At 42.9% G+C, this 144179-nt stretch overlaps 2 protein-coding genes across 9 annotated transcripts in view; one reads left to right on the top strand and one right to left on the bottom strand.

Moving 5' to 3' along the window:
• Positions 1-3887, top strand: part of SH2B3 (SH2B adaptor protein 3) — a 151444-nt gene extending 147557 nt beyond the window's left edge. Inside the window, exon 9 of the mRNA XM_083151417.1 lies at positions 1-3887. This exon is cut by the window's left edge and continues 2877 nt beyond it. The gene's annotated coding sequence lies outside the window, so the exon portion shown is untranslated.
• A 38584-nt stretch (positions 3888-42471) lies between these two features.
• On the bottom strand, positions 42472-121009 carry ATXN2 (ataxin 2). Of its 8 annotated transcripts, none has more exons than XM_083151409.1 (25): positions 120484-121007; positions 91959-91992; positions 90027-90086; positions 79580-79651; positions 76379-76529; positions 75227-75372; positions 71967-72058; positions 71048-71245; positions 67599-67783; positions 67035-67244; positions 63994-64173; positions 63665-63862; positions 60209-60313; positions 59709-59776; positions 59282-59595; positions 55691-55754; positions 54754-54906; positions 53559-53625; positions 52348-52532; positions 51424-51556; positions 48054-48107; positions 44807-44952; positions 43540-43764; positions 43235-43397; positions 42472-43126 (listed from the first exon to the last, which is right to left on the bottom strand). In XM_083151409.1, the coding sequence occupies exons 1-25, from the start codon at positions 120570-120572 to the stop codon at positions 43098-43100; spliced, it is 3321 nt and encodes a 1106-aa protein (XP_083007535.1). In that variant the 5' UTR covers positions 120573-121007; the 3' UTR covers positions 42472-43097. The 8 variants fall into 8 exon arrangements, with proteins under 8 accessions (XP_083007535.1, XP_083007534.1, XP_083007536.1 ...); XM_083151408.1 differs by having other exon boundaries at positions 59709-59779; positions 120484-121006; XM_083151410.1 differs by having other exon boundaries at positions 53565-53625; positions 59709-59779; positions 120484-121006.
• Positions 121010-144179: the final 23170 nt, after the last annotated feature.

The raw sequence follows: 144179 nt of genomic DNA, 5'->3' as shown, positions 1-144179 counted from the left end.
GGGTAAGGTCAGTAAAATAAGAATTCTTTATGGGATACTGTGAAGAAAGAACCACAAATTATGAATGCATAGTTGCAACATGGAAAAAATGTATACAGAAGTTATTACAACACTGCCTAAAATATTCAGACATGTCTAAAACACAATACATGAGGTTGATGGAAGTAAGTGCAATCTGTGGTCAACCAGGTCCATTCATAATAAAATAATTTAAAAAGGTTATAAAGCTAAGATGCTAATAAAGTCCAGACCAGATTTCCGCACGGATGTTTTTGTTGCCAGTCAGCTCTTCACAACCAGAGATATATACATTGTTCAAATTCCTGCTGAAAACCTGTGTTATGATAGTGAAACAATATTCCCTTCAACTATTTTCATTTTATACAAGTGTATTTTGTGTTTCTTTTTTATTTTACTGAATTCATCATCTACAGTACGTTGCAGCCATTTTGAAGATTTATGAGTAATCGAAGAATGAGGTGTTTGTTGATATCTTGCATTATAGCTCAGCACAACAAAATGGCTCTCTCCACTGTGGCTGTTGAAAAAATAATTTTAACATAGCAATCTCTATAGATAAATAGGAAGCATACTATGATTTGTCCAGAAACATGGAAGCTATTTGCTTAGTTTTCCGCGTACACTCGCCACACTATATAAAATCAACTCCATGCCGACATGGATAGTGGGGGGTATGAGCGTACTAACTATTGTGGGCGCCCAACTAACATATATAAGTACCCAAAGAAGAGGAATGTTTGTGTCCAGATCTAATTTCTGGCCAACCTGAAAAAACATTGACCCAATAATTGTGTTTGGTGCACCGGTGCCCATGCGGTTCACAATGTAGATTCAGCTGCCAATATAGGGGGTTATTCCGAATTCATTGCGAATTCCCAATCAAATCGATTATCAAATGCCTGCACATGATACTTGCCTACTCTGCCGGAAAGGCCGGATGGCTCCCGAAAACCTGCCGGCCCCCCTGAAAGGGTGGGCAAGCCCCTGGAGTCCCCCACTTTCCCTCCGCCTCCTCGTACCCTGCCTTTTAAATACCAACATTCGCGGGTGCATGTGGACGGGGCGGTGCTAAAATATGCAAATTGATGGCATTTTAGCCCGTCCCCCCCCCCCTGGGCCCGCAAATTGTGGCGGTTCTAGTGGTTGGGGGTGGGGCTTGATGATGATTTTGCCCCAGAAGCATACTGACAGTCTTCTCTCCTGTCCTCTCCCGGAGAGGAGGAAGCCCTTAAAGAACCCCTAGTGCCGGGGTGCATATTTCTTTTTTGCAGTCCTTTCCCCATAGAACATACAATTTTGCAGAAAGGGAGTGTTAAAGCTGTAGCAAAGCATACTGGGATGTGAGAGCCACAGGTTGACCAGGCCTGCCGTAAAGAATACTGGTGCCAGCTGACTTGCAGTCAGAAGGCTGTATGTGCAAACTAGTATAGGAGGCTTCCCAGTTGTATCTGCCCTCCTTTTACTGTTTTTTGCTTCTTTCTCTGTCTTTTAGCTACATTTCTTTATCCCAAAGCAAACCTATTTCTAATTTGAAGACCTGTGATATAACAAAAGCTGTTCTTTGGATGCAATATCTATTGAAGCAAACACAGCAAGGGCTATATTTATGAAGTGGTGGCTTTAAGGTGAAAATGTAAAGTGACAATAACATTTCATGAAACCACGCTGGGCTTTCCACTTGATGTTAGTGTCACTTTAAAATTTCACATCAATCCTATAGAGAAGTAGCGGTTTACAAAAGCCGCTGCTACGTGAATATAGTCCAAGATGTTTGTAATACCAGTAGTAGCACAAATGAACTCTACCTGATGACATGAATGAAAGTAATGCACACAAATACACCATCACATGGCAGAAATACATAAAACTCCTATTTCTTCCGTTGTTCTCACAACACACCATCTCTTCTTGTCTGTTGTCTTTTTTTTTTTTTTTATAACTCTTGTTGGTTTTGGCTGTAAAATGGCAATCGGAAGAGGAAGTAACCACACACATTTCTGAGAGATTTTCTTGGCAGGCCACAGTATAATATCCAGCTGTGCTAATGAAAATAGATCATTTCAAATACTAATAATCAGTCATCTCACATACATGTTCAAGCAACAGTCTGAGCAGCACGATGTACTCCAGGACTTTACCTCAATTTCATTTTGTTAACCCCTTCTGCTCTTCTGCTGTACAGCTCCAAACTTCTACAGTGTCTGTACACTAAGTTCTTTTTGCTTGGGAATCTCTGCAAGGCCTGTTTACAACTACTTTGAATTGATTTTTTTTTTTTATGCTTTCCATGTATAACATATTTCCTCTGAGCAGGAACTGTAGAATACAATAGACATAGGGGAGCATAATCCAAGCCCGTAGATCTGGGGTAGCCAACTCCAGTCATCGAGAGCTACCAACAGTTAATGTTTTCCAATTCTCCTCACAGAATCAAGTGAAGTAATTAGCTTCACCTGTGAATCTTTTAAAATGTGTCCATGAGTAATGCGTGCCCCTGTGCAGCAGCTAGGTTGTCTGTAAAATGGGAACTGTTGGTAGCTCTCAAGGACTGGAGTTGGCTACCCCTGTTGTAGAGAGAGAAAAATGAACCAATCAGCTCCTGTCATTTTTTTCAAACACGGGGGGCATTATGCAAGGAGAAGAGATAAAGTGAAAGGAGATAAAGCACCAGCCTGAACTGTGTTTGAAAATGACAGTTGGGAGTTGGGTTCGTTATCTCCTTTCTCTTTATATCCACTTTATTTCTTCTCCAGGCTTAATACATTTGCCCCATGGTGTGTAACATGCCAACTAGAAGCTGATTAGCTGGTACTTCATATGTCTCCACTTTATCTCCAAGCTTTGATAAATATCCCCAATAATTTTGCTGTGAAAAATGTTGGAAGCTGAACACTGCACTTGGAGTCTTCAATCATATAATAAGAGACAACCAATATACAAAATACAGTAGTTGCTGAATACTATGTAGGCAGACCCAGGATAGGACACCTCCATGCTGATAATGTAGTTTAAAGTTGTTTGCTTTTTCTAAATTATTTTATATTTGTCATATCTTCTCTGTCTCTGGGGAGCCTTCGGATTGTTTTCTATAAAAAAATCTGGCATGATCTCATTCTCAGTAGAGATAAGGGGGACTTATTTCCCCAGAAATGATCTCTTTAAGGAATTATTATGAAAATTCACAGTATGCACAAATGCATGACCATTCCAAGCAATTCATCCAACTACAAATATTCATTCAGTATTAACACATACAGGATACTGTATCCTTTTTACAAATCTAAAACTTACTTACATGCTTCATTGGCAATATAGCCATTTACTTGCTTAAAAAAAAAAATAAGACATAGGTGTTTGCATTCCATGATAAATATAAATGGAAGCTGTACACCATGCAGTCATGCCCTAACAACTTACAAATAACAGTTACTGAGAGATGGAGACAGAGTATATTTGTAGGCCCCATAGCAAAGCTTTGTAAGGGTCTCTTATACCACCTAATGGTGAAAAATGTATATAGCATATGTTACGTTGACAGGGAAGACGGGCCCCTCTTAGCCCTGGGCCCCATAGCAGTTGCACTCCTTGCACCTGTTGTAGTTATGCCCTTGGATGGAGATGTATTAAGGACCACTAAACCTAGAGTACAAGTTGACTATTGCCCTGAAATTATTAACATATGTAAACTTCTCAAATAGATTTGTGATCAGAAGAGGATCTGTTTCCCTTCATAAAAAATATGAAATAACATACAATTCTACATATATATGTGGCTAGTTGCACTTTTATATTAGGCAACCTATATTTTAAATGTATAAATTATTTATTAAAATGTGTAGTAAGTGAAAATAAAATACTAAAACGAAGTACTCATTAGACCATATGTGTATCCAGCAATGTTGTGCGCTGCGGGACCAAAAGTATCGGTATCAGTAAGTGCATATACACTTTCCGATGGCGGGAGTGGGGACCCTGTTGCATTCCTTAGCATGGCTCCAACTGGCAATTATCCTCGGTTATCCTCATGTACAGACAATGGAGGACATCGCTAATGACCTGTGGGAGGGCACATCAGTAACGATATAGTGCATACACACTAGACAACATGTGCAAAAATATTATCGTGCATATCGTTTAATTTATCATCTAGTGTGTATGTACTTTTAGATTTTGTAATATGTATAATACACATATTGAAGAATAATATATCAAGATATGTATATCGAGTTGCTTGGGTAAACAGGTGAAGTAGTCTTTATAGCAGCACACATGCTCCCAAACAGCAGTGCTGAAACATGGCACAAGATAAATACAGGTGCCACATGGCAGCACTGGTGCCAACCACTCCGAGTTTTTGGTGTGATCATTCAACCGCTGGAATCAAAGGGACAATCATATTAAATAGCAGATGTGTTTTCTATGTAATATTATTGCCTCTTTAAATCCAGCAGCCAAAAGATGTTGTGGCTTTGGAAAATGCCGCATAGTAAACCTACCTCTGTTTACATAAAGGATAGGAAAGAACTGAGCACATTGCAGTACAGTACATAGCAGAGGGCTAAGCAATGGTTTCTGGTTAATAGATATATACAAAGATAGACCGGCAATAGATTGACCCTAAATGGTAAACGGGAAAAGGTTGTGTTTATTGCTGGCAGGTTAAAAAGGTTGACGTAACAATGGTAAATACGCATGTGGTCGACACAAGGGGGGGTTTTTGCTTTATTTTTTAGAAAAAGTCAACTTTATTATTTACCCTTATTACCATGGACTCTGATTGATGTAGACTATGATTGGGAATATTAGCTTCTGCCGTGCGCAGTGGGAGCAGAGTGAGGCCCATTGCCCAAAGCAGGGTGTGTGAACCAAGCCCACGAGGGTACACCTTGCCACTAATTTGGCTTTAAGACATAATGACACAAAAAAATGTTGACCAATGTCATGTCGACATTTCACCATATCAACCTTTTGCTCCTGTTAACCATTTATACTACCTTTATCATGTCAACCTGTTGACCCATTGACTGTTTATCATTATCTAGTGATCCACACCCCTTTTATCCCCGCTAACGTGCCACACTGATATAGGGATAACAAAATGGAAGAAAAGAAGCAACATTTTCAGAAAGTAGCGATACACTATCAACGTCAAAGATCATAGAGCCGCATTTACCAACATTGCATTTTGGTGTAAAAAGTCAACAGTGTAGGTTTTATCAAATATATGTAAACCAAGGTTCAGGCTGCTGTCAAGGGTGATGATGAAAGTTAGGGGTAAATGTACTAAGATGGGCGTTCTGTTGAAGATGGGATGTTGCCCATAGCAACCAATTAAATTCTTATTTATTTTGCACCTTCTAAAAGATAATCTATATAATCTGATTGGTTGCTTTGGGCAACATCCTATCTAGGGATGCCAATCCCAGAGCATTTTTTAGATCCTGGAATTCGGGAATGTAATGATGAACTTTAATCCCCCCTCTCACCTCAAACCAGTTGCCTGCAGTGTACTTACAGGCAGGAGCTGGATGCTGTGATTGGCAGGAGGCTTTGCGGTGCAATGGAGAGGACCCGGGTGTGCGGCTGTCAGGAAAAAGGCAGGAGGAGGTGCACTGCAGAGGGGGACCCGGGTGTGCGGGTATTAGGAGCCGGGCCATGAGGTGCAGAGGAGAGGACCCTGGTGTGCGGCTATCGAGCCGGGCAGGAGGAGGTGTGCAGCTATCAGGAGCTGGGCCATGCGGCGCAGAGGAGAGGACCCGGGCATGCGGCTGGCAGGAGCTGAGCCATAAGTGGTGAGGTGTTAGGTAGAGGAACTGGATGGTACGGTGGAGGACAGGAGGCTGTGCAGTGATCGGCAGGCAGACTGTGCACCGCAGGGGTTAGAAGCCTCCTGGCATTAGATTTGCGCAGGCTAATCCCAGAATTGGAAAGTCCAATACCGGGATTAAAACCCGCCGATACAGATCCCGGGATTGGCCACCCTAATCCTATCTTCAATAGAAATACCATTTTAGTGTCTGGCTGTTATGGCAGAATGCACATTTAGCACATAAATGCAATCGTGTTTGAAAATACAGGAATGACCAAATTTATTAAGGTGAACATGAGGAGAAGATCTGTTTCTATAGAAATTTAAATATCCATACATTTGTTTTACAAATGTACCTAACCTGGAAGTCTGGATAATACATGTTGGAAGAGCTAGACCATATATGAAATGTACAAGAGAGGATGTATTCTCATAATGGCAAAAAAATATTGTTTTTTTTAATGCAGAGAATATGTGTACACATACCTGTAAAATGCTCTGGATATGATGAAATTCTGCCCCTTACTATATATTCCTAGCATCAAGCAGCTGTTTACTTGCTCAGATCTCTACCTGTATTTAGATACAGCACAGATGAGCAGGGATGGGGAGTGTATTGAGCCTGCAGCACATATGAGCAGGGATGGGGAGTGTATTGAGCCTGCAGCACAGATGACCAGGGATGGGGAGTTTATTGAGCATGCAGCACAGATGACCAGGGATGGGGAGTGTATTGAGCATGCAGCACAGATGTGCAGGGATGGGGAGTTTATTGAGCCTGCAGCAGGGATGGGGGGTGTATTGAGCCTGCAGCACAGATGACCAGGGATGGGGAGTGTATTGAGCCTGCAGCACAGATGACAAGGGATGGGGAGTTTATTGAGCCTGCAACACATATGAGCAGGGATGGGGAGTGTATTGAGCCTGCAGCACAGATGACCAGGGATGGGGAGTGTATTGAGCATGCAGCACAGATGTGCAGGGATGGGGAGTGTATTGAGCCTGCAGCACAGATGAGCAGGGATGGGGAGTGTATTGAGCCTGCAGCACAGATGACCAGGGATAGAGAGTGTATTGAGCCTGCAGCACAGATGACCAGGGATGGGGAGTGTATTGAGCATGCGGCACAGATGACCAGGGATGGGGAGTGTATTGAGCATGCGGCACAGATGACCAGGGATGGGGAGTGTATTGAGCCTGCAGCACAGATGAGCAGGGATGGGGAGTGTATTGAGCCTGCGGCACAGATGACCAGGGATGGGGAGTGTATTGAGCCTGCGGCACAGATGAGCAGGGATGGGGAGTGTATTGAGCATGCAGCACAGATGACCAGGGATGGGGAGTGTATTGAGCATGCAGCACAGATGACCAGGGATGGGGAGTGTATTGAGCATGCAGCACAGATGTGCAGGGATGGGGAGTGTATTGAGCCTGCAGCACAGATGAGCAGGGATGGGGAGTGTATTGAGCCTGCAGCACAGATGACCAGGGATGGGGAGTGTATTGAGCATGCAGCACAGATGAGCAGGGATGGGCACAGATGACCAGGGATGGGAAGTGTATTGTGCCTGCAGCACAGATGTGCAGGGATGGGGAGTGTATTAAGCCTGCAGCACAGATGACCAGGGATGGGGAGTGTATTGAGCATGCAGCACAGATGACCAGGGATGGGGAGTGTATTGAGCATGCAGCACAAATGTGCAGGGATGGGGAGTGTATTGAGCATGCAGCACAGATGACCAGGGATGGGGAGTGTATTGAGCATGCAGAACAGATGACCAGGGATGGGGAGTGTATTGAGCATGCAGCACAAATGTGCAGGGATGGGGAGTGTATTGAGCATGCAGAACAGATGACCAGGGATGGGGAGTGTATTGAGCATATTATTATTTTTTTATACTATATTGGTCAGAAGGGTCAAAATGAATGATATATTTTAAAAAAATCATCTAGTGTGTATGGAGCTTTATTCTACATACGAATGCCAAGTGGAGAAGTAGTTTGTATCTAAATCATCTGTAATAGGCCCAATGGCCCATACATCAGCAATTAATTGCTGCAATGTGTCAGTTTGGGGAATCGGGAATATTACACATTGTATTTAAATCCATATTCCTTGATCCTGATCATTTTTAGGGAAACAGGCATTGTTATCATTGTTAAATCCCCAGATTTACTGATGGATCATCGATCATCACTGGCCACTGATATAACATAAGTTTGATAAAATCTAATTGTTCTATGGCAAAAGTATTTTTTATACTTGTAAAGAGCGGTCACAGAAAAATACAGTAAAGTAAACCAATCTATGGTTTGTGCTGAACTATCTAGAAAAAGTTTTTGTATAGTCTTGAGCATTTTGCTAGATAGAGGTTCCAGCTTTTTGTCTGCAAAGCCCCATCCATGAGAACCAAACAAACAATACTTTATAGACAGTAATAACAGTGCCAGGCAGCAGGCTTGGACAGGCATAAGCATACGTTTTCTCTGTAACTCAGGGTTATCAGATCATACCTTTAATAAGCACACATATGAATTACGCAGGTCCCAGGTGTCAAAGGTTATACTGACTGTCATTATATCCGATGAGCAGTCAAGTTTATTTTAACACCGGTTCTGATGCCAAATTTGACTGCTCATCGGAAGTAATGACCGTTAATAAGATCTCTGCTACATGTGTAATTCATATGTGCGCTTATTATAGGGATGATCTGGCAAAACTGCTGTATGTAAAATATTATAATTAAATGACAAGATCTGAAATGTTTTGCATTTAGCATTGGTAACGGATACCATTAGCTCAGTTTTTGGGCATCATTTCCCTCTTATGTGCTAAAAAAATATAAGGGGGAAATGTATCAAACCATGGAGAGAGAGAAAGCACTATCCTATCAGCTCCTGCCATTTTGAAAACACAGCCTGTAATAAGAGTTAGCAGCTGATAGAAAAAGTGGAGATCAAACACTAACCAATCTTCATGCTTTGTATATCCTCTGAGTCTTAAATGAAGATGTGTTGATTACAATTGGAGTAGTAAAGTTATATTTATATATATAATATATATATAGAGAGAGAGAGACAGAGAGCTAAAATATATATGTATACACTATTGGAGAAATATAGGATTAAATGTAATATGTAGTATATATAGTTATTTTTAGCAGTATACTTATTACTTTAAATATAACAATACAAAAAATGTACCAATACACAGAGCTGGATCACATTTTAGGCCTGATTTATTCAAAGCTGTACGATGTTGCAGAGCTGCAGGGAAGCGGCGGTGCAGTACCGTACAGCTAATGCAGTAGGAGCATCTGGTATAAATAGTTGTCCCCTGACTGCTTCCGTGATCTGCTGTATCATCTCAAGATGGACCATTTGATCATTCTGGGTGACCATCAGTCATCTAAGTAACCTTTAGGTTCCCACATGATATCCGCAGCCAAGGTCAGTAAATGTTCATAGTCAGATGCAGACATGGACTATAGCACTCCGCAAGAAATGGACCTTGTCGCTGCTCCATTCCCGCTTCCAAACATCCTAAGCCTGACAATCAGGTTGGGACTTTGAGGGCACTGTGTCATAGGATCCGTTATGCACACAAGCAGAACAAGTCCTGCACATGCGCAGTATGCCCAACATTGGGACTTGTGCGATAACCATCGTATTTGTAAACAAGTCCGAATTAGGCCCTTTATCATCCAGAGTAGAAGGCATATATATATATATATATATATATATATATATATATATATATATATTAGTTATACTGTATGCATTTCAGTCACATGAACATTTCATCTCAGGCCAACATTATATCCCCTTGTCGTGCCTGGAATTTGGGTCCTCTGTCTGCAACCAATCCCCCACTAGTGTGTTGCAAACTCCACAGCCTTCGTTTTCAGTTGAGTACTGCTAATCGCTTCTCAGTTCAAACCACTAAAAGAGTAGTGATTCAATTGAATTAATATATGTAAAGTGATGTGCACATGATTGTATTCGAGACCAGCTAGTGCCAAAACCCTTCTTTTCACCAATGTGATCTTCTATAACATCGGCATGTTTACTAGCTATAATTTGTGTAACGAAACCTTTCTTTAAACCTGATTAGCTGACAGACTCATCCCAAATATACAGTATATGTTGCTGTTCATTGACCACATGATTATCTTAGACATTAATTACATTCGTAGTTTTTTTTTATGTAAAACCCCTTTTAACCCATTCTATTAGCATTAAGTAGATGTTCTTTAATCATGTTTGCTCCTAAGTAAGTAGCCAGTGACTGCGTAACTACAATAAAGTAATATTGGCTTGCTGTCAATACCAAGTAGGGATCAGAAGTTTCACATATATCTGTAGGGACTATTTCAGCAACAACTTGGGGTGCACTTTTTAGATATCCCAAATCTACCTGTAAATGAATCTCAGATTTTTTAGTGTATTTCTAGTGTAAAACATCTTTATAGACCACAACAGTGACAACCACTCTAGGTTACAAAAATAAATACCAAAGAGGTGGAACAATATAAATACATAAACTAAAATGTGGAACTTTATTTATACATTTTACACAGTATTCGCTAAACCTTTATTATATTACCTGTCTTCCTGGGAAACAGTTGTAACTTCGGTATGGACGCCTGTTTTTTGTTGTTGAGATTGGCTAAAAATTTTAAAGTTTGCCTGTTATCCACATACATTATGAGTCGGCCGTATTTGTTGGCTGAACCAACAATGCTCATGAGAATTAATTTGTACTGCCTACGAAACCGCTGAGTTTTCAATTTATAATTTGTTGTATTTTCTGAAACTATTTAACTAAAGCTGTGTTGTATTTAATAGGCAGAAATTTCCTTATTGAATGTGTTGCCTATTAAATCGAACACAGTTTCTCAAACTCCGTCCTCAGGACCCCACACAGTGCATGTTTTACAGGTCCCCTTACAAAATTCAGTGAAATAATTAGCTCCACCTGTGGATCTTTTAAAATGTGTCAATGAGTAATAAGTGCACCTGTCAGGTGACCTGAAAACGTGAACTGCGTGGGGTCCTGAGGACCGAGTTTGAGAACCACTGAAATAGAACATAGTATTTTAAAAGCATTTTCAGTGTTTTATTATTATTTTAAACTCTGTTCACAAACCATTGTCACCATTCTATGGACACATACCATAGAGTTAGGCCAAATTCACCATAATAGGTTATGTCAAACAGACCTCTGCTGTTGAACTTGGCAGCCCTACAATATGTTATTTCACTATGACATTAGTTCCACGCATACAACAATCGATCATAGATTTTATATACACAGTTTGCCCTAATATCTTATAGGAAGCAGGTCTGGAATGACTGTGCCTTATGTCATGTCAGAATCCTGACTGTCAGGAGCCCGACAAGGGGGTGAGTGCATTCATGCCCCTTGCAGCTTCGCTCACCACCTATTCTATTCTCCTTCTATGGGGTCGTGGACCCCAACGAGGGAAAATAGCCCGTGTAAGTCTGGATTCGATTGCAGGGCTCCTGGCAGTCGGGATTCCGATGTGGGAGTAACGAGTCATCCGGCACCCACGGCCTCTAACAGCATCGGTGCGATTGCACTGGGCAATGTAGCAATCATGGATTTATTTTTAAACAAAGTACAGAAATCTTGTTATTCATCTCCTTATATTAATGTGGAAATGCTTCTAATTCCATTCTACTTCATAGTGATAGATTTCTAAAGTAAGGTCTTTTGTCTGATAGGAATTACAACTGTGACCACAATAGGTTAAGTACACAGGTGACCTGCACCTTAATGTATATGTTAGTCACTGCATTACTTTTACTCATTTTCACACTCTGTGGAATAAGTAAATTATAAGGCATCCTGCAAATATTCCTTCCATATTGTCATGTACTGTACCAGTAACTTATTTTTCTAAGTGTCTTTTGTTAGAATGTACATATATGTTGTTAAAAGACTTAAATTGCTTTCTCTGAAAAGTATTTTGGCATCTGTATAGAAATTAAAATATTTGTTACATTTCTATGCAGTATTTTTTTCTACATCTACAATGTGTTTATGTACCAAGCTCTCTGGGTCTCCAATGGGTGTGATATAACTGATCAACAGTCATCAGGTCGACATAAGAATGCCAAAAGGGTTGAACTGTCAATGTGAAGCTTGTCTGCATGGTTAGCATGTTAAGTGACCATGTTGAAGTTCATGTCTACCTATATGATATGACATGCTCAAACAAATAATCCTTGGTGGCCTAGTGATGACTTAACTCCGCGTGGCGGCAGTGGTGGCTAAATGCATCTTCCATGTTATTCTGGGTGAGCGCTGCAGTCCAACAGTGTTCAGGTGAGTATATTTCCCTTATCTCTAATCCTCCTACTAACGCCTAACCTTAAGCCACCAGCAGCCTAACCCTAACCATTGGCATGCTAAAGTTATAGGGCCAGATTCTCTAAGCTTCAAAAGTGATAAAATGGAGAGTGATAAACAGCCAGCCAATCAGCTCCTGTCTGACATTTTTCAAACACAGTCTGTGACATGGCAGGTAGGAGCTGATTGGCTGGCTGTTTATCACTCTCCATTATATCACTTTTGAAGCTTAGAGAATCTAGCCCATAGACATTTCACATTACGACATTTCAGATATCAACATTATGAGAGGATGTCTCCGGGTGTTGATATGGTGGCTGTCCACAGTTTGAACCAAGTTGACGTTGATATTGTGGCATTAATACTATGAACATCAATATGGTCACTGTGGACCATGTAACCGGATACCTTCTCCAACACCAGGATATGAAGTCATTTTGAAGGACTTTAGTCCTTTTTATGTTCAATTCCATTGTAAAATAGTTCAACCTTTTTATGATGGCGGTTTAGTAATAACGTAACAAGACCTCTCACGTGTGTAATGTTCTCTTATTCATGCTAATTCTCATCATGCCAAAGCAGGTAAGCAACTGCTTCCCATCACAGCCATTGGTCTGCGCCTCATATCAGTCATACTGTCCTAACATCTGTTGTAAGATGGTGGGGCTGGTGGAAACATGATCAAACATTGAGGTGCGTAGTGTGATCAGATTTCTGTGTTCATTGGCAGCTTATTAAGGTGCAGGGTTAGAACGTCATGCAATGGCAATGTTTAGGTTTGGTGCGCTGTCTGTGGTGGACAAGCTTAGCAGGCTCATCTCCCAACTACAGCTGGACAGTCCTGCTAATTGTACAGGTTATTGTCTTCTAGGTCTACAGTGTCTAGGTCTACAATCAAAAGATTGATAACTAATGGTCAACAGTCAAAAAGTGATTACTGAATAGATGCCGTGTGCATACACACAACATCTATTTAGTGTGGGGAGGGGAGCTAAGTGGTCACTGAGCTAGACCACACACCCCTAAGCTCAGTCTCCTTTGACGTACCTGCGCCGTAGGGCCCGCTTCACCAGCCAGGAAAGTTGGGAGATACGCATCTGTTCTGCTGTTATCAAATATTCACTTGTGTGTACAGTATGTGTGCAAATGCAATAAGGAATATGTGGATCCTTGCACTAAACGTCCAGTTAGCATGGAGTTAATGTCGATCCTGAGTCACCTGCCATCCTGCAACAGGAAGCAGCTACTACAATAGCTGCTAAAAGTAGCCTCACTGGAAAGAGTAAACGAAAAGTCACCCCCATTGCCCCAGTGCTGACTGCACAAACCCTTTTTGTCTCTCATGGGACCTGTCTGTAGAGTGCAGTAGAGTTAGTTAGTTTAAAAAAAAATTAGTTTTTTTTCTTGATGCTTTCCAGATTACTTCCTTATGTAGAAAGTTCAAGCATCTAAATATTATTGGTCTTGGGCGTTGCTTTTCTGGATCTCCTTCTCTAGGTCTGCCTAGTCTATGAGCTCTTTCAATTACTAGGTCCGAGCAGCTTGATTGGATGTTTAACATCTCTGGAAGGGTGTTCCTTAGGAAGTGATGGAGTGAGGCTCCCTTCAAGGATTCTGGGAGGCCTATCAGTCGAAGATTATTTCTTCTAGATCTGTTCTCCGTCTCCTCTAATTTTAATGTTATCTGTTGATAGGCTTTCTGCATCTCAGCCATCTGCGATTTTAACACAGCAGTATCTTGGAATAGCTCTCCCAGCCTTTGTTCTGTTTCTTGCACCCTGTCCGCCACCTGTTTTATCTGGCCTTTTATTTCATCGACGGCCTGTTTCATTACTTCAGCCTGGGTCTGAAGCAAGGGTTCTAGTGTTTGCTTAATTGCTTGCACCATTGCTTGGTAATCTTCCCCATCTCTGTCTCGTGTTGGCGTTGTTGGGGAGCCCTCCTCCTGCATGCTGGTATTGCTCGGGACCCCAGATTTCCTTGCTGGTTTACCGGGGTTAGTGGTAACTGTAGCCGCACTTGCTGCTTGGCGAGATCTTTCTGCGCGGTCTTTTTGGGCTTTTGGCGGCATAGTTGGAGAGAGAAATTTCTCCATACGACACTCTCTAGATCTCTCAAAAATTGCTATGTTCCTTTTCTCTCCCTTTTTTCTCTCTTTCCCCTTTCTTTTTCTTTTTCTTTTTCTTTTTTTTTCCCCTTTTCCTTTTCTTTCTTTTAAAGATGGGCAGACTCGTGAATGAGTTCAATAGAGTGATATCTCAGGGAAGTTTGAAAAACAGTCCTGTTGTTTTGGTCTGGTATTAGTATATCTTAGTGTCCGTTGTGAATCTTTCTAAACAGGTTTATACCGCAGATATGCTGACTTTTGCCCCCAGATCTCCAAATTTAGGGGTATGTGCGGTCTTTGAGGCTTGCTGGTACTTTTGGTTGGAGTTAGCAGTATAAGATATTGATAGGTTATATTTAATTTTAGTCCTATCCTTCCAGATACTCGGATTCAACCACTACTTTTACCCAAAACTTTTTCTGGCTGCTTTAGCTAAGAGTCTTGAGTGGGCCTTTACTCTATACCCAAGGGTATTAGGCCGCTAGAGCCCTCCAGTATCCACATGAGGGGTCTCGATCAGAATAAGTTTGGCTTTACTCCCTCTATATTGGAGGGTGGGTTTTTATTGTTTCCTGCTAGACACTTTTCATTTAAGCAGAGAGTTTAAGGACCTTCGCAGCCAAACAGTGGCTTTTTCTCTCCTAGCCGCAGCTTCTCTCACCCCAGCATTGTAAGCAGACAAAAAAAGAAAAAAAAATCAAAAAAAGAAAAATGTCGTTTTCCTACCAGGAATCTGCAGATATGGGGCTTTATCAGCGGAGTTAACCCGGGGTGTAGTCAGGGTGTTTCTTCAGGCTGCGAGGTACTCAGCTGTGCGTGACCTCAGCCCCGGTCTCTAGACCCCAATGTTGCTGCTGCTGCGTCTCGCTCCTTTCCTCTGCCTGCCAGCCATTCCCCTCCGAGTATGCACTCGCGCTGTATACCGCTCCCCGGTCACTTGGAGCAGATTCTCCCTGTCTGTGTTGAGCGCCGGAGATGGCCGCGCTGTCTCACCGCCGCTTCTCCTTTGCCGTAGGCGTTAGGCACTTCCGGGGTATGCCGGGTCACTCCGTGCACTAGAATGGAGCTTCCCCGTCAACGGGTCTCCTGGCTTGGGTGCCGCGTCTGGATCTTACTGTGGCGGTGCCGGTTCACTCCGTGGTCACCGGTCGGCTCGCCGGAGGGGGGAGTCGGGGATTGAGTGGGATGTCTCAGCAGGTAAGATTCTGCATGGTTTTTTGGAGGGTAGGTAACGGAGCTCGCTCTCCCTGCAGCCTACTCCATGCTACAGGAACCGGAAGTCTCTAAAATGGGAAGAAAATCATATTCTTATATTCCAGGATTATTCAACCGAAGTCTCAAAGGCCAGAAGGGACTTCAGCCTGATCTGCACAGAACTGTTTAAAGCCGGGAAAAGATTCACTCTCATGTACCCAGCACGTCTGCGAATTTACGACGGAGAAACTTATAAAGACTTTGCTAAATCAACTGAAGCAAAGGCGTATTTAGACCTCATGGGGAGCCCCGAGTGAAATCCCAACCATTCCCCCCCCCCCCCTCCCACCCCTCCTTTTTTTTTTTTTTTTTTTTTCTCCTCTCCCCCTCTCCCTTTACTACTTACTGCAAAACCATCTGGATCTGAACAATGTGTTAACAGTCAGAATGTCTTAACTTCGATTGGCCTTTGTTGTGGATCAGTTAAAGGAAAGAATAGAAAGGGAGAGGAAGGCAAGGGGAGTGAGGAGGAGGGAGGGAGGAGGGGAGAGGGAGGGGAGGGAGCGAGAGGGGAGAGAAGGGAGGAGGAGTGGAGAAGAAAAGAGAAACATACGAGATATGGAGGGAGGAGGTTAGGAGCTTTAACTCCATAGGGCTCAAGAGGGGCAGCGGGGAATATAGTAAAATCATAATGCCGGAAAGGCACACCCCGTTTACCCCTCTTCAGCTCCAAGGAAGTCTACTTGGAAAATTGTAGGTAATGAGAGGGAAAACCTCTGGCCGGAGGTTCGGCTACAGGGGGAACCCCATCCTATTACGATATGAATGTAGTGAGTGTGACCCCATGTCTTGTGGTATCCCCCGTGTGTGTCCCCCCCCCCAGCTATATAGGAAATGTAAGAAACAAGGGTTACTATACGCCAACAAAACACTTCAGACATGTCGGGACTTAAATTTGCTACATGGAATGTAGGGGGAATAAATTCCCCAGAAAAAAGGAAAAAAGTCCTGACATATCTGAATAAGATGCATATAGAAATAGCTTGCTTGCAAGAAACTCATTTAACAGAAAAAGAAATTGAGAAGCTAAATATGATGAAGAGAAAGGTAGTGGCAGCCGCTCCTTTTAATTCTAAAGCAAGAGGAGTAGCAATTTTAATCGCATCACACTTACAGTATGAACTTAATTCTGTGATCATTGATAAAGAAGGTAGATACGTGGTGGTAGACATATGTATAGAAAAAATCAGATATGTACTGTGTTCCGTGTATGCGCCTAATTCTTATAGCAAGAGCTTCCTTCTGAAAGTGATAGCAATCTTACGTCCGTTTAGCACATGTAATCTGATGATTGGCGGAGATTTTAACCTGGTAGCATCAAATTACATGGACAGAAACCAGCAAAAAGTAAAAAGACCAGCCTTACCAAGGTATGGGATAAAATGGTTCTGTGAACAATTAAAGCTAGTGGACATATGGAGGGCTATACACCCGGTAGAAAAAGAATTTACATGCCACTCAAAGGTCCACGACTCCCTCTCAAGGATAGACTTTATATTGTGCTCAGAATCTATATTTCCAAAAATGCTAGCAACAGAAATTGAACCGATAGTAATATCGGACCATGCATTAGTATGGGCAAAAATAACCCCCACCCAAGATAAAGGCCCCTACAGACAATGGAGGTTTCCAACGCATCTAACTGGATCAGACAAATTTAGGGAAAAGTTAAAGACCTACTGGTTGGACTATAAAGAAAATAATAAGCAACAGGCTGAGGAAGACCCCCAAAACTTCTGGCAAGCAGCGAAAGCCGTACTAAGGGGAGCAATAATGTCATATGAGGCACAGGGGAAGAAAGCGTTTAAATCTACTTATACAAAAGTACAGCAGACCCTCACAGAATCTTTCCAAAAGTTCAAACTAAATCCAAATCTACAAACCAAATTAGATCTAGCAGTGGCAAAACAACAGTTCGAAAATAATTTGCAATTAATGGGAGATAGATACATCTTCCAAAGAGATCTCAGGTTCCATAAACTGGGAAATAGGGCGGGAAGAATTTTATCAAGCCTGCTAAGAAGTTCATACTCACCAAAGATAATAGCAGGATTGAAGGATCACGAGGGAATAAAAACAGAAAATAAACAGATAGTGGAAATATTCAGATCCTTTTATGAGGAAATATATACGGGAGTACCCCCAGATAATGTAGCTAAGAGCTCCTTTTGGAGCAAAGTAAGCCTACCTCAGATACCTCATGAACTCGCGGAAAAAATATGCTCCCCATTAACAAATATAGAAGTACAGACAGCAATAAAAGCACTTAAACCACATAAAGCCCCTGGTCCAGATGGGTTTGCGGGAGAATTTTATAGGACCTTAATAAATGAAATCTCAGAAGATCTTACGAAATTTTTCAACACAATAATAAATTTACATAAGGCCCCACAATACTTTAATGCGGCATTAATAAGGGTACTTCCAAAAAAAGACAAGGACCCAGTGCTACCTGGGTCATATCGTCCTATTTCACTTTTAAACGTAGATTATAAAATTTTTACAAAAATTCTCTTAGATAGAATAAAAATATACTTACCATCCATAATAAATAGGGACCAAACAGGGTTTATCTGGGGGAGACATTCTACTTGCAATATAAGAAAGGTCATGGCGGTGGCTCAGTGGCTGGAGCAGACACGGAACAATGAGTTAAACATACTAATGGCCATAGACGCAGAGAAAGCGTTTGATATGCTTTCATGGGACCACCTTATGGAAACCCTAAAAAGATTTGGATTCCCTGAGGTATTCCAAGAGGTCCTAAAAGCCATATACAGGCATTCACAATCTCAGATTCTAAGTGGTGGTTATCTATCAGATCCCATTGGAATATCAAAAGGGACAAGACAGGGGTGCCCATTGTCACCCCTGTTGTTTGCTATGGCTATTGAGCCGCTAGCCATTGCCTTGAGATCCAATAAGGATTTTCATGGAATTAAAATGAATAATCACGAAATTAAAACCTCATTGTTTGCCGATGACCTATTGCTCTTTATCTCAGACCCAGCTATCTCATTGCCAAATATATACAAGACGATAAAGCAGTTTGAAGCATTTGCAGGTTACAAAGTCAACCAAAACAAATCAGAAATAATAAGCCTGGGAGGGATAGCCATACCTATGGAACTCCAACAGATCCATCCACAATTTAAGCATGTGTCAAAAGCAATGAGATACCTGGGTGTGAAGATCACCCCAAAAATGGTAGATTTATATAAAAACAATTTCTCCCCTAAGATTAAACAAATAGTGAAACAATTGGAAGATTGGAACAAATTACCCCTATCTTTAATGGGGCGAGCCGCTGTAATAAAATCAGTGATTTTCCCTAAGCTGTCTTATCTGATCCAGATGATGCCTATGAGGATATCAAAAGGAGACATCCAAAGTTGTAATAGGGCTTTTTCAAAGTTTTTGTGGTCAGGAAAGAAAGCAAGAATAGCACTAAACAAATTACAACTAAAACGAGAGGAAGGAGGACTGGCTATACCAAATATAGAATTGTTCTCTTTGGCTGTCTCCTTCAGGTATATAGCAGATTGGATTTTACAAAAATCAATTTATACAAATATTGAACTGGAGGAAACTTTGGTAGCACCATATACATTAAACGCATTATTACATACTCCAAAGAATATTATACCGACTAATTTAAAATCCAATAGCATATTTATGTCGGCCTACCTAGCATGGATAAAGATACACAAACACCTACGAAGTTCATATATCAGATCCAAGTATATTTCAATAGGAGGAAATCCCCTCTTTCACCCAGCAATGGAGAACGTAATGTTCAAGGAATGGGCTAAAAAGGGCATAATGAAGATCAAAGATGTTTACGACCCAGGAGGGGTGGTTTATACCTACCAAGCATTGATAAAAAAATATAATTTGGGTAAAGAACAATTTTACATGTACCTGCAGTTAAGACACTACACACAGAGCATAATGAACCCACCCCCCACAATTGCACTAAATTGCCAAACTAATGAGTCGAAAAAAATAGAAGCACTGCTAAAAAGCACTCTCCCTTATAAAACGAAACTTTTATACTGGGACTTATTCCCCGATAACACTCAAAAAATATGGGCAACACTTTATAGTTCCTGGTATAGGGACTTCCAGGATAGCACTCAAATATTAAATATGTTCACACAGATAGGAAAGACACTAAAAAATCTACCCTCAGCAATGCTGCAAGAAGTTCACTTTCGCACGGCACACAGAGCATATATTACACAAGGTCAGCGTAAACACATGGTTATAGAAGAGAAAGGAGCTTGCCCAAAATGTAACACGGCTAATGCACTTTTTAAGCACAATTTTTGGGATTGTATAAAAATCAAGCGATTTTGGTATAAGGTAGTGAATTTTATTAATTATACATTTCAATTACATGTAAAAATAGATCACAAGGCATTGCTGTGGGCAGATTTCTCGGACTGGAATATAACCCAGGATAAGAGGAAATTGTCCCCAATATTGACAATAATAGTCACGGTAGCAAAGAAAACTATATTAAAAAACTGGACGATTAAAAACGCCCCCATGTTAGAGGCGGTAAGAAATACCTTAATAAAAACCTTACACTTAGAGAAATATAATGCACTAGCAGAAAGAGAAGCAGGAGGTAGGAGATTCTACAAGATTTGGGGGGTCTTTATTAAAACTCTAGATGCCCAAACACAGCACCAAATTCTACTTCCCTTTATGGAAACTCAATGGTATGGAAGATCATTTGAGAGGGAGAATCACTAAGAGAAAACAGAATAGATTAACAGAATAGAACAGTGTGCTTTTTCTTCATCTTGATCTTATCTTGCTATCCTTTACCCATTCTCTTTAATTATGTTGTCCCTCCTTATTGTAATATTCAGTTATCCATCTCATATGAATTTGAAAGGTCGATATAATTTAGATGACTGTCATTTTTATATTATCAGTCAACCTTATATAGAGATATCCAGGTCATAGGAATACTGACTTAACGACTATAGTGTGCTTTTTCTTCTTCTTGATCTTATCTTGCTATCCTTTACCCATTCTCTTTGATTATGTTGTCCCTCCTTAATGGTAGACTTAGTTACCCACCTTATATAATTTTGAGAGGTCGACGCAATCTAGCTGTCTCACATCTGTACGTTATCAGATAACCCAAAATAGAGACACCCAGGCTATGCCATGGGAGTACTGATCTAATGATCACAGTGTGCTTTTTCTTCTTCTTAATCTTATCTTTCTATCCTTTACCCATTCTCTTTGATTATGTTGTCCCTCCCTTTTTGACATATTTAGTTATCCACTTCATGTGAACCTGAGAGGCCGATGTAATCCAATTGACCCCTGATAGAGTAAGTTATGTGGGTTGGGAGACCACATTATTAAAGTACCTAAGGTTTGAGGAATGTGAATTGGGTAGGGCATATAAAAGAAGAACAACAGGGATAGAGGAAGGAGAAAGGAGGAAGGGGAGTAGTACAATGTATCCAAGAAGGGTGTAATAGGCAAAACATCGATTCGAGCTAAGGAGGCAGGAGGGAATTTGAGAGATAAAGAGACACAAAAGGCAACAAATGCAATATTAGAGAAAGGTATCTGTATTTGAGTGCAATGTAATGTAAGGGTTGATGTTATGTAATATTTCATTATGTATTATTGTAACAAAAAAAAAAAAAAAAAAAGGAAATTGAATAGAAGCAAGCAAAAACTGGCAAAATGTTGGCAAAATGACGGCAAAATGATATGGATCCCCCTTGTATTAGGAAGAATTGATAACAATCCTACCCTAGTTTTTTTTTTCCTTTTGTGTCTGTAAGGTGTGTTGGGATGTATGAATGAATGTTGATTTAAATGTTCGTGTAGCCGAGTTTAAAATGGTTATATTGAACATACCCAGAAGTAAACGGCTAAGTAAAGTAAGACATATATACCAGTAAAAAGTATATTTATATCAGCAAAAATCCTAAAATGTTGGATAATTGCAGAGAATATGTCTTTCTTTCTTTTTATATATCTATTCTGTATGTTGTCTATATTTTTTGAAATAAATAAAGTTTAAAAAAAAATAAAAAAAAAAATTAGGTAATATAAATAACTTAATTAAAAATGTACTAAAAAGTTGGATTATGCACTTGGGGCCTGGTTCTGAATCACATGCAAGTTGAAATGCAGCCATGTCTAGTGATGCTAGAAAACTGCAGGTGTTGCTAGCTGCATATGCAAATATGAGTATGCAGACCAGGGACTGCAAACCCCTTCTCTAGTGATAGCAAGGTCATGGGACACTTGGGCTGCACCGTAAGGGTTTTCAGGACTTGTCGCCCAGGCAGAGTAGCAACAAATCACTCCACTGTGGGAACATCAACAGAGTCTCTGGATCAGGCCCGAAGTCAGAGGCGATTAGTTCCCAGTGGGAAGCACCTTAACTGAAATAAAACCAATGAGTAAAAATGATGAGGTAAGCCCTTTACCAACCTGCACCCCATTTTTCCTATTTCCCTTTTCTATATGTTGTTTAAAAAGTAAATAATACAAATTATTAAGTAAAAGAGACTATATTTACATAATTGGCTAATATAGACTTCCAAGGAAAAATATATTTCAATGCCACTATCTCCAGGAATTAATGCCAGCACATGATTTGGGTGTAAGTTTACTCATAAGAAGAAATTCTTGGGTAACATAATAGCTAGGTGATGCTTCCATTATCCCAACTACGCCCAAACTGTAGAGCTGCATTTTTCAGCCACTGCAGTGGCACACTACTGTGCCGTGAGCTATTCTCAAGTGTGCCGAAAGAGATGTCCACACCAGTTTACAGCCAACCCCACCAGTTCAACAGTTATTCACCAGTCTTTTCATGTGAGTGCCAATATATTTTATTTGTGTTACTTGTGACCAGTGTGATTTTCTTTTTCATATTGGGGTGAATCAGTTTGTTTTTTCCTGTGGGGGCTCATAATGTGCCTTGGCAATAATAAAATTGTGTTTGGTGTACTGTGAGTTGAAAAACAGCAGTTGCTCAATAGCTCACCATATTGTTTAATAAGTATTTGAATATCACTTTTATGTGTGTGTATCTGACTACATAGCTGCTTTCCCAGTAAAGTAACAATGTTTAATGTTCCATGCCATGGGTGTAACTCAATGGATTTGCCTGCCTGCCTCCAAGCTCTGAAGAGGCACCTGCATGTTCAGCAGAACGGGTGGAGGGTGGTATACTCTGGTACTCTGACAGGGGGGCGAGCACATTGTAGCCCCCCTATGAGGTACACAGTGGGATCCAAATATCACTGCCACTCTTTCAATGAAGCTTTAAAGGCTGATTTTGCATGCTGCGCACCACTAAATCTTTTGTGTTTGACCCTGGCCCACTGGCTGTTGTCAACAGCTGGAGCCCTGTCAATTCCCTTCTCCCTCTAGTCCTGTCAGAAGGCGCTATTTAACTCTATCTAACTCTTTTCTAATGGGTGGGTATGGGTCATTATAAAGTATAAAGGTCAACAGGGCTTAGTTCGAAACATGAAATAGGTCGGAAGGTTGACACAAGCATAAGATCAACAAAGGGAAGGCCAACGGTTTTTTACATGTATATGTCAACCAAAGCACTGTTGACCTTATGTATGTCAACCTTCATACTGTTGATCTAGTGACTGTATTCCTGGGGTGGGGGGGCACCAACTCCAACTTGCCTCCAGGTGACTGGGAAAAACGTACATCCTGGTTCTATGCTCATATTTGGCAGTAGATACATATACAACAGGGATGGGAAAACTTGGCTCTCCAGCTGTTGTTGAACTACACATCCCAGCATGCTCTGTAAGTTTTAGCATGGCATATAGCAAAACTTTAGTAGGGCATGCTGGAATGTGTAGTTCAACAACAGCTGGACAGCCAAGGTTCCCCATCCCTGACATAGGAAATATATATTTTTGTTTTTTTTTGCACTATGTTCTTCCAAAAATATTATTTTTTAACAATTGCAGACACATTGGGTGAGATTTAATAGGATGAGATATTCAGAAAGTTAGAGATTTGGTAAGAAATCTCCAGTTTTTTTAAAGCGGCAATCTAAATCTAAACCAGTTTGATTTTGCAGTGTAAATGATTGCCGCTTTAAAAAAACTGGAGATTTCTCACCAAATCTCTCATTTTCTGAATCTCTCATCCCATTAAATCTCACCCATTGTCTTTAATCAACTTATGAGGTTAAATGTAAAAAGGTATGAAATTCTGAAAAAGTGTCAGTTTAGCACTAAACTCACATGTAGTAGGCTGTGAGACCATGAAAACTCTAATGTATCTCACATTTACACTACATGCTAAGGGCAAACTTGCATTCAGATATTTCCTCATTTAACATATATAACTCACACAATGTAATAGGGTGCGATTTGTAAACTCGCACATCTTCTGGCTTACAAGTTTTACAGATAAGTGAGATCCTTGCATGTTTCTGTGTGTAAAAGTTTAATTATATAGTTATTATTATTATTTTATTTATAAGGCGCCACAAGTGTTTCACTGTGCAGTGCAATTAACAGAGCAGGGAGACAAAACTTAACATTACAGTAGATAAATAACAAATATAGAGCGCCACAATTCAATACACATTACAGCTTAAATGTAAGTAGTGAGGACTCAAAGTACTACTAGAGACTGGTGGCCAAAGTTGGAGATGAGTATGTGGACTAAGATGGTCGCTGAGTGTTTGAGTATGGGAGAGCTGTGAGTGAAATGTGAAGAGAAGAGCGCTTTGACAACAGGTGGGAAGAGGGCCCTGATCTGAGGAGCTTACAATCTAGTACTGTCATGGACCCACCTGGTCGCCTCCTCAGATACGTTAATCTGAGCAGCTCCGGCAATAACTGGGGTTCACTTTGGACACATAAGTCCCCTCTTTGAGGTACGCCGCCACCAGCAGGCTTGATTTAGCGCTTTCAAATTGCGCAAGGGTGCCCTGCTGCCCCCTACCACACAATACAGTATAAAAACAAAGGTAACGCTGACCACTCTTCTTTGGCTTAAAAAGGTACTAAGAACAGAAAACCAGAACTGGGAATATGTATTATTTATTCCTAGAAATACTACAGAGCTTTAAGTGATAAAAATGGTTACAAGATATTACAATGATTTTAAAAGTACACACAAGAGAAGTACACCTCAAACAAAATAAAAAGGGAAAAATAACAGAACTGTATCTTACACCTAAGTACGAATCCTGTAGTGGGGGGGATTTCCAATTGAATCAAACAGGTCGCTTCCAGCCAGCTTGCTGTTTCCCCAAGAAGTAATAATGCCATTTTATAGGTCATTGGTACGGCCTCATCTGGAATACTATGTCCAGTTCTGGAGACCATACCTTCAGACAGATATAAATACATTAGAGACTGTAAAAAGAAGGGCAACTAAAATGGTGCATGGCCTACATCACAAAACTTACCTGGAAAGACTAAAAGATTTTAACATGTATAGTTTGGAGCAGAGAAGGGAAAGTGGGGGACATGATAGAAATCTTCAAATATATGAAGGGTTTTAACATAGTACAGGAGGGAATTTTTCTTCAAAGGAAAAGAAGTAGAACACGAGGACATGCACTGAAACTGGAGGGAGGTAGATTCAGAGGAAATGTTAGAAAAAATTACTTCTCAGAAAGGGTAGTGGATAAGTGGAATAGCCTCCCATCAGAGGTGGTAGAAGCTAAGACAGTAGACATATGAATATCCGGTACTTGTTTCCTAGCACGGTGCCCGTCGTAGGTGATCGTATACCTTAAGTTAAGGTAACTTAAGGTATGCGATGGATGCAACCGACGCGATATTTGGCTATTTTTAGCCTTTTTATGCCGGCAATGAGAAAATCGCGTTGATCGCGTCCATCGCATGCCATTATAATGTTAAATGGGCCAATGGCCCCGATTTTTGATTGTATAGGCACCCTAATGGGTAATGTGTATGTTAAATGCACCCCCATTGTTAACGGCAACCCACGATTAACACCAACCCGAAGCGTAGCGAGCCCGTGAGGGGCGGCGGTACGCGTCCTACGACCTTTTCATACCCCCACTATCCACGTCAGTGTGGAGTTGATTTTATATAGTGTGGCGAGCCCAAAGCGTGGCGATTGGACTCGTAATACCTGTGAAGTAATGCACGTGCGCTCGCCACGCTTCGGGCTCGGTATATAAAATCAACTCCACGCCGACGTGGATAGTGGGGGTATGAAAAGGTCGGAGGACACGTACCACTGCACTCGCCACGCTTCCGGTTCACGTTGATCGTGGGGTGGCGTTAACAATGGGGGGCATTTCACCCATGAGGGTGGGTATACAATGAAAATTGGGGTCTGGGGACCATTTTACATTGGGTCCCATGTAAAAAATCGCGTCGATAGCATCGCATGCGATTTGGTTGCATGCGATCAACGCAATTTTTTGGTGTTCCGATGGATGCAAATAAAATCGCTGGCGCCGTGCTAGGAAACAAGTACCAAATATCCTTACAAAGAAATAAGGATTAAAAAGGGTTGAGATTATGTGAAGGATAAAAAAGGGGCAAACTAGATGGGCCAAATGGTTCTTATCTGCCGTCAAATTCTATGTTTCTAGTAGTAGTTACAAATCTGCAAAAAAATAAATACAAATGGCGTGGAGTCCCATGCCAAAAGCATAAACAGCCCCAAGCTCTTTAAAATGGCCGTGATTAAAAAATACATGGAAAAAGAAGACATAGGGGTCCCAAGTATTTTTTTTTTATTTTTTTTTTACCAGGGACAGCTAAAAGAGCCCAGTGCTGGTTCATTAAGTACAGGGAAAACCTATGCATTTTTCCCCCCTATGTTTCTTGAAGTAGGACTGGCTCAAATAGACTGGGGCTGTAGTTCTAGCACCCGCCATCTTTGAAAACCCATGCAGTTCCTGTTTCCTGCCTGGGCTGTCACTAGGGTGGCCAATCCCGGGATAGGGATCGGCAGGATCCCGGGATTTGGCCCCTAAAACGCCGGGATTTCAATCCCGGGATTGGAGTTTTCAATCATGCACAGTCTAATGCATGGCAGTGTCTGAGCGTGTGCTCAGACGCTGCCTGGCTTCTCCCTTCCCCAGCAGTGTGGCTCTGCGCAGCGTGACATAGCCAGAGGTCTCACGCTGCGCAGGCCAAGCAGCTGCACAGACCCGTCCTGGGTGCTCACTATGACTTCATCGCCCAGAGTACGTGCTATATGTGACCCAATTACATAGTGAAGTGCTCGCATGGCAAGCAAAGCCATCCAAAAACGTATACTCATGGTGACCTTCTCCATCACAACAATGCACGTGCCCAAAAATCCAAGAAAGTGCTGGGGGTTTTTTGGGCTCATGACCATATGCAGGGGCTTGGTCATCCACCATACAGTCCAGACATGGCCCCCCTGCAACTTCTTTATGTTCAAGCAAAACACCTTTGGAAATTACCTTGAAAAATGTAATGTTCAAATGTTTTGCTAACAGAATACTTTTTTGTGCATATGAAAACTTATTGCACACCTATCATATAGAAGATCTACGGTGCAGTGATTAGGTTGACCCCATATGGTCGACAAGGTCAAAAGGGCAGAATTGAAAATACAGGCACAGATGGCAGGTACAAAATGGTCGACAAAAATAATGGCAGACAATTTTTTGTTCATTTCTATGTGTTGTTCTGTCTTTTAGTGATTAATTCCCTTTAATAGTTTAACATTAGACCACAGTATGTTGTAAAGGAAAAACAATAACACAAGTATAGTAACTATTCATGTTTAGAACTGGAACACATGAAACCAGACATTTCCATAAAAGGGAAAACATATTCACAATTATGAGCTTACACTGTAACAAACAAAAACAGATGCTTTAATTGTCCTAGGATTACTGAAGTTACAAAATAAACCTAATACCAAAAGTGTTCAGAAATGTGTCCAACCACATGTCATACTCACTCCTTTCTCATCGGTTTGATTTGATGACACGAGCACGGCAATGACAGAATAATAGAATTTCACAGCAGAACCGCTTGACCCACTTCTCATTGGTTTAATTTGATGACACAAGCACGACAATGACATAGAATATTAGCATTTCTCAGCAGAACCACTTGACCCAATTTCTCTGCACATTTTTTTTTATCCTTTATGTATAATCTCAACCCTTTTTGATCCACAGTACTTTGTAAGGATATTCATATTCTTATCTCCAGCATGTTTAAATTGCTTTACTATTTGAGGCTCTACCACCTCTAATGATAGGCTATTCCACTTGTCCACTACCCTTTCTGTGAAGTAATTTTCTTTAAAATTTCCCCTGAACATACCTTCCTCCAGTTTTAGTGTATATTCTAGAATTCTAATACTTCTCTTCTTTTGAAAAAAAATTCCCACCTGTACTTTGTTTAGACCCTTGGACGACACCATAGAAGCGGTCAAATATACCCTTTACCTTCTCTAAACTGTAAATAGATTTCGATCTTTTAGTCTTTTGTGGTAAGTTTTGTGATGTAGGCCATGTACCATTTTAGTTGTCCTTCTTTGCACACACTCAAATGTATTTATAACTTTCTGGAGATATGGCCTTCAAAATTGGTCACTGTATTCTAGAAAAGACCATATCAGTGACCTATACAGTGGCATTATTACTTATTTCCTAGCACGGCGCCTGCAAGGCATGCGATCAACCCGATGGACCCGATTTTATGTCAATCACCGGTGCATTTGCAGGTGAAAGACAAAATCACGTTGATCGGGTCCATCACGGGCCATTATAATGGGCCGCGACGCGACCGATGTGATCAACCCGATTTTCCCATAGAGAATAATGTCAAATTACTTTTTAAAGTTAAAATCGGGTTGATCAACACGATTTTACATAGGGAACAGTGGGAAATGGGCTAATATGGCCCATTTCTCATTGTATAGGGTTAGAAACTATGGTTAATGTCCCCCCATTGTTAACGCCACCCCACTATTGACGCCAACCCGAAGCGTGGCGAGCTGCAGCGGTACGCGTCCTCTGACCTTTTCATACCCCCACTATCCACGTCAACGTGGAGTTGATTTTATATAGTGTGGCGAGCGCAGCGAGCCCGAAGCGCGGCGAGCGCACGCGTATACCTGTGAAGTTATGCGCGTCCGCTCGCCACACTATATAAAATCAACTCTACGCCGACGTGGATAGTGGGGGTATGAAAAGGTCGGAGGACACGTACCGCCAACCCGAAGCGTGGCGAGCGGGTTGGCGGTACGTGGTGGTGGGGTTAACAATGGGGGCCATTTAAACCATCAGGGGGAGTTTGCTATTAAAATGGGGGGTTTTGGGGTTTTTACATTGAACTCAATGTAAAATCGGGTCTCAGGGACCATTTTACAATGATTCCAATGTAAAAATCGGGTCGATGCGATTTGGTTGGCATGCGATGCGATTTTTCCGACACGATCAATACAATCAAAATCGGTGGCGCCGTGCTAGGAAACAAGTACCCTTATTTCTGTGGCTGATTCCTCTCCCTATGCAATCAAGCATCTGAGTTGCCTTTCTGACCTTTTGTTGCATTGATTCTCTGCCTTTAAACAGTGATTCCTGAATCACTTTCCTCCTCAGGAGTGTGTATTATAGTACCCTTTATACCATGGGTCTTCAAACTGTGGCCCTCCAGATGTTGTGGAACTACATGTTCCAACATGCATTGCCACATTTTTTCCTATAAGAGCATGCCAAAACGGTCAGGGCATGCTGGGATATGTAGTTCCACAACATGTGGAGGGCCACAGTTTGAAGAACCATGCTTTATACTATATTAAGCCTTTGGGTTTTTGAGACTCAAGTGCATGATTTTGCATCTTTTAGCATAGTTTCCACATACTTGACCATTCCTCTAGTCTACCTAGATCCTCAATCATTTCCCATTCTGGGGTGTCTGCACTGTTGCATATTTTTAAGTAATCTGCAAAAAAAGGCATACTTTCCTTCAATATTATTTGTAATGTCACCAACAAAGATATAGAGCAGGGGTGGCCAACCGGTCAGAGGTAAAGAGCCGAAAAATATCGGTAGTCAAGCTAAAGAGCCGACATCATGCGCGCGCCGAAGGCGCATGCGCCAAAAAAAAGGGGCATAGTCTATTTTGACCCCTTGGGTGGGTGTGATACAAATATGCCTCCAATAGTGCAGTGCCATATATACATATGCCCCCCAATAGTGCCAGATGCACATATGCCCCCCACACGGTGCCAGGTATGCCCCTACGGTGCCAAAAAGCTGGTATGCCCCCAAAGTGCCACAAACTGCTATGCCCCAACAGTTAAAATTTCCCAGCAGCAGCACTCACCGTTGTTGCTGCTGCTGCCGGACGGGGAGAGGACAGTCTGGTGTCCCCCTGCAGTCCTGTGATGTCACCGAGGGGAGGAGAGCTCAGCACACCGCGCGTCTCCTTCCCCCTCACTTCCCTGTGACTGGGCCGTCCACCAATCAAAGCTCGCTGGCCGGCTCCTGATTGGCTGCTGGCCCGCGAGCTCTAATTGGCAGACGGCCCAGTCACAAGGATGCACAGTAAGGGGTAGGAGAGATGCGCGATGCACACTCTCCTCCCCTCAGAAGGAGAAGGGATACAGGGAACCGGCAGCAGGGGGGACTAGTACGGACGGTGGGCGGCGGGCAGCAGTGGGAGCAGGAGCCACACTTTACAAGGGGGAGAGCCGCATGAGGCTCAAGAGCCACGGGTTGGCCACCACTGATATAGAGCATTGGTCTAAGCCAGTGGTTCCCAAACTGTGTGCCGTGGCACCCAGGGGTGCCTCAGGTTAGTGGTCAGAATTTTTTTAAATGATTTATGGTCAATATAGTACAAAAAGTAAGAGCGGGTGGATGCCAGTTATAACATATGTGGACAAACAGAACTAAATCCTATCCCTCCCCACGTATTTCAACCCAAGTAGGACATTTAAACACAATTTGCTAAATTTAATATATTTTTTAGAAAGTTATTAATAAGAAACTTTTGGCTTAGGGGTGATGTGAAACGAGATTCTGATACTCTAGGGTGCCATGACTTAAAAAGTTTAGGAACCATTGGTCTAAGCAGCATTTCCCTTCATAAAATGTGCTACATTTACTAGAAGTGTCTGTTTCCTATTCTGGAACCAAGTTCTTATATACTTAACTGTTTTCTAATCCCACACTTTAGTAAACCATTTGACACAGTCACACAACACAAACTGCTAAATTCTTTCTAAAGTCTAGATATGGCCACTGGTCAATGCAACCATTGCGCATGAGAGATATGTTTATATGAGTAGGCAATCCAGTACTAAATTTTAGAAAATCTGTTTAAGATGGATGCAGTCTCGCTTTATACACGGGAGAGTGCTGATTAGGCCTGCGGAGTACCCGATATTGAGCAACCATTTACTTATGGGTCATAGCAGAGTTGGTTCAAGGGTTTGTGGCACAACAGCTATCTGCACATCCAGACATCCTGCTAGCGTTAGCATTATTATTTTGGGGGGTTTTGGTTGGGTGGGGGGTTTTGGTAATGTTTAGTAATGGGGAGGTGGGGTTAAATTGTGAAAAACTGTATGTATGCATGTGGACTGCTTACCCACTTACTGTTGAGCCACATTATTAATTTATTTATATTCCATGGTTGTATTATTGGTATATTAATGGCGTTGGAACCATGTCAGTTCCCAACATTTGTGACTGTATATTATACCTGTGATGTTTGAATGTAAGATGTGTTTAATATGCCAAATTATGATCATGCTGCATGCTTATTTTTCTTGTAAAAAAAAAAAATCAACTTTATTAAAAGAAAAGGTCTAGATATGGTGCATCGGGTATGGATTGTATGGTCGACCTAAAGATGGTAGGCAGCCATTAGGTCGACAGTTATTAGGTCTACATACTGCAATGTCGACAGGGGTCTAGGTCGACATGGCACAAGGTCAACAGGTCATTAGGTCAACATGGTCTAGGTCAACAGTCAAAAGATCGACATTGGGGGTTTTCACTGTGTTTTTTTTACCCGAATGTCGACATGGACACAGTTTTAAGTGCACAGCTTTGGTGTCACGTTAGTCTTCCAGGCTTCACCTGGTCACATCCCTGTTCAGGCCCTATTGGGGGGAAGGTGCTCTCACATAAGACATTGTTCTTCTAGGTTCTCATGATTTGGGAATTCGCTGCTAAATTGATCTGTTTTGGGGAGTTAGATCCAGATACTCCATTGTGGAAATTAAAATAGTTAAATTGTCATCCTTACAGGCTGATACTGTTTGGTGCTCTCTGGGTGTGGTTTCTATTGAGTTACAGTTATTTGTGTATTACCAGTTATTTATATAGTGCACACATATTCCGCAGCGCTTTACAGAGAATAGTTGAACATTCACATCAGTCCCTGCCCCAGTGGCTTACAATCTATATTCCCTACCACATGTGTGTGTGTGTGTGTGTGTGTGTGTGTGTACACACACACACACACACACACACACACACACACACACACACACACACACACACACACACACACACACACACACACACACACACACACACACACACACACACACACACACACACACACACACACACACAGTCATTCTAGGGTTAGTTTTATTGTTGAGAGTATCAGGGGAAAACGCAGGATTTAGGATGGGGGTTTCGGTGTGCACATGCTTGTGTTTATGTGATATGGTCAGGATGCCAGTGTTCAATATGCCAACACTGGCATCCAGACTACGAGCCTGTCTGTGAGTGGGGGAGTTTTCCCAAACCAGTTGTTTCAGTTTCTTGTAAATGCAGGGGGATGGACAGGTAGTCTTAGGACAAAGGACAGACAGTGTGAGCTGAGGATTGAGAATGGAAGACACAGGCTAGTGTCCGCTGATGAGAGCCAATGCTAAGGGCTCTGGAACACGCAAGGTGAAATTGTATTCCATGGCCCTCCGTCATTATGAAGCCGTATGTAAGTGCTGCCAGGAAGAGCAAGATATTCAATATTCACATTGTAGGGGCAGCAGTATGCAAGAGGGATCAGCAGAAGGAACAGGGTGGAGACCCACCTTCAGGTGTACCCTAGTAGCAGGATGAGGTGTGAGTCTCAGGATAGGACAATCTGGGTGAGTGGTTGGAAAAGAGTAGGGGGAGAATGCACCAAAAAGAATCCCAGTTTGCGGCTGCCTCACTACTGGTTCCCAGAATGCACTGGTATGTAATGTACGGCTGTCCTATCATTGTTCATTCTGCAAGTGAAAGTAAAGGTTTGTAGTATGCAGTAACCTATACAAATATTGTGCTGGAGAGAGAACAGCAAAGAATTAAATGTGATTGTCGTGATAAGCCTGCTTGAACTTTTAAATAAAATGTTTGCTTAGAATACCATTCTTACTTCACGGTCATACCCAGCACTGGCCGGGTATCCCACGTTATCATAAACAAATGTATTGTGATTCTTGCACTTTTTTTATCTTTATTTATGTACAGCTTCTTACATAGCGCAGAATATTCCGTTGCGCTTTACAAAGGAGACAGTGATACAACAAACAGGGTATTTACAAACAGTCAAAAGATAGGAGGGCCCTGCTTGCAAGCTTACAACCTATTTCATTGTTCATCTTTGTTTTGATGACTAAAAAGTCAATCAAAAAGACTAACAAGCTGGCTATGTTTGGCTTGCTAGAATATCCCATGATTTACACAGGTTCTGTGCTGGCAAATTCAAGCCTGCATTTTTCATGGAGCTGTTGCACACCTCAATAAAAACAGATCACTCAGATCACATGCAACTAGCAGAGTATTACTCTGTAGCAGCCAGCTCCCGTCACTAAGGAGTTGGCATTACAGACACTAGTCTTCAGGGGCATCTCCAGGGAGTCCGGACACAGCCCTGGAGTTAAGAAGTCATTGCACCAAACCTAAATAACCAGGGGAACTTTTCCAGGTGCGTCTGAAGGGGGTAATATTGGCCAAACAGGGTGTCACCAACCCCTATGCAGACACAGGTTTGTCATAATATACCTTTTAATCCAGAACTATGGCCCTTATTCTGATCGGTGCGGAAATTCCCGCATGCGGACGGGCCGCCGATGTTGATCGTCTGCGCATGTGCAGAGGTCACTCTGCGCATGTGCAGGCGATTTCGCCGCACGGATTCTTTATACGCCGCACAGGGGGCGTAGAGGGGCGTGAGGGGCTACTTAGCCTCATTACCCTATGCATACGCCCCGCGTTTCATGGGCGTTCCCATGCAAACGCGGGGCGTATGCATGGTAATGAGGCCGTGACGCGTGGGTACGGGGCGGGCATCTGACATCGCCGGATGTCAGCTGCCCGCCCCCATACATGATTTCACACGGACAAGTGTCCGTGTGGTCTTGTGTTGCGGGACCTGGTGGAGCGTGCGGCCCTGCATTCGATGTTCGGCGACCATCGAATGCAGGGGCTGCTCCCAAGACGGAGGAGGCGTATCCCCGTCCAATTTCATGCGGATCGCCACATATCCGCATACGGACGGCAGGTGGCGATCCGTATGGAAGGCGGGGATTCGCCTGCACGGTTGCGGCCGCATATTCTGATCGGGCCGCACCGATCAGAATAAGGGCCTATGTGATGTTACCGTTGCCACACAGATTGGTTATTTCCAGCAAGACTGAGGCCAGTTTGAGTAATGGAAAAATAACTGCACACACAAATGTGATAGTCAGTCAGGTCATTTATCTGATGTCAGCAGTGCTATTGTGTGGACGACAAAAAATAATCAAGCTCATAAACATAACATAGAGAAACAAAAGAAGTGCAAAACCAAACAGCAGAACCCTAAATAACAATGCTGGGAAACTAGCTCCAATTTACCTTAGCTGTGCATTCACATGGCTCAGCAAGGAGGGGGGAATAAACTGGCTGTACCAGTAATGTTGACAACTGTTCCTGTTTTACACAGGAAATATATCAGTCCCCCTTCCCCCACCACCACTCTAAGCTTTATTTATAAAGTGTGGAGTGCTGCAAGGTGCATTTGGAGTTCTACCTCCATAACCCCTGTCTAGCTTTCTAGGATGTGGGCCAGATTCCCAAAGTGTTTGGCATGGCTCTTATGCATGTGCATTTCAAATAGGGATGTGCACCTGACACTTTCTTGGGTTGTAGATTTTAGATCTCCACTCATGTTTTGTAGCTGGATTCAAGAGGGGTGAGAGGCAAATCTATTAAAAACTGCTAAAGTGACAGAATCTATTTTGTTTGTCCCAACAGTATTATTACCTCAATAACATTAATTTCCACTTATTTCAAGTATATTCTGGACACCCCACAATATTGCTTTTTAGTCCAAAGGGTGCACCGAGGTAGCAGGATGACTATGCTAAGCGACACAAGTGGGCTGCACAAACACGTGGCACTACAGTGGCATAAAGTATGGCCGTTTTAAAAACTGTGGCAATAAATAGAAGTGCAAGATGGAATTGTCTTTGGGCCCGCCCTCTCACCCTTATCTTGTATAAACAGGACATGCACACTTTACCACACCCATAATTTTAGCAAGAGGGTCTGCCACACGAATGTGGCTGAAATTATTGGTTTGTTTGGGCCCCCACAAAACAAGCTGCCAATACTCCAAAGAGCACATAATGCAAATAAAAGAGGTGCAAGTTGGAATTATCCTTCTGGAAAAAAAAGATGGTGGTGGTGGAGATTGCAGGTACTAGGCAGTATATAATACTATGTCTATGTAGGAGCTGGCAAATAAAAGGAGGAGGAACGGAGAGGGGGGGGGGGGGGGTGGATGCTCACTGCCTAGCTGACAAAGACATCCTGGAGAGATATGGTCAGGTGTTAGATAATGTCATTGTATCATAGACGAGGAGGAAGAAAAACGGATGCTCATGGTAGGCTGAGCTGATGAAGACATATTGCAGTATGATAAAGGCAAGAGTGAAATTAGGTTGTAGCATCGTTAGTTTGATTGGGCCCTCACAAAACAAGCTGGGCCCTCCCACCCACCCTTATGTTGTTTAATAAACCCATAATTTCATAACCTTGTGCATGTGGAGTTGTGAGCCTGACTACTTGTTCAGATGTAGCTGAAAAGCCCTGGTGTGGAAACAACCATATTGAATAGCCTTGAACACATTTTTGCCCAGAAGGTGTATGCAAAGGTGCACCAAAACCTTTTTTTCAGAGTCAAGACTGCCCTTGCCATGGACTGGATTGTCCTCAGGCAGGAATACCCACTGAACCACAGTGTCCAGTAACATCCCCAAGAACAGAAGCCGCTGCTTGAGTTCCAGCTGAGACTTTTGTATGTTGAGGATCCACCCGTGGTGAGTTCGGTTTGGAGGGAAGGATGATCTTTGTCTTCAACTCAGAGCCTTTATGAGGAGATTGTCCAAGTATGGCACAATATTGACCCCATGAGTACGGTGTAGAAACAGCATTTTTTTCCCCATTACTTTCGCAAACATCCTTGGTTTTGTCACAAGGCTGAAAGGCAGAGCCTGGAATTTGTCGTTTCTGACCTGTACCCTGAAACTCAGGTAGGCATGATGGTGTCTAAATTGGAATATGAAGGTATGCATCTCTGACATCCAGAGACGCTAGAAAAATCCCCTTCCTCGAGACTTGAAGTAACAGCCCAGAGTGATTCCCTCTACATCTACTCAAGTAGCAGTTTAAGGACTTAAAGTTTAAAATCGGCCACACAGCCATCTGGCTTGGGGCCCATGAAAAGGTTGGGAGTAATAACCTCTGTTCCATAGATAAGCTGGTATTATTAGCTGCATATCTTCTAGTTTTTAAATTGCTTTAGTAAGGTGTCCTTTCAAAGCTGGAAAGCCTGACTTAAAGAATCTGTGTGGAGGTGGTTTCTGATCCGCAGGATCCTTTAGATGGATAGCCCCAGGCACTGGGAGCACAATCTTTCACAACCGGAACACTGATGTGTCAACTGCCGGAGGGTCTACCAATCCCTGCTATCTTCCGAAGGGTAGGGGCAGGTAGACAGAACCTCTTTGGTAACTGTAATTTATATTCATGTTGAGCCCAAGCCTCCCTGAACATAGAACTTCGTTCCTTTGAGACTGGGAAGGTAGCACCAGGCTTAGGTGTCACACAGAAAAGGGTCTGCTCCACTTCTCCCACCTCCTTGTCAGGAAGATGCAACACATCCCTAATTGCAAAAATGAGATTCAACCCACTGGGACAGAAAAGCATCACCTTTTTCATCAGGTAATTCTACCTCACCTACAATTCCTCCTTTGAATCAGTTTGGAGGACAGCAGGCAGGGCCCGCTTTAGGGGACTCACTCTAGGGATCTGCGATTTGAAATCTGACTTAGGCCCTGCAAAAAGTCTGTTTCTGACTTGTTGACTACGGTCTCTCCTGCCTAGCCAATTACTTCTGTGTAAATGGAGGACATCATCCCTTTCATGGACTGAAACCCCTCAGGTTCCTGTATGCTGCTGCCCTGAGCGGAAAGATCACAGTGATCACACAGAAGTGACCCCTCAATAGAGGGAGAAAACTTTGTTTTACAGGATTGACGGTACTTGTGTTTTATCTGGGCGCCCAATTTTATGATTGCATGCCACTACTTAAGGCATGCGATGCGATTTTTCATTGTAAAGACCAGATTCTTAATTGTATAGTCACCCATGGGTGATTTAATACCCCCACTATCCAACTACGCATGGAGTTGATTTTATATAGTGTGGCGAGCGCAGCAAGCCACCGAGCCCAAAGCGTGGCGAGGGGACGCGGATTACTTTACATGTATTCTGCGTCCGCTCGCCACACTATATAAAATCAACTCCATGCGTAGTTTGATAGTGGGGGTATGAAATCACCCATGGGTGACTATACAATTAAAAATTGGGTCTTTACAATGAAAAATTGCATCGCTTGAATTGTATGCCACTATATTGCATACGATGCGATGAAAAAAATCGGGCGCCCAGATATTACACAAGTGCCGGATTGACAGACCACTTCTCCTGCCATGCTGCTTCAGAATAGTGCAAACAGATAGTAGAAATATAACAAATAACTACAGAATAGTTCTCCCAAACCCAGCAGAGAGGGAGAGGATAGAGAGGGGGAGAAAGTTCAGCACACCCCACCTCAGGTAAGTAAATACCCATTGGGCAAAATAATTATATACAAAAATATATAGATGTATATGAACGGAGTGAGACCCCAATAGAATCCCCAACTCAGTCTAACTCCCCTCTAACATCCCCTGTTCCAATCTCTGGTGTAGAAGAATCCCGGAGGAGCTGACCATGCTGCCAGACCGCGTGCTGCCGTACCAATGGCGCCCACCCCGCTCACAGGAAGCTCCGCCAAGCAATGGCGCAGAATCGTCCACTTCATCCACCAGCCAGTTAGTGGCTTAGTGAATGAAGACTCCCCGTGTATTCTCACCGCAATGTCCGACTTTGGCGCTGTGAAGGGGATTAAGCCGCTTGCTGGTCTCCTCCTACTGCAGAGCAACACCCTCAAGAAGGATCCATTAGCCCTCCAAGAGATTGGTACCATGCCCTCCCCTAATCCCACGGTGCAGACAGTCTGTCGCCAGTCAGACTGTCCAAAATAAAAAAGCTTCTGGAGCACCACAGAATGCAACTGGCCTTGTGGGCACATTTTTCTAAACTGGACTGTGGGAGGGTGCATATAGAGGGGAGGAGCCAGCACTCAAGGAACAAAAGCTTATGTGCAACCGGCTACTCTGGATCCCATCTACACTAATTGTACTAATTGTGTCCCAGTAAACCCTATGGATGTTCGAGAAATAGTCCCATGCGCCCCAGTACTTGTTCTGAGTGGTGCACAAAACCTGTGTTACTATCAAAATGGTGTAAGAAATGAATATATGAAATGAGATTTAGGGTGTTTTCAGTTACATGTGGTAAATGATCATGGGTAATTGAGTCACCAAAGACACAGCTTTCATTTTTTTTTTTCAGGTGACCTAAAAGTACTGCCCACCCCACAATATTGATAAAACATCAAGGAAAAAAATACCTGGTGATTTTTTTTTTGGCCTATAATTGGACACCCCAGAGTGTGTGTGTGTATAAAAAAAAAAAAAAAAAAAAAAAAAAAAAAAAAAGGAATAACTGATCCTAGACACCCTGGGATGTCCAGGCTTTTGTAGGGGGTGCCTCAGGTTAGTCGTCCAGGACAAAATCAAATTATTTATGGTCAAAATAACTTGCAGCTACTCACTGGTCATAAAACATGAACGATTACAAGATTTTTTACTCTAAAGACTCCAGTGTTATTTTTTCCCCAGAAGCTTTGAGAACTTCTCACCTAGCATTGTGAGGGAAAACTGAATCTGTAGTTCCCTTAATATTTGGTTCACGGATGGTTCTAAAATGCATTATTTTTATTTGTTTCAATATTACTTGCTGGATGTATTCCATTCCTATTTTCCCAGTCCTATTAAGTAATCCAGTTCATCACTTTTCTCAACTATTTATACAACCGTCTCACTGTATCCACATCTATTCATCTCTTAAATGAGCTTGTAGAGATCTTTATTTAGTAGTTTATAAACTGATTATGTTTGCAAATATTCGTCAAATCTTGTGTACCATGTGTTGTTAATATATGCACCTCAGAACCATCAATGGCAGACTTCAATAATGGAGCTCATTCAGCAGGGTCACTCCCTCATAGACCACACTATGGGCACACTAATTCATTACCTCAGAAGTTCAAAACATCTTCAGGACCACATTTTTTAGAACACAGATTTATAACATCGTGGGCATAACATCATCACCTCACTGGTAGTTATTTCAATTCAGGAAAAGCCAAAGACTTTGGGGATTTTATTGGTTCAAAATCCAGATGGATCAGTAATTCCATGTGAACCTAAATTGTGTATATACCCAACCTTTAATGGTCAGGCGCAAACTGAGTTTAAGGCAGGGGTGTCCAAACTTTTTGCGAAGAGGGCCAGATTTGGTAAAGTGTAAATATGTGGGGGCCAACCATTCAGCCTGATATTCTTTTAATCGCATCAGAATGGTCCCCCACTCTGCCCCCATTCACTGTATGTCCCCCAACCTGCCACCATTCACTGTATGCTCCCCAATCTGCACCCATTCACCGTCCCCCAGCCTGCCCCCCTTCTCTTAATGTCCATCAGTGCCTCCATTCATTGTATGTCCCCAAGCCTGACCCTCCTTCACTGTATGACTCCCATTCACTATGTACCCCACTCTGCCCCCTTTCACTGTATGCCCCCAGTCTGCCCCTGCTCCCCCTTCTCTGAATGGCCATCACTGCCTCCATTCACTGTATGTCCCCCAGCCTGACCCTCCTTCACTGTATGTCCCTCACTCTGTCCCCTCCCTTCTCTGTATGTTTCCCAGCCCCTTGTGTGAGCCAGAGGAAGGATAGGCAAAGCAGGCACTGCAAGGACAGGAGATGCTTGGGCTCCCACTGCTGCCCTCCTCTGCCCTGCATGTTACGGGAGCAAGCTTCCACCTTGCTGCCCCCCTCCCCAAACACTGCTGTCATTATGATTGTGGAGTAGGGTAATATACGATTGCAGCAGCAGGGGTAGGACACCAAACACATCTGACTGTGGCGGCCGGCACCTCTTCACTGCAGCAGACAGCAAGGTAAAAAGGCACGCTCGCCGGGGCCCTACCTTTAGAGTCTTGTGCTATGCTGTGCTTCCCACATCTGATGCTCTGCCCGCTTCCAGCTGGAGGCTGCTTGAAATTACAGCACGGGCCGCAATTGGCCCCCGGGCCTGACTTTGGACATGTCTGGTTTAAGGTATGCCTAAGGAGCAGAAGCAGTTCATGCTCTCCATGAAAATCAATGTATACTTGCAGGAGAACAGGGTCTTCATTATCTCAGGCCAGACTCCTCATTTGCAATATTGGGCTTTACCTTTTGGTCTAAAAATCACATTAACATTTTCATTCACAGTGGAGATGGCAGTTCTTATGTAGTCCATTTGAGCATACACAATTCAATACCCAGATCTTCAGTAAATCAATGCAGTTTCCTACTCCAATGTAAGTCAGTCTGGATGGAGGCTTATTGATTATCACTGGTTGTCTGTTGTATTTGTGTGCTATTAGTTCAATACATTTGCCTATAGAAGTTGTACTTGCCAGAAGCTGGTAAAATAAACTCAATATGGTCTTTCGGACATAGGTCTGTTCTATTTTTCATAAAGGTCTTTAGACAGATGTCCTTGGCTGTTGGGGCAGTGCTATTTGTAAGGTTCTTTTCAAAAGGGGTGTTATTGATAAAGACACTTGACTAACCAATTCATCAGACTAGTGACAGAGTTAAATCCAACAAGACGTCCAGTCCCAAAATAGTGATAAGTTTGATAACGGAGGCCAGCTTCAGGTTTGAAGGACTAGTGTTCATCCAGAATACCTTCTATTAAAACGCTCCCCATTATACTAGAACAGAGACATACGTTAAATGCCATGAAGGAGGAACCAAAACCCAACAGATAAATGCTACTACAGTGGTGTACATCAAAAATTGAGCAAGAACTCCCATGCAATAGGAAAGAAGCAGGATAAGGCACTAGGTGGAACAAAATATTACAGGAAACACGGCAGGCATACTCTATACAAATGCTTCTCTGAAGTGTGTTCTCTGGTATGTAGAGCAGGGGTATCCAGCCATTTTGTTCTGGGACCACGTCAAATAAAAAAATGTACAGGACCACAGCAAGTTACTGCAATTCACGTGTGGTCTGCTGACCATGTGTGTGGAAGAGGCACAAAACAGAATGGAGTCTGCCTTGACCACAAATGCAATCACTTAAACTCTTAAGGGCCCTTGTTGAGGGCTCTCACACTTGACCTGAATTGGGTCAAATCTCAATTTATCTGACAAAATCTGATGTGCCTGATGTGTAGGACACAATCTACAATCCTGTGCCATTGGGTATAACGAAGAGATTGAGCCTCCTTCACATAGGATAAATCTCGAGTCAATCAGGTCCAATTTGTTAAACAATAAGTTCAAATGCTGAGGTTACCTTTTTTCGGAGTCCCTGTCCTACATGTCCTAATATACCAGTGATTGCTAACCTTGACACTCCAGCTGTTGAACTACACATCCCAGCCTGCTTTGCTACAGTTTTGCTATTTGGCCATGCTAAAAATGATGTAGGGCATGCTGGGATGTGTAGTTCAACAACAGCTGGAGTGTCAAGGTTAGCCATCAATGCTATATCCTCATGCAAATGTTAAACCTTATACCAGCTGTGCAGGCCTTAGGGATGGCAGTAGATGGAGGTAGAGGATGGCAGAAAGCCTGTCTGAAGACTCCTCAGATCTCTTAGCCAGTGGTGTGAGGAGCCCGAAAAATCATTTGTCTATTGGGTCATCAGAATGTCAACCGAATGTTATTGATCTGTTAAAGGACAATGGATCAAAAAAGTGTTTTTGGTTATGTGGTTTCCACGGAATTGTCATCTAAGTTACTTGCTCCCTTGAGTATAGAAATAATTTAATTCGCTCTAGAAAGACATGGCACACTGACATGTTCAATTTGGCAACAGGCCCATTCTAGTGTTGTCTTCTAATATAGGAACAGACTAATGAGGCCAATATTCTTAAGGTAAATAAAGTCTCTTTTAGGGGGCCATGCTTAAGGCGGTTTTGGCAAAGAATTCTAGTGTGTGGGAGATTTTAAATGAATCTTACAGCTTTTCATAAACCTGGCATTGTCTTAAAGTCAATTAAAAACAATTTATTATGCATTGCTAAGAGGTGAAATCATAACCAACAAGCCACACTGAACAAGAGGGACAAAGACAGTAACTGGTAAATTATATTAAAAATACACACCTCTGCGGCATAACATGTGGACTTTCCATTAAAACACAAAACGTTCAGATAAAGAAAACGCCAAAAAAAGCATTTGTCCGTTTTTAAAACTTTTTTATTTTTTATTTTTTTTTTAGTTTTTATTTTATATTATCTACAAAGTAAAAGTTTTTCCTTAACTTAAAAGTTACACCGCTGTTGCAAGACAGCGGGCACATCAAACCTGATTCATAAATAATAAGTCACCAGTTTGATGAGAAGAATCCTTACTGAATCGGTTTCAAGTTTAGACATAAAAAGGGATTTTAGAGTCTTGATTTTTTTGTTGTTGTTGTAAGGTGAAGATAGCAGCAAGAATCACTCGTGTTATTTCCTTCGCTAGCTGATGAGTTCATAACTTAGAAGGGCCTTTAAAAATAAATAACTTCCAGTTACCAGCAAGCAAAGGTTGGGCTTGGAGGATTAATGCAGTGTACTCAAGAGCCTGCAATTTCCTACATGCCTCTACTCAGTCCGAATCTTTCCCACTGCAAGATGATCAGTTAGCATTCCTATTGAAGGTTAGCAGAAATCAAGATTTAAATTTTTTTTTTTTAAACAAAAAATGAGAAATTCTAGATGTCAGGACTTCCATTGTAGGGAAGCAGACGCAGGGATGATTTTTGGCCTACAAAAGGGTTCCAGCCTTTTCTCAGAAGCCCCAGATTCACAGCTGTTGTTGGTGATGTGCTTGCACTAGATGACAAAAAGACATGAACAATGTTTTAGTGAACAAAGACCAAATGTACTAAAATAAATGAACAAAACAAAAGTAAAGAATGTCTTCTATAGTTTAACAGTTACCTGGAGGATGCGTCATATAGGGAAAGTGTGCAGTTGTAGAGACCGGAATGGGCTGTAGAGCACTCTGTGCAAGTGCATTTTGAGGACCTCCTGGTGGCTGTGCAGTCATCAGCATCATGGGATGGGTTGGGTGAGAAGGAACCATCCCAGACTGTACATGAGCCTTATGAAAAAGTAAAGAAAATAGTGAGGCGAGTATCTTTCATAAGTGAGCATTAATAATACAAGGGATCACTGCATTGTTTTCAACAGAATCAGTACAACACAATTCACATATGGTAAAAACCACAAATATATTTAATTACCTGCTGCATATGAGCCATGTGAGGTTGGTTGGTGTAGGCAGGCTGGACATGCGATGGATGAATTGTGAATACAGCCTGCTGAGTAGGAAAGCTGTTCTGAGGGGACTGTGCATTTGAGCCAGGTGTCATGGAGGGAGGTGTAGGAGCCAGTCCAGTATGGTAAAGGGCAGACTGTTGCTGTTGGTTAGCCAGGTGCAAGGCTTGGGCTGCCTGGTGCTGATGGTGCTATGAAAATATAGTTAAGGAGATTAGATCATCCATCAACAGTCAGAAAATATAACTAAGCAATCTTAAACTTGAGGTGTGATATGACCTTGTTCTTAAAAAATGTCAAGACTTGTGTGCGGACTTTCTACTTGGGGGGAAAAAAAAAATCTGTAATGTGTACCCAGCTTTAAATATTTTAAACAATGTGTATATCGAGCAAATGCTGATGCCAGCTGATGACGTAAATAATGCTGTCCTCTGTACATGCATGTCTGAGATCATTGATGGGTCTGGTATGACTTCCTGACAACCGGGATCCAGACAGTCAGTATACAGACATTGAAATACAGACTGCACTCGCCACAGGTTCTATTCTCCTTCCATGTGGGTCGTGGACCCCCAGAAGGTAGAATAAGCCCCTATCAGGATCCCCCTGTCGGGAGCACCGGCAGTCTGGATTCCGATGTCGGGATCTTGCTTGTTGGGCAGTCATCTAGCACCCTCCTTAACGACACAGTAGAATTAGTCATTAACTATATAGTATGTACACAATCATATGCACAGTAACATTAATTATCGTGCATATCATAATGTCACATACACTCTACATATTGGCACTAAAGTTTTGCAATGTACTTTCAACTTTCTATAGTAATAAAGACTATTTAAACATTGAAAATATATATATTCCTTGTGGGCTGAGCACATGCAACACTTTCTATGATACAGTAGGGAGCATGAGGCTGACAAAAATCTCAAATGTATTTAAAAGGAAACATAGGTTATGAATAGAATGAATGTATGTTCAACTATTAGTAATAGGCTGCGTGTGCCATGCCCAAGTCTACTGATAGAAACCAGGGAATCTGATCCTAACGTAACCCAGCTCATCATAATGCCTGCAGCTCTAAAACAGTAAAGCGCAGAAAGGCGCGGTACTCCCAAAAGCACAGCTACATGTATTTGCAATGAGCAACCATGGTCAAACTAAGTCTGTAAAATAGATGGATGCCTCCTGGTACAGCCGCAAAATAGTTACAGAACACTGAATATTTCTCACCTGAACTGGGCTTGGTGCTGGATGATTACCTCCATGCTGAGACTGCTGTTGCCCAGTAGGTGTCGCTGAAGGCTGAGGATGAGGGGGGTGTTGATGTAGTGCAGCATTAGGGTGAGCATACTGCTGTGCTAGGGAGCTAGTGGAAACTAAAAAATTCAGAAGAAAAAAAAGTTATTGAAAAGAAAATTGCAAAAAATAAAAAAACACACACAAAGGTAAATCTGGAGGATTCATGAGATAATAATTAACTATAATTGGAACAAAGGGCATTTAAATATATGAAAGTCTAAACGGCAAACAAGCATTGCTGCATATTGGACATACAACTGATCAACGGAAATGTTATTAGCTATAAAGTATACTTCTTACAGTGAAGCTTTGAATGAAAGAAAACAAAAAACCCTGACCATTCCCGAAGGTTAGAACGTTCCAAGGCTTATGGATTGCCTGCTTGTGAACTTATAGCATGACACTACCTGCTGTGCAGATGGAGCTTCTGCATTCACCGAAGTGAATGCAACAAATGTTCCTTTAAACAATATTATTATACATAAATAAGCAGCAGGACTCCTGCACTCTTCAAGCTGCACAATATTAAGGAGACCGCTCACTTTATAGTTTAGTCACACTGTGTGTAGAGCAGCATGTCATTTTCATACTGCATCCAAATAAATGGTGCCAGTTACAACAAACGAATGAAGCAAACACCTTGCCCTACACCCATGGCCATACACTGCTGCTCAAATAGCGACAAACAGCTACTCTCTGCACCACTGAGAGACCGCCGCGCAGAGACTCTTTGCTTAAAATGTGTCTCCTATACCCACAAATACTACTACTGGAAGCAACAAACACTGCTTTTTGTATGCAGACCGCAGTAAGTGATTGCACACAGATGTACAATGTTGCATGTCTAAGGCTGTGCAGCAAGGGCTCTGATGCTAATAGCTGATGTTTCCTCAGGCTTACTTCCATTTTCCTAATCTGAAACTTTGTATGTGGGCAAATTCCTGTGAAGTTCAAGTCACATGCCCAGGAGACTAGTAAACGGTGTGAAAGTTTTCACCGACTTAAAAAGTATTATGCAATATGCTACAGCTAGGGCGCCTGAGACGTGCCAGGTGTTTCGCACCATATGGCATATAGGTGCATGAGAACCCTTCTGTTGTGCTCTTTGCATAAGGTTTTTAGTCTTTAGAAATAGAGCAAATTTTGCCAGAAAGTGGAAAGCTTAAAGTAATGTGTGGGACCTGAAGCTTCACAACATCTTGTATAGGCTTCAATAAGAGGCGAAGCAAAGCCCTTCAATGGATTAGACATACAGATGCAGACTTACACGGCATCCCCTTTTAGATTGTGCTTTTCAGATTTAAACATGCATTCAAGGTCAATAACACTGAAAGCGCTCGCTGCTGCTCTGATCAAAATCACTGAATCGGAATTAAACACAGAATTATTCTGTCAATTACGATGCCTTCTCTTTCTTACATCTAAAAAGGTTTCTCAGTTTAGAACATTAGGCCTACCAAACACTGTACTACTGTAGATCCCTGGTACCAAAGAACATCATATACCTATCAAACCAGTAAGGAAAGGCTGTAGGTTAAGATTTATCAGCTGGAGCAGCAAATGCAGAGGTTCATTTTAGAGTCTTTCAGCGGGCAAGTAATCCATGAGCGACCATATTGCCAGCGGCTGGAGTATGCAGTGGCGATAAATCGCTGAGTGCGCGCTCCCGTTTTCAGCCCCCTAATGGTCACTGATCAGAGGAGCATGCTCCTCTGACCAGCGACTTCCCCTGCTGCTTCTCCCGGCAGTGACATTTTCATCTCTGGTCGCTGATGAAAACAGGACACTGAGCAATATGATTGCCAGCGATCATATTGCTTCGTTTGTACACAGCTTAAAAACGCATGTGTCTAACCCTCCAGACACTTTGCATTGTGACTATTTATGGCTTCCCATCTGCTACCTCCAGAGACTAAGGCATAATGAATGCTTGCTGTGTGTTGTAGCGGTCCACTGTTCCAAACAATTATATTACACATGTAAGGGTTCAAGACCAACCCAAATGTATGGCCTATAGCACAGGTTCTCAAATGTTGTCCTCAGGACCCCACACAGTGCATGCTTTTCAGGTCCCCTCACAGAATCACTAATGAAATAATCAGCTCCACCTGTGGATCTTTCAAAATGTGTTAATGAGCAATGAATGCACCTGCTGGATGACCTGGAAACAGTGAACTGTGTGGGGCCTCGAGGACAGAGTTTGAGATCCCTTGGTATAAGCAATACAAAATGCCACCCATACAACAGGAGGTCATAAAAATGCTATACTGCTCTTCAGGGCTGATCATACAGTAAAAGTTTTTATTTATATTGTGCCTCAATTTAAAATGGATTTGGGGGTCCACAGGCAAACACTCACTTCCATAAGTATAGCTGAATACTTGGACTATGCATGATCAATAAGGGATTGAGACTATGATCATTCATAAATCCAATTCCAGGTGAAACCTATTGAGTTTGTGAGATTAACAAGCAGAAGCAGCCTACAAAACCAAATAAAATCAGCCTTTGCAATGTCTGGAAACTAGAAGGACAAAAATGACACATCCCAAGCCCCATAGGAATTCAAAGGGAGAAATTTACCTAAAGAAAAAAAAAAATCAGAATGGCTGGTTCCTGACATAGATAAGTAGGAAAGTCTTGATGGCCTGTCATTTAATGCTCATCAGGTCATTAAAACTCTAAAATACTTTTAGAGCCAAGGGATAGGGAGGCCCACAAAACTGGCTGATCGTCACCTATACCCAACATCCTTGAAAGAAAGCGGATTATCTATATTTGCTATAGGGGATAAATAAGCCAACTGGTGCAATTTTCTAACATTTCAAAGTCTACTGAAACAATCACATGGTGTAATCTCTGGGGGTAACTGCACAGATTTAATTACTGATCATAATGTTGGAATAGACACAAAAAAGCGCTGAAGTAGGTTCAACACAGGAGTCAGACTACTTTACAATGCAGCAACACTAGCTTTAGCAAATCCTGAATGAATATGTAAAGTTATGGCGCCGCTTCATTTTTAGCATCAATTACTAAATGATTATGGTTTATAAATAAAAAAAAAAAAAAAACCTGTACCGTTCCAATTTTAACAGATAAGAAAGCTTTGTAACACATTAACAAGCACAGTCAGTCAAGTAAGGGAAAGAAAAACAAAAAAACAGCAACAACTCACTGGCAAAGTAGAAAGAAGGGGCAGTCTCCTTGTTGTTGGGGATTTTAGGAAATGCTGAATTTGGGAAAATAGAAAAAGGTAAATTAGCCTTTTGTGAAAGCAAAATAAGGCTGACACGATGGATAATGAGCATGAGATTTTGCCTGTGCAATGAATCTGGACCTATGCCAGCATGCAGATATTCTCAACTCCAGTGTTCCTTGGGATGTTCAGTTTACAGATATGTAGCCAAACTGCTCTGAGAGAAGGTTCCATCACCTACACCATGGGAGCCCTCTCGTAGACTGAAATACTACTCCTGACAAAGCAGCCTAATCATATCAGAAAGTGTGACAAGATGTGGTACTAGACAGGTGTGAGGCACTGTGCCTCAAAGCACAGTGATGTCTATGGTTCCAAAGGGATTCAACATGCTGAATACAAATCTGACTTCACGGTGTCTGGGGATAGTCTACACAAACAAAGCAAATGAGAAAAAAAAAAAAAAAAAAAAAGTATCGATAAAGTAATTATTTGAACACCTCTATATATTAATTTCAGGTTTATCCATTGGATTAATAGTGGTACTATTTCAATGTAGTCGATTACATAACGCTGCTTGGGAAATTACTAAAAACAAAGCGGATGCATATTGGGTGCCAAGGAGATCCTGAACGGTGTGAAATATAACAGCAGGTTATGCCGCATAGAGAATGCACTATGGTTTCAAGTGATCCATAAGTAGACACTTGACATGAGCAGTGTTCCCCCAGGATGGGAGGAGAACAATTAAAGTTCATTATTTTTTAGGATTATATAATTTTTGGGGATTATTAGCCCCAGGGGAGGGGGGATTTCAGTACATATATTTAATTTTTGTCTTAAACAAACCTGGCCAGCAGATCAGTGCCTGACTAAGCATTAGAAACATATCCAGTAATGTAAAAAGGGTAGCCTGAGCAAGGCTATAGGGATATTTCACTCAATCCGCTTTTAACCTGATGGCAAAAAGCTGTACAAAAGGTGTCCATTTTTTTGCCGGATGGCAGCGCCTTTCAGTATAAAGAATATAAATAATTCTGGGGGTGGTGTTTCAATGTGATGTTCAGTTTTGGGGCAGGGATATGCCTGGCAGCTGGCCTTTTCAGTAGATATATCCGGCTGCTACTTGTGGCAATTATACTACACCTCTCTGTATACAATAAACCCCCGGCACAGCTTTTTGCTGTCCGGCCAAACAAAACCAAAATAGGATGGTGTAAAATAGCCCATAGGATTAAATAGGCCTACAGAGCTTACCGAGTGAGACATCGCAAAGCACAGCTTTTGGAAAGAAACAGTTAACCTGCACAACCAATCAATAAAGAGTTACATATAGACTTAAGTATTGAAATGCCAGCTAGTGTTTAAGTGGGCAGGGAAAACTGCATTTTGCATCCCATGCTGGTGCATTTTTTTTTTGGTTGCAGGTGAACAAAGTACAAAAAGGGGGGGGGGGGGGACGACACACGATGGGCCAGTCTCCTCCACTACCACAGCTAGTTAATCTCCACCTCCTCCAAAATAGAAAGGAAAACAAGTCTTAAATTTGTAGGTAAGATTGTGGAAAGCAGCACAGACCTGCAAACATGCAACTAAAATATTCTCCTATATGCCAAGTGTACAAGAGAAATTATCCAGGAAATGTCCTAGCGCAACATGAGCTGGGGATGAAATGACAAGGCAGAGATTGTCCATATTCTACATTTATAAGATGTGAACGCCTGGGGTGCTCATGAATGGGGAATGAAAAACCTCTAAATGTAGAGGAAGCCAGAGACAAGGATTCTCTGTTCAGTCATGCAGCAGCTGATCATGCAAGAGGGAATTCCCATGAATGTGTAAAGCTCTTTTATAACTGGGTATGTAGACAAAGACTAACATGAAAACAAATTGAAGAAAAAAAAAAAAAAAAAAAAAAAAGAGAAGCCTGCTGACCCTACTAGTTATAGGCAGGCATGATTATTAATACAAATATTTAGCATACGTTAGACACAAGACTAAAGTCACAGCTACATAGAACAAATAATATGGGCTTAAGGTGGCCATACACACGCAGATTTATCTGCAGATCTGTCTGGTTGGAACAAAAACATGGTTATGGATGAGAGCACATGACAGTTGACCATTTGCTTGGGAATGCTGGAGAACTGACAAACTGTCACTCATCCATAAGCATGTTTTTGTTCCAACCAGCCAGATCTGAAGATAAATCTTACTAGTGTATAATATAAGTATATAGTAAGTATAATGCCGGGACTAACGTTATTAGATATATGGTGAAACCCCAACCGCTTCTAACTGGCATAACAGACGGTTATATGTGTCTTTGCCCATAGTGATAAGAACAAGTACAGACAAATAAGTCTGCATCCAGCAATATACAGCAGCAAGCCATGCAGTGAGCTAGTAAAGGTTGCAAGCGGAAGATGTAGAAGAAAGCCGGCCATACATTACAACAATTTCAGGCCTGAATGCACAATTTCGAGTGCTCGTACAATGCATTGTGTTTTTTTTTGTACAATAATGATTCGATGCGTGGGTCATGAGGTGTATCTTATGATCTTATGTACTGCACACATGATCTGAAGTTGCTGCCAACGACCAGTATGTTGGGAGTTGCAGATCTTACGATAGATCTTATGTGAAATTACACTCATAAGATCTAATCATATGTCTGAAGCGGCCAGGGGGTTTAAAAGGAAATAGTGGCAAGATGTGGATCAGAAGCTGGTCATTCTGATGTATGGCAAGTATTAGATATATATATACGTGCTAGAGAAAATTTTTAGAAAATGGTAGCCGTATGCAAATCCCTTGCTAGCGATAGTAATAGGATACACCACTCAAAACATAAGACACGTCCTTTTATGTAGAGTAACAAACCTCACTATTACAAGTTCTTCTTGTGGAACAAGAAGAGCTCCTATAACATAAGAGACACCTGCAGTACAGTTGTGGATACTACACTATATAAAGGCAGGACAAGGATACGTACATTTATACTGAGATTATCCTTTGGATAACATTAGCAGGTTTTCAGGCCTTGTTACATTTTCTGCTGCCAAATGTTTTGCTAAAACATGCACCTTTGTGGCAGAAGTTTATAAATGGATTTGCTTGGGATTGAACAGGCTTTATTAGGGTTCTAGATCGTCAATGCTACTGAAATATTACTTCAGCCCACAAGATACTCAATCTCTTTATGCAGCACACTACAAAACTAACTTTTATGGACTATTTGGAATCACTTTCAAAATGGTGTTCTATTCAAAGTTTGTGAATGTAGAACATACATATCTTGAACACTTCCTAATAAAATCTGCTACTACTAAGTGTTACTGTTTCTTACCATACATCGCATGTGTTTGCTCAGGATTTCCATACTGTGCAGCTGATGAAGACACTAAACCAGCCTGTGCATGTGTTGGTGGAGCCATCATCCTGGAGTTTCCTTGTATTACAGGACTATATACATGTGGATGCTGGAACACAAAACAAAAAATGCAATTCATAAATAGAAGCTAGAGCCAAAAGCTGCTGGACAAAGCATGGAGAAAAGGTATTACTTCCTCAGGTTGTCCACATCCCAGTCAGGATCCCGATGGCCAGAATCCTGACATGCCAAAGTTAAATATGGGGGTTAGGCAATGGGAGATGGTTAGGCTGCAGTAGAGGGCAGATATGGGAAAAATACTTAGCAGTATTTGTCAGGATACAGACGGCAAGCATTTTGTACTCAACCCATTGCAAAAAAGCATAACCTGTTGTGCATGGATTACTTAAGAGCATATTCAATTAGCCACATTGTTTAATTGAATATGATGTGGAAAAGCCATTTCCATATGAGAAATGCAGAATGTACATTTTAGTTAAGAGTACAAGGTTCCGGCCGCAAACTAAGGGACAGATGTATCAAACTTCCAACAGTGAGAAAATGGGGTGTGATAAACAACCAGCTCCTACCTGCCATTTTTCAAACCCAGACTTTAACATGGCAGTTTGGAGCAGTTTGGCTGGCTATCACACTCCATTTGATCACTTTATGAAGTTTGATCCATCTGGCCCTGAATGGGGTAGTGGTGACTTAGCTGCAACTGACTATGCCCCTTAATAATTAAATCTGTTTAACACCGCTAAAGGAAATTTCTGGTTAAAAAACAGATATAACTAACACAAAGAATTCACAGCAAACTACCGAGCGAGCTAGAAGGAAAAAAATACATTAAAACAGTTCAGTTCCAAGATCAAGCAATTAAAGATGAGGGTAGGTTACCTGCGACTGATAGTGTTGAACATGCTGCATGAGAGGCTGGCTAGAGAACTGCTGAGGGTTGTAAGTCACATACTGTGCAGAATAGGCAGGTGAAGTAGCTACTATTGGAGGTCCTGCTGCGGACACTGGGTGCATCATAGTGTTCTGGTGATGCTGGTCCTGCCGCTGCTGGGGCATATTTGGTACTGTAAGACAGAACAATAAGCACACAAATGTAATAAAAAAGGTCATCTTACTTTCTTCAACATGTACAATACAGCAAAAACATTTTATAAAAATAAAACAAAAAATGGGGGGGGGGGGGGGGAGAGATTGTGTACAGATTCAATCATATAGGAGAGAGTGCATTAATTTGGGCATGCAATGAAGTGACCGTCCGAGATCAGCCTGGAAGCATTCAGACTATTTAATTAAAATGTATAATATGTTTATTGTAGGACTGCATTTTTGAGAATGGAAATAGGTAGGTTTGTGTGTAAAGTCCACCATTTAGCCATTTTGCTCTCACTCCGTAATTTCCTGCCTATTATTTGCATCCAACAATTCTCTTAACATAACCGCTTCGGTAAGACATAGGTAAACCACCATTAGAGCAAAGCCATAGCCAGGAGACGAAGTAGGCCTGCTCTTCTCATGTGCTTTTCTTATACATTGAATGAAATATATCTATCAATCGAGATATATAGATCTGTCACCCGAATAATTGCTTATGTCCTGCCCCTGATGAAACTCTTTATTTACCATGTAATTGTCCTAAATTGCCTTGGACTGTAATTCGTTATTTTCGGTTAGGCACTGCGGAACCCTTGTGGCACCATATACATAATATTATTATTAATAATCAAAAGTAATCCTGACGCACACTAGTATAAGCTAATCATTCTTATGTGCTAGGCACAATCAAAAGGAAGTCCAAATTGAAGAGTGCATTTCACTTGTATGAGACAAGTGGAGCATAATCTAAAAGTTTTAGAGAGGTCCCGACAAGGAATTAAAGAAACAAACCTGGCAAGAATAAGGGATCAAATAAAAAATGACGACATTTTACAGCACAGTATGTTCTTACACAAAATCGAAAACTGCTTCATGTGCTAGAACTACATGCTGCAGCAACAAATGTACTACATAAATAGCTTTATAGTGACCACCACATCACATATAAAGCACAACCATAATAATTGAAAATAGTACATCACGTGTACCAGTCTCACCTTTACCTGCTCTGTATGTCTTGGCCTGATTGACTGACATTGTCGTCATTGGAATAGAATACAATGGCTGAAACAGAAAAAGGGAACATTAGAGACTTTCTACAAAATCACACCATTATGTGCGTCATACAAGATCTAGACAAAAAAAATAAAAAAAATTCACATTTGTTGTATAAGTCATCGTACAGAATGTATCTAACCTGGAAACAGATCTACAGAAATATGGAGACATATGAATTTAATTGCTAAAAACACCTTCATTGGTACAATAGTATCCAATCGAATATTACATTGTATTTTTGTTGATGAACCACCTAAGAGTCCAATACATTTGCCTGAGAAAGGTCAGAACAAGAATTATCCAATGAATCGGATTATGGCAGCATGGGTGTGGATAAATAGGTCTACAGTATATCGGTCCATAGTCAATAGGGCAACATAAGGTTAAAACAAAAAAAGGTTGAAACTTAAGGGTCACATTTTTTGTTATTTAATGTGCTTTGCTCGCCATGTTTCAGGCACTTTTCCCAAGTTTAGTACACCTGGATGGTAAAACAGAAGTCTAAAAATGCTTTCAATGGTGAAAACCGTAAGTGGACCTTTTCATGTGTCCACCATCATCATGTCAATGTCTACCTATTGCATGTCAGACTTTTGGTGTTGACCCCTTGACTGTGTACCTAGACAATGTAATCTGTTCCCCGGCAGCACAAACACAGGATTTCTCTATAACTCTATAATTTAATTTGTAATAATAATATCTTTATTTATCATAAAATGCACCACATGTGATGAACATTAAACGAAAATAAAATGTAACCAATACAGACAGAACTATAACAATGAAAAAGGTAACCCTAAAATACCAGATTGTGCGTGGTTCACAGTTGACATTAAATATTTAAAGTGCGGATAGCCGCCTGGAAAAAACTCTCTATCGTTGGGTTTTACATAAAACTGAACGATATCGCTTACTTGAGGGGAGTAGGGAAAACAAATCACCACTCGGGTGAGAAGGATCCCTCAAGATACTATTTGTCTTAGAGAGAAGCCGCGTCCCAAATATATGTTGTATGCTTGGTAAGGCAACCCCGATTATTTTGCTTGCGACTGACACTACCCTCTGAAGGGATTTGCGTAAATGGCATAAAAGCTAAAGTGAGCTAGTCTGTATGCATTTTGTTTGATTTATTACCTGGACACCAGGGCTGACAGGAACTGGGTACATCATATTTGGTGCAAAACAAACTGGCTGAGTATATACAGGGGTCGGCTGCTGATGTCCCACCATTGAAGGACTCGGCTGAGCTTGTGGTCGAGGTGAGGTTGGTGTTGTAGAAGGCTTGGGCTGAAAGAAAATAGATATATATTAAAAAAAAAAAAAAAAAAAAACCACACCCCATGAACAAGATATCCAGCTATACAGAAATAAAACAAACAAAAACTAGTATAGGTTGCGTATCCCTTATCCAAGCTCGGGACCATTTTTATATTTCAATGAGGTATCTTGCATTTATGTTTAAACACATCAAACATAAGAAACACATTTTATTTGTGGACAAAACAAGGTTTTAAAACATGAAACAAAGTGTGTGTACTATCTCCGGTACTGAAATTGAATGCTAAGCAATCGGTTTCTTGCACATATTTAGTGCCAGTTACATATCATATCCTCAGCAGTGCCAGTTACAGATGTCTCAGTAAGGCTTTTATCAAATAAAAAATGACATTATGGAAACTATGGATAAAGCATACTCAACCTTTAGTAGTTTGACTTTTCCAAACAATTGTGCTTTAAATAAAGCAATTCATATTTTTATAATGCGGAATAGTGTAAATATTTATAAATACCATGTTTTGTAAGCCTTGTTTGCTACTAACAAGCATCTACAATATGATGATTCGCCAGCTCATGTGCGTTGTATATAGTTTCACCTACTCCAGCAAATGCGGACAATGTACATAGACCTGCAGCAGCGTGTGGACCTAGTACATCATATTTCGTGTAATGTGCTGTGATTGCTGACCTTAACAAATATTCATTTGTGTCTGCATAACACTGAAGTGGAAATAGGGAATAGGAAAGAACAGAATTTTTTTTTTTTTATAAAATTTAAAAAATAGTCACTTACTTGAGCGTATGATCGTGGGTTGAACTCCTTAGCATTTGGATTTAGGGTGGACTTCCGTACTTGTCTAGAGAAAGAAAAAAATAAGTTAGTAAATCGTTTTTCTAAAAAAAGTTACCAGCCATTAACAAACAGATCAGATAACCATTAAATAAAAAATGCAACCAGGACATTGAATCTATAGATATGAGGTGTGTGCAAAAGGCTTCTGGATGTGCAGTGCATAGTTAGACAAAATCTGTGTGTAATGTCAAGGTACAGATCCGCATAAAAGCAGCATTGAAAACAGAAGCACATTCACTACTTTCCCAAACTTTCTATGGAGCTCAACATAGCCCGCTGGAGACACTAGGGGGGGTTTTCAATGTAGGGTCACAACTGTCGTGCTGGCCCCACAGCTGTGACCCTGTCCCATTCTCGGTCTGCTTGACTGAGATTTTGCAGGTGGGATTCAATGTCCCGTCTGCTGAGCGTCGAGAATGGGGCATGGCCGCGAGAAGCGAACGGGAGCTCGTCAATTCCCAGCAAAACGTGCCTGACTTCACAAGTTCTGCTGAGAGGAAGACCGTATTGAATAGGGCCCTGCCACCATTTCCCCAGTCAGGAATGGCAGCGGGGATTGTCCGCCATCACTAAGGACAATGCTGCTAAAGCTGAGGTGGACACCAGGGTGACTCCATTAAAAGCTTGGTTGGAGCACACTGGGTGATCCGTTTGTTTTGTTTTTAAGTTTGCAACAACATGTCAGGTGTGTAGCCAAAAGTGCTCTACTACCTCCCAAAGCACACACCTTAGAGGAAAAGATTTCAGCATCTACAGCAGCTTCCCCTAGGAGCTTCCCGACCTAATAAGTGCTACCAAGGGTATCATGTCCTTATAGTTCATACATAAAGTGAGGCCCACCTTTAAGTCCTCAGCCCATTAGCTGCCTTAACTACATAAGCATACTCAAGTGTTGGCTGCGTTAAAGGGACTCAAAATAAGCAATTTTAAGCAAAGTTTGTATTCTCTGCTCAGTAGCAAGGCATGCAGCATGAGCAACCATGGGTGGCGGAATCTCCCACCTGGCCCTATACTCATCTGGCATGGGATAGAAAGAAGCCATCCATTTGGACAACTGAAGCTTTCTAGGGGGCCTTAAGGCGCGCAGAAGGAGAGAACGTGTTCTTCAGCTTAAATACTGGACACTTGCCCCACAGTGTGCCCCAAAAAGAACAGATTTTACCAGATTAAGAGAATTTCAATCCCATTATTTAAAAACAAATGGTCTGGGATTGGCCTCCCTATTAGCAATGAGTAAAGTGCGACACCATACACACAAAGCTGATGCAGTGGTGTGTAACATAGGGGAATGCAGAGAATGGCAAACAGACATTGTGCCTGCTATAAAAATATCTATATAAAAAATGTAGCAAATATAGATATGATCACAATGGTATAACTAAACACAAACCCAGGCTAGTCCCTAATGTGACTAATACTACAAGAAAGTATTCACCAGGAGTCTCTGCAATTTTGCACGGGCTCAAACCACTTTGTTAAGCAACTGGACCGGTCCGAAGCAGGTCTGTCTTCTACAAGGTGGATGAGTGTCTCCATTGCAGCGTCTGACGAATCCCATACATTTTGTATTATTGCAACAAAAAGATGATCTCTCAAACAGTTTGAGCAAACTCCAGCAAGCCTAGCCATGACGTTGTGGCGCAAAGTCATCCAAGACACATCCTGCTCTAAGACTAGATGGGGCCACCATCATTCAGAATCCTTGCTTAGGCCAAGCTTTTGATGTCGTATCAAATGAATGGATCCTGCCCATCTCCTTCTCTAACTGGGCTGCAGACACCCTGGCATCCAACTTAACCAGGCCCCAAACTACTGCTAGGTTTCCATTGGTAAAGAAAGACATAAGTCAGTCACAGCACCTCCAGCATTGAAATCCTGCATACCACCTAAGCAGTTTCTAGGGCAAGCATTCCCAACCACGGTCCTCAAGGCACACCAACAGTGCAGGTTTTAAGGTTCCCATACACATTACAATTATTGGATACAATATCGCATCTCGGTTTTGCGATGAGATGAGATCTAGTACAAAAAGTATGTGCTGCACATACTTTTTGTACTAGATCTCATCGCGAAACCGAGATGCGATGAGATGTGATATTGTATACAATATTGTATGCAATAATTGTAACGTGTATGGGCACCTTTAGTGATATCCAGGCTTCAGCACAGATGCTTTATTTAGTACCTTAGTGATTCTGATTAAGTCATCTGTGCTCAAGCCTGGATATCACTAAAACCTGCACTGTTAGTGTGCCTTGAGGACCGTGGTTGGGAATGCCTGGTCTAGGGACATGCTGCGTCTCCAAAAGCAGCTTGCAGTCAGTCAAAACTGTCCTCTTGATGCAGACTACTCATTAAGAGGGGTATTCAATGTCATTCGAGCTCCCGCAGCCATCTCCCGACGGGGGAGATGGCTGCGGGGCCCTATTCAATGCTGTCTTCCCCGACAGCATCGAACAGGGGTTTTGCGCAGAACGAGCCCGACAGCACAAGCTGTCGGGCTCGTTCTGCCGAGAAAAGCCGGAAATAGGAGAGCTCCTGGGCCGGAGCTCGTCTATTTTCGTCATCAACTCGCGGCCACGCCCCCTTCTCGCCGCTCGGCGGCCGGGACATTGAATACCAACTGCCGAGCTCCAGGCGAGCTGACCGAGAACGGGACAGGGGCACGGCTGTCGCGCTAGCTCGACAGCCGTGCCCCTGACATTGAATACCCCCCTTAGTCTAAGATGACCATCCCTCTCCAGTGCCCTCAGCGGAGGTCCATAAGCATTTTGTGAAGGAAGTGAACATGCAGATTTCTTCATTGTGCAGTGCTACTTGTATGAAAAACGGTTCTGTGCCTTGACATTCCAAAGAACTTTATAGTCAGGGATTATAGTTCACTACAAATCTGGAAACTTAGCGGACACCCCTTGTACAGACAATCACAAAACTAGGAGAGGCTCCAAAGAGGATACACAGATATTGCCAAAGGAACTCTAGCCATTAATTATCTTGTGTATTATATAAAAATGGCCAACTTTGGTTGCTATGGACAACACCTATACTTGTCCTCTGTATGTTCCCCTATTCCAATATTCCTATTTATTAAGTTTTTACAACCTTTAAAAAAGTTTGATAATCTCCCTAAAATCAAAAACACCTTTTCTAAATGGCATCAAATTTTAGATGCTACTTATTCCCTTTTTATGCAATTAAATCAAATGGACATAACAGTTATGGTAAAAAAGGGTCGACACGTGCAAGGTCGACAGACTCCTGGTCAACCACAAGTTTCTCCACACTTTTTTGGTATCCATGTTGACACCCAAGTGTATTCCCAATTAGTGTAGCACTCCATGTAGATGGTAAAGTATAGTAAAGCCCCAAAAGTGTTTTCCAAAAACCACATCAACCTTTTGCTTTGTTGACCATAGTCATGTCAACATTTTGCTTGTGTCAACCATATGTCGACCTAATGACCGAATACTGGACTTAAGAATTACAGCTTGGCTTAATGTTAAAAAAAAAAAAAAGGAGCAATTCACTTACTCCGTAGCATTTTCCTTTTTGTCTTCCTTGTCATCTCTATCCTGCTTGCCAGGTCCTGAGGTTTGTACACCTTGTGATGTAACCTCGGGACCTCTCTTCGCCTCTGGACCACTACTGCTAATTACTGGGGAGATGCTGGGGCTGCTTGGTTTGCTGCTACTATTGCTTGTAGGTGCATTACTGCCACTTTCACTGGTAGACTCCTTGGAGTTTGAATCAGACTTTTCCTTCAAAAGCTCTCTGGGCTTCTCTAGGTTATCACGGTTTTTGGCAAGAAGTTGATCCATGGATTCAGGACTAGAACTAGACTGTAACTATACAAGATACCAGTAATTAGATTTATAGTAATATTAGCATAATGACACGACTAAAAGTTGTTGCATTCTGCATCACTGCTCAGTTTTTAATAGATACACCTTGTACATACCCTGAAGTCATTTTTAAACTTCTTTAAATCATCAAGTTGCTTTCTTTGCTCTGAAGCCATAGGAGACACTACTTAAAGAATGAATAAGTCAGTCAGAAAATGTTTCAGACCATTAACAATTTAAGGTGTTCATTAATTGCACAGAATGATCTAAAAAGTTGAGAAACATCCCCACTTTGGACACAAGAAAATGAATTTTTTATAATAAAGTTTAGTAATTTGGGGGAACTGCTCTCAAATGGATTATGGGATACAAATCAAAAGTTAAAAATTAATTTGAGAACCGTTCCACAAATTACTAAACTTTATTCCAAAAATACCTATTCTTAAATTGACTTTTACATTTTGATTTGTATGCCATAATCAATTAGAGAGCAGTTCCCCAAAATTACTAAACTTTGAAAGAAATTCCCATCTAATTTGTTGTGCATGGTAAGGAATTTTTATTGTGATTTCTTCACATTAAATACGGACATTAAAGTAGCATTTGCATACATTACCTTTATTGTCGGGTTTGCTAAAACTAGAAGAATCGCTTTGTTTGATAGACTCTCTGCTTCCAGCTGGAGAATTTTGCCTCTGATCTTGTAATCTTGAGTCCTTAGCTAAAGAAGAATACATGTTATATAGTCAAATGGTTTTAGACCTTCAGCTTACAAAGTTCAGGGATGATGCACAATTTACTTGTCCTTTTACTCAACCCTACATTTGTGAGAGCCAAAATATAAAAACCTTTCTAAGTACAAGTTTTATACATTGATAGCACATGAGAAACCATGATGCACTAACATTGCCTTTCCGTATGGTATGCTTATTACAGTATAGCCGCAACAGAAAACTGAATTTTTCTAACCTGAACACTTAATAAAAAAAAAAAAAAAAAAACTACTACTCTAAACCCCGCTGTTTGTTTCTTTTTCTGTCTTTTGTGACCTGGTTAGAAAATAACTAGATAGTTTTTTTTGGAAGGAGGTGTGGGGTTCTCCAAAAATAACTTAAATTAATCCCTTTAAGAGGGGGAATAAAAGTGTAAAGGGGGGGCTTTCAGTGTAGTCATGTGCTTAGAGTAAAAGCATTAAATAATAATACATAGCCCACTTTCTAACATCCTTTGGGTCAGAAGCTGTGGTTAACATCTTTGCAGGATTCCAACAATTTTGAATACAAAGACATGTGCATATGTGGACAGAAGACTGATTGCTTTAGTCCAGTGATGGCTAACCTTAACCTTTGGCCAAGCTAAAACTGATGCAGGGCATGCTGGGATGTATAGTTCAACAAACAGCTGCAGTGTCAAGGTTAGCCATTACTGCTTTAGTCAAAGGCAAATTCTTTTGAAGGAAAGAACAGCTAAAAACCCTGCTTTATCACCAAAAACCTGGGTCATACACTGAATTTTTGACCAAGGATTTTGGCAGGTCTCCACTTGCTGGTCCAATTTCCACTGCACTGGGTTCTTCCCAGATGGGCACCATTTCCACTAAAAGCTAAAATCCAGGAAAGCAGGGCAGCGTGTGGGTACAGGTGGGTGGCCAGCTGCCTCTGCCCAGGGTCAAAAATCACGACTCAGAGAGGTTACCCAGAAGAAGCCTGTTAAAAACTCTGCTCCTGTGCTGGGGAAATAAAAAACCCAGGTCACTAGACCCAGGATTTTTTTTTTTTTTTTACACTTCTAGCCGTTTCCATTGACCCAGCAAAAACTCAGGTTCTTAGACCAGTGAAAAAGGGGTACATGTGACCAGAGTAAAAATTCCAGGTCACTTTTCCAGGATTTTTATTCTTGTAACCATTTCACACAAAGGTGTGCGTTTATATGTGACAAAACCTGGATAGCAGGACAAAACTGTAAAAGTTTTTTTTTTCCTCATTCTACTGCCATGCACAAGGAGCAGAAGATAATCCACTTCAACTTCTTAGATAAACCCATGGGGAAGGGGAGACAAAACATTGGGCCTCGGGTAATAATCAAGAACAAAAATACTGAAAGGAAAAAGACCAAAGCCACGGCATGCTAAGATTGCAAAAGGTGAAGATCATAACCAAGATGAGTGCATCAACTGCCATATTACTCAGGTAAATTTTGTGGGAACAAAAAGATAACTGTTTTTCTTCCCACAAAATTTATGGTTACCCATAACTCCGGGGAGCACCACCAGCACAAATGTAGAAGGTATTTATATCCTTATTAAAATACAAGCTGGTACAAAAATATCAGAACAATACAAGTCAGTGCAAGCCAAACTCCCCTTTTCCCATATTACTCAGGTATGCAGATGCAATGTGGATGTGCCCAACCAAAATGGAGAATCCAGTCTTAGCCTACTTTATGCCAAAATGTCCCCTACGTCATTGGCTCCAAAAACCTATCAAATACTTTATTAAAGTTAAGCCAGAGCAAAGATAGGTCTTTGGGAGGATACCAATTATTAATTTGGAATTCTTCTCAGATCTGTGCTATCCCTTAGAGTTGCAACATCTGGGACCAGAACACTGGTGGTCTTACAAACAAAACCGTTCTATGGAAGAGCCCACTATACAAAGAAACTCCACTAAGGGTCTGGATCATGCAGTGTATAATTGGTACATACTAGAGAATTCTTCACACAGCTGGCACTATATCCTCAAAACCATGACTGGTACTGGAATTCTTGTCAAAATAGCAATGTCAGGATTCAGTTCCCTCACGTTCTAGCTGGAAGGAATATCTAGGGCCTAACCCTAAAACAGAAGAGCAGCATAAGTCTGTACCATCCATAGTTGGATGTGGTGGCAGATGCAAAGAGAATATCCATGGAGGATGAAACCGGTACCAGACCATGAAAAGACCACCAGGCATGGGGACACATGTATTTAGCACCCTCGAGTTTCTCTTTTTAAGGCTTAATAGTGATAAATGTCCAATCAGCCCCAACTGTCAGGTTATAGGAGGTTTGAAAAATGGCAGTAAGGAGCAGACTAGCTGGGAGTTTATAACCCACACATTTATCTTTTGAAGGCTTAATACAGCTGCCCCAACGTGTTTAAGCAGACATGTCCGATGAAGGGAGAGAGCCTCTAGGAACTTGATGGCTAACCTTGAACTACACATCCCAGCATGCTCTGCATCAGATTTACCATGGCCAAAAAAGCAAAACTGAAGCAGAGCATACAGGGATGTGCAGTTAAACAATCTGGAGTGTCAATGTTAGCTATCAAGGCTCTAGGAGTACCTGGTTGAGCACTTCTGAAAAGGAGTCGAGGAGAGAAGACCAGAAAGCTTCAAAGGAATGGCTCCGACAGGTCTCACCAAGACTGGCTCTAGTATAACACCCTACAACCAACGCATACCTCTTCATGAAGACCATAAAGAGCGATGGTTGTTCAATTCGGATGTCATTTTTTACTTTGGGAACTATTATATTTTGGAAATAAGGTTATAATTTTGTGTTAGGATATGCCAGTAGGTTAAGAAGCACCTGCATTTGGAAAATGAGGGCAATAACACAAATTTGATTCATATATAAAAGTTATGAAATGCATAGGTCAGCAAAAAAAAAAAAAAAAAAAAAAAAAAAAAAAAAAAAAAAATCGGAAAATCTCTTTAAAGTAAGGGTGGAGGTTTTTATGTAATATTTTTTATAGTGCTGTGGGGATTGCCAGGTTGACTTAAACTGCACGTACGTATGCATGCATCAGATTGTCCAGATCGAGGTATACATCCTCGCAGAAAGGGGCTGCAACGGCGCTCAGTTTTTTTTACTACTTTTTATTATATTGTAAGAGGGTTTACATTTTTTCTATTATTGATTATATGGTCTTGCATTATTTGATCAGTAGCCAGCACTTCTAAGTGACCTTAGGGCCACAACCTTTTAGTGGCTCATTAAGAAATGGTAATTGTGAAATTTAGCTCTTCAGTCCATCTTGCGCAGAATCTGTTTTTCCCCCCAAAAAAAACAAACTGGAGGACAACATACCTTCACACGAGGGGGTAACTGCTCTATTGGAAGCTGTGGTTGCAGGTGTTGGAGATCCAGTGGGTACAGGCATGTTAACAGATTCAGGTGCAATAGACCCAGACTGAGGAGAGCTTACAACTTGTCCTGGGGCTCCACTTCCCATGCCACTCTGTCTTGGAGAGCGGGGCCGGTGGGTCTTGGGGGAAAGTCTTTGTACTAGAGAGAAGGGGGGAAATAAAATTAAAAAAAAGGTACAAAGCCATAAAACAGCTCTGTGAATGTGCAAGGCATACATATATAGACCTATAACAAGGTAAAAACTGACACCACAAGTGTATCCAACTTACCCCCGCTTACAACGGATGACCAAGTGCCACCTGAAGAGTTGTTTCGAGTTGGTGGAGCAGACACTTCCCCAGGTTCATTGCGAGAAACAAACTCTAGACCTCCACCTATCGTGCTCCTACCATTAGAAACTCTATGAGCACGGGGATGCCTTTGTGCTTTAGGTGACATCCTTGGAGGTCCTAAAATTAGAAGAAATGCTAAATTAACGACTATAGCAAGCTAAAAAATGGATGGCAATAGTTTGTTATGAATTTTGACAAGTGCCAGAAATAGGTTGCCGTGAAATGCAGAATACAACTTTTAATATGCAATTACAGAAAATGCATGTGACAAACCAAAATGCATTACTAAATCTGTTAACAGGCACAAAGTAATAACACATTTTGCAACATAACCATGCAATCCACAGAAAATAACAAAGTTAGTAAATTTTGATACGGTTAAATACATACATGTCCACTAGTATCCTACATATAAGCAAAGGTAAACAAAGCGTAAAACATGCTTTATAGAAAAATCTTATAACAAATACACAAAATGGTTAAAGAACCAGTGATTACAGAACTTTACAGAAGAATGCCTCTATATATCAGTGTAGATCAGTGGTTACCAGACTGTGCGCTGTGGCACCCTTGGGTCAATTGCAGAGGTGGATAGAGTTGGTGGTCTAGTACCAATTAAAAATGTTTTATAGTCAGTTAATCTAGTAGACCAAACCAGCAATTGTAGCTGCAAATATTATATATGGACAAACAGAAGCGAATCTTGTCCTCATACAGTTAACCTTCGTATTATTGTATGGCATATTTAAAAAAAAATAATAATAATAATTCAACAAAATTCCCAGTTTGAAGCTTCAGGGCACTGAGATTCAAAAAGGTTTGGGAACCACTGGTGTAGATTATTGTGCAAAGAGTCCAAAGCTGGGTACACACAAAATGTGTGTACCCAGCAAGAACGGCAGCGACGGGGACATAATGGGGTGCCAGCATGGGCAAGTGCAAACACACTTGACAATGCCAGACGTGATCAGCGATGGCGGGGTTGTGGTGATGAGGGATTGTCCCAAGTCGTTACGAATATCGTCCAGTGTGTTCCCATTTTAGGGCTAACTCCAGTGTCCTACCTTTGAGAGAACATTCCTACTCATCTCAGACCTTCTTAAACTTTATCATAACATCTCTAGTTGGTTCTAGCAAGGGAGTCTGTTTACAAGCCAGCTTATTTATGGAATTTAGCTAATGTGCTGGGTGCCTAAATACTGTAAACCGTAGTTTAAACACCCCAATGATTCCAACAGAACTAAAAGATCAGAAAGATACCTAACACTTTAGAGAAACTTTCCCATGCCGTAAATTTTACCTATTATCTGGCTCAAGCGAGTAAATACATAGTACAATAAAGTAGGAGTCTTGCACAAGATATAAAATCCGCCCAAGAAAATGTAGGGCAAAATATACATATAAATACTAATACAAACAATTAAATAATCTTACATACATCAGAAGATAGATTAATGCAAGATCAGAAGTGATCTAGTTGACTATAAAGAGAGGGAGACCCCACAAAAATCCACTTCCATAAAACAAAGCTATGCAATCACCTCATTCCTGCCTTCAGTCTCCTTAAATCACATTTGCTAGTGATATTGTTTGCAAATGAAAGACAGACAGATAAAAACTCTAGGACAAATGGGTAGCAGGACGTATACTGTAGTCTTTCAATCTTTTCAAAATGATAAAGTAATACAATTATGTAGAGAAACACTATTAAAGTGAAATGCTTTCTAGAAAGCGTCAATGAATATATAAATACATAAAACAGACTACCAAAACACAGTATAAAAAGGTGCACACAGTGTAATTTGGTCGCCGAGTGATTTTGGCTCAATATCGCTCACACTGAAAACACAGTTGCTCAGTGACCCCCGTGTGTACAGGGCTTTAGAAGGCCCTTTCAACTATGAACAAAAAGTTTAACTTAACCCGCTGCAGTCCCAATATTAGCACTTGGTGGTGTGTGACAGGCTGTCAACTTGGACACTCCCCTTTTATTGTATTTTGCAGGGTCTGGTTTGTGTTATACTTGGGACCTCTGCAGATCACATATGCAACTGGAATTTATGTCTAACAGGAAATCAGTGCTAGATATGGGTCATAAGCTACAGATAAATGCCAGGACACTGCTAAACACACTAGAAAAAGGGAGAACATTTAAATTTAAAATAGAAAATCCCTTCAAATTGCACAAGCCACATTTAAGCATGCCACAGATACAGAGAAGCAAACTTATAACGTAGTTTGCAGCAAATTAAAGTACATTGAGGAGGGATGGTATTAATAAAAAGAAAACATTTAGTCTCCAACTAAAATACATACAAATGGACAAAAAACCAAGAATACCTCGATGCCCAAACAAAAAATGAAAAATCTCGTGGGACTATGAAATGACTGCGTGCATGTAATTTGGTTAAAGATGGAACCGAACAAGGACAGGTACTGTGTACTTAATCTTTTCTAAAATCCATTTCATTAACCGTAGTGAGTCAGCAACATTAATAGGAGGAATAAAATTGGGTGAAACTATTTCTATTCCATTCTACTTCAAGCAAGTAAAAACGGTTTATCATTAATAAATCAAGGGAATTGATCACAAGATTATTTGATGTACAAATAATTTGAAGGGGTCAAGAAGAAGAGGTGGGGAAAAAAAACGGTTCTAGACTAAAATTTGGATCACCTCCATAAAAAAAAAAAGGACTTAAAAAAAAATAACACCCTATACAGATTCCTCTATGGCCCTGAGATGAATGCAAGCATCACAGTAACAAGATGATCATGCTGCGAGGAATACACTACAAACCAGTGCAGAACATAACTGCAGTCCAACTAAAACAGTCTTAAGCCAATTATATAGATTAGGAAGCCTGATCAGGGTTGCCAAACATTGAAGCTGTAGAGGTGATTAAGGACTAAGCTGTTCCTGAAGCACAGAATGTGAAGGGGTTTTACAATACAAACAAAAAACAGAGGTGTTGTACCTTCTGAAGACATGCGTTTAGGCATAGTAGAGACAGGAGCTGGAGAACCATGAGCAGAGGGGTGAGACGGGGGCCTTGATGGCCGCGAAGGGGGCCTGGAGGGCGGCCTTGTAGGGGTGGCTGCCCGAGGTGGAAGAGAGTTGGGACCTGACTGGTAGCGAGAAGGTGGGCGGGAAGAAGGAGATGGACAAGGCGATGGCCAGGGAACACCTGACAGAACAAATGAGATGAAGTATAAAAAATAAAAATATGGGATGAAAAGGCGGAGAGAAAAAATAAAATAAAAAAAACACAACCAAATAAAAACAAAAAAGGTAAATTAAAAATATGTATAAGTATATAACAGAGGGAAGATGGTTTATTGTACTAATGTGTAGTTTTACCAATATTGTTTGCGAGTGCCAACTCAAGCCATTTATGTAGTAGGGGGGGAGGGGGGGATATAATAAAAGAATGTGATACAATTGGCTGGGCACTTACCACCCTGCCTCTAGCACAGGTAGAGCATGAGCAATGTGCCTGAAACAAATTAAATACGGTTAAGTAGGATTTAATCAGACTTGCCTCCATTAACTACTCTTTGGTCAGATCCAGAATTAGGACTGAACTCTGAAGAATGGGATCCAGTTCTTGAGGGTATAGGCCCTGATCCAGATTGGCCCATTCTTGGGGAATTTTGCCTTACACTGTGGCTACTCCAAGACATGCCATCTTTACTCCTCTGTCCAGGTGGAACGTACTTATTTTCTCTATAAAAGAGGAAATAAAATTTTTTTAAAAATTAAACAAAAAAAACTTTAATCTCTTTAAAAAATAAATAAAAATCAAGCAGACTGGACCCAGGGGCTAACAAAGATAACTTACTTGCCTGCAAGAGAAACAAGAAGGTGAAATACATTTAGTATTTAAAAATTGCAGTATATACAGATTAACTTGGCAAATATTTTATACAATTCAACTCTATGGTAATATAGCTTGTATGAGATATGGTGGACTCTGTACCATAGAAAAGTAAATCGGATGTTTCTGCACAACACCATTTCTTTTTTTTTTTTAAATACATATTTATTGAAACATTTGCATCACTGTGTAGTAAGTCATACACATCACTACATCCAACATGATTATGCAATGCAGATACATGTACATAATGTATATACATACATATAAAAATTTAAGCCATATAAATGCATTCTCAAAAAGTGTTACAAATCTCAACTGTATGACGTAAAAAAAAAAAAAAAAAAAAAAATATTTGATTTATAATTTCCAATTGGGTTTGGAAAAAAAAAAGTTACACTATTTGAATATCTGTAAACTAAATGGTGCAAAGTTTCTTTACCACATTTTCTTAATTTTCCAAACCTAAGTGAACAAGAACCGTTTCAACGGTTCGTGTTGAATTCAACAATTATATTAAATAGTCAAAAACCAACTGAACACAATATGCTGGGTAAAGATGGGAGTGCTGTATATATGCCAAATCTATAGAAGATTATGTTTAAGGCACAACCCTACATTAAACAGAGACAAAATGTACCCAGCTGATAAGTAATCCAATGGTTTATTGGGCAATGTAATGTCCAGAAGTAGGTATAGCTTGAGAAGTGTAAGGATAACCTGGCCATCTTAAGTGTACGGTAATATCGGGGTCTGAATATAGGAAGGAAGTATCCTGCAAAACAGTAGTTTATAAACATCTATAATATTTATGAGGAATGTTCCGATGAGATGGTTGTGTTTGATGCAAAATATCCTAGACCATAACCTTTTTGAGTGTGCCAAGGCATTTGAGAGAGGACATAACAGAGCAGTCAGTCCTACTGTGTAAATAATACCTAAGATTTCAGGTCACTGTAGCAAAAAGGCCCTGAAACAAGGGCAACAAATAACGAAAGGGGCTTGGGGACATAAGGAGCCAGTTCCGAATCAGGTTTATCGTTTCGGAAGAAAAGAAGCTAGGGGGATTCCATAGTAGGCTGGTTTAAATATGTTGTTGTCAAAGGGTTCTGGTTTTAACCAGGAGAAATCCGCACTGGCAGTTCTTTCATGTTTAAATATGTATCCTTTGTCATGGATAAATCTGATGTCATTGTATTACAAAGGTGTACAAAAGTCGTTTTACCCATAGTATGTAACAGAGGTGGGTTTAGGTATGCTTGTGTCAACCACGTGTGTGGAGACAGTGGGTGTAAGGATGTCCCATGGGCTCACATCCAAACTCTAAGCAGTTTTAGAGGAATTTTGTGTGAAAGTGGGAGTTTCAACACAGAGAGGCTGATTATCCAGAGAGACCTTCAAATGGTCGAAAAGAGATATTACTATGAATTTTTTTAAATAAGGCATTAGCAATCATGATACTTCGGTTGCCAGCATGATCGCAACAACATTGCTACCAGACATTTTAGGAGTGTTGCTATCTTTCAATGTTTGTGTGGAAAGCAATATTGAAATATATAGGTAGAAATTCACCAATAATTGTACTTTGTATTGGAGTGGAATCAGGTTGTTCTACGTATACAATTAGCCCAGTAGATTATACAGTATGGGGTCACCAGAGAAGGAGGTATCAGCACTATAATGTGAAATAACCGTATTACCCCTAGGAGATTTTGTTATGCAGAGTCTACGAAATACACTGCGGTAGTGAAGCCATAGTGAAGCCAACCAAGTGCTGTTGTTCAATATGGATAATGTTTTCCTTGGGTATTGTCAAAGTAAGCACCTTGCAGTGCATGCACCTGGGAGTGCAATGGGGTCCAGCAGCCTACCTTATACCAGACCTTATGGCAGGCATGTCCAAACTTTGGCCCTCCAGCTGTTGTGAAGCTACAAGTCCCATCATGCCTTGCCACAGTTTTTCTATTAGGGAGTGCTAAAACTATGGCAAGGCATGCTGGGATGTGTAGTTTCACAACAGCTGGAGGGCCACAGTTTGGACATGCCTGCCGTATGGTAATGTAGAATAATAGGTCTTCATGGATTCAAAGTCTGCTTGGAAAGTTAGGGAAGGTCCACCCGGGTATGTACCCAGTGATAGGGCGTATGGTGTTGTCCCGATTGAATGGAAGTAGTCAGTGGGGTTTAAATGGTTAACAAGTGGACCCAGACTCTCCTGATGGCTCAGTCTCTTTAATTAGCAGTGCGGCAATGTGTAATAGGAACTGGGTTCCTCCACCCCACCAAGTCACTCACCAGTTCCAATAAGCAGACAGTGGGAGCTCTCCCTCTTGCCTTGGCTGTTCCCGCTGTCGCAGAGACCCCACACCGTCTAGCCGTGTCAGGAGAGAAGGTGATTGTTCCAGTCCGCCTCCTCCAGTCACAGGCAGCCTCGGGGGGTGCAGATTCTTCACCAGCAGTAGGAGTGTGTGCCAGACGTGGAGGCCAGGGCAGGTACACAGATGGGAGCCGGGATGGAGCACCGCCACGCAGCAGAAGGGTTATCGAAGGAGTGCTGGGATGCCTGTGTAGACAGACACCACAGGCGGCTTCCTTCCAAGGATACTGGCGCTCCAGCACTGGCAGGCGATTCTGACGGAGGGGCTCCCCCGAAGCTGGCAATGCACAGCCCCTCCAGGTCACCGTAGTCCACAGGCAGGCAGCCGCGTTCAGGCTAGAGTCCGGTCCACGTGCGGCGACTGTAGAATGGCTCCGGATTTCACACCCGAACTCAGGCGGTCATGCAGGCCTTCCACGCTGAAGGCCAGACTCCGGTGGAGATACGGCTTGTTGGCTCCAGATAGATATCACCGCAAACCTCCCGATGTGAGGTATTCAGTGGTGTGCGTTAGGTTCAGGGATAGTGTAGTGAAGAAGCGATGGAGATAGATTTTCCAGAAGCTGGATGGAACCGGTCTAAAATGCGGCCACTCTAGGCACCCCGCACACCGGAAGTCGTGCACAACACCATTTTTAAATCAAGAATTTTGTATACTTTGCACAGATTCTATTTGCAGACCCAGCTCAGTAACACTTAATGAAATTAAACTTTTCCCATACAACGGTTACCTTACCTACTAGCCACAGAAAGTCCTTCTCTTTCACACATGTTCCGTTGTACTGCTGTGTACTTTTCCTCCTCAGATCGATCATCATTTTCCAAGGCAACGCGGGCTTTATATTGAGAGCTAGACTCAATCTCTTCAGCTATTTGAGCAGCTCTAGCTTCCCTCTTTAAATACTCTTCAGAGTTGTCCCTTTCCAATGGTACACTGTTGTGAAACAAACGTAAATTATTGTACATGCATGCAGGCTTCAAAAGCAAAGATCAGTAAAATAAGAAAAATGCTAAATTCTATGCTCCAAAAAAAAAAAAAAAAAAAAAAGGATTGTGAGCCTCAAGCAGGAAAGTATGTATGGTTGAATATATCTCACGTTAATAGAGACAGTCAATAGGTCGATCCCTATTACTGTCAAAAGGTCAGTATAAGGTTCGTGCCTATAACTTGGTGGTAATGCGCTCACTGTTTCGGGCAAGGTGCCTTGCTTTGCTAGGCACAAGTTACTATTACCAATTATAATCCACGACGATGGTAAATTATGTAAAAGGTGGATTTAAAAAATAAATAAAAGCCACACTTTTTGCGCCAACCATTTGATCACCTTTTTACTGTAGAACAATCTGATACCAGAAGGAAGCTATGTATCTACCGAACCTACTGCGCACAAGAACTTCAGAGGGAAAACAGAGGACCCCTCCGACAACGTAACAGACCAGAAGAACAATGTCAAAAGTATTCAGAAGTTAATGTTTGTTTTTTAAAGAACATTAATGCCTTATGCCACTAGGAAACGGTTTTCAAGCATAAATAAAAATAATCCCACAACATTAACACTAGTAATCCCACAAAATTTAAGTGAGTAATTTGAGATTAAAAATAATTTTCAAATAGGCAAATAGAACTTTGAAGAAATGGCTGCTTAAGTACTTACGTATAAGAGGAAAGGCTACTGTCATAGGTTGATACAACACCATAATTTTCTTCATTGTAGCGAAACATTTCATTGGGATCCCAACCATTAGACTATGGACAGAAGAGCATGGTCAATAACAGAAGTAATCAAAAACTGAAAACATATCCTGTGACATCTATTGACTCTACTGTATCATGGAGACCGTTGGATGTCTGCTGTTCCTGCCCTGCGTCTCTAATTGAGTGGCAGCTGACCTCTTTATACCCTGGGCTAAAAAATTTGGTGGACCACTGAAATATTGTGTCCTTATTCTGACCTGTACTGTCCTGCAGTGAAATCGCTGGCTGGTGTGGTGCTTCAACTGGGAACCTACCTGCCCTGTACAGACTGTTTACTCCGCTGTCTTGTGGAAGCTGCTGGGTGTCTGCTGTTCCTACAGCTTTGTGGGCTAATTTTTTAGGTATGGTCAAAATAAAAAATGACTAGATTAGATCTGTGCGACTTTTTTGCAAGATACCATTTACAGTGAGTACTCACTTAGTTTGGTCTGTCAAGTACCTAGAGTACACACTATTGAGTGCTCGTTCTAATTTCCTAGAATAACTACCTGTAATATATACCGGTGATTGAAAGTGTGCTTATAACTGCGTATTTGCAGACATCTTGTGGCAGCATTGTGTCATCATTTTATTTCACTTATATTTTTATATACGTAAGCATTGTGTTTATTAACGGGTATTTGATGACACCTTATGGCAGCACTGCATCATTTACCACACACTGCAATTTATACGGTTATTGTACCTCAAGTAATACTCTTGGTTGGTTTACATATATAACTATTACAGTTTGGAGTTACCTTGTGGTATACGATTGATACCGTAAATCTCCTGTACAATTTTTCAATAACCCCCTAACTAAAGATCAACAGAATATAAAATCTCTATGAAATCCCTAAGAGCACTCTATGCTACAGACAAAACATTAAAAATGGCTGGTACACTTCCCTAATGTGACGACCGAAGACCTCCTTTAAATGCCGGAGTATTCGATTTACACTTCCGATTTTACAGAAAAAGTAGTTAAATATATTTCCTCTGTAAGAGGATGCCAAGTGGGAATTTTAGAGAGTTCTGCTAATCTTAAAATGGTCTCACATGACAGCAGAACTATTTCAATATTTTTACCAACGCATTTAAACGATTTTAGCAACAAAATTATAATTTTATTACGACATATCTGGTTAATTTCCCTCTGCTCACTCATTAATGGGCGCTTTTTGGGATTTCACCCACTGAAACTAGAATTTCTCGAGGAGCAGAATTATCTAAAGCTGCAGGTAAGAGCAATCCATAAAACCCTTACTCCACACAAAAAACTACTTTCTTTATATTCCAAATGAACTGTCTGGAAGCCTCTCGCCAAAATTCTTTGATGCATTGAAGAATGATTTTGAAACTTTACCAATTCCTATAAGAGACTCGTTACGGAAAAGCTTTCAAAAGAACTTTATGGGAGATCCTCCAACCCTCTTCATATCTTAATTGTTTAATTGTTTAATATTTCTGCACTTGTGAAAGAGTGATGTATAATTACTAACTGTTGCAATATTTTGTAACCCTGTGTCAGTGCAGACATTAAAATATGTTATAAGAATATTTTCCTAATGTATTATTATTACTATTATAATGTATTGTTTTGAAGCTTCTATAAATTTATATTTAAGAAAAGAAAACTGAAAAACTATTTTTATTTTTTTTAATATTACATTACAACAATACCTCAAATTGTAAAAGGTCTTCTGAACACAAGTTTACATTATGTATTCACTTAGCAGAAGTAAAAAACAAAAATTTGTGTTTCCAGTCCATAGGGGGACAAGAAACACTGGCAGGGATACAATGTTGGTCCACAGGAAATTGTTGCGGAACAGAACTTGGGAAAACCAGAACTTGATCTAAAATAAGTCCTGCTGCTCAAAGAGTGGACGAGTGGTGGTTTGCTAAACACCTGTGGTTTCCTGTTGAAGGTCTGTTCAGAAGGTAAGCGTTCCCAATGCCTTTTAGTGCTTGGGATGAGAGGACTCTACAGGTGAAACTATTTCAGTAATTCAATTTAAAAAGGTGAAACTAAAATTATATAGACTCATTACATGCAAAGTGAGATTTCAGTAATATATATATAGATTATAACTCCCAGTTTATGAAAACCCCAAATCCAAAATCTCAGAAAATTAGAAATACAGTTAAAAGGTCTGTCTGAATATTGTGCAAAAGATGCATGCTGTAGCAATGCCGATCGAGTCTGATGGGGACCTGTACATCTAAAGCACCATACACACTAGACAAGAATTTAAAAGATATCGCTTAAAAGAGCCCTTCTGTGTGTTATCTTCTTAAAAAACGTGTAGTGTGCACACTCTGATACGCACTTCTGCACCTAGATTTCGTATCCGCAATACAGGAGCACCAGCACCCAGTGTGCTAAATTCTTGGAACACCTTAAAACCCTGATCAAAAAGGTCCCAGCATGGCAAAATTAGAATACAGCGTTGTGCAGAAATATAGAATTAAGTAGGGCTATAGGATAGTGATACCCAGGTCACTAGGTTAAATAAGCTGGCACACAGTGACTGAGCCGTGGCAAGGCTCCTTCCATACCATGGGGAAAGATATCTAGTATCTTCATTATTTAGTGTAACCAATAAGGCAGTTCGCAGATCTAAAATATCTATCCAGACTGGCTAAAGTGAGGTATACAGGCCCAAACTACTCTCCACAGAAGAGCTAAGGCATGCATAAAACTGCTGCCATACATATCTCTGGATGGGTTGGGGGCATTGGAGAGAAGGAAGCAGCTAGTCCACTAAGATGTAAACCACACAGGTTGTTTGACAAACAGGGCACCAATTCTGCATCCCACTTCAAGCAATCAAATGCAAAAGGACTGTGTGGTGTTCTGTTTCACCCTACCCTCGTGGTCTATTGTGTGGGACAGACACTTATCGGTACCACCGGTGAAGAGCCATGTCTCTACCCAGGACATTCACACACAGTCCCCTCATGGAGTCCCAAGGCAGAAAACACAAACCTAGTCACTGGTGCTAGGTGTTACAGTGGCTGTGAGGGTGTACCAATTGGTGGCCAGACTTCCCTCCATGCTATACCCCCAGTGTTTCCTCTTCCCCTTAGTGGACAGAGAATTTGTGTAAATTCCTTCCTATAAACAATCAAATTGTTACATATTTGACTAAAGAGTGAGGCAAGACATTTACTTACTACATCTGTATCTAAAGACTCTAGCTCCTCGCTGTTAGTAGATAAGCTGCTACTAACGATGCATTCGCCCCCATCCCATGGTTCCAGGTCTTTCTCCTTGTGCTCACCGTTCACTTTAGCCGATATACCAGAGTCAGTGAATCCATCTGAAAGGAAATAATCACAATGAACTGATTGCTTGCAATATTATGGTCAATATGAAATAAATTGGCCAAAAAAGCAGAGCCCATCAAAAGACATGTCAATTTCATTGGTCAAGGACCACTTCAAGAACAAACTTTGGTTATTTGGCTTGTGTGCAATATTAAACACTTAACTGGCACGGTCGTATCCCATGCCCTGCTGCTGCATAACTAGCATTTTATATTGGAAATCGGTTCTGCATTTCTGTAGAGCTGGTTTCATGCTAATGAACAATCCCTCAGGCAGTTGGCCTGTGACCACCAATATCACTGTGATGGTGTGCACAGCATCCCGGAATGCATGCGGTGGAAAGAAAATAATTCCTGTATTGAGACAATTAAAGACTCTCATATGTCAGCAATGAATTGGGACAATGTGGAGTTTTGCATAAAATTGCATAAAATTTTGCAAAAAAATAATGTTCAAGTATTGCAGATAGTTGCCGGAATCTCAGTTTGCAAACACAGGGGTGGCGAGCTAAAACGTGCATAAAACATCACCTGTCTGAGCACTTAAACTGAACTTTTTTTGCAGCATGTTCATTAGTTTTTTTGAGACAGACCATAATAAGAGCAATCAGCACATAAAAAAAAAAAAAAAAGAAAAAGAAAAGAAAGTATCGCCCTGTGATCTCCAGACAGGAGATCAAGTGCGATCAATCAATAGAAGACCGTCCTTAAGGCCCAGTTTATTAAAATGTCATGACTATTATTCAGGTAGGACTATTTACTTACACTGCAGTATTTTTGGGGCTACACAGTGCGATATTGGCTTAGATATGAGCTCTAGATACAATTACCTTCACCGATCTCAGGACTATAAAACATTAATAAAATCAATGCCACTAGGCCCTTACAAATAGAGAATATATTAAATACATAGAAGCAAGACACACACCATGTACAAGTAAAAAAAATAAAATAAACAAACCTGTATCCACATATTAACTAGAAGTAAAAAAAAAATTACCTCTTTTTGCATAATTGACATCCATGTCTTTGAACTGTGCCACAACAAAATCGGAAGACTTGAATAATATACTATCCACTATGTCTTCACGCTTTGGCCCCCCAGTAGAGTCTTTATTTTTCTTATGAGCTGCATCAAGCACTAAGTCACACTGCAAAACAAAAGTGAAAGGGTGTTAACAGGAACCATTGTGTCTAAATAGGTATCTAAACAAGGAACATATAGTACCACCACCACCACCACCACCCCCCCCCCCCCCCATCTCTAAGCAATGATTATTTTTCGCTCCTTTATTTAGATTGGCACTACAAGGGTTCCACAGACAAAGTACATAAACAAATGAGCAAAGCAAGGAAACATTGGGGCTATTCAATTGCATCTAAAGTAACGGGAGAGGATAGTGTGATATTGAATTGAAGTATTTAAAGTGCACTCTGCACTACAACACAGGACAAGGACAGTAGGTTTAATGGATCCCGTGGGGTCTATACAATTAGCTGGTACTTAACTGGGACTACACTTCTTGTGACTGCAGCATGCAATGCAAAACCCTAGATCAGTGGTTCCAAACCCTGGTCCTCAAGTACCCTCAACAGTGCATGTTTTGCAGGTCTCCACACAGAATCACAAGTGCTATAATTAGCTCCACCTGTGGATCTTTTCAAATGTGCCTGAATAATGAGTGCACCTGCTGGGTGACCTGGAAAACATGCACTGTTGGGTGTACTTGAGGACCAGGGTTGGGAACCACTTCCCTAGATTAACCAGTCCTTAAAAGACCAGTCTTACAAAAGGTAACACATTGTTATCCCCGGGAAAAATAGTAGGATATTATCGGATAGCATGAGAATGACCACTGGGCTAAAGTTGTGCCCATTTACTATTCAGCCCAAAAAATTAATGCAATTATTTGGATATGCCCCATAGTTTAGAAACATTGCTGCATCAGCAACCTTTACACTTAATTGGCAGGAGAAGTGGCATGCATTTGGGGAGCAAAGATATTGGGATTCTAAAGGCCCCCATACACTACGCCGACTTGACCTAAGGACAAGTCGGCCTAATGTCGGCCCGACTTCCCCTGAGCTCCCCCGGAAGCTCCTGATGTGCCATTTTTTTACATGTGATAAATCGAATCGATCACATGTAAATCTGGGGGAGCTGTGGGAGAGCAGGGTCTGGGGGGAGCGTCAGGGGTCCGTCTGGGGGAGCGGGGACCAGAGACCAGTCCGGTCCGTGGGTGATGCAGAGGGGGTAGTCAGCTAGCGGCAGGAGAGGTGACGGGGAGCGGGGTCCATTCCAGCTGCAGGAGGGGTAGTGAGCTTGCGGGTGGACTGGAGACTAGGTATCGGCAGGCGGGGAGCACAGAGCGCACAGCGCTTAACAGAGTCCGGGTAGCGGCGAGCAGGAGAATAGGAAACATCCTATTCAAAAGACTGGGCGGGCAGGGCGGGCGCTGATTGGCTGAGCTCTCGGTCAATCAGCAGCCGCCCAGTCTTTTGAATAGGATGTTTCCTATTCTCCCGCTCGCCGCTACCCGGACTCTGTTATGCGCCGTGCTCCCCGCCTGCCGCTACCTAGTCTCCAGTCCACCCGCTAGCTCACTACCCCTCCGACAGCTGGACCTGACACCGCTCCCCGCCACCTGACTACCCCCTCTGCATCACACATGGACTGCTCTCCGGTCCTCACTCCCCCAGACCAGCTCAATGCCGGCTGCACATAAGATTTATATTATGTGCAGACCGTCCGACATCCAGATCTGATCCGAGACCACGCATCGGATCAGATTGGATGTCATACCCTACGTGATTTGGGCAATTGTCACCCGATTCATCAGCCCGATCCTCCAGAATCGGGTGAAATCGGGCCCAAATCGCGTAGTGTATGGGGGCCTTAAAAGGGGGGGGGGGCAGAAAGGAGGTGGTTACTGTATTTTAATGTGCATTTAACCACTTCCAATGTTAGTGTGGATGAGGATGTACGCCTAAAAATATTTCTGAGACAAGTAGGTCAAGAGTGTAAAAAAGGTAGTGAATGTGTGGTTTGAAGGAGATTGAGGAGTCAAGGAAAACTTCAGAGACAACATTATTGAGGACTTGAAGAGATCTTCAATAGACAAAAATTGTGGACAGTGTAGTTTTGCAGGAAGGTATGAAGATTATCAGCTCCTTAGGGGCTGGGTTGGGGGCACCGTAAGGACAAGAGATGGAGAAAGAGCCAGCAGAGGGCAGCATCTTGCAGACCAAGGAAGTGAAGGTAGTGCAGTGTGTCAAAACCACCAGAAATGCGAAGGCAAATTAGCAGAGAGTAGTGTACCTTGGGTTTGGCAGCAATGAGGCAATTGCTGTCTTTTGTGAGGACAGTTTGTGGAGTCTAAAAAGGCAGTTGTAGACAATATGCTCAAGGAGTCTGGAGGCAAATTGGAGGATCATTTTTGGAGGGCATGTTACGATCTATGATGGTTTTTTAAAGTATGTGTGAGACCAGGGTATATGTATAGGGGACAATGCCTGGTGTGATTGAGTAATTAAAGAGATTGCAAAGATGGGAACAGGCAACAGGAGAAGTAACAAAGGTGAAAGAGTAAAAAAAAAAAAAAAAAAAGGTGGAAAAGGAGGGTGTTTCATGCTGGAATGTGATGTCCTGACATAATTCTCATCTTTAACCATTGTGGCATACACATGAATGTTTCCTGAAAATAGTTTCCTTGATGTAAAAGCATGCCTCAAAAGGGCCCGATTCAGACCTGATCGCTGCAATGCAAATTTGTACAGCGGGCAATAGATGCACTGCACATGTGTGCTCAATACCAGCTAGCAAAGTAATCCTGCTATGGGTTCTTTCGCTAGCCATTTGATTGACTGGCAGTTGGCATCAGGGGGGGGGGTGCCCAGTGGAAAAACCATTCAACGCTGACCCAGTAACAAAGGACTTTGGACATTTTCGCTCTGCTACAAATTCGCACAGTGTGATTACACTCTAGCGGGGTGCCGACTACCCGATAGATGGATGCTGCCAATTCACTCAGCGGCGATCAGGTCTGAATTACAACCCCCCAAGTCACTAAGTCTACACTCCATTCTATCATCCATCCAGCTATAGACAGATAGGATTAGAGACTCACACATTTTAGAAAATAAACTGCACAAACATTCCATCCACTCACAAAGTAAGACGTCGTGCCACGCCACCACTTACCTTAGGACTATAAGTTTTAAAAACGCCTTCATAAACACTACCATTTTTCACATTTACTTCACATTTTGAGCCCTAGAAGAAGATGAAGAGATTTAGCCCACTGAATGTAACCCATAAATGACCAGCATTTCGCAGGCAACTAAAGGCACTTACACAGTTTTGACTATATAGCCAAAATAGGAAGAAAAGTCAGTGCATATCGCACAGTGTACACACAGCTTGTGAAGCAGATGTGTGGCCCTGCAAGGTCATTATAGCAATAGTAGGCCGCGTAGGCAGGTCAATGTTGACTATTTTGTCAAATCTAGTGTTCTAGTATAGTCAAACTGCAAGTAAATCTAATCAAAATCTATGGTTCTGGGCTGAAGGGAATTCAAGGCAAATTGCATAGACATAAAATCGGCCATAGCCGGTGATTGCACCCGAAGATGAAACCTGACATGAATCTGAAAGGATAGAAATACAAGTCACAATTGATTAGACACTTATACAAGTCCTGCAGAATGAAAGTGGTCATACCAACACTACTTACCCTTGGTTTCCACTACACAGAGTTAATCATTATTTATTACGTTTACAAACACACATTTTAGCTCTAATCCTGCTCTGTGACAATGTGGTATGGCAACAAGGTTTAGAAAAGGTTTAGATGATGATCATCATACCATATCACACCACTGGAGAAAAGAATACATGGTCAAAAACAGTAATATTGTATAGAGTTTCAAAATGTTAGATACTTCTAGTTCCATGTCTGCTCAAGACGGAGACAAATATCAGATTAAATCACTTCACTCCAATAATGACCTTTTCCCAACCTCTAGCAAGGAACTTGATCAGTGCCCAGTCCAACTTTCCCTAGGTTACCAAAGCTGACATTCTTACCATCCAGCAAGAGTCTTTACTATTCCATCATGTGTTGTTTGAGGGAACAGTGGGGCAGATTTATTAAGCTTGGAGAAGTGATAAACTGGAGATAAAGCGGAGAAAAGGTAAAAGGAGATAAGGCACCAGCCAATCAGCTGTGTTTGAAAAAGACAGTTGGGAGTTGATTGGCTGGTGCTTTATCTCCTTTTACCTTTTCTCCGCTTTATCTCCAGTTTATCACTTCTCCAAGCTTAATAAATCTGCCCCAGAGTACCCTACCACAGTAGATTAGACTTTCAATGCCACACAGAGGTCTTAAGTGGCTGCGGCAGGTTAGGTCCTTCACCTACTATGCATGCAGCAGTTGCTTCCCTTCTGCTACACACCTTTCCCTCACAGAGGATACCTTTTTGGTGGGTTAGAACAGTGGTAGCCAACCCTAGCCCTCGAGAGCTACCAACAGTTCACATTTCCCAGACAACCTAGCTGCTGCACAGCTGCACTCAATCACTGAGACATTTTAAAAGATCCACAGATGGAGCTAATTAGCTCACTTGTGATTCTGTGAGGAGACCTGCAAAACCTGCACTGTTGGTAGCTCTCGAGGGCTAGGGTTGGCTACCACTGGGTTAGAGCCTCTCCAAACCAGAGAAACAAACACATGGGGCCGGATTTAAATTACATAGAGCAGCATGGATGGTGAAATGGTTAGCAGTACTGTCTCAGAGCATTGAGGTCATGTGTTTGATGCCACATGGCCCTAACTATGCAGAGTTTGTATATTCTCCCCATGCTTATGTGGGTTTACTCCAGTTTCCTCCCACAATCCAAAAATAGGAGTTATGGTAGACCTACCTTCGAGGTTCCTGGAACCACAGGGATGACATCAGGGTTGTAGGCAGATCCAGAGGACCAGGCACCAATCTCCAAAGCTTTTGAGCTTCCTAGCATCCCTAGCTCATCTCCCCTAGAACACCGCCTCCTAGCATAGGACCCTTAGTTTTTTTGTTGGTGCTTCAGGCAATACCAAGCATTTTTTTATTTTTACACTAAGGGGGGATATTCAATCGCCGTCGAGCATCTCCCGTGGGGGAGATGCTCGACTGGCCCTATTCAATGCTGTCTTCCCCGACAGCATTGAACAGGGTTTCCTGGCAGAACGAGCCCGACATCTCTAGCTGTCGGGCTCGTTCTGCCGAGAACAGCCGGGAAGTGACGAGCTGCCGGCTGCATCTCGTCACTTCCCGGCCGCAACTCGCGGCCACGCCCCCTTCTCGTCCCGCTGCAGGCGGGACATTGAATCCCGCCTGCATGTTCTCGGTCGAGCTGACCGAGAACGGGACTGGGTCACGGCAGGCGAGCAAGCTCGTCTGCCGTGACCCGAAGATTGAATACCCCCCTAAGCACGCAGTGCCAGTAGTCATATAAACTCTGACGCTGCTGCTCCCGACACCCCTGACGGCATTTATCACCTCCTGCAAGCTCTGGCGAATCAGAGTGAACGGAGGAGCCGCACAAGTAACTAGCAACGCCAGAGAAACCGCTCCTTGGTGTTGCCCTGTGGTACCAGGAACCCTGAAGAAACACCGGGTTATTACCTGGTAATGGGTTTTCCTCTACTCCACCATGGCAGCCCTCACTCATGGGTTTCTCCCTTCTGGGTAGTGCATTTGGAAAGGAAAGAAAGACACCAGTCCCAGCCCCCATAAAAGGGCTCCTCCTCCTTCCTCCTGTGTCTTTAAATTCTCCAGCTAAAAAACATAACAGGTTAGTACACACCACAAAATAACAACCAGTGAGGGTCGGGAATATATGCTGCCATGGTGGAGTAGAGGAAAACCCATTACCAGGTAATAACCCGGTGTTTCCTCTACCTCCCCCATGGCAGCCCTCACTCATGGGTCATACCCAAGCAGTATGCCAACACAGGGGGGGTTAATACTCACGTAACTGAAACATGAGCCTATTTCGGCTATAATAATCAAATAATAATAATTTTTCTTCTACTTCTTCACAAGACTGCCGCGCTCAGGATTCTTCTCCCAAACTTGGCATCTGATGATGACATCACATCGACTCTGTAATGCCTTGTGAAGGTATGCACCGACGACCACCCTGCCGCTTTGCATAGTTCTAAAACTGAAGCGGATTCTTTCTCCGCCCAGGATGAGGCGACCGACCTTGTGGAGTGAGCTTTAAGTCCTTCAGGCGGTACTGCGCCTCTTATTTGATATGCTTTTAAGATGCATTCTCTGATCCACCTTGATAGCGTTTGTTTGGACGCCGCCTGACCTTTTCTGTGTCCTTCCATCAGTATAAACAGGTTCCTTGCTTGTCGCACTGCTGCTGACCTCTGTTTGTACACTGTCAGGGCCCTGACAACGTCCAACATATGAAGACGCTCCTCCTTGCTGTTCGACGGGTTGGAGCAAAAGGATGGGAGCACAATTTCCTGATTTACATGGAATTCTGATGCGACCTTCGGCACAAACTGTGGATTTGTTCTTAGAGTTACTTTATCTTCATAGAAATTGAGATAAGGTTCATCTATCCATAGTGCCTGCAACTCTGAGACCCTGCGGGCTGAAGTTATGGCCACCAGAAATAGCACTTTCCAAGATAGCAATTTGAGTGGTATTTCATGTATTGGTTCGAAAGGGTCCTCCATGAAAACACCCAGTACCAGGTTTAAATCCCACGGTGGCAACGGATTTCTGACCCTTAGTTTCAGTCTTTTCACTGCTTGCATGAACCGGCGCACATCCCTGTTGTTTGCCACGTCCCAGTCTAGCATAGAGGATAGTGCTGATATTTGCACCTTCAGGGTACTAGCTGAGAGGCCCATCTGTAGGCCTTTCTGTAGGAAGCTCAATATTGTCGCCACTAACTTTGGGTCTTTCTGCTCGTTTCTTGCCCAGTATATGTACCTCTTCCACATTCGATAGTATGTCTTCATTGTGGAACTTTTTCTGGCTTGGAGTAGCGTCCCGATAACCTCCTTGTCAAATCCTTTTGCCTCTAATGCCTTGGTCTCAGTAACCAGGCCGTCAGGTTCCAAGACAGGGGTTGTGCCCTCGTTACTTGTCCCTGCGATAGCAAGTCTGGAATTGCTGGCAATTTCCACGGGCCGTCTACTGCCAGTCTGCACACCGTGCTGAACCATGGCCTCCGGGGCCAGTAAGGAAGAATCGTTATGACTTGTACATTCTCCCTTTGAATTTTCTTTAGCAGTCTTGGGATTACCGGTATTGGAGGAAAGACATATGCCGTGTCCATGTCCCAAACTGCTGTCAGGGCGTCGACTTGAGCGGCCTGGGGCTCCCGGAATCTTGAAAAGTAGACTGGTACTTTCTTGTTCCCTTCTGTTGCCATCAAATCTACTTGTGGCCTGCCCCACTTTCTCACTAAACTGTCGAAGATTGTGCTGTTGAGGGCCCACTCGCCTGGCAAGCATTTCTCTCTGCTCAGCCGGTCTGCTATCACATTGTCCTTGCCTGCAAGAAATACTGCCGAGATGCCTACCACCTTGGTTTCTGCCCACTCGACGATTTTGGAGAGCTGCTCTAATAGTGCCCTGCTTTTCGTGCCCCCTTGGTGATTTATATAGGACACCACCGCCTGATTGTCCGATCTTACAACCAGTTCTCTGTCCTGCGCTTGATCCTGAAAGTGAGCGCATGCCCGATACACCGCCTCCATCTCTCTTAGGTTGGAGTGGGACGCTTGCCATTCTCTCGACCAGTGGCCTTGAGCTATCTGGTCGGCACAGGTTGCCCCCCAGCCATACTGGCTGGCGTCTGTCGTGATCACCACCTGCTGTCTGGTGGCGAAGCTTCTTCCTTGTACCAGACGTTCCGTATCGGACCACCAATCCAAATCTTTCTTGGCGGCCTTTGACAGTGTTATCCGCTGGCTCAATTCCTTGCTGTCTTTGTCCCATTGTAACAGGAAGCACGCCTGTAGCTTTCGCATGTGAAACCGGGACCATGGTATTGTTTCTAGGGCTGCTGACATGAGCCCCAAGGTCTCCATGCAGTCCCGCGATGAGACCACTGACCTCTTTCTCATCCATTCTACTTTTTTCAACAGCTTGTTTCTCCTGACTTCTGTCAGAGATACCTTCATGTCTCGAGTATTTAAGATTACTCCCAAATACTGAATTTTCTGAGTTGGGGCGAGATGACTTTTTTTCTCGTTTATGAGCCACCCATGGTATTTTAGGCAGTTTACCACTTCCGCCGTGTGTTGTATTAGAAGGTCCTCTGATTCTGCCACAATCAGGATGTCGTCCAGATAAGGGTACAGCCTTATCCCCTTTCTTCTTAGCCATGCTATTATGACCACCAACACCTTGGTAAACGTTCTGGGCGACGTTGCCAGTCCGAAGGGAAGCGCATTGAACTGATAGGTGACCCCTTGTACCCTGAACCTCAGAAACTTCCGATGCCCTTCGAAGATCGGGACGTGAAGATAAGCGTCCTTGAGGTCTATTGAGGACATGAAGTCGCTTTGATTGAGATCCAGCATAACTGATTTTATTGACTCCATCCTGAACGACTTTATTCTTATGAATTTGTTCAGTCTGCGTAAATCTAGAATCGTCCGAAATCCTCCTGTGGCCTTCCTCACCACAAAGAATCGGGAGAACCATCCCTGAAACTGTTGCGGTTTTGCCACCACGCTGACTACCTCTTGGTCCAGCATTTCCTCCAAGCTGGATAACAGCGCTCTCCTCTCTTCCAAATCCTCTGGAATGGGAGACTGAACCAGGAAGTCGCCTGGTTTCCTTAAAAAGTCTATCTTGTAGCCCGAACGGACTACCTCCAGAACCCACTCGTCCGATGTGGATTCCTGCCAGGCGCTTTGGAACTTCAGCAACCTGGCTCCCACTTTTTGTGGGTTGGCGTCATTGGGGGTCTTTTTTGGAGGCGAACCTGCTCTCTTTGTTCCCTTGGCCTCGAAAATTGGCCCTGGAAACCCAAGATCCCCTTCTGTACGGCCTTCCTGGCCTATATGCCCGTGACTCTCTGAACTCCTGCTGATATCTATTGAACCTCGGTGGCGGTGTCTTCTTAGCCGCCTTGTCTTGGGGTAACCACACTGATTTTCCCCCTGAAATTTTGGACACTAAATCATCTAATTGTTTTCCAAAAAGATAGTCCCCTTGAAAAGGCATTGATAACAGTCTATTCTTAGACTGTACGTCCGCCGCCCAGGGCTTTAGCCAGAGGGCTCTTCTAGTGGCAGCCGCTGTGGCTCCGGCCCTTGCCGCCAGGCGCACAGAATCTAATGATGCTTCGCATAGGAATTCAACCGCAAGTTGTACATCCTGCACCATTCTGAGTAACTCAGATCTCTTGAGGCCATCCAGCATGTCACTTTCAAGTTGCTGGCACCATCCTCTCAGCACTCTGGATGTCACGGCCATAGCCGCTGCTGGCTTTAAAGCGGTGCCTGCCACCAACTGTTGTTTCCTAAGACCCAACTCAATCTTTCTTTCCATAGGGTCTTTGAAAATATTGGCCTCTTCAAGAGGCAATGTGTTTTTTCTGGACAACCTCGCCACTGCTGCGTCCACTTTCGGTGGTACCTCCCAAGAGGCCACCTGTTGTTTATCAAATGGGTACATCTTGCTGACTCTGCTTGATGTCACCACTCGTCTATCTGGGTGTTTCCACTCCTCTGAAATCACATCTTTCAGGGTATTGGATAGGGGAAACACTTTCCCTTTGCGCTTTTTGTCCTTAAACAGCATTTCCTGTAGACTGAGATCCTCTTGTGGATCATCGATATTTAATGATTTATATATCAAGTTTAGCAGATTATCGATCATATCGGGGTTAACCTCAGCCTCCACCTTATCCTGGCTAGGCTCCTCATCCCCTTGATCCAGATCAAAATCTGGCACAGCTGCACTGGTAGATTGCCGGACTGAATCATCAGAGTCCTCACTGGCAATAATATGCTTTCTTTTGGATGACTTTTTCTCCACATCTGCTTTAGCCACAAACTTCTCAGCTAATGCAGCAGTCAACATCTCTACCAAGCCTGCCATTTGAGCTGGCTGCAGTTGGGGGGTTTTACAACCGTCACACAGTATGCCGACATGCTTTTGAGGTAACCCCTTTTCACATGCTGCACATTTATCCAAATGTGGCTTCTTATGCTTAGATCTACTTTCTTTATCCTTGCTGGTCTCTGACCTAAAAAAACCAAAACAACTCACTAAGTAAGCTAGTCAAACTAACTCTAACATAGGTGGACACACACAGCACTTAGTAGCTTACCCTGACTTCCTTATACTGCGCTCTTCCTCCATGGCAGCAGCGCACAGTCACTGAAATAACCGTCTAACAGTTTGACAGGGAGAAAATGAAATAGTAAGCTCCCAGCACTAAGACATCTGTCCGCTACTTGAGGAAAGAACTGTGTAGCAGCGTGCGCCACCGGCGCCTTACCCGGTAGTTGTGAGACCTCAGATCCTGTGGTGACACCCGCGCTGACTCCCTTGTCCTGCTGCAGGCGCCGGCTAATGTACGCCTCCGCTCGCAGCGGAAACGCGTCACACGCCGGCGCCGCGCACGCTGCCACGCGCTGCCGCCGACGTCCGCCCGTTCTGTGCACAGCACACGGGCCAGGCAGTGACGCGGCAACGCTATCCCGCGCCGCCCCACGCGTCACTCCTGCGGACGCCACCGCCTGTAGCTGCCCCCGGGGGGGACCGCATGCGGCCATGAAATCTGTCTCCAACGAACAGGGAGACCTGGTCATCTGCAGGGGGTAAGAACCGCCGCAGAGACCTCCAGGAAGCCTTTCTCAGGTAGCCAGTGTCCACCTCCTACACCTGCACTTACCCGGAAAGGAAAAAAAGACACAGGAGGAAGGAGGAGGAGCCCTTTTATGGGGGCTGGGACTGGTGTCTTTCTTTCCTTTCCAAATGCACTACCCAGAAGGGAGAAACCCATGAGTGAGGGCTGCCATGGGGGAGGTAGAGGAAGAAAAGATACTGGTAGTGGAATGTGTGTGCACTATATAAATAACTGATAATTTCATTGCGCCAGATCTCCCATCTAAAATTTACGGAAGATTGCAGGGAGATATTCAAATTGGTGTTTTCATAATTTTTTTTTTTTTAAGGTTGGGATTGACCGCACTTAGCAGCTAAACTTGACCAAACTAATAAGCACAATGCAAAAAGTACTGTTTGTGCACTCAAATAGGTGAGTTTTCGCACATTTTAGCTTGACACCCCAGGGGGTGCATGCTGAAATGACCACACCACCAGCCATACGTGCCCAAACGGAGCTACATCTGAATAGCTCCTCCATTGGGCGCCCTCTTGTGGCTTCCGGTGCGTAATAATTTGAATCTGCCCCATAGCCTGCATACCCAGCAATGCCTTGGTCTCTTAAGGAGTGAACCATACCACTGTTCAGCCTGCTCAGACTGACCATACACATTTCTGACACACCTCTTCAATTTCAGGCTACAGATTATGAACCTGTGCAAGAAAGCTTAAGTTAAAAAAAAATATATGGGAAAAGGTAGATTTTAGACCCTCCAATTACATTTGTAAATGCTTGATTAGGTTGCAATAGTGGTATTATATTGGAGTTCTGCCCGCGCTCTAATTACCCTATGTGGACGAAGGGGCTGCCGAGCTAGAGTGTGTCCACACTCCCAAATGTATAAGGAATAGGTTGGTTGGCCCTGCGCTCACCTCCTTGGTGTAACCAAATAATGTCTCTATGAAGCCCAGTATAATGGATTGATACGAATGTGGGTTGTAATAAAGTGATTTTATTATAAGCAAACAAAAGTGCAGGATGTTACACATTCTCGATATCCATGTTAACCATGGTGACTGAATAGGGAAAAATGAAATAAGGAAGGAAAAGTACATTTAAAATTCAGTAAGCTCCTGATGCAGATATCAGAAGATATGCCCCAGTGCAGGCAGCTCTCACAGTCCCAGTCTGTGTCTGAGAAATACAAATAGCTGCCAACTTACTGCAGGCTTTTAGATTCTGGTTTAAGAGTCTGGAGCAATTCAAATACTGGTAAAGACTGTAGGGAGCGCTAAAGTATTTCGGTCCACACCACACAAGGTTATGATCATGAACCCGCTTTAAATGCACCCTTGGCTCTTATCTCTCATTGTAATTGGACAGCTCAGTACAATTGTACAACAATATGCACACCGTAGCAGTGCTGAAATCATCAATGATGTGGGATTGTCAGCGTTAAAAATATCAATATTAATATCAAATTATATACACAATTATGAGAAAAGAAAAATCAATCTTAAAATATATAGCAGAAAAAAAAAATAGGAGTGAACACATTAATTTATATGGCCACTCTCTATTGATGTGTTCCCTCCTATTTTATTCTACTATATATTGTAAAATACTTTGTGATTGATTAGTCTTCTCAATGTGTATTTGATTAAATTGCAATTAATATTGATATTTTTAACGCAGATAATCCCACCTCTATTTTGTTTTTAGCGCTGTTACTGTATGCTATGGGTCCTCAAACTGCGGCCCTCCAGATGTTGTGAAACTACAAATCCCAGCATGCCTTGCCACAGTTTTAAACACTCCCTTATAGCAAAACTGTGGCAAGGCATGCTGGGATTTGTAGTTTCACAACATCTGGAGGGCCGCCGTTTGAGGACCCATGCTATGCTGTTGCACATGGTTGTATATTTACTATTGAAAATATCTCTTCCCATAGCAGCAGCTCCTCAGAAAAGCACCCCAGCACACAACCTGGAATGTATGCCTTTTAAAAGGCCCATACACACTGGGTGATTTTGAGCTGAAAGCAGCTCAGTTTTGCTGCTTTCCGTTTAAAAGCTACCCAGTGCATATGGTCTTGCGATAAAACGCTGATTTGCGCTCCCACATCATCGCCAGTCAACGCCGCTAACCTGCTGGTAATAACCAGCAGATGAGCTTTTGGGATGGGGTTGATGGCTTTCAATAGCGTCCTGCTATAGAAAGTCATCCACCCCGGGAAAACCACTTGATGGGCAAAACTTGCTCAGTGTGTGTACGGAGTGAATTTTCAGTGCAGCAATTTACTCATCATCGCTGTGCATGCACCTTTAGATGCGAGATCTAACTGGACAGCTCCAAACACTTAACCCGGGAGTTAAATAGCCAACATTACATTGCCCCTCCCCTTTTGTTCTCTCTGCTTAGCACTGCCAGTGTCCTATTGACACAAAAGCAAGCTGGTATGGTGGGGCATAACATGCATGTACCTATAATGTTCATACAGCTTACCTAGATCCTTAAAAAGAACCCGACTACTCCCAAATTTGACTGAAGGACATTTTACCCCCCCAATGCTTACGCAAGTAGTTGGCAAAATAAAATGTATGGTATATTATATTTCAACTAGACCAACTTTACTAACTGGATGTATACACCTACTAAAATCCACGATTATCTTGAAACAGCTGGCACCAACAGAATGAATATGGCATCTTACTACAGCTGGAGGAAAGTTACATTCCCACACACACAGCTGCACAACAAAAGACAGACACAAAGTAAATATCAGAACTTACAACAACTGAAGTAAGAATGTGGACCATTCTCATGTTTGCATAGATTCCATCAAAAGAAATCTAAGAATAAAGAGTTTGAAATTAAGATTTTGTTTTTGAGGAACAGTTACTTACAAAATACACTGAAGATAGACAGAAACATTCTACATCAGTGGTTCTCAAACTCGGTCCTCAGGACCACACACAGTGCACGTTTTTCAGGTCACCCGGCAGGTGCATTTATTACTCACTGACATTTTAAACTATCCACAGGTGGAGTTAATTATTCCACTTGTGATTCTGTGAGGAGACCTGCAAAACATGCACTGCGTGGGGTCCTGAGGGCCAAGTTAGAGAACCGGTGTTCTACATGGTTATAAAATGTGTCTTATTTGTGGCTTTGAGGCCTTGCGTGACATTTCGGTCACACCCAGCATAGGTTACACATACTAGACAAACAAAGGGGTTTTCTGTGAACTGGTGCAAAGCTGGGTACGATTAATAAATAATCAGCAGCCTGTAGATCCTCTGGAGATCATCAGCCTCCAAAAATGTGTACACTAGGAAAAGCAGAAAGTGAGGAACCACTGGCGCTAAATTCAGATACTGGTTTCAGAGAATGATGGTGGCTGTGTGCGATCACCTACTCCACTGTAAATCAGATCAAACACTTGAACACCGTTACTCCTGCATGTGGACAGACACTTACTTCAAAGTTCTGACCCGCATACACGTAAAAGAAACCGTTACGTGTATGCGGGTCAGAACTTTGAAGTAAGTGTCTGTCCACATGCAGGAGTAACGGTGTTCAAGTGTTTGATCTGATTTACAGTGGAGTAGGTGATCGCACACAGCCACCATCATTCTCTGAAATCAGTATCTGAATTTAGCGCCAGTGGTTCCTCATAGGTTACACATACACAGCACATCATTTAATAGAGAATAATAGATAGATAATTTCCTCTTTTTAAATTTGGTTTGGACATAATGAGAGTTTTTAACTATCTGCTCTTGCAAAGTCTATGACCCTACAGATTTACTTATTTTAATGCCTCTGTGTTCGTTGGATCCAGAAAGCACCTTATACCCCTTTCACATCGCAATGCCGGGTCAGAGTCAGGTTCTCAATTCCGGCACTTTCACATTAAACCCATTATACAGAGGGCGACATGGGTTAGAAGAAAGGTTAATTGGTTGGGTTTGTCAACCCGGGTTATACGCTCTGGTGCTTTCGCGCCGCACCTCGACCAGGGTCGTCAAGTCATCAACCTGTCAATTTCCCACGTCTGAGATGTGGTGTGAAAGGGGCATTGGAGATGAGCAAAGAAAAAAAGTACCCTGCCCGGTCACTGCAAGAGGAGTTTGTCTGATCGGATAAAAACATAAACTACAATGGTAGAGGGTGGCCAGCATTAGCATTACTGAGCTATTAACACGTCAAAAAACACAACATTGAAACGGTGAATAAAAAGAATGGAGTGTGAGGAAGAAGATGTACATACAAGCACACAATCCACACAAAGCAGTCAGTGTAAATATATATTAAAGAAAAACCTTTTTTTTTATTTAATGATGTATTATCCTCCCTTTTTTTTATCCATCATTTTATACCAAAATAGATTTACTGATACACCATTCAAAAAGCATTTCCTGTTGCTTAAACTTGTTCATCCTGACTACAAAAGGTAAGAAAAGTGCATTAAACCCTACAATAAATGTTAGTGTGTGTATTTTAAATGCCACTTAAATGTTACAACTAGGCAGAGTCCATTTCCTCATGAATTTATACATGCCAGCAGTACAACAGACTGTAGTGTCAAACACAATGCAAGCGTATTACAAAATGTGTGTCTGAATTGTAGTTTTAGATGTTCTTACCCCTTGACTAGTGCACAAGTGAATGACCCATAATCAAAAAAGGTACAAACAAACATTTAGGAGATTGTAACTTACAGACTGAGGAGGCCCTTTTCCACTGCTACGACCTCTGAAAGACAAAAACCACAAAAGGTTAGTTTTGCAAGTCCAAAAGGGGGAAATAAATTGTTTTTGCGATGTACTAACTAATAGCTTTCCAACCAAGCAATTCAATTGTGGGGACAAGCAGAAAGGTGTGAAAAGTACATGGTTTGAGCACTACAACCGAACAATGTAGTGCATACACTCTAAATGATGTTACAAAATATATAATTTATTAGCCACATCCAGGAGTATGATGCCATGCATAAACTAGTCAATATCGAGTTGCATGTACAGACCACAGAGGGGGGGGGTGTTAAAAACCTGCAAGACTGCTGATTTTTCACCTGAGCAAAAAATCCAGCATTGGCGAAGACACCGCAAATTCACGTGGTTTTGGCAAATTTGCATCAGTTTTCACCCATGCCATTTTGCAAAAAAATAAATAAAGTGAGAAGACATGTATGAAAAATGTACTCAAAAACATAAAAAAGGCAGTGACTGAAAAGGTGCATCAAGGCTGTTTTTCCACCTGGTGAAAATTTTGGCCGGGATTGAATACCACCCATAGTGCAAACACTAAATGATATGAAGGAAAATGATGGCCGTTATCCTGAATAGCATCTATTCTTTATGCACCTCAAGACCAATAATCAATGGGTGGCCAAAACAGTCTCCAGGCACCCAACAGTAATGTAAAAAATAAAATTCCATACAAAATTGTATCAATAGGTGTGAATATTTATATTGACTGATGGTCAATTGAAAGACCTACATACAAACAAATGCTTTTTGTTGATATTTTTATACACTTGATCACTGAAAACACATTCTATATTGTCAGTATAATGACCCGTATGCACCCACTGTACATGTTGTGCCCATTTGGTTTGGGTGGGTTTGGCTGCTATGCACAACTAAACGAGCCAGAATGAGCTTTATATCAAATAAAAACCATCAAATGAATATTGCCCCTTAATCTCCAGTCACTTCACACAGGGGGGGGGGGGGGGGGGATAAATAAATAAATTGGGTGCCATTAAACAACTAAATACTACCAAATAGTTTAGCTGCCACTGATTCTGTATCTGTTGTGTAACACCTCCTGCCTATTATGAAAAGCTGTTAAAGTGTAAAGGAACATGATGGAAATCATTAGACAAGTATAAAAGCACTACAGTTGTTTCTAGATTATTATTCAGCAGTAAGAGATTGAGGAACTGCTAAAAGCTGCATTTATGCTCAAATTTCTACACCCAGCATAATGACCTCTTCTGCCAGAGTTGGTCAAGGCCATTTTCTCTTCGATTATAACCAGACAATGAAATAAAGTATTTACTGCGCATTCTAAATGCTTACTGAAAAAACAATTTAGCTACCTAAAATACAGTTTCAGCACCAGTACCTGCTACCACCCACATCATATAGAATTCATTAAAAGGGCATCAGCTGCATAAGGCCTACAAGATATAGAAGCTTGTTCAATTAGCTGCAGGGCTTAGCCCAAGCTGCACTTAAGGTGGCCATACATCAAAAACATATTGGGGCAGATGTATTAAGCCTGGCGAAGAGATAAACTGGAGATAAAGTGGAAGGAGATAATGCACCAGCCAATCAGCTGTGTTTGAAATATGACAGTTGGGATCTGATTGGCTGGTGCGTTATCTCCTTCCACTTTATCTCTTCGCCAGGCTTAATACATCTGCCCCATTGTACCCAATCATACAATTTTAATTGATTGTAAGATGGATTGTATGCACATTGTGTGTCCAAAAACCACCAAGGACTGCCGTGGAATTGAAGGGAAATTGGACACAATCATGAGCGCAATCGATCTTTCTGATGTATGGCCAGCATTACATTGGGTCTCTCCGCATTTTTTCTGTTCCTACTTGAGGAAAGTGCAGGCAAAGTAGAGCGCTTAGCACCTTAACACATTCCCTAAGTTCTGGGTTAAGGGCCCTGAGCTACCACACATTAGCCCAGGGTTTACAAAAGAAAGAAATGGGCTATGAACACAATCTATTTTTTTATTTTCATATCGATTACACAGAAGGATACATATTTGAAATGGTGGCTTTAAATGGTATTTAGGCAAAAACCGACTGCACAGAAATAGCCTATCACTTATTTTACTCAATTATGCAATTGCGACTGACCATACAGAGAAGGTTGCTAAAGAAGCCTGTAGTGCAGGGGTGGCTAAACCGGTCCTGGAGATCCACCAACGGTCCACATTTTTCCAAATCACCTAGCTGGTGCACAGCTGTAGTCATTAATAACTGTCACATTTTCAAATAGGCTGCATTCATTCCTACTATAGATCCACAGTTTGCCTGGAAAACATGAACTGTTGGTCACCCCTGCTGTAGCACATCTACTTGCTAGTGTACAGAGCATACACCTTGGATACTGGAAGCTACACCCCTTGAAAAGAAGGCCCATACTTATGGTGCCACTCCATTGTTTCTGCAGTGGCCGTGAGCAATCTGTGCAATGCGTTGCCAATGGCAAGCTTAAATGAGCTAAAAGTGACCATTTAAGCACTCAAAATAGGACCATCACGTCCAGTTTAATTGGGCTTAGCTGTATTACCCAGGTAAAGTTGACCATAATGAGCGAATTCAGCACAATATAGCATCAACTGAATATGACCCAGCAATCTACAATCATTTTAAACAGGAGCTCAGGGTGTGATGATCATTATATACATCTCCACCATACTAAGGGAGCTATTAAATTGTTTAAGTGGAGAGAAAGAAAGTTCTAGCCAATTAGCTCCTAACTGGCCTGGGTAAAGGCAATGTTTGAACAGTTACAGGGACTAATTGGGCTGGGGTGTGGTATAGCTCACAGACAATGTAGACAGTCAATAGGTTGCCATCAAAAGTTAGACATGCATTATTCCAAAAGTGACAAAAAAGGAACAAGTAAAATGTTGACATGGAAAATATGCTTTATATGGACACCACCTAGGCCAAAAGTTTCTCATTGCGAAATGTAGAGCGAAGATAAAACACCATCTATTCTCTCTCTATGCCTACAGGGATTGTAACGTATGAACAAGTCGGATTAAAAGAGTTGTCAGGATTTTGTGTGTTGGCATGTCTAACTTTAGGTGCCGAACTATTGACTGACTAGACCAGGCATGGGCAACCTGCGTCTCTCCAGCTATTGTGAAGCTACACATCCCAGCATGCATTGCTAGTTTCAGAATTCCCTAATAGCAACTGCGGCAAGGCATGCTGGGACTTTCAGTTTAACAGTTGGAGAGCCACAGGTTACCCATGCCTGGACTAGACATTAGCGGTCAGACGTCTGGAACAGAAATTGGTTGATGCTTTCTCTCTCCACGGTTTAATACATCTGCCTCTGTGTGAGTTTTTGATTTATTTTTGCCACCTGTGACCTGCAAAACAGTAAATAAAGTCTTGTGGCATCATCCCATTAGATTGCCTCTTCCTCATGCGGCAACACATTCCATTGCTGAAGAGGAGTTGGCAGCTATCGCTCTATCCATATGAATTACAGACTGAATTAAAGTAGCAGCTCGTTAGTGGTTTCCTAAAACAACTCATTTTAAATGTAATCTAAAAAAAATTAAAAATTAATTTTATAATAATGAAAGCATGCTGAAGGATTTCACAAAGCACTACAGTAAATACAATTTGTGAAAACTGGCAAATACATACTAATGACATTGTCATGTCAGTCTGGCAGATCGTTTAACATTCAAAATATAAACCTGCCAATGGGAATTTAAGATTGCTAATTAAGCAACATCTGCCTAAATTGTCAATTTCCTTTGGACTACTTTTAATGACACAGTGTATGTCGTAGTGGGTATAAACAAGAGCATTTATACTATGATACATACCACCCTTTATGCGGACTGACACCTACTGCCTTCACCCTCTGGGATAATGTCACTGGTAGCAGCTATTACACATCCATTAGCAAATAGTCAGAAAATACCCAACGTTGCTAATCTTGCATGTAATTTCCACACGGTGTACCCCAGGTCACTCACAGGGGTGCCCTGGGATGGTGGTCAAGGACCAATTTAAATTGATGGTCAGTGTAAAATGGGTTAAATCAGTGCTTGTATCCGTCAATCATAAAATTTGTGGAAAAACAGAAGCCAATCCTGTCCCTCACCACATAATGGACCCCAAGGATGACCTATAAAATAAAGATGGTGTTTTATCTTCGCTCTAAATTTCGCAATGAGAAACTTTTGGCCTAGGTGTGTCGTAAAATAGTTATACTTTTACTATAATCCATTATGCTAAACTGAACATAAAAACTATTCCTTTTAAAATAGGACCACACACACACACTCCAGCACTCTGAACATGGATTTCACTGAAACGTGTGTGTGTGTGTGTGTGTGTGTGTGTGTGTGTGTGTGTGTGTGTGTGTGTGTGTGTGTGTGTGTGTGTGTGTGGGGTACCTGTCTTTGGTTTGAGCTGAGGCAGAAGCCTGACAAATGCTAAAGAAAAGAGTGAACATGTATAATACCCCTTTTACACCAAGTAAAAACCCAGGGCAGCGTTGGTGTAAAAGGGACCAACCTAGGTCCACTGACACTGGAATCCTACCCAGGTCCTGACCAGGGTGGAACACTGGTCGGACCTGGGTCGTGAGCAGTGTAAATGGTCCCAACCTAGGTTGAGACATGCGGGTAGTGCTGAAAGGATACCATAAGCACGTGACGCCTTTTCGTAAGTCAGTGCCATGCATTCCACAGTGCATTGCAGCAGCAAAAGTCTGCAGCCAGTGCACACAGGCTGCTACCTGGCGCTTCACAGGTGGACCTGCCACAACCCTATCTGGCACTAGGAAGCAGCGCTGACATGTAGTAGCGGGGCCAAGAGCCCCACTCCAGTGACTCAATTTTTTTTTACCTACAGAAATCATTTATGTTCAGGAGCCTGAGGAAGCCGGACACAGACTATACAGGGAAATGAGTTGAGCTGATACCAACCGGTTTGGACTCTTATCAATCCATCCAGCGTGACCAGTCCACTCTCCCACCGATGAATGGCAACTCCTGTTATATCTGGACTTTTCAAAAACTGGGATATCTGCATTGTTCCTAATCCAGTCAAAGACCGCATGCCAAATAGGGAGGCTAGAGCCCTTGGAATTATAGGGCATTAGGACATTGGAGTCACCAATCCCTGGACATACCAATTCTTCCAGGAGACAAAGGGGGTTATTCAGGTTGATTCGCAAGGCTGCGAATTCGCAGCCTTGTGAGTCCACCAAACCCCGCCCGGCGAACGACCGCCGCCTCAAAGTGCGGCTTTGCCCAAACAGCTGCGAATGGATGTTTTGCACAAACATCCATTCACATGGCTCGGGTAACCACCGACCATCGAATGATGTTTAGTGTGCACGCATATATAAGTGACTTTTCAGTTGCGTATATATGCGTGCACGCTGGCGTGGATACGGCCGGGCAGCTGACATCCGGTGATGTCAGCTACCCGCCCCTCACACCCGCGTCACTGCCTCATTTCCATGAGAACGCCCAGCGTTCTCATGGGAACGCCCATGGAACGCTGGGCGTTCCCATATGGTAATGGGGCAGCCCGGCGCCCCCCGCCCATCTCCGCCCCCCCCCCCCCCCCACGCCGGCAAGGTCGCCGTGGGTGCACGCACCATACGCCTGCACATGCGCAGATACCAAACGGATCTGAATCAGGCCCAAAGGATGGTAATATAAATTTGTACTTCTCCAAGTCATCTTGACGGAGTCCTAGACCCAATTCTCACACAGCCCAGAGTATATTTTATACTATTGCTCAATTTTTTTATCCACGTTTATTTTATACGATTTGTGATAGATGCTTATTATTGTGATATTATTAATTAATAAATAATTATTTTATGAGAACCGTCGTGTTTACCTAACTAGAACAGCTAGCGATGGCACACCTTTGTTTATATTCCGACATGGGATAAGGTCGACAGGTAATTAGGTCAATGCCGACAGTCAAAAGGTCAACATGGGGTTTTTCACGGTTTTGTTACCCAAATGTCGACATGCTGGGATGTTTAGTTCAACAACAGCTGGAGTGTCAAGGTTAGCCATCACTGCCCTAGTGGACGTTGGGGCATGAAATACCGCCTCTCTGCACATGTTGGCTTTAAAAACAATGGAAAAACCACATGTTGACCATTTGACTGTCGACCTAGACCATGTCGACCTAATGACCTGTCTACCTAGACCCCTGTGGACCTTGCAGTATTGTCAACCTAGTGGTGTCTTTAGGTCGACCACATGGGAGATTCGGTCTGCTGCAGGGAAGGTTGCTGGGGGTGTACATGGGTGATGCTGCACTTTTATAGGGCTATGTGTGCTTGAGCACTGAATATAACTTTTGGAAAAAATATTTTACAAAATAAACCAAAATTTTTCAATGCTAACTTGTCAGGTCTTAATTTTTATTTAAATCATTGAGGGAAGGTTGGCTGGCAGTTTATTAGTCCTAAAATGGACATTTTTAATGTCATCCATAGGGAAAAGCAGGGCTGACCCAGCTTCAGTGTAAATGGTGCAGAGCCAGGTGCGACCCAGGTTGAAGTGCTGTGTAAATGGGGTATGAAGCTGGGTCCAACCCTATCCAAAGGGATTTTGGTGTAAAAGGGGTATAAGCCGCCTAACCAAGTTACATCTTATCCACGGGAAACTTTTGAACAGAGACCTATTTGTTGTCCAGCAGCATTATCCAATTTGTTACAAATTAGCAGTTAATTTACTTAGTATCAGTAAACTCTGTTGGCTATATTAAATGGATTCTGCAGATGTGCTCATTTCAGGTCGCTACACCTGGGTGCGGCAAGCACAAATGTGTTGTCACCTGTTTGAGCGCTCAAACACCACTTTACGCATTGCGCCCATTCATTTGGTCAGGTTTTGCAGCTATGTGCGGCTAAACCAGACCATCATTTGAAGTTGATAGTTAACTATCATTTGAATATCGCCCCAATATGGTTAGCACATTCTACATTACATCCACATTGGCTTAGAATCACTTTCCATGAACAACATAGATTAACAGCAGTCAGCCGTAGCTGCGCAACTTTACATGATCCACCATCAATACACCACATGTCAGTCTCCAGCAAGATTCAGTCCCTATCAATATTGCTTAACACCACCGCTGTGTGCAGAAACAGACCTGCTGCCAACTGCTGGCTGTACCATCAGGTGCCCCGATTTCTTTATATGTCAGGAATCCTTGGATAGTGACCAGATAGGATCTTTCATAATACTAACACTATTTAGAGCAAATGAAACCTTGACACATTATTAATTATAAATGTACAGGTAGTATTACAATTGAGAGGGAGTAAATAAAAAAAGGTAATGTACAAGTGTAAATCTAAATGTTTAAGTGAAATGCCTTTGAGAGAGTGTGTGCATCAAAATAGATAGCCAACAGAACAATGGGGGTTATTCTGGTTCACTCGCGAAGGCACAATCTCTCTAATGGACAAAACCATATGCACTGCAGGTGGGGCTGATGTAACATGTTCAGAGTTAGATTTGGGCGGGGATTTACTTCAAACGGATATCTATATTGCAGTGAAAAAATAAAGATAGATAGATACACACAAATAAACAATCACATTTAATGGTGTGTACACACGTTAGATGTGCCTTAAGATCCTATCCACGATCTGATCAGATAGGATCTTAAGGCACATCCGATTTGCATCCTATCTTGACTATATAGTGCAGATCTGCACTATATAGACAAGGCAGCCAAGACTTTCTGGCTTCCGATACGTGAACGCGCATCGGGATCGATCGGGATCGCAAGGGTTAAAACCCTTGCAATCTGCATCCAATTCAGATCCGATGCCGATCCGATGTTGACTATATCGTCAACATCGGAAAGGAAATCGGACCGTGTGTACACAGCATAAGAGTGGACTTTTGGATAAACAAGCATTATTTTAGATTGAGTGTCAATGCAGCATTAAGGAAAAGTTGCTGAATTACTGTATGTCGAGTATGAAAAGAAAAAATTGTGAGTCAGTGGCTACCAACAGGCAGACACGTGAGCATTCTTCTCGCCCCCCCCCCCCCCCCCCCAACTCCTATTTATTACCGGTTGGTCCTTTTCCTGCACTAAGCCCCACCAAGCTTTATGTGTGGCCCACTCACTGACTAAGACCTTGTACTTTGTTCAGAGAGCAGCTTACTCTACATCACATGACTGGCTCGGTTTCACATAACTTACATTGTAAAAAGCAGGGAAGTGACACTGCTTTAGCAATACATCAGAGATCAGGAGGACAAGCGCATGAAATACACAACTCACTTTACATGCGCCATCTACACATTATAATGCAAGTAGAGCAGGCACAATTATCCCAATGGCTCCTATTTTTGGTGTTTGGTGAATGCAATCCATGCTGTTCTAACGCCAGCCCATTCTAGTGCCAGATTTCATGTGCTTTCCGTATGTGGCCCTTAGCCATGAACCAATCCAAGAGTTATACGGCCTACACACATGCCGATATTAAGGCATTTTCTAAGCGATTTTGCTTAGTTTTGCAAAGTCGCTTAGCAAATGCCCTCACATCCGTGTATGTGTGGGGGCTGTATCGGCATCCGTGCGCGTCCCCGCACGTCTTTATCGGTGGCCGAGATTGATGGACAGTGTCCATCAATATCGGCATCGGCAGTGTTCTCCCACCGGAGAACACTGGCGCTGTCCGCTCGCTTAGCACACAGAGCTGACAGCTCGCTCTGTGTGTGGGCTGTCAGCTCTGTGTGCTAGGCGATAGCGGCGCAGAACAGCCCGACCTAGCATAGCTAGGTAGCCCTGCACACATCGGCATGTGTGTAGGGCCCATTACATTTTCATGTTGCAGGAAGAACCCTCGGCTAAATTAGCTGAGCAGCTCTTCCTCATGTTTATAGCACTACATTTCTAATTGAGAACGTAATGTAGAAAAAAATAAATATTCATATGAAAGAGTAAAAACACAATCATGTAAATAGTTAAATAAGAGGTCACACTAACAAAGAGTTGGGGCTCATTCAGATATTATAGATGCATCAGTTCTACCGATTCCTAAACGCAGTCCTCCGTACTCCCCAAGAGTCCAGTTTTAAAGGACATCCCTGCTTAAGGGGCCTACACAAGGGGAGATGAGCATTCGTAATGATGCTAAAGCGCTGATTGATCCATCAGGGCCAGTGTTCTCTGGGCCATTAACTAGATTTATCCAGCATGCTGGATATTAATCGTTGTGGCGATGTAGGGGCATTTTCTAAGCAATATAGTAAGATCACTTTAAAGTGCCAACATCAAAATCTTGTCGCTCATATTTGTTAAATAACAAAAAAAAAAAAAATGAAGGGACCCCTGCTTTTATTGACCTAGGATAGGAGAATGTTTATAAGCCGCTATCACAAAAAAACGCTCAACTCTTTGATGCAATATTTTTATAACGCTTTATTACTTTTGCATCCCAATCAATCTTAACTTCCTATCCTCCTAAATCCCAAAGCATCTCTACACTAAGCCATTGTCGGAACATTCCGTAGTTGCTCTTTCATTACACTTTTCAGTATAATACCAATAGAAAAAAAACTTTATCTAAATCATTAACCAAATATTTAACCAACCACACTTGTACTTTGGAGCTTGAGAAGAAGAATCAGATACATTATCCAAAATGTTCAATTTTTTTTTTTTTTTTATTGAAATCCACTATTACTAACACTACACTATGGGGCAGATGAATTCTGCCTTAAAACAGATAAACATCCAGCCAACCAGCTCCTAACTGAAATTTTTCAAACAACCTACAACATGACAGTTAGGAGATGATTGGCTGGCCGCTTATCAACCTTGCGTTTATCTGTTCAAGGCTTAATAAATCTGCCCCAATGTTTGTCCCAACCAACACTGTATAAATCTGCAAGTGGATTGCAAAAATTCTGTAGTCTGGAATCCCATCACACATCTGCATGTTCTTCACTCGCCAAACGATTTTCCCAGCCTGTGCAAATGTGAAGTCTGACCTTCCACAACTCTGCCACAAATACAGAAAACGGCCACCCCCAAATACTGACTACTAGTCAAACTGCAATTGGATATTTCCACAATTTGTCATCATTTGGACCCTCACATGAACACTACCATAAATGCGCAGTCAGTCCAAAATCAATAAGATTGTGAATTCGCACAATAGTGGTCAACTCGGAATAACCACCACTGGACACTATCGCTGTGGTTCTTGACCTCGATTCCCCAGTAGCCCCCCCCCCCCCCCAACAGTGCAGGTTTTCCCCGTCTCCACACAGAATCACAAGTGACATAAGTAGCTCCCCCTGTGGATCTTCTAAAATGTGTCAGTGAGTAATGAGTGCATCTGTGCACCTGCCATGTGACCTGGAAAATGTAAACTGTTGGGGGAAGGTTGTGAACCACTGCACTATTGAAAAACAGCATGATGGGGGCGTGGCCTAGCGCTTGGAGAAGACAGGACGTCCATAGCCTGAGCTCCTGCCAAACAGCAAAAAAAAAACCCGAATTAAGCCAGTCCCAGACCACCACACTGCCCAGGAGGCTCAAACACCTCTCCTGTGAGACCCCCAGACCAGAGGCGAGCAGCGCTGCGGAGCCGGGGGTAGGGGAAACCCTGCCCTGCGGGTTGCGGCCTACGACTGTCTCAAGCCGGGGACTAAATTTCTGCGTCCAGCCGGCTCCTGAGCTCCGTGATCCGCGAGCGGCGAAAACGGGACTCCGGAGGGTGCCCTTCGGCACAGTAAGGTCAGCGGGACTCCCCCCTCCCTCCCCAGACGTCCCCCCCCTGACCTGGTACTTCTAGCGTGCCGTGGGGAGTGTGGAGCCACGGCGTCTCTCCCCTTCTCCTGTCCCGGCGGCCATCTTGGATTTGTGTGTGCAGCAGCTGCACACACACGCTGTTATAAAGGAATAAGTGCAGGCGGCCGGGGAGCCTGGGACTGAGTGGGGGACCCCAGCCCAGCTATAGCACCAGCCCGACCCCCCCAATTAATGAAGAGACTGAGGCATACACCCTCAGTTAATAAATAAAGGAACATATTATAGAGGGTGTGCAGAGGTTGGGGCAGTGCACAACCAAGCAGCAGGAGCTACCCATAGCCCCATATAGTGACACCAGGGGCCCCAACACAGGCACCTACAGCCCCCCTGCCATCTCCCTGAGGGTACGTGCCCTAGACGTCCCTGTATGAGCGGCGCCGCGGGCCGGGCTGCTAGGAATTCAGACTGACAGAAGCCTCTCCCACCTAATGGCTCTCTAATTTCAATTACCTAAATGGGTCTCACACCATAACCAGCATCTCCTACACCATGGGTGTCTAAACCCTGCACTCTCTGTGGAGCCTCTATAATACCTCAACTAACCCGGTAACCCCCAGCTACCTCCCCCTGAGGGACCTGCACCCCTACAATTTGCCTTTGTCTATACAGCCTTACTACAATGCCGGGGAAAAAAGGGAGCAGGACCTCCAAGATTCCTGCACTTATACAATTCCCTAAAAATACGCCCACAAGTCGGGGTGCCTCCTCGGGCACTTCCGCACGCCCCGCCACCCCCTCAACCACGAGTGGTTCCCCACCCTCTGATATTCCAACGGACCTAGGTGCGGGCATCGACCCCCAAGCCCCCCTAACAACCCACACGATGCTTACAATGCTCTCAGCCTTTCGTACTGATATCCTCACAGGCCTGGACACGTCTATACAGTCCCTCAGAGCCGATCTAGTGAGCATCTCAAGCCGCACCGAACATCTGGAGGATAAAATGCAGGAGTTAGTAACATCCCACAACGATCTGCTCTCATCACACTCGGAGACCCAAAATGAAGTGGCCTCCCTCCGAGAAAAGATCGCGGATATCGAGGATAGGTCAAGGAGGAACAACCTCAAGATAAGGGGGATCCCCGACTCAGTGGCGCCTTTAGAATTGAGGGACTATGTCACCAAACTATTTCAGAAGCTCCTCCCGACGGCCTCCCCACAAGACCTGATCATTGATCGTGTCCACCGCTTGCCGAAACCACGAAGCGGCTACTCCACCTCCTTTCCCCGAGATGTTCTCCTTAGAGTCCATTTCTTCCATGTGAAGGAAGACATCCTCAAAGCAGCTAGGGAAGTGGACTCCTCCGACACCTTGGGAGGCATCCAAATCTATCCCGACTTCTCCCAATTCACCCTGGACAAGAGACGCTCTTATCGCCCAATTACCACGGCTCTCAGAGACAATGATATCCAGTACAGGTGGGGATTCCCGGTCAAATTAATTGTCCGTTATGACTCCTCCACATTCGTAATCTCCTCAATTGAAGCCGGAATGAAACTACTTGAAGAGTGGGACATTCAGATCCCGCAAACGAAAGTTCCAGTGCCGGCTCCAGTATCTTCGACCTGACCGTAAGATACCCCCACCGACTGCATGTCAAACATAGTGAGGGTATCCCCTATCCTTTGTTTTTGGTTTGGTTTGTTTCTTCTCCATGTGGTCCGGCTGGGATCGCCTGTCTCCCCTTTGGGCTGAGTAGTTTCCCTCGCCTGGGGGGAGCGGACGTCCCCCAGCCCATTGGACTAACATGCCCGTTATAAGTAAGTTGATACATGTTTATCTTCACTGCTAATAGTAGCTTTCATATAATAGCTCTATTGCATTTAGGGGATGTGTCGTTGATCGAGGCTCCCAAAGTTTGCTTAGCAAGTTGTTAATTGTTCTCATTTGTTATTCAATTACGATAAATCTGTGAGACCCATTTGAGGCCACCCCCCCAAATGGTTTTTGTTTTGCCACCACCCTTTCCATGTGGCAAACACAGTGGCCCTGATTTCAGGGCTTATTCTGTTTCCCTGTCCCTGTTCTGTCTCTCCCCTCCCTTGCTCCCCCATCCTCCCTCCCTCCCCCGTACTATGGGATCCAACGTGCACTCACCCATCATTAGATCAAGGCTAACTCGTTTTCTCCCTCCCAATGGTTAAATTTCTGTCACTAAATGTCAATGGCCTAAATTCCCCAAACAAAAGACGTCAGGCTTTAGACACTTTCCATGCCGAACGTGCCAAAGTAATTGCCCTCCAAGAGACCCACTTCATGGCCTCTGCCCCTCCCAAGTTCCACAACACTCGCTATCCCATAGGCTATTTTTCAAATGGCCCTGCTAAAAGAAATGGTGTAGCACTCCTTTTTCATAACTCTGTACAGTTCGTAGAAGGGTCCCAATACTCGGACAAAGAAGGGAGATACCTGATCTTAGTAGGGAAATTGGATGACGCGGAAATTACCCTGGTTTCACTATATGCCCCAAATACAAACCAAATTGCTTTCCTACGAAAACTCTTCGAGACAATCCAACAGGTCCGTAAGGGTCGGGTAGTTGTTATGGGTGACTTTAACCTGATACCAGACGAAAAACTGGATAAATCCCAAGCCCCCTCCAGGCCTCTCCAGAATACCCGTACAACTCCCACACTCAGCCGCCTTCTGAATGAGTTTGACCTCTATGACGTATGGCGAACACATTCCCCCTCCACAAAAGATTATACTTTTTTCTCGCATGTTCACAACTCATATTCACGTATAGATCTAATCCTAGCAGATAAATGGTTATTGCAACGAACCGCGAAAGCATGTATTGTGCCGATTACTTGGTCCGACCACTCGGCAGTGACATAGATGTGGAGCTCCAACCCCTCCCATTTTTTCCCTAAACCATGGAGACTTCCAGATTACATCTTAGACTCCCCCGAGACCTTAGTAACCATATCACATACCCTTTCCTCATATCTAGAACTTAACCATACATCTGACACCTCAATACCCACCCATTGGTGTGCACTAAAAGCAGTCCTTAGGGGAGTTTTCATCCAAACCGGAGCCAGGTTAAAGAAGCAACGCTTAGAAGAACAAGAGGAGCTGGAGATGAAATTACTCCAGGCCGAGTCCCTTAACAGATCTCTCCCATCTAGAGCCCTGAAACGGGAAATAGTATCTATCCGCAATCAGCTTCAAAAACTGTTTCTAAATCGCATGAAGTATGCGTACTCCAAACTCCAACAGAAATTCTACTCTTTGGGTAACAAATCAGGCAAATTTTTAGCACATAAGCTCCGACTTCGCCAAACTAGAAATAGAATTAAATTTATACGGACACAGGAAGGAAAGAAGCTCCTAAACCCTTCCGACATAGCAGAAGCTTTTGCTAAATTCTATAACAATTTATATAACCTTAACACGGACTCGACTACTCCTCAACCCACCCCAACCATAATAACCTCCTTCCTAGAGGACCTAAATTTCCCCAAAGTCTCCCCAGAAGATTTAGTAACTCTTAATGCGAAATGGTCAGATGAAGAAATTATAAAGGTAATCAAATCCCTCCCCCGCGCGAAGGCCCCAGGCCCGGATGGCTTCTCCAACGCATTTTATAAAAAATTTGCTAACGAACTGGCCCCTTCCCTTACCTCCTTGTTTAATTATGCTACCGACACGGGTACTCTCCCGGAAGAAATGCTACAGGCCCGGATTATTACAATCCATAAACAAGGAAAGGACCCTTCTCTTTGTCAAAATTACAGGCCTATAGCCTTACTAAACACTGACCTAAAAATCTTTTCTAAATTGATTGCAAATAGATTAGCCCCCTTGGTACCCAACCTGGTCCATCCGGACCAGGTGGGATTTGTTAGGGGTCGCCAAGCAACAGACAACACTAGAAGGGTTTTCGACCTGGCGGAATATATCTCTTATAAAGGAGAAGAAGCGGTTTTTCTATCATTAGACGCTGAAAAGGCCTTTGACAGGCTTCATTGGGGCTTCCTTACCGAAACTCTGTATAGATTTGGCCTTCAGGGGCCGATCCTCTCCTCTATACTAGCTCTGTATAGTTCTCCTAATGCGGTAGTGTACAGTAACAGCTTCACAACATCTCCTTTTAAGATTTCCAATGGAACAAGACAAGGATGCCCCCTGTCTCCCATTATGTATGTCTTAGCAATAGAACCTCTCGCAATGAAGATCCGTCAGTCCCTAGACTTCCCAGGTATAGAAGTGGGCTCATCCCTCCATAAAATAAGTTTATTTGCTGATGATATTCTCCTTTTAGCGACGAAACCTGATACCTCACTACCAGCCCTACACGACATAATTGACCGTTTTAGCATAGCATCATTCTACAAACTAAACACAACCAAAACCGAGGCCTTACCTTTTAACCTAAGCGATGATAAACTAGCCACTTTCCAACAGACCTACAAATATCAATGGAAGAAGGACCACATTGTATACCTTGGAATTAACATCCCCAACTCATTGGCTACCGCCATAGAAATCAATTTCTCCCCTTTAATATCCCAAATAGATGCCCTATTAAAAGCTTGGTTTAGTCTGGAAATATCATGGTTAGGTAGAATTGCTGCTTTTAAGATGTCAATTCTTCCCAGATTAATGTATCTCTTTCGCGCAATCCCCTACCAAGTCCCACAGAAAACCATTACCCAAATCCACTCAATCATCCTGAAATACATATGGAAGAAAAAACCACCCCGTATAGCATATAAGAGCCTAACTAAAATGCGGAAGCATGGGGGATTGGAAGTCCCAGATCTAAAGAAATACCAACAAGCATGCCTGGTGGCCCAAATAAATGACTGGTCCCTACCTAAAGGCAAAAAACAATGGGTAGACCTGGAGAGCCAACTGCTCTCACGCATACCACTGACGGATCTGCTGTGGACCCCCTCCCAATTAAGACCCCCCTCACTCACTAAGATTCGAGCCATCTCAGATTCCCTCTCGGCATGGGACACATTGATAATAGCCCCCAAACATGTTTCCCTCCCCTCCCGCACTCTTTCCCTACAGGCCCTCTCAAAATTGATGCCCAATATAAACCTAGCCAATTGGATGGTCCACGGCATCGACTCTATTGCCGCATTAGTAGATGGTGTCTCCATAACCCCGTTTACCTCGCTGCAAACCCAATTTAACCTCCCAGATAGGGAACTTTTCTCTTACAACCGAATTGTCCATTGGATCAAGAGTGCTATAAGAACGTCAGGTCCAATATTGCTCCCCCCCACAAACGTTTTGACAAAATTAGCCATGGGTAACTCTAAGGGTTCAATAAGTTTTTGGTACTCTGGTTTGCAAACTGACACCACAGAGGTGAAATCCCCTATACAAACAAAATGGGAGGAGAGTTTGGCGTGCACTCTCTCCCAACAACAGTGGGAAAAAATCTATAATACATCACACAAGATATCGAAATGCAGCAACCACATAGAAATGCATTTCAAACTCCTGCATAATCTGTACTTCACCCCTGCTAAATTGCACAGAATCTGGCCCTCAGTCTCCAACTTATGTTGGAGGGAATGCAACGAGATAGGAGACAGCTTCCACATTTTCTGGGCCTGCCCGAAAATAAGACCATTATGGAGAAAAGTCTTCGCCCTTGCATCAAAGATCCTGGGAGTTCCTGTCCAAGAGTCCCCTATGCCAGCGCTACTCCATGTCTACCCATCAGATATCCCCCACCCCAAATGTTACGTATTAGGCCACATTTTCATAGCCACACGAGCCGCAATAGCTCAGGATTGGAAAAAACCCTCTCTACCCCCACTCAGTAAAATCATTAGGAAAATCCATCACTCATTCCAAATGGAAACAATGGGCCTACCCACTTCCATCATTCCATCCAACTCAATAACGTCCTGGTCTTGCTGGCCGGATTATATTACCTCACCCGAAGGGGCGAACCTATTATTTGACATTGCCTAAATAACTGGAGAACTCTCCCGGTATAGTACCACATATTATTCACCATGCTTTACTGTGACACCATTTCAGATTATTATTTTATGTTTCTTTTTTTATTATCAGTCTCGCTCTCTGTGCCAAATGTGACAGTGTTAATGCCTATTACACCGATTGCTGTTTCTCATGTGTATCGTATATGTTGACTTGCTCCCATTTCCCCCCCCCCCCCCTCCACCCCCTCCCCATCTTTGTTCTGTATCCCCCTCCCCTTCCGTGCTAACGGAACAAAACCTTTAATAAAAACTATCTTGGAAAAAAAAAGAAAAAAAAAGAAAAACAGCATGATGTATGGTTACATGCCAACGGATCATCCCATCTGTCATGTGGCACTGAAGGTTGATTGCTGGTACACAATGTGATGTGTACAAAATATTGTTTAGTGTGCACACAGCTTTAGAAAAACAAATATCCCAATACCTTCAACTTATGCATTTTTACAATTCAGATGCTGATCAGAATATTACTTAACACAGCTGAGTAATTTTACCTATGGAAAACCTAAATAAAGGTGTTACGGCGTTATCCATTATCTGTGGTAATTCACCACCCTAACAAACTTGCCCGGGGCTATCCCATTAGTCCTGATGCTAGCACATTTTCCCTGATCAGTGTGGCAAACATACACAGGTCCACATCTTTTGCAGACCCTATGTAAAAAAAAAAAGTTCAACAACAACAATCTGGCATATATCATGATAAAAAGCCCATTTTGTTAATGCAAAAAACACACACAAAAAAAAACCACATGGCTAATAGGATCCCCCTTCATTTCAACAGTATAAAGTAAATACATTAAACCAGGGTGCACTCCACAAAATACGCATGAGAAATCAGCATCTCACTCTACAAACCTTGTCCTGTTGGGAGATTACACTTACACATCTCCTTACATCCCTTATGGTAGCAGTGCCCCAAAGTGATCAAATTATGACTTAAGGGGGTCAGTTCTATTCAAAACTATGTGAATAGCGCTGAGATGGTGCTACCGGCGCTATTCTAATAAGAGCGCTGCTACCACTGACTAGTGGATTTCTGCTCGCACCAGTCCTAGGGTGCGAGCAGAAATCAGACAAAACTAGGGCGGCAATGCTGTTTTGTGCAGTAGCGCAGTTCAAACAGCATCTCTGCGAGTCACTTTAGTCGTGAGTACCAGCATTTTACAACTTAGCAGTGCGCAGATTACAATCGCGCCGGCAGCTCCCTCCGATCGCTATTTACATAGTTTTGAATAGAATCGAACCCAAGGACAGTTAAACGTTTAATATTCCTGATTTGGATCATAGCAAAAAAAAAAAAAATTAAAAAAATTACAAATATAACAAGTACCCTCTGCCTAGCTGTCCATTCAATCAGATTCTGTCTGCCACCTAGTGACGGCCCCATCTAGGCAAGTAACCCAAAATACAATATGCATTACTGAATGAAATTTATAATATTCCAGAATTCAAAACACCTGCAAAATACTTTCAAAGACATGGGAAACAAGGTTGTCTGCCCTGAACACAATATCGGTGTCATTGGTAAGCTACCTCTAAAATATGGATATAGGACTATGGGTAAATTCCCATGAATCCATTTTGTCATTAATTACGATTTTACTGCACTATTTCGTCATTTGGATTTCAAAGCAGACTACAATTTGTTGAGTTTTATTTTAGTACTATGTATGGTTTAGGAATTTAAACAAGTTCCAAATTAAAATTGATATTTGTGAACATAAAAAAAATAAAATAAAAAAAAAACTACAATAAAAAACTACCACGGCTTCTCTCAGTCCAGAACTGAGATGCAAAATAAGAACAAAAAAAAAAAAAAATATATAGCAGGACATAACAGGCTTTAAATTTGACATAACACAAAGTTTGAGAACTCTGGCATAAATTCAGTTCTGCGGAAAAGGAGGGACACCTGGCTTTGACAATTAGTGCACACATTGCTTATTCCTTGATGTTAAGATTTTTCATATCAAAATTTCAAGTTGGAATGTCATGGGGATCTTACCATTAATATTTGTTTAGGGCAATGTGAAATTCTAATATTGCACATTTATTGCTGTTAAATACATATCATTTTTTTCATACATCTGTTTCATAAACTGTTTTAGAGCTGATAGATATCTATCTATAGCTATAACATTTCCAAAATTAAAAAAAAAAAAAAAAAATATATATATATATATATAATAATAATAATAGGAAAAACCCTTTTAATCTTTTTGGCCATTTTAATCTTTTTGGCCAATAGAAATCAGAGAACTCGAATGAAAAATTGTAAAAGCAAAAAAAAAAAAAAAAAAAAAAAAAAACAGGCTTGCATTGTGAAAAGTGGCAACCAATGAGATTCTAGCTATCACTACTCTAGTATCATCTACACAATTCAAACACAATTGACATGTTGCTATAGACATCGAAACCTTATTTTCACTTAGGCTATGTACTGGAATGGTATGCCTCATTGTAGTCAGTCATATACAATGACTAATTTTGGTTAACCTGAAATAGAAACTGTTAAAAAGTCAGAGAAATTGGCGTTTTCAAATTTTGCTTCAATTTGATTCAATTGTTTGCACAAAAGCGGTCATTGCAAGATGCCAAATGGAGAAATTCAATGGTTTCTCTCTTAAGGCCCCAATAGCTGCTCTCTGTGGCATTTCACCTTGCAGCCCACGGAGGTGGCAAGCAGGAATGTGCAAAAAGTCAGCTATTTGGCCACCTAAACAGCACTATAGCTGTGTACACACGGGGGTGATAGGGGCTGAAATCGCTGGAAATATGGTCGCAGGCGACCATATTGCGAGTGATGGGAGTATGCCCGGCCATAGATCGCCGGATGCGCGCTCCCGTTTTCAGCCCCGTTCTAATCGCTGGTCGCAGGAGCTTGCTCCTGCGACCAGCTGATTACCTCTGCGGCTCCCCCAGCAGAGGTTCCCTTTCATCAGCGACCATCTCTGGTCTCTGATGAAAAGGAGAAACTGAGCAATATATGGCTGAGCAATATATCTCCCCCATGTGTACGGGGCTTTAGTGTCATGCCCATTACTTTGACTGATTTAGCAGTGTCTAGCAGCAAAGCCAGCATGTTTGTGAGCAAGGGAAAAAAACCAAGAAAAATAAAATGAATAGCATCCCTCAATCTTTGGTCACTTTAGTCAGGGAACAAACTGCCCCCACAAATGTACTTGATACATTCTATACCACACATACAATCATGTTTTATTAATATGTGGGGTAAATGTAATGGAGATGGCTTTGGATGAGAATACAACAAATGTCTAGGAACATAAAAGTTCAACTGATGAATGAACAGGACATAGAAAGAGTTCTGGACAACCATGTGACCGGTGCAACCTTAAAACAATTACTGGAGTTGCTGAAGATATTGTCACTTTCTGTTAACAATTCCCAACATTGACAATGCACTTCTAATCGTGTTTACACAAGGTGAAACTTTCCCTACAATGTTAACTGTATAATTCAAACCAATTCGAAGTCAAATGTTTTCACAACAGTCAACATCAGTGTAGTGTAAATTGTACAGAAAAGTAGACTTCCCAGGCAAGACTAGGTAGTATAAATCTAATGTAAAAAAAGTGAAAGTCAAAAAGCCAGATCTCGCCGTGTATTTACACACTATGGTCCAGTCACAAAAGCAAATTCTCTGGTACTTATGTATTATCTGGGCTCCCATGTTAAATGCACCCCATTTTTTCATACCCCTACTATCCAACTACGCATGGAGTTGATTTTATATAGTGTGGCGAGCGCAGTGAGCCACCGTGCCCGAAGCGTGGGGAGCGCAGCGAGCCCCGCGAGGGGACGCAATCTCATAAGAAAAACGGGAGTCCAGATACTACATAAGTACCAATTCTCTCTCTAATCGACAAAACCATGTGCACTGCAGGTGGGACAGATGTAACATGTGCAGAGAGATGAAAGGTCCATACACACTGGGCGATTATGCCCAGCAATGATTGAGGTTATCACTATCACTGGGGGGGGGGGCAATGTCAGCGAATGGCTTTCCATAGCACAGAGCTATGGAATGCCGTCAACAAAGCCGCTCATCTACTGCATCAATGATGCGGGAGCGCACAGCAGCGCTCACAGCTGCCCTCAGGAGCAGTGTGAGGAAGGTACCACTCCGGTGCCGAAACGCGTTGAGCCATTTCTTCATTTGAGCTCCGGACCAGCATTCCATCCACACTACAGGACCCTGCCTTCTCCAACCTTTGTCAAGCAAAGTGCTATTCGCCTACTGTGGACCATTCCAGACGGACTGCTCATTGATACATCAGGGTAACCAACTTACCAAGCTGGGTAACATTCCGGAACTCTTTTACCTTCCATACCCCCATATTCATTGCAATAATCATCCGTATTCCATATCTATGTGATGAACTATCTCCACCACTAAATAATTGGAGATCCTCAAGGCCTTATCAGAGACCAGATATATTGTGGAGAAACTCTCCATTTCCCTCTATTATGCCGGAATAATTGGTTGCAACCTTTACCCATCATTGTTGTCACACAATTTTTGCATTTTATATATATTTATTTAATATTGTTATATTTTATCTTATGTATGTATATACAATAAATTATTACATTTTACAGTTGTGATTCTCTCAGTGAAACCCAGCGCTGCTCAAAACCCAAGCTCTGGAATATGTCACCCCAACAAGTTTCTAAGGGGTCTGCTACCTGAGTGTAACACCCCTTTTCCGCTACCAACCTGGGTCAGACCCGGTAATTTGTACCCGGATCGATCCCGGGATGGACCTGGGGTTTAAGACACATTTCCACTACAGTGCTATATCAGCCCCGTTTACACTTAACCCAGGTAAAGCCTGTTTTTTCCTATAGATTACATAAGAAAAGGCCTTTACCAAAGGGGAGGTCATAAAACAGGGCCACAATTAAACAAAAAAACATTTTCTGATTAAAGAATAGAAATTTATTTGAAAAAGTTTTGCCTTTATTTCAGTCCCAAATATTCAATATGAAACCTTTTCAAAAGTGTCTTCACACACGACACGTAAAACTATTGTGAAAACTGTTGTCTGCAGTATACCTCAGCCATTGGTGCACCTAGATATGTACAAAATGCATATAAACATACCCCAGAAGCTACAATCATCTCTGTTTTTCAAATATACCGGGTTGGGAGCGTTTCCACTAACCCTGAACCCATGTGCAAACCGGATGCTACCCTGATCAATACCTGGGTAGGATTCCCGCGGAATCCAAACCGGGTTATTTGACAGGGAACATTTCCACTAGCAGAAAAACCCCACGGAGATTACGGGTTATTTCTGCTAGTGGAAAAGGGGTATAAGCAGATGCCTTAGAAACCTACTGAAGATACTTTTGCAATGGACAAATGAGGCAGGTATTTTATATCTGTGGTGGTTCCCTGTATATAGATTTAGAGGATCCTTAATATTTGGAAGTTACCACTGATAATGTTTTAAAGTCTGTCCACCACTTGATACCACAGAAGGAATTTGGAAGTCCCAGTAAGAAAATAAAAAATTTAAGCGCTTTATAAAAAGGAGACAGAAAAAATAGGTCTATAAAGGAATTACTAAAATGGGAGTTTCATTGAAGATGGGATGTTGCCAATCCCATCTAATTGTTTAGCACCTTCTAGAAGATAATAGATGGATTCTGATTGTTTGCCCGTAGCAACATACCATCATCATCATCAATAGAACTCCCATCTTAGGAAATAAACCCCTAAGAACAGGTCGTTGCAATGAGGAAAAAACAAAAACCTATAAAATGAAACCTTATCAAATATGTTACAGTAAAACAATAAACGGTACTTTTTTCCTAGCACGGCGCTCATCGGGTCCTAACGCATACCTTAACTTAAGGTATGCGATGTGACCCGACAGACCCGATTTTCTGGCTTTTTTTTTAGGTTTCCCGACAAATGTAAAATCGAGTCCATCACATGCCATTATAATGGCATGCGATGCGACCGACCCGATTGTACATTGTAAGCATTGTATGTAAGGTTAAATTCCTATGTAAAATCGGGTCCATTGTATGCCATTATAATGGCATACAGTGTGGCGAGCACAGCGAGCCCCGCGAGGGGACGCGTAATACGTCTGAAGTAATGTGCGTGCGCTCGCCACGCTTCGGGCTCGGTGGCTCGCCACACTATATAAAATCAACTTCACGCCGACATGGATAGTGGGGGTATGAAAAGGTCCGAGGACGCGTACCACCACCCATCGCGGGGTCGCTACGCTTCGGGTTCACGCGGATCGTGGCATTAACAAAGGGAGGGGCATATAATGAAAAATGGGGTCTGGGGGGCATTTAACAATGAGTCCAATGTAAAATCAGGTCTCAGGGACCATGTAAAAAAAAAAAAAAAAAAATCGGGGGCGCCGTGCTAGGAAACAAGTACCCAATAAACTGCCTGTTGAGAACACTAATGGGCACAGGAAACTACTATGATAGGTTTGTACTATGCACTTTGTTTTCCTGCTCACAGGCACAGATGGGGCAATTGTCATTTGTGAGCGTTTAGTTCCTGAAGCTATTGTATGACCAGCCCTGATGCTAGGCATACACAAGACCAAACTTCTTGTGTTGGATGGAATAAAAACCTTGTAATGGATGGAAGCAAATGTTATTTGTAATTCAGTAATTTGATCCCAAAATCTGGAACCTGACAAAGACGGCCATTCACAGGCATAGTACCGTATATACTCGAGTATAAGTCGACCCGAATATAAGCCGAGGCACCTAATTTTACAACAAAAAACTGGGAAAATATATTGACTCATGTGGGACCATCACTCAAGTATAAGCCGAGGGGTGGCTTTTTCAGCATAAAAAAATGTTCTGAAAAAGTAGGCTTATACTCGAGTATATATGGTACTTTAGTTGAATATGTATGATTTAAACAATTTGCTCCAATACAGTACCAGATTTTCAGTCCAACCAACAGTTGGATGAAAGTTGGTCTAGTGTATGGCCAGTACAAGGCTGCACATACTTGCTCACATCCTCCCTGAGGTGCAAGCAGAAATTTGTAGCATGACTGGTTTAATTCGCACAGGAAATTCCACTTAAATGTGGCTAACCCCAGACACTCGCATGTCTATATGGCTGGTTGTGCAAAATCATTCAATCACCCCCACAAAGTGTTTTCTCATTACTTGTAGGAGTCAAACCTTATATCCGTGATTAATTTGCAGGTACGAATCATTACGGCAGACGAAATTCGCCAGAAAGTGCATACTGCCCCATAGGGTAGAGAGCAATTGTCAGAATGTGAAGGGTAGGAGATTGTGTTCCATTGTCAGCATTTTAACGCCATAGCAATGGCACCTCACACCCTTCACATTTAGTTTGATGTGAGAATTGAAAGGAGCGGTGTCCTCACAATAACCTTGTTTCTCCCATACGTTAAATAGACAGCTCACACAACTTGTTTTGGAGTAAAGCCCAACAGTCAGGTTAATTGGTCTAACTCGGATTTGTGTGATAGAGCAATATAAATATAAAAATATAAAGATATTACGAAAAAATAAATAAAAAAACACACACAACAGTAACGTATGCAAACCTATCGGATCCCATGACACTATTACACTGTGATTCTGAAACTTTCTTGAATCACAGCGCCTTATAGTATCAGCTTTTTTTTTTTCTTCTAAGACCCCGCAGTGCAAAAGTTTCTTCTTGAAGAATCAACAATAAATTAAGTAAATTGCATTACCTGTCACCTTTAAGGTGTGTACACAACACTATACGATAATCGTTAACGCATGCACTCATTGTCTGAACATTCAATAAAATGTTGACTATCATAATTGACATTCAGTGTGTATGCACTATATTCTGGGAAGTACGCAAACATTGCTAATGATATTGCTCGTGGAGTATTTTGTAACACCATTATATTCAGTTATGTGGTGATGAAGATCGTTGTGGTCTGAAATGTAAATGCAAGCCACCAGCAGTGATTTTGCCCACTTTGACCATAATTTGTTACAGTTTCAAGACATCCCACAAGGTGCCTAGGCACACAGTCTAGGAATCACTGCCATAACAACTTGTGACTGGGAGAGGTGGTATCAGAAAAAATTATATATTTCAGGGGGGATGGGGGGAGGTTGGGGTTAGTTGCGCGGTATGAATCAGCCTAAGATGCTTCACTAACAGAAGCAGATTCACTTGTGGTAGGAGAAACGTGTTCCACTGTGAAGCTCTGGATCTTAATAGATAATTACTTATGCACCAGTGAAATAGCCCCAAATGTATCATCATCATATGTTAGAACAGATAACACCAGTGTTTAAGAGGTATGGGCCGATATTGCTCAATACTCACCTTTCAAATTGACCATTTTAAAGACTAATGCTGGCCATACACTCATCCGATGTGGCCACTTTTTCACCAAATTCAGATGGATTGGGCTGAGAAAGCTAGTGAAAAGTGGCCAAATAAAATGCGTTTGTCCATATGTGGCCCTGTGCGTGTGACATCAGACTTTCCTGCTGGTCCGACCTTTCACCTGGACAGCTTCCTGGCAACGGGATCGCATGTGATACATTACAAGCAAAGGGACCACATGCGATATATTGCATGCGATACTGCCACCCAGGAAGCTTGGGTAGTTCAAGGGAATTCTTTTGCAACTTCTTGTTCAGAGAAGTCATAAATGTGTGTACAAACCTTGTGATTGCTAGTGCCCAATTTTGATTAAGCGCACTGATAATTTTGACTCACTTTGTTCACTGTGATAGTTTGATCTACTCAAAATTACCTTGCCTGCAGTCTGTTTTGCTAGGTGATTCTGACAGTGGGGCCGCCTGTTTAAAATGTGCGGTTTTGGCTAACCGTCTATACGATTTTTGACTATTTACTCAAAAATTGCACCATATGTACACCCTTAAGTGTATGGGGGTGTTAAGACACATTCCCAACTCTTAGGCTGTGTACACATGGGGGCGATTTTGTCTAATATCGCGGGCAATATGGTCGCTGAGCGTCCATATTGCCCGCGATGGGAGTGTGCACCAGCGATATACAGCCGGGTGCGCGCTCCCATTTTCTCCCCCGTAGTGATCGCAGGAACATGCTCCTGCGACCAGCTGATTTCCACTGCCAGGCTCCCCCGGTAGTTTCTTTTTCATCAGCGACCATCTCTGGTTGCTGATGCAAACGGGACACTGAGCGATAAATTGTTCATCGCAAGTGATATATTGCTCGGCGATATATCCCCCTGTGTGTATGGGGCTTGAGAGGGCATTCACACGGGGCGATTTTTTGCTATTTTCTGTCTAGCTTGCATAGAAATTAAGCACAAATCGCCCCGTGTATACCTATTGTGATGCGCGGTCCCACAAATCGCCAAATCAGATATTTGGTGTATGTACCACATAGAAACATAGCATTTGACGGCAGATAAGAACCACTTGGCCCATCTAGTCTGCACCTTTTTTAAACATGTTACCTCAAACCATATTTGATACTTATTTTTTTTTGTAAGGATGTCAATATGCCCATCCCAAGCATGTCTAAATTGTACCACTGTATTTGCCTCTACCACCTCTGATGGGAGGCTATTCCACTTATCTACCACTCTTTCTTTGAAGTAATGCTTCCTCAAATTTTCCCTGAATCTTCCTCCCTCTAGTTTCAGTGCAAGTCCTCGTGTCCTGTTGCTCCTCTTCCTGTGAAGAATGTCTTGTTAAAGCCCTTGATATATTTGAAAGTTTCTATGATGTCCCCCCTTTCCCTTCTCTGCTCTAAAGTAAGATATTACTATTAAGATCTTTTAGTCTTTCCTGGTACTTTTGTGATGTTGGCCATGCACCATTTTAGTTGCTCTTCTTTGTACAGTCTCTAATGTATTTATATCCTTCTGGAGATATGGACTCCAGAACTGAACACAGAACTCTAGATGAGGTCATACCAATGACCTATACAGTGGCATTATTACTTCTTTATTTCTACTGCTGATACCTCTCTGTATGCAACCAAGCATCTGACTTGCCTTCTTCATTGCTTTGTTACATTGCCTACCTGCCTTTAAGTCCCCTGAAATAGTGACACCTAGATCCCTCTCTTCCTCAGTAGTTTCCATTATAGTGCCATTTATATTATATTTAGTCTTTGGATTTTTGAGACCCAAGTGCATGATTTTGCATTAAACTGTAGTTGCCATGCTCTTGACCATTCCCCTAATCTACCTAGTAATCTACTAAATATCTAGTCAAATCTCCTAGCAAGTGCATACAAAAGACAGTGGTTAGCAGAGATTGCAACATGTATCCCATGCCCATCGGATCAGAGTCATAGATCATACATGCTGCATGTACGACCTCTGACTTTACCCTGCAGCGGGAGCGCATGCAAACCATCACCTGCAGAAGGACTGCATGCGATTGGACAGCTCAAGGGGGAATCTGATGACAGTACACTGCTCTGAGAAGTCAGAGCAGTGTATGGCTGCCTTAAAACCACTTAGCACACATTTCTCTGTGTGTATGTCCCTTTAAATATTGTCAACATCATTATCTTAATACTAAGCTGTAAGAAGACAGGTGAAAACTATTACGTTCAGGCTGGTAGTTAATCAAAAAGATGATGGAAAAAAAAGTAGTTTAGTCCTGTAAACCATATTTACAGGCTGTTCATACAATTATAGCATTTAGCAATGGAAATTCTTAGATAAAAAATACTAAGAAAGAAAACTATATGGATGTGTATACAAAGCTACAATTTTTTTTAGATTCTGGCATATACTAAACAAAAGAGAAAAAAAAAAACTCTGCTTTTAAAAGGAGTATCGTACTCGTTCATAATCTGCGTTGAGATCCCCCACCCCCCGACCACACTCAGCCACAAGGCAGGAATGCCCGTGCACAATAATCAGAAACTAGACAGAATCAGCGACCGCTGCAGCAGCTGAACGCTCCAAATGTCAATGGGTGATCAATAGATGGATGCGGGGCCCAGCGGTGAGCCGGGCAGCGCTGCGGCAGTACAGCACCTGGGGGTGGCAGGCAGCATTCCTGGCACATGGTTTCTGTGCAACTCACACGCCATAAGGTCACTGAGGCAGGAGACGTGCCCTTGCCGTGCCCCGCACACCCAGCCCTTCTGCCCCCAGGGGTGCCCCCTGCATGGGATGACGCGGGGGAGACATGCCCTTGCCGTGCCCCGCAGCCGCTGTGTCCCTGCAGGAGAGAGCAAGGGGGAAACAGGGGAGAGTGGCAGGAAGCGGCACACACACACATAAAATGCGCAGCCGGCATAGACGCCCTGTCTGCCATTGGAGAGCACTGCGGATTAACCCCTGCTCCGCCGCACAACACATGGGAGCGCTGCACTGACAGCCGGGCACTGCCATCCCTACAGCTCCCTACGCACCCGCCACCACCCTGCAGCCAGTACGTGATGCGGGGTGCGAGGATGGCAGCCGGGCACCTCCATGCGTCACCCCGTTTCCAGTGTGGAAAGAGCCATGCGGCTGGCACACACTGGGGAACTGCGGCCGCGCACACAGCGACAGGCCGCCCGCTGGGCCGGAGAGAGGAGCCCGCGGCCTAGTCCCTTTATTTCCCCTCCTCCCACACCCGCAACGCCCTTTACTAACATGGCTTCCCCGAGAGATCACCCACCTGCCCATGTTCTGCCTGCCTCCTCCTCCGGGCGCCGGCACGCTGGCCCCGCCGGGCTTCCTGGTATTACCGGTCTGCTTCATGGACATGACGGTCCCATAAACAACCGGGACTCGCAGCAGCTGACGAACCGAGGGAAAGGGGAATCGGCGGCTTCTCCTCCGGGCTAAAAATCAGCCACGAACGTGGTAAAAAAATAAAAGAAAAAAAACTGGCAGCGATCAGAGCGCGGGCCTAGCGGCGACGTGACGCCAGGGAGTGTGGCTGGGGGCCGCGCCGGGTGGGAAAGATCGGAGCGGGGAATTCTCCACGGTTGCCACAGGCAAGCAAGACCAAAACAGTCTGAGGAGAACAGGCCCGCGGAAGAATATAGCCAAGTGCCGTTACTATATCCGCCAACACCGTATCTGCGATCCTCGCGTCACCATCCACTACTTAATCCAACCATAAAAACAAGTAACGTCTGTACTGACCAAATGTGAGGGTCAGCCAGGCTGCGGGGGTAGCTATAGGTAAGGGGGAGGAGACACGCCAGGAACTATTTACGGGAAGTCGGAGGGATACCTGGGAGAGGGAGGAGTAAGGCAAAGAACACGTGAGCCGGTTTGTGCTGCTGAAGTGGAAGCGGTACAGTGTGATGCCGGGAGGGAGTGATCTGTGTGTGTGTTGCTGCTGCGCATGTAGACTACATACACATGTATGGCTATAGATTGACATACATGTATGGAGGAATATATATGTGTACAATATATACTGTATACAAACGTGTGTGTATTATATATTTATTTAGACACTTTTTTGTGTCTTAACCATTTTGCTAGGTCCAACAAAATATGTGTGAATCAACTTTGTTGTATTTTAAAATCAAATTACAAATTCTTATATTCCTGCTTTACTCATAATTTACGGGTTGTCTACAACTCTACATTGTCAATATATGTAATGTCCACAAAATATGTTGGCTACTAGAAATGTTTGGCAAGTGTGGGACTATTGATCATTATCATCCTGCCTTCAGGCCACCTCTGTCATGCTTTTATCCCATGTCTTCATAAGCTGCTTGTTACGAGGGATGTGCATTGTTTACAGATGCACAAAATGTATTTGTTTTACAAAGGGAACATTACCTTTTTTCAAATTATTCGCCAGAGGAGTCTATGCAAAGTTGGCAGACTTTATCCAAAGCAGATATATCTACGACATGCTGGCTAAGGCTGGTTTCACACACTCCGGCTCCTGCCGGACGGCGAAAACCCGCACGGCTTAAAAGCCGTGCCGTCCCTGCAGTGTGTAATGGACAGCTATGTGTCCATTCACACAGGACGGTCAGGGCATGGCTGCCGGGTAGCAGCCGGATCTTTCCACTGCAGTGTCCGGCTGCCGTGCCGTGGCCGTCCCGTCCTCACAGGTCAGTGTGTGCTGAGGGCGATGGAGGCCTTTCACACACACCGGTCATTTGGTGTCCGGTTTTAGATCTCCACCGCCCCCAAACTGACGTCACTTCAGTTTCTACCCTCAAATTTACACAGCACCGGCTCACGGAGCCGGTGCATGTGAAAGAGACAACTGTCAGGCAAAAAGCCGGACAAAGTGTGTCCGGCTTGTTGCCGTCCGGTCAAAACCGGAGTGTGTGAAACCAGCCTTAAGGTCTCCAATATAGCTTCTGGTAAATCAAAACGAATACCATGCATCCTGTGTTTGATTTGTGGGAACACAAGTGGCAGGGGGCCAGGTTTTGAATATACAGTAGATTACAAAGTTCCCGGATGTCTTTATGGGCCACCAAATCCACCACATTCCTGGACTTGTGTGCAGGTGCATCATCATGATGGCGGTCTGGGAAATGGTTTCCATCACTTGCAGCAGGCAAAGGTTGGTGTACTAATTTCCAGTGTTGGTGCACAAGTGCCAGAGTAGTTACATGACCAGTCTTTGCCACAATAACAGACACCATCTGCTTGGCCCCGCAATGCTCTTATTGGAACTAATGTGGTGGCACTTCTTCAAATAGCATCCACTTGGCCAACTGTTTGTTCTCAGGATCAAAACGGTAGATTCAGTTGCATGCAATACACACCCATGCAGCATAGATGTTTCTCTCATTTTTTTTTTTTTTGAGAAAATTTGTTAATTTGGTTTTACTTTGCAAGTTAGCTTGAATACAACAGTGAAGGAAAACATTGCATTAATATTTATAATGAGTGAACATGTGAACTATAATGTATATGATTAAAGTGGTAGTGACATGGTCATTATTAGTTATCAACAATGTCTATGATAATAGTTTGTGAAAATAGGAAGACATTTATCTTGACAACTGTAATTAAAGTTTCATAAACAAAAAAGAGAGGAAGACTATTTAAAGGAAGGGGGGATGAAGGCGAAAGAGGGAGGGGAAGGTTAGAGTGAGGGGGAAGAGGAGAGAGATATGTGTGTGGGGAGTTTGATAAAGAGTTGTTGAAGTGGTGGAGTTGTCGGCAGTTGTCAGAGCTATTTCATTACATGGTAGTCAACGGGGCCTCAGCGTGGAAGTGGGTGGTCCACGGCGACCAGACCTCTACAAATTTATATGGTGTGTCATGTAAAATGGAGGTGATTTTCTCAATTCTATATGTAGTCCAAATAGTATTGATCGCAGCGGTTAAGGAGGGGGATGAGGGGGATTTCCAATTTGCGATGTTTCTCTCATTTATCACTTAACTAACTACATGGCAGCAACACGGGAAGCACACGTTTGCAGTTTAACCATTTAAAGTTCTCTGCATTCATATCTCATATATTCCCTTGCTTTTAAGGTGCTCATACACTAGTAAGATTTATCTTCAGATCTGGCTGGTTGGAACAAAAACCTGGTTATGGATGAGTGACAGTTCGTCAGTTTTCCAGCATTTCCAAGCAAATGGTCAACTGTCATTTGCTCTCATCCATAACCAGGATTTTGTTCCGACCAGCCAGATCTTAAGATAAATCTGCCTGTGTATGGCCACCTTTACACACAAATGCAGCAGTATTCTTAACTGCTATCATGTGCCACATTCAGAACCCAATAAATACACACATAATAAGGGTTAATTTGTATTGCCCTATAGATTGTAAGCTTGCAGCAGGGCCCTCCTACCTCCAAGTCTGTATGTTGTTACCCAGTTTGTTTTATCACTGTCTACTATTGTAAAGCGCAACGGAATCTGCTGCGCTATATAAGAACCTGTAAATAAATAAATAAATAAATATTGCAATTGGGGAAGGCAGTTAATTGAATGCAATAAACAACATACACTTTGGGTAATTGGGTGATGGTTTGAGCATTCTGTGCGGATTCGTGCTCTGGCGTCCGCCCTTACCCTGCTGGAGCAGCAAAAAGACCTGTCGGCCCATATTACACTTCCGACCTCGCCCTGCTGTGGCAGCACAATGACCTGGCAGCCCATGTCACACTTCCTCCCTCAACGCTCAGCCTGAGATGTGCCCAGTGCATTGGCAGTAGCTCTCCTTGCCCGCTGATTGTGAGGAAGTGCCCATCCTACGGGACCACCTGTCTCTCCCCAGCCTTCAGTGCACAAGAACATTCCCGTGTCTTTTTTGTCTTTTATACTTACCGTGAGACTCAAATGGAATACAGAACGTATTAGCAGCAAAGAAGAGCGCCATTAGGATAAGTATATCCCTTACCATGATTTCACTAGTCTAGCGCCATCTTCAACACCACCTTCTATTCTCAACCAGGCGCGCTAGCGGACAGGCAGATCCGTATGCACACGGTAGCGTACGTGCATTAGCATGCCACTCCCCTTTGTGTGTTGATCCAAAGGAACAGCTTTGGTCCCCTTATAGGTGTGCCTTTGCTCCCGTGTGCGGTCCGTTCGCTCAGCTGCGAGCGAATGTGTAAGCAAACAAATCAACCAGAATAAGGGCCTAAGTCACCCGAGCCTTTTTCTGCTCTTGAGTGAGGTGATGGGGTACCCAGTGTGCAAAAACCTTGCTCAGGCCAAGCTTTTCTTGGAGTAACAAATGGATGTATCCCGAATAGATGCCTTTCCCCTCTAACTGGGCCAAGGTCACCCTAGCATCCACCACAGTTTTGGCCCACACAGCAGCAACATTGTTCTAAGTGGAGACAAGTCAACTGCATTGCTCCTTATTTCCTAGGGACCATCTCCAGCACCGGAATTCTGCACATCACTCAAATACAGTAGTTCAGGAGTGTCCTTCATCCCCCAAAGCAGCTCATAAATGGCTAATTTTCTACTGCAGTCGCAGACCACTTTTGTAGTTGTAGAAGACCATTACAGCATATACAGTCATACTCACAAAAGCAGTGAAGGCCACTATTGCATGGAAAGGAATAGTTTTTATAATCAATAAAAGAGGAGGAGGCAGGAATGAGTGACATAGAGATTGAGTCCAAGGAACAGAGGTGTTCCCAAGTGTGCATTGAACAGAGGCGGTCCAAAGTTAGGATGAGAGCTTTTAGGTTTAAAAAAAAATTGTGATTTGAGAGCTAGGTTGAATCTTTAGAGAGAGAGGTGAAACGTAACAACCTGCGACTTACAGGCCCCTGGGAGATTCCAGAAAGTCTACCTAATGCAGCCCATACACTTGTGAGATATGGGCCCTTATTCAGATCTAATCGCAGTACAAATTTGTTCTCAAAATGGGCAACACCATGTGCACTGCAGGTGGGGCAGATGTAACATGTGAAGAGAGAGTTAAATTTGGGTGTTATTTTGTTTCTGTGCAGGGTAAATACTAGCTGCATTATTTTTACACTGCAATTTAGATTTCAGTTTCAACACACCCCACCCAAATTTAACTCTCTCTGCACATGTTACATCTGCCCCACCTGCAGTGCACATGGTTTTGCCTATTTTGAGAACAAATATGTACTGCGATCAGATCTGAATAAGGTATAGTGTAAATCATGTGATTTCGAAAAATCACAGCAACAAATCACATGGATCGCATGTGTCATCCTACGCGATGCTCGGGCGCGTTGGTTGAATCTTGCATATCAAGATATTATGTGCTGCACATAATATTTATAGATGTGCAATCTGTCAGTTTATATACCCCCAGATAGCACAGACCTCATTACATCACCTGGTTTCAGGTAGCAAGGGGCATGCGATTTATCACATGATGGTGTGCAAATCAAATGCAAAAAAAAGCTCTTGAGATGTGATTTATCGCACAGGGAGCTTCAACCGAAATGTATGGGCACCAAAGATTTTAAAGTGGCAATCATTTAAAGATAAAAAAATGTGGCCATGCATAAAAGTAAGATAGTGTGTTTAGGCATACAATCCGGGTGCCGGACGGCTCCCGACAGTTGGGATTCCGACAGTCAGTACTCCGACGTCGAAATCCGGACTGCTCCCTCGTGGGGGTCCACGACCCCCATAGAGGGAGAATAAAATAGGTGGCGACTCGCCACTGTGCCCGCAGCGTGGTGAGCACAGCGAGCCCGCAAGGGGCTTCATTGCACTCCCCACGCTGTGCAGTCGGGATTCCGACGTTCGGAGTCCTAACTGTCGGAATCCCGACTGTCGGGGTATTATACCACACCCTACCAGCCTACTCTCCCAGAACAAGCAAACTCACAAGTTTAGAGTTTAAGGTTTTTAATAATAAAATTCAGCAGACTAGCCCATGTCATTCTTATTTCACTCAAAATATATATGCATTTTTACTTGCATTTTAACATGAACATTATGATAATAAATACACATTTGAATGCTAAAATATACATAGCCTTCATCAGTTAGGACTAAACATAGTTAACCTTATTTGGCACCATTTCATTGTGCAGGCAGATGTCTGTTATGAAAGACAAATTTAGATATTTTTAGCATATCATAGTGGTTCCCAAATTTTCCTGAATCATGATGCCCTAGAGCAGGGGTGTCAAACTCAAATTCATCGGGGGCCGCATCAGCAGTTTGGTCACCCTCAAAGGGCCGGCTGTATCTGTAGGTCCCCCTGTATAATTATAATGCCATGACACCACAGGCTGCTCCCCCTTTATAATATAAAATGAATGCCATGACACCACAGGCTGCTCCCCCTGTATAATAATAATGCCATGACACCACAGACTGCTCCCCCTGTATAATATAATAAAAGTAATGCCATGACACATAAATTATTATACAGAAGGAGCAGCCTGTGGTGTCATGGCATTATTATTATTATACACGGGGACACCTCAGGAAACAGCAGATATATATATATATATTTTATTGTGAGTGTGATCCTCATCCTCACTTACTGTTTCTCCATCTGTCCTGCAGCTGCTGCGGCTTCCAGCTTTTCTTCACTGCTTGCTGCGGCCACACTGTACCCGACTCCCGGTCCAGCTTCCCTTCCTGCTCCTACTTCTCTACAGACGCATGGGCAGGCGGCGTCATCGTCATGACGTCCCCACCCAGTGTCTGTCACTGCCGGGCATCAGAGGGAACAGGCGGCCGGGCCCTCCTCCACGTAGCCGTGGAGGCCGGCGGCCATGTTTCTGTAGCTGCATACATATGTGCCTACAGGAACATGGCCGCCGACAGTGGAGGAACAGGTAAGGCGGCCGCTGACGTGGACGCGGCCTGCAGCACTCCTGTTTTAGACACACTGCCCCTGCATGCTATATCCTCGCACGGGCCACATGACGAGGTCTGGCGGGCCGGATTTGGCCCACGGGCCTTGTGTTTGACACCCGTGCCCTAGAGTATTAGCATTTTTTCAAGGCAACCCTAATTCTAAAGTTTCTGATTGGTAAATTTAAAAATATATACTGTATATTTAATTAATACATGGGTACAGTTATGTAGTGATGGGCATATTTGTTGTTCTAATTGTCCACATATTTTATGAAATGCAACCAGCAGCACTAATTTTGCCTATTACTTTGACCAACCATAATTTAATTTGGTCCTGGACCACCAGCCCAAGTGTCTTATGGCACCTCTAAAAGTGTCTTGTGGCAACCCAGAGTGCCTAGGCACACAGTTTGGGAACCATTGGTATATTTAATAAAAAGGGGAACTTTATAATTACAACTCTTAATAAGGCACCCACGATACAAATATGTGTTGACATTTTAAAATCAAAACTAATACAAAGAGAAGTATATGTGAGCAAAATGCTACATGTAAATGAGACTGAAAAAAAAATGACTTTGAAGAATAATCAAAATCTATGAACCAGATCTTTTAATGTACGCATGAACAATGCTTCATGACTGAGATGGTAGGTTGCTAACAATACTAACGGTGAGAGGTATTAAATAGGATATGGGCTATAACTATCACTATTTATCCATCGATAAATAGTGCCCTAAGTGTTAAAAAGGACAAAATTTTATTGTTGAACATCAAAAAAACAGGTCATTTCAACTTAAAAATTGATATATTTATTTTTTGGAATGTACCATGAAAGAGATGCACAAACAAAATTCTTTAAACCTAAGGGGAGTATTCAATGTTTCCCCTTATTTCCGATTTTCAGTAATAATGGGATTTCACTATTTAATCCTGGCCATTTTTGTCCGGAAAACAGCCGGGAGTCACATTTGCAGATCTGTCTCTTTGTGGCATATTGGATCATGCGCATACTCTCTTGCTATCCATTAGATACAATGGGGGGAGGGTTGCGGCGAGTGTGGTGAGGCATATTTATGTATGTCTAGTGGCCGTGTGTAACCAAAACACTGTCATCAGGCCCTTTCACATTGCCATTGCAACAAACTGCAGCCCGATTGTGGGAGTGTATGCAACATGCGATCCTATGGAGGATCTCGGGTGCTTGTACATGTATGCATACACCATCTCAGTGCTGTGTCCGCAAAATGTTGCAGGCACTAAAGGTGCCCATACACACTGCAAGAATCGCATACGTTATGGGCTAGATCGCATCGCATTGCACGGCATGCATGCAATGTGTGTGGGATGCGATCTGAAAGCAGTACAAAAAGTATGTGCAGCACTCGTAACTGAGGGGGAAAGGAGGGGAGAGAAGGAGGAGATGGAAGAAGAGGGGAGGAGATAGAGGGGCGGAGTGTTGAGGACTGGCAGCGGCACTGGCACAGCACACTGAGAAGAGGGAAGAAAGGGGAGGCGGCGCTGCTGCCTGTTCGTCATTTGATTGACAGCTGACAGGCGCAGGGAGCAATGGGTAGGGGGCGGATCCGGACATGAAATGTCATCACAGACAGCGCTACATTCCTCCTCACAAGTGTCCGTGAGGAAGAGGGGGCAGGTCGCAAAAGGAGGACAGTGTGTGCGTGGTGCAGGGATCTGCTCAGCCTCTCCATACTGCCGCCCGCTGTCAGACAGTCACTCCGGGTGGCGTGCAGGAGGCAGTGACATTGAGGGCTGAGGCAGCTTTAGCAGAGCAGGGAGGGAGACAGCGCCTTTTAAGCATGGCGCCTCCCTGCTTTGCAGGAGCTGCTGCGTGGGTAGCGCCGGCCCTGACTGTCATCTGCTGGCAGCGAGTGAAACTACATCTCTTTCACACATACAGAAACACAGAGGCAATCACCAATAGCAGACTAGCTTTCAAAGCTTTTGCTTTGAGCAGGCTTAGTTGGTCAGACATACAGTAAATGTGGGTGAGAACCTAGGATCCAGTAACTATCAAGCGGAGACCAACTCATACCACAAAAAAAAAATCAAAGATGTTGGATTTTAGGAAAGTTGACTGTAAAAATGGGGATATCTATTAGCAATTTATTGACAAATTGGAGGAGCTTGGAAGGAGAGGTGGGAAAAATGAAAATGCAATATTAAAGGTAACATACCTTTTTATTAAAAAGGGTTAGGGAATATACATGGAAAATGAGACCAGTGTGGTTTACAAAATGAGTATAATTTATTGTGGAAGCAAAAAAGATGGCCCTTAAGAAATATCAACAAACTCAAAATAATGAAGACAAAGAGGCGTAAGTTATCAGACAGAAGAAAGTATGTAGTTAGATGTACAAAGGCACACGCTGAGGAGAAAATGGCTCAGTCAGTATGTAAAGGGAGCAAAACTTTTTTTTAAGAATATAAGGGAAAATAACAAGACCTAAAACAGTGCAAATTTGGTTTAGGAAGGAAAGGAGATCATTAAAATAATTATTTTTGCTCAGTATTAACTACAAAAGAAGAGGGACATGGGCCACAGTCAAGTTGCATGGACATTCATAATGAGGTAGATGAACGCACATTTACAGAGAGAAGGTCATAACAGAACTCTCAAAACAGCAACTGTAAAAAAAGCAAATGTTGCACCAATGCTCCAAGGTGAAAGCAAGAAAAAGGTAAAGTAACTACAGACCAGTAAGCCTTACATCAGTAGTAGGGACATGAATGGAAACTATATAAAAAAAATAAAGAGTTGTGTAATTTCTTAAATCCAACAACGTACGGGATCAAAAACATTATTTATCAACTGCGGGGACATCATGCCCAACAAATCTTATTGACTTTTTTATCTCGTGAGTAGACATAGACATATCTGAAGGGGTAGACAAGAAGGAGTAAAATAAATGATTGAGATCTAGGTAGGTCTTGAGGAATGGTCAAGAACATGGCAAATATAGCTTACCACTTAGAATTGAAAAATCATGCAGTTGGGGATCAAAAACTCAAAGGCTAAAAATAGTATCATTGGCACTATAATGGGAATTACTGAGAAGGAATGGTTTCAAGTGACTTAAAGACTGGGTAGTAATGTAACAAAGCAATGAGAAAGGCAAGTCATAGGCTTGGTTGCATAGGGAGAGAAATCAGCAGCAGAGGGAAAAAAATAAATAATAATGCCACTGTATAGGTCATTGGTATGGTCATTGGAATACTGTGTTGTGGAGGCCATATGTCCAGAAGGATATAAATACATTAGAGAGTATACAAAGAATGGAAAAAAAAATGGTGCATGGTTTACATTAAAAAAACTTACCTGGAAATACTAAGATATCTTAATATGTCAATCTGACCCCAATGCTCGCAACCCTCTCGGCCCTAACCAAATCTTGGATGGCATATGAGGTCTCTTGGATGGGCCGTATGGCAGCGTTTAAAATGTTCCTTTTACCCAAGTTGATGTACCTATTCCGAACTATCCCCTATATTTTCCCGCGGAAATCCCTCCAGGCATGTACATCCCTGATGTCGAAATATGTGTGGTCAACCAAACCTCCAAAAATCGCCCGCTCTAGGATGTCATTACCAAAAGCCTTTGGGGGACTAGACCTCCCAGATCTTTTTCACTACCACTCAGCGTGCCTTCTGGCTCCCATCAAGCATTACTCTGATACTGACCCCCCCACAAACTGGGCTACAATTGAGCAAGCAAAGACCTACCATATACCCCTAGTCGACCTGATTAGAATTCCTAAACACATGAGACCAGCTTATCTACCCCTGCTTCCCTCTACCAAGGCAACTTTACAAGCCTGGGACCATCTACTATCCTCACTACCTGACCTGACATACCCCATTCATAACATCTCCATCTCCTCTGTAGCAAAACTGATCCCCAACCTCAACCTGGGCACATGGAAGGCCCTGGGAGTCACGACCTTGGGAGATATACTAGAAGACCAGACTCTACGCTCATTTACCTCCCTACAGTCCCTCTTCCTGATCCCCGAGTCCGAAAAATTACACTACTTGCAAATCTCACATTGGTGGAGATCCCACTCTCCTACATTTCCCCCTCCCAGTGCCCTATCCCAGACGGTCCTCTCTAGACCCTTTCTGTTGCACACTAGAGGTGACATAACCTTCTGGTATAGAATTCTCATATCCCCTACAGAGTTCTCTAAATCTACTGCACATATAAAATGGGAAACAGACTTGGGCAAAACTTTTACCCCTACCCAATGGCGCCAGATCTTCGCCACCTCTTATAAGATGTCAAAGTGCCTAAATCATACAGAGATGCATATAAAGCTCATCAATCGTTTATATATGACCCCTGACCGCCTACACACTTTTTGGCCGACCTGCTCGAACAGCTGCTGGAGAAGATGCGGAGGCATAGGCACCATATTTCACATCTTCTGGTCCTGCCCCGCAATCCTCCGGTACTGGTCAGAAGTTTTTGACCTAATATCATCTGTACTTAAAGTGAAAGTTGACCCCGACCCCTCTCTTGCTTTATTTCACATCTACCCCCAAGACGTCCCCACAGAAAAGAAACTGGTCTTAGGCCACATTCTTATCGCAGCCCGAGCCAATCTGGCCCAACAATGGAAACAGCCCTCCCCCCCCCTCCCTTCTACCAGTAATCCTGAAGACCAATTTCCACTTTAATATGGAAACAAACTTCACCCCTTACTCGTCCTTGAATTCCTCCCCCAACATCCGCTGGCTCCCATGGCATGCCTACGTAACCGAGGGAGAGGGCGCCAAGTTCTTCCCCTTACCCTCCGCATCAGACCACAGTCAGTTTAGCTTGGCTGAATCTCCTGAGGATTGATGCGCTAGGAGGTACCCGCCCCTGCTCCCACCAAGGGAACCCCCTGGTTTGGAAATGTCTAGTTAACCTATTCATTTGATTGCTTATATCCTCCCCTATCTGGATCCTTCATTGATTGCTACCTATGTCTGACTGTTATTTATTGCAGTGTTCGCTCTGCGAAGCGAAGAAGTATATCTAATGTGAATTTTTGTCCCCCCCCCCTGGACACCCCCCCCCCCCCAAATGTCCCCCTCTCTCTTTTCTGTACCCCATTTAAAAAATCTCTGTTACAATAAAAATTTATTGAAGTTAAAAAAAAAAAGATATCTTAATATGTATAGTTTTAAGCATCGAAGAGAAAGCGGGGACATGATAGAATCCTTTAAATATAACAAGGTCCAGGAGGAAATCATTCTTCAAAGGAAGATTGATTAGAAGTATTAGAACATGATGACATGCACTGAAACTGGATGGAGGGAGGTTCAGGAAAAATGTAAGAAAAAAATTACATCACAGAGAGGGTAGTGGATAAGTGGAATAGCCTTCCATCAAAGGGGGTAGAGGCTGAGGACAGTAGAGCCATTTATACATGTTTGGGATAGGTAAATGAATACCCTTAGGGAGAACAAAGACTGGATACATACTGGAGTGATCATCAGTCATTCTGATTTTACTGCCAATTTTGACAAACAATATTGAGCGTACACATACTGCAGTCTTGCTAACGTCCAAACAGCATATATCACATTGTTTGGATGCTAGCCATTTATAGTTGCTCCTGTGCACACTAGAACATCATTCATGCCACTCCATTCTAGGGAGTGGCATGATGGTAACATCAAAATGGTCCGACATAGCATTTGTCATCCATTTTGCCATGCACACTGCATGATAATCACAAAGTTGCTAGCCAGCTGTTTAATAATATTATATTATTAAAGAAGAGGGTAGTGGTGCCGCGCTCTGCCCCTATAGTCCTTTTTGCTGGTGCGGTGTGTAGGAACAAATGATGACTGGAAACTGTGGTCTATTGTGAAAAATAATGTAACTTTACTCATGAATAAACATAAACATTGTAAGCATTCCAAATGTTGTTACAGATATGTTTATACAATGTATGTATCCAAGTGTATTGCCACAAATAAAACAATGCAATGGGGATGAGAGATATACATACAGATTATAAGTGCGGACACATAAATGCAGATGTATTACTCTATATATCGTGGTGTTTAGGGGTATTTGGGCGGTGCGGGTGGGGGTGCACAGGGGGTGGGCAGGGAGATGGATGGGGGGCATCTTGGGACGGAGGTGGGCTGCCTGGCGGGGATGTTGCTGTTCACCCGGTGGTTCTGCGCCTAAAAGTTCTCCGTGTTGGTTAGGGAGTGCTGGTGTTCCCTGGTCGTTGGTGGCTTGCGTCGACCGGCTTCCTGGCGTCAGGAGATGATCTGCGGGTGGTACTGGTGCACTGGTAGGTCGGGGGTTGGTGGTGGCTGGTCCGGAGGAACCTTGTGCTGTTCCTCTTCAGGGTGACAAGTCAGCGCCGTTCGCCGTCCGGGCTGCTGCGCTGTCTGTCACTCCTGTTTGGTTCAGCGTGGTTCTTCTGACAGGGAGGCGGGAAGCGGTTGGCAGGAGAGAAGATCGGGACAGCTGGCAGCAATCACCCACAGTGACCCGGGACAGTCAGCTGACGGCATCACAAAGAGCGGAGATACGGAGAAGGCCGCCTGGCAGGAGAACACCGGCAGGAACGGAGACGGACAGCACGGGCACCACAGAGAGGGAGTAGGTGAGTAGGCTACTCTGTCGGCAGGAGAGCGCAGCGGCAGGCGGCTAATCAGCGCCAACCGCTTCCCGCCTCCCTGTCAGAAGAACCACGCTGAACCAAACAGGAGTGACAGACAGCGCAGCAGCCCGGACGGTGAACGGCGCTGACTTGTCACCCTGAAGAGGAACAGCACAAGGTTCCTCCGGACCAGCCACCGACAACCCCCGACCCACCAGTGCACCAGTACCTCCCGCAGACCATCTCCTGATGCCAGGAAGCCGGTCGACACAAGCCACCAACGACCAGGGAACACCAGCACTCCCTAACCAACACGGAGAACTTTTAGGCGCAGAACCACCAGGGTGAACAGCAACATCCCCGCCAGGCAGCCCACCTCTGTCCCAAGACGCCCCCCATCCATCTCCCTGCCCACCCCCTGTGCACCCCCACCCGCACCGCCCAAATACCCCTAAACACCACGATATATAGAGTAATACATCTGCATTTATGTGTCCGCACTTATAATCTGTATGTATATCTCTCATCCCCATTGCATTGTTTTATTTGTGGCAATACACGTGGATACATACATTGTATGGTACTCTTTACCTAGAAGGGCGCCCATCGCGACCATCGCGACCATCGAATGCACTAAAAATCGGGTGCGACGCGATGGCCGCGATGGCCGCGATTTCCCATAGGGACCAATGTTAAAAATCAGATTGGACCCAATTTTTGTGTTTAATGCCTCAATGCCCGCGATTTTTACATAGGAAACAATGTTAAATGGGCCACAGAGCCCTAATAGTCACCGTGAACTCTGAAATGGCCCCCACAATTGTTAACGCCACCCCACGATCAACGTCAACCCGAAGCGTGGCGAGCGCAGCGAGCCCGCGAGGGGCGGCGGTACGCGTCCTCCGACCTTTTCATGCCCTACTATCCACGTCGGCGTGGAGTTGAGAATAGAATAGTGTGGCGAGCGCAGCGAGCCACCGAGGCCCGAAGCGTGGCGAGCGCACGCGGATACCTTCACAGTTATACGCGTCCCCTCGCGGGCTTCACAGGTGTCCGTGGCGAAAAGCGGACACCTGTGAAGCCCGCGAGGGGACGCGTTTACCTGTGAAGGTATCCGCGTCCCCTCGCCACGCTTCGGGCCTCGGTGGCTCGCTGCGCTCGCCACACTATTCTATTCTCAACTCCACGCCGACGTGGATAGTAGGGCATGAAAAGGTCGGAGGACGCGTACCGCCGCCCCTCGCGGGCTCGCTGCGCTCGCCGCGCTTCGGGTTGACGTTGATCGTGGGGTGGCGTTAACAATTGTGGGGGCCATTTCAGAGTTCACGGTGACTATTAGGGCTCTGTGGCCCATTTAACATTGATTCCTATGGGCAAATCGCGGGCATTGAGGCATTTAACATTAAAATCGCGGTCAATCACCGTTTTTAACATTGATCCCTATGGGAAAATCGCGGTCATCGCGGGTACCCGATTTTAATGTACCCGCGATTTACCCACGATGCCCGCGATGGCCGCGATTTTTTACCCCCGATGCCCGCGATTTCAATCGCTGGCGCCCTTCTAGGTAAAGAGTACCCATTGTATAAACATATCTGTAACAACATTTGGAATGCTTACAATGTTTATGTTTATTCATGTGTAAAGTTACATTATTTTTCACAATAGACCACAGTTTCCAGTCATCATTTGTTCCTACACACCGCACCAGCAAAAAGGACTATTGGGGCAGAGCGCGGCACCACTACCCTCTTCTATACTTATTAAAACTAGACGCACCAGGTCAAACGGCTGGTGCCGCCGCTAGCACCGAACAGAGCACAGTGCGCAGGTTACCCCCAAGTATCTACTATTATATTATTATGTTGATAAGGCTTGATGTCTGGATAGGTAAATTTGCAACTTAAGGGACAGGCCTTTAAACTGACTTCATTAATGATGACTCAAAATTATGTCTTGGCTATTTAGATCTAGATTTAGATACACACATCAATGTTGATGGGCAACTATGCTGTTTTTTGCCCATAAAAATGTGTATGTATGACAGCAAAAACACCTCCAGTCTCAATCGCATACAGTATTTGGAAATCAAACAAAATTTGAGACAGATGGTACATAAAGTTACACAATGGCTATATGTAATATTGTGTGTGCTTGTTTTAAACTGCACATCTGCGTTGTCTCTATGACCAAATCTGACAAAGTTATTGGATGAGTAGAACAGGGGAGAAAGGGTAGGGGAATTACCTATGCACAGGCTTCACAAGAAATGGTAGTATATTAGTAGACACTTTGTAATGAGTCAACAATTTATAGGATAGATAAGCCTGTATGAATCACTGTATTAGAGGTGCTCATTGGAGAGTAAAAATGATATAAGCAACAAAAGATAATCAAGTTCTCTGATCTTTTTGGGGGGCACACTTGAATATTGTAATATTAAGAGACACTGACGAAGCCTCGAGCAAAAAGTCTGTACGACACTAGCACCACAATCAGTGGCTGAATACCATCCACACCAGGCAGAACACACCAGAGCTACCTGCTCATTGGCACTGGCATAGACACTATAATAGTTAAATGATCAGGTAACAGCGGTAACCGTTTTTTCTTGATCGAGCCTGTAACAGCATACCATTATACCATTGCCTACTCTTCTATATTTTAGCCTCTAACTGCAGATCATATCGCTCATTCATTATCAACACCATTGGCATATAGGGAACAGCAGCATACAGATCTGCAGTTCTAAGATGTTATTTTTTTTACTTGCATCTTGCTATTACTTTGGGCACTCTCATTTAGGCTTCTAGAGGTGGATGTCCTGCACTTGCTTACTGAGCAACATGGCATCGCGTCTACTAGCTTAGACAGCAGATGTCTACTATACATCCATCTACTCCCTACAGACAATTGACTTATATAAACATATATAAATACTGGGTCAGTTAACAAAGGATTATTATCTGGTATACTACTTCTGATTAATAGCATCACATATGCACCATTGTAGAGATTGCATAATGTGTGTGTTTGAAGCTCCATAAAACATTGGGATCAATTGTAATTCTTTGGAGACAATATTAAATATATTTCGCAGGCTTGCAAGAGCTATATTCACTATTTATATGTGACTATTGGTAGTCCTTACGTAAAATGGTTTATTTTTGCACCATATTACGTTCCAATATATGTTCATGGGGAAAGTACATCCCAAATATGTTTTTTTTTTTTTTTTAATATGTAATAAAAAAAAAGATACATTTTAATTACAATATTCAAGTGTGCAACCAAAAGATGAGAGTACTTGTTCCTATTTTGATGCTTAAAATTATTGGAAAGCAAAGAAGCTATACCAGCTTCATTGTTACTATAGGGAGTTTGTCTTCTCAGTTGTTACACATATTTTAGATTTGTTATGATTAGAGACAGGATTATATGCATTTGCATATTTTGCCCATTCTCACTGGTTATTGCATATTTTACCTAAGATCTAGTGATGGTGCATATTTTAGGCTCCGCCCCTTTCCACCCGCGAGTCACAGCACTGCTTTGCCCTGCTGCTGCTGGTCAGGTAGTGGTAGAGTGTGCAGGCTGGAGCAATATGTGCGCAGAGTGGGGAACCTTGGATGTACGCTATGTCTGACACTGCTCTAGGCTGCCAATCCATGTTCATAAAAGTCAGTGAGGGCGGATGCCATTACGAAGCTCCTGAACCTTTTGCCTGCCCTTGGCCTGGGACTTAAAACCAAGAGACAGACTTCTGCAGCAGAGGAGGCGGGCAGAAGGGTTGTGACATCACGCGGTGTGGAGAAAATGCTGTGTCACAGTGAGTATGCAGCGCAGGGAGGAAGCCTTCCACTGCGCCGCCTTCACGCGCTATGCTGACATTTCATCCATCGGCGCTGGAGATGAGGGTCCACGTAGTTGATGCAAGAAGAGCTTTGGACGCTGCAGTATGCTGTAGCAGCCAGCATACTGACATCTGCAGATGCTGTGGGCCTATTTTTGAGGTTTATTTGAAACTAATTGTATGCTGATTTTTAAATAAATAAGTTAAAAATAACTTTTTTTTATTATTTAATGTAGCATATTTTAACACTTTTCATGCATATTGTAAGTATTTTTCATGCATATTTCAAGCTTTTTTTGTTGCATATAATCCTGTCTCTAGTTATGATATATGTATTAAAAAATACGTTATGTATTAAAAAAATAACAATTAATGGAATATTTACAATGTGTTTCAGAATGATGTATCTGTGTGTATCTGCAAGCTGCAATAATAATTACCTTCATAAACAATTGCTTTTACGCTTAAGCCTCAGGCCATAATGTAATTGTGCATGAAGGGGTTGTTTCAACAAATGCTATTAGAATTTAGAGCTGTACTTTTTATTTGCTGTTCTAACCACTTTTGTCTGTCTTGGACCCCTGCTGTCACATTAGTAATACCCATTTTCCACTAGCAACCTGGGTCAGACCCGGTAATTTGTACCCGGATGGATACCGGGTTGGACCTGGGTTTAAGACACATTTCCACTACAGTGCTACCCGGTAAATTGCTGGGTAAATCCCATTTACACTTAACCCGGATAATGTCTGTATTTTCCTATAGATTACACAAGAAAAGGCCTTTTTAAAGGGCTTTACCAAGGGGGAGGTCACAAAACAGGGCCACCATTACCCAAAAGGGTCACCATTAAAGGAAACATTTCCTGATTAATGAAGAGACCACAAATATTTACTTGAAAAATGTTGCATTTATTTAAATCCCAAATATTCAATATGAAACCTTTTCAAAAGTGTCTTCACACAAGACATGTAAAACTTTTATGAAAATTGTTTGCAGTATACCTGAGTCATTGGTGTAACTAGACATGTAAAAAGTGCACATAAACATGTACAAAATGCACATAAAAATTACCCAGAAGCTCCAATCCGCTTGGGAGGTTGGGAGCATTTCCACTACCCCAGAACCCAGGTGCAAACCGGGTCCAACCCTGATCATTACCTGGGTTGGATTGCCAGGGTATCCAAACTGGATTTTTTGACAAGCAGGCATTACCACTAGCAGAAAACCTGGGTAGATGCGCAACCCCGCTAAAATTACCGGATTATTTCTGCTAGTGGAAAAGGGGTGTCTCTTAGGGTTTTAAGAGGCCTGCACACTTTGCGATTTCAGGGCATTTTTTAAGTGATCTGACTAGATAGAAAATGCCCCTACATCGCTCTGTGTGTAGGGGCCATAGCGATGCACTGCCCTGCGCGTCGCCATCGCCCCGGTGATTAATATCTGATTAATAGCTAGTCAGGGCCAGTGTTCTTCCGTGAGAACACTGGCCCTGACCGGCTGACAGATCACTCAGCGCACAGCACTGATCATCGCTGTGCAGTACTTTGTGTTGAGCGATCTACATTGTTCAGAGCACTCAGCAGTATCCCCTCATTTGTAGGCCCCATTAGTCTCTCTTCACAATGAAAAACACCTGTAACTCATGAACCATTTTCATGTTAATTGTATGCTTGGTTTTTCATGTAATCAATCAACATAAAATACAAGTTTATTTACATAAACTAACTTTCACAGTTTCAGGAGCATATCAGAAAGCTATTTGGTGTGAAGTTGTAATCCTGGAGGAAGATCTAACTCCACAGACATCATACTTCCTGTCGATAATCCCATTGTAGGACACAGCACTCTCCTAAACCTGAACAAAAAGTTTGGAAAAAGATGAATATGAATTGTTTATACAATGCAAAATATTGCTACTACTTATTATGCCACCTAAGTGGAATAATATAACAGGCGCTTTGAGGTGAGTGGTTTGGCAAGCTGCTACCACCGTGGGGAGGTCAGCCCCCCAAAAAGAGACAGGAAGCAAAACAGTAGAGTGGTGGAGCGCTCTGATAGAACAATATGACCAATTGGGTATTACGAATTAATTTATTACTGATAAAAAGTTTATTGTGATGTTTCACATAAAAAAGCAATTGTATACAATCAACAATATATTAATAAGGCTGAAATACAGCCTGATACAATAAACACTGATACTCAGTATATGGTACTCTCCCGAGTGGAACCAAAGGTCCAGGACAGTGGCGATTCCCCACTTAATTTATAATTCAGATATACATTTTGGATTGGGTCTCTAGGAAGAATATGCCGACACCGCTCTAGAAAGAAAGAGAATTCCTGGGAGGAGGCAATTTCATTTTTTTCCTACATATCCATGACCAGGGGTTAAAGTGAGGTGTAACGGGGTGGAACTAAGTTCCACCACCTCTAATGGGTGGTGGAACATTTTAACCTCCACATTGGCCCTGCACAGTAATTCTTACAGGAAAGCATTCTAGTTTGCAGGGGGATGCCAAAATCCCTACCACTGGCCCTGTCTCTGCCTAATGGGGGGAGTGGAGAAGGGGTAATTAGGTGGCATTGAGAAATGAGGTATACTACAGCTGTTGAAAAATATGGCACCTTAGCAACATATCCTCTGGATAAGGCTATTTTCAGAATGAGATTGGATAAATCTGATAGATGCATTATTAACAAAACCCCCAATATTCTCCTCTCGGGATGTTGCCCGCAATCCCCCATTGAGCCGACTGGGAAAGTCCAGGGCAGCAGGATCACATGCAATACGTCACATGCAAACCTTAGTTGAGCCTGCCCGGCTATCCAAGACATTGCTTGTGCATTCAGTGCGACTCGCAGGCTCTGGTGCTATGTGCATGGGACCACGCATCCCATCGGACCTGCAATTTGGGCTGTTTTCCTGTGATTGATCACCGCAAAGACTACCATGCTTTACCATGTCCACTGGATTCAGTATTGAATCCCGGCGGTCGGGATCCCGGCGTTCAGAATCCCGACGCCGGAATCCCGACAGCCGAAATGCCGACAAGGGGGGGACGTGGATCGCCCCCCCTTGCGGGCTCGCTGCGCTCGCCACGCAGCGGGCCCGGTGCCTCGCTACGCTCGGCACGCTAATTTATTCTCCCTCCAGGGGTGTCGTGGACACCCACGGAGGGAGAATGTGTCGGCATTTCGTCGGTTGGGATTCCGGCGTCGGGATTCTGAACGCCGGGATCCCGACCGCCGGTATTGTAACTGCATCCCTGTCCACTGTCCTGTCCATTAGCAATGGAACTTTGGGGATTATTCAGAACTGAGCGTTGGCTTGTGTTTTTGCAGGGAGGCCAATTAGCAATCGACAGTGCATGCATATGGATTGTAGCATGCATGCAAAATGCCATTCTGCAAACAAAATACAGCATCTTCTTTGATCGATGGCTGTTTCTAAGTTGATTGAAAGGAAGTCGGTGTTTGAGGGTAGTACCCGGATGGTTTCTAGGAGTTTCAGGGAAAACACAGACAGCCGCAAGCATTTTCAGGGAAGGTGAGTAACGTCAGCTTCAGCCTCGAGCTGACGGCCTTCACCATGTCAAAGTAGAAGTGAGATGTGTTAATATCTCTGCTGTCACTGAGGTGGAGTATTTCAGAGCTCATACAGCATCAGTCTAGTGATAATGCATTGTGTGTCTCACCTCGGCCGGCTCCACTATACATATACGGCATCTCATTACTATTGCGGGATCTCTCTTGCAGCCTGGAAAAGGCAGCTGTCAATGTGTCACCTGCCATTTCACACACTTCATACATGGGGGAGATTGGAGAAGCGGAATTCATGAAAATAACGGCATTATTTCCTCTTTATCCCCATAATGACTGTTCCTATATCTACCCTAGTGTATTTATGTGATGTGTATATACAGTATGTAGATATGTAAACTTGTCTGTAACTGTTTAATGCACATTTGTCAATTGTGTTATGTGTTTTATCCCATTTTTACAATGCTCAAAACCCATACATAAATCAAAAAATAACAATAATGGGTTATATCAGCTGGTATACTGTTTTCTGTTACTTCTTGCACTGTACTTCAGTGAAGCATCATTTTAATTGACTTGCCCAACAGAAGAGTACCCTGTATATTATCTTGAAGTGCTAACACCTTTGGCGATCTAGGGCCAGATGCACTAATAGCTTCAACAAGTGATCACTTTTAATGGGTGTACACACGTGCTGCAGCTGGGTGATTTTGCTTGTAACATAGAAGGTAGGAGCTGATTGGCTGGTGGTTTATCACTCTCCATTTTATCACTTTTCCAGCTTAGTACATCTGGCCGTTTGACACATTGGCTGTATGACAAAATGCAAATGCTACAGGAGGCATATTGTGGAAAAATAATCTACTGGCTGTGTCCGAAAAATGCAGCATCAGACCTACAACATGAACACTGGCTGGCCCATCAGACATCCGGGTAATCCCGAAAAACTAGGCTGCTAGGTCAGTGAGTCTGAGGACACAGCTATTGGCTCAGGGGCATAACTCCCAGAGGCAATGGAGACTCCTGCCTCCGGGCTCCAGTCAGATACAAGTATGACCTTAGCTCCTCCAATTTGTGGCACACTTGCTGCTGCATGGTTAATCAGTTCTGTCCCAGGAGCTCTACTAACACCTGCAATAGAGGACAGGACAGCTCCTGCCTGGTACCACTCAGCCTGCACTACAGCAAGCAACGGAGCACCCTCCCCTGCTTCTGGACTGTAAGATGTGACCAACCGTTGAACACTGTCACTCATGCTGCAGATGGCTGAATCTTGTGAGTCTGGCCCTGATCCACCAGCCATTGCAACACATTTTTTTTAAAGGAATGGGGGGCATCAAATTTCAAATTGTCTCCAGCTAACTGGGATAAACTTACTCAGAAAGTGGAGCTCATACACCTCTGTTTTCTGGAAAGTTCACTATCGCCACCACCAAACAGGTCAATCACGCTGTGGCTTATGGAGTGCATTACAGAGATCCAATATCTCTATGACTCACCACCTCTATTCCATGGACCTCTACTAGTTGTGGATTAGACCCCAACAAGCGGATCTGCAGACTGGATTTGAACACAGTGGCCAGACCTAAACCAGCATCAAAATAAAATAAAAGTGATGTTGTTGACTGGTGCTCGGGCTCAGTATCAGGATCTGACTATTGTGACCAGAATAAATACACTTTTTTTTTATTACCTATGTTTTCTGTGAATCATTTGTGTTATAACAAATGTTGGACATGGGCGCTACAATTATCTGGCACCCAATATCAGCAGATCTGCCAGATAATGGCAGGTTGTATGCTGGCGACCGATCCGGTTATCGATTGGTCAGACGTGTTGAATCGTCCGACATGTCACTCCAATTGGATATTTTGAAAATGTCACATCAGCTGCATCAGGCAGTGTATGTGGGGCAATAGAGAGCCTGGTCAGGCAAAGTACTTTTCAGGGGGCATAATCTGCTCACGGGAGGTGTGGGCCATGCACCCTTGGAATAAAATACAGAAATACAGTACTTTAAGCACCTCCCTGGTCACATTGCAGCCCAGCACACAGCAAGATGTGCTGGGTTGAGAAGAGCTGCTGCATCCAGGAAATGAGGGCCACACTAGGCCTAGGCCTGGGTAACTAGTAAGTGTATGCTCTGCCACTCCTGACTGATGGACATTTTCCCTGTTCCTTTACATGTGAAGGAATGGGTTATTGTCTTCTACCTGGGGCAGAGCACCGATATCACAGCCAATACACTGTGAGAGATCTCAGAGGGCAGTATTCAATGAGGCTGATTCACCGTGTTTTATGGCGATTTTGTGCTATTTTCGTGCTGTACGGCAATTTTTTTGACTAAAACGGTGAATCACCCTATTCAATGACCAGATGGCGAATACATTTCAAGGTTTTTATCGCCATGATTCAGCGAGTAGCAATCGCTATCTTTTTATGGTGAAGTGGAATGTGAACTTTTAAAATAAAGTGTTTTGTTTTTTACATTTGGTGTAAAAAAATCAGGAATTTTATTCTGAGGAGGGGCATGCTATTTTTATTCATGTGCTGTAAGCACATGAATATATATTTAATTTAAAAAAATATATTTTATTATTTTTTTTTTTTTTACACAGCAGCCAGCAGGGGGCCGGGAGCCGAGCCGCTCATTAGATATTCATATATTCACTGCACCCGATCATTACATATGCACGATCGGGTGTAGTGAATACCCAGTCCCCTGTTGGCTATCCCGGGGGGCAGCCTGTGCTGCCTGGCTCCCGGGGAGCCCACCTCCCCCCCCACAAACGTTCTGGGGCAGGCAGGGAGACTTCCATCTCCCTGCCTGCCACGGTCCTCAGGCTCCCTGCGGCATCGCCGCAGGAGTTAAAATTCGCCGGTCAGGGGCAGTGAGCTCCTGACTCATTGAATACTGGAGCCGGCGAGGCTCCGGAACGCGGCGGGCAGTGGCGAATGTGCAGCGAATCCTAAACAGGATTCGCTGCACATCGTCAAAATTCTCATTGAATACTGCCCAAAGTGTATGCCTGTGACATCAAAAGTGTCAGATAAAATGTATATGCTTATGAACGCTATATC

Source organism: Crinia signifera, chromosome 1 (assembly GCF_055691185.1).
Source record: "Crinia signifera chromosome 1, ASM5569118v1, whole genome shotgun sequence".
Lineage (NCBI taxonomy): Eukaryota > Metazoa > Chordata > Amphibia > Anura > Myobatrachidae > Crinia > Crinia signifera.
The sequence above is the reverse complement of the archived record's forward strand: the minus strand, read 5'-3'. Positions and strand labels throughout refer to the sequence as shown.

Coding starts and splice junctions, on each gene's coding strand:
- ATXN2 (XM_083151408.1), bottom strand. CDS start 120,572: ATGTCCATGAAGCAGACCGGTAATACCAGGAAGCCCGGCGGGGCCAGC. Junction 48,108..51,423: donor GCAAACACATGCGATGTATG/GTAAGAAACAGT, acceptor TCCCAAATTCAG/CATTTCCTAAAATCCCCAAC. Junction 44,953..48,053: donor CCCTTCTTTCTACTTTGCCA/GTGAGTTGTTGC, acceptor TGAATTTTTTAG/TTTCCACTAGCTCCCTAGCA.